Below are 144,179 nucleotides of genomic sequence, written 5' to 3' on the forward strand. Positions count from 1 at the left end.
GAGATCCAATCAATCCATCCTAAAGGAAATCAGTCCTGATGTTCATTGGAAGGGCTGATGTTGAAGCTAAAACTCCAATACTTTGGCCACCTGAGGCAAAGAGCGGACTCATTTGAAAAGACCCTGATGCTGGGGAAGATTGAAGGCAGAAGGAGAAGGGGACAATAGAGGATCAGATGTTTGGATGGCATCAGCGACTCAATGGACAAGATTTGGGTAAACTCCGGGAGTTGGTGATGGACAGGGAGGCCTGGCGTGCTGTGGTTCATGGGGTCCCAAAGAGTTGGACATGACTGAGCAACTGAACTGAACTGAATCTCCATAATAACCATAACACCAATAAGCAATGATCAACTAGTAACAATTACTAATCAAGTACCATAAGTACATAGTGCTGCGATCCCCATAGTCTCTTCACTAGAAAAAACAGAATCACTGATACCATAATTTACCCAATCCCCCAAACTATTCAACTTAAACACAATCACCACCTCCTCACCTTTTAAAACATAGAATACCATTGAAAACTCTATTATTAAAACCTGAAAGAAAGGCTCCTAATACAGTCTTATTGGAAATCCAAACTTCAGGAAACTGCTCAGTAGCCAGAGCTATTGTATAACCAACACCACTGATATCCCCCCTAAATAAATAAAAAACACCATTAAACCTAAAATTGATCCACCAAAATTTAACACAAATTCCACAGCCAACACCACCACCTATAGTCAACCCAAGTCCACCATAAGTAGGTGAAGCTTTTAAAGAAAAACCCACAAAACGAATCATAAATACACTCCAGGCCAAAATACTGGAGTGTGTAGCCTATCCCTTTTCCAGGGGATCTTCCTGGCTCAGGAATTGAACTGGGGTCTCCTGCATTGCAGGTGGATTCTTTACCAACTGGGCTTCCTTTGTGGCTCAGACAGTAAAGCATCTGCCTACAATGTGGGAGACCTGAGTTCAATCCCTGGGTTGGGAAGATCCCCTGGAGAAGGAAATGGCAACCCTGGATTTTTCCAGGATTTTCTTGCCTGGAAAATCCCATGGACGGAGAATCGTGGTAGGCTATAGTCCATGGGGTCGCAAAGAGTCAGACACGACTGACCGACTTCAGTCACTCACTCACTCTTTACCAACTGAGCTATCAGGGGAGCCCAATAAAAATAGTACCTACATATAATTTATGTTATCATTATTCTTACATGGAATCTAATGGCATGAAAAATCATTGTTTTTCAACTACAAGAACACTAATGACCAACATCTGAAAATCACACCCATTAATAAAAATTATTAACAACACATTCATTGATCTTCCAGGCTCCACAAACATTTCATTATGATGAAAATTTTGGCGCCTTACTAGGTATCTGTTTAGTTTTACAAATCTTAACAGGCTTGTTCCTAGCAATGCACTACACATCAGATACAATAACTGCCTTCTCACCAGTTACACATGTCTGCCAAGATGTAAATTATGGATGAATTATTCAGTATATACATGCAAAAAGAGCTTCTATATCCTTTGTCTGTTTATCTATGTAGGACGCAGTCTATAATATAGATCCTATGTTTTTCTAGAAACATGAAACACCAGGGTTATTCTATTATTCACAGTTACAGCTATAGCATTTATAGGTTATGTATTACCCTGAGGACAAATATAATTTTGAGAAGCAACAGTCATTTCCAGTCTTCTCTCAGCAATCTCATACATTGGTACAAACCTATTTGAATGAGTCTGAAGTGGTTTTTGGTAGAAAAAGCAACACTTTCACGATTCGTTGCTTTCCACTTTATTCTTTCATTTATCATCACAGCACTAACTGTTGTCCACTTACTATTCCATCATGAAACAGAATCTAATAATCCCATAAGAATCTCATCTGATACAGACAAAATTCCATTTCAACTAGAATACAATTAAAGACATCTTAAGTGCCTTATTACCAGTTGTAGCATTAATAATAATAGTCCTATTTTCATCTGATTTATTAGGAGATCCTGACAATTACACACCAGCAAACCCTCTCAGTACACCACCTCACACTGAACCAGAATGGTACTTCTTATTTGCATGTACAATAGTACAATCCCCAGTAAAATAGGAGGGGTACTAGCCTTAGTTGTTTCAATCCTAGTCCTAATGCTATTAATAATACCATTGCTTCACACATCCAAACAACACAGTATGACATTCTGATCTCTAGCCAATGTTTATTCTGAGTAGATCTATTTACACTAACATTTGTATCAGTGTTAATTGGAAGACAATCTGTAGAAGACCTTCATTTTTATTGAACAACTAGCATCTATTTTATATTTCTTATTAATTCTATACCACTAACTAGCTTGTTGAAAATAGTCTCCTAAAATGAAGAGTGTTTGTAGCATACTCATTACCCTAGTCTTGTAAACCAGAAAAGGAGAACAATGCATCTCCTAAGACTCAAGGAAGAAGCTCCAGCTCCACCATCAGCACCCAAGGCTGAGATTCTACTTAAGCTATTCCCTGAAATTTTTGTTATGGGGCATTTACAAGATTTTTAATTACTATGTTAGCATTAAAATAACCTGATTTATCATAAATCCCTATGTATTTCATGGATACCTGCACCTCCACATTAATGTGTACATATGTATCATATCATGCATAATATGTATATTTGTACATTATGCACCCAATGCATATAAGCATGTATATTAAATAATATTGCAGAGTACATAAATATTATTGATTGTACATAGTTCATTAAGTCAAATAAATTCTAGTCAACACTCATATGATATCCAAAAGATCACAAATGTCATCAGCAGGCTGCGTGAAACCATCACCCCACTTGGCAGGTGTACCTCTTCTCATTCCAGGCCCATAGGTTGTGGGGGTTTCTATTGGATGAACTTTATCAGACATCTGGTTCTTACTTCAGGGCCATCTCATCTAAAATCACTCAATATTTCCTCTTAAGTAAGACATCTAGATGGACTAATGACTAATCAGCCCATGCTAACACATAACTGTGATTTCATGAATTTGGTATTTTTTAATTTTTAGGGAATGCTTGGACTGAGCTATGGTGATGGAGGTCTTAACACAGTCACATAAATTGTTGTTGTTCAGTCACTAAGTTGTGTCTGATTTTTTGTGACCCCATGGACTGCAGCATGCCAGGCTTCCTTGTCCTTCACTATCTCCTGGAGTTTGCACAGATTCACGTCCATTGAATTGGTGATTCTATCTCATCCTCTGCCACCCCCTTCTCCTTTTCCCTTCAATTTAATTCAATTCAAATTTAATTAATTAATCCAGTCAATCAATTCAATTAATTCAAATTTAATTCAATTTAATTCAAATAAATTGTAGCTGGACTTTAATTGAATATTGTTTACCAACAATCACATAGTGTTATTCAGTCAACGGTTACAGGACATAGAGAAATTATAAGTACATATATTGAACAAATAACTAAATCTACTTCTTTTCCCTGCTTCAAGCAGACCTAGCAAATAAATTCTAACTATACCAATAAACTACTTAGATATTCTCCATTTATATAGACAAACATCTCCCTAGATTTACCAACCATTTTATCAAAATTTAAACAATTAATATAAATAAGTTATATAAATATTATTTCCACATATAAAAATAAACTTAATGTAGCTTAAAAACCTAAATCAAGGCACTGAACATGCTTATGTGAGTACATTAACTCCATAAACATACAGGTTTGATCCCAGCCTTTCTATCAGTTTTTAATAATATTACACATGCAAGCATCTGTGCCCCAGTGAGAATGCTCTCTAAATCACTACAATTAAAAGGAGCTGGCATCCAGCACACTAAAAATAGTAGCTCATAATGCGTTGCTTTACCACACCCCTGCAGGAAACAGCAGTGATAAAATTAGCCCCAAAGAGAGAAGTTTGACTGAGTTATACTAATTAGGGTTGGTAAATTTTGTGCCAGCCACCATGGTGATATGACTAAACCAAATTAATAGAAATATGGTATAAAGCATGCTAAAGAATATAAAATAAATTTTCAAGCCGTAAAAAGCAGTAATTAAAAATAAACCATGAAAGTGACTTTAGGATCCCTGATTACACAACAGTTAAGGCTTAAACTGGGATCAGCTCCAAACCCAAATAATTACTAGAACAAGATTATTTGCCTGAGTATACCAGCAGCAGCATAAAATTCAAAGGATTTGGCAGTGCTTCACACACTCTAGAGGAGCTTGTTTACAATCAATAAACCCTAATAAACCTCCCCAGCCCTTGCTAATTCAGTCTTCAGCAAACCCTGAAAAGGAGAAAAGCAAGCATAATTATTATGCATAAAAACATTAGGCCAGACTTCTGTGATGGTACAGTGGATAAGAATGCATCTGCCGATGCAGGGGACACTGCTTCCATTCCTCATCCTGGAAGATCCGAAATGCTGTGGAGCAACTAAGCCTGTGCTCCGCAACTACTGAGCCCTTGTTCTAGAAATGTTGAGCTACAACACAGAGCCCATGTGCTGCAACTACTGAAGCCTCGCACTCTAGAGCCTGTGCTCCACAAGAGAAGCCACTGCAATGAGAAGCCTGTGTGTAAAAAAAAGTTAGGTCAAGATGTAACCTATAAGATAGAAAGAAATGGGCTACGTTTTCTATTTCAAGAATATATTTCCACCATCAGGGAAGCCCATATATGTTAATATTTTGGTACATATGTTAATAAGATATTACATTTTATTTAAAAAAGAACATATTTCCATACACAAAAGATTCATGAAACCTAAGTACCAAAGGAGGATTTAGTAGTAAATTAAGAACAGCATGCTGAATTGAATAACATGAAATGCACACTACCTGTCTCTCTCCTCAAATAATATAATAAATTATCTACAATCTATTAGCAAACACTAATCAGACGAGAGGAGACAAGTTGTAACAAGGGAAGCATATTGGAAAATGTGCTTGAATAAATCAAAAGATAGGTTAAATAAAGTACCTACTTTACACCTGGGAGATATCATCTATGAATTTCTTGAACAAAATCTAGCCCACTCCTTTCCTCAAGGTACTAGTATAAGTTAATTAAACATTCACTCAAATATTCAAAGTATAGGAGATAGAAATTTAAAATATCTTTGGTGCTATAGAGAAAGTACCACAAGGTAACATTTACAAAAAGCATTGAAAGCAAAAAAAACAAAGATTACTCCTTGTACCTTTTACATGTTTTACTAGCAAAACTTTAACAAAGAGAACTTTAGTTAAATAACCCGAATCCAGATGAGGTACTTATGAACAGTTTTACAACAAACTTATCTATGTAGCAAAATAGGAAGATCTGTAAGTGGAGGTGACAAGCCTAATGAGCCTGGTGAGCCTAATGAGCCTAATGAGCAGGTTGTCCAGAAAACAAATTTTAATTCAACTTTAAAAATACCAAAAACCCCTTTATAGTGTGTGTTCAGTCGCTTAGTTGTGTCCAACTCTTTTGCGAACCCATGGATTGTAGCCTGGCAGGCTCCTCTGTCCATGGGATTTTTGTATTTTTAAATGTTAGCCTAAGATGGTACAGCTTTTTAGAAATGAGCACAGCCTTGACTAGAGAGTAACAATAAATAGCACCACACTTGGCTTAAAAGCAGCCATCAATTAAGAAAGCGTTCAGTCTCAACAATAATCCTTCCTTAATACCAATAATTAAATCAACTCCTAGATTTATTACTGGACTAATCTATTAAATAACAGAAGCTATAATGTTAATATGAGTAACAAGAAATATTTCTCCTTGCATAAGTTTACATCAGTAACTAACAATATACTGATGAAATTGAAAGTTGTGTTCAACTCTTTGTGACCCATGGACTATAGCCTGCCGGTCTCCTCTGTCCATGGGATTTCCCAGGCAAGAATACTGGAGTGGATAGCCATTCTCTTCTCCCAGGGGAATCTTCCTGACCAGGGACTGAACCCAGGTCTCCTGCACTGTAGGCAGATTCTTTACCATCTGAGCCATGAGGGAAGCCCAAAGTACTGATAATTAACTCAATATAAAACTATTTATTAAAGATACTGTTAATCTAACACAGGCATGCATCCAGGGAAAGATCTGAAAAAGTAAAAGGAGCTTAGCAAACACAAACCTCATTTGTTTACCAAAAACATCACCTCTCTAATAATTAGTATTAGAGGCACTGCCTGCCCAATGACAACCATTAAACAGACACAGTATCCTGACCCTGAAAAGGTAGCACAGTCATTTGTTCTCTAAATAAGGACTTGTATGAAAGGCCACAGGATGGTTTTACTGTCTCTTACTTTTAATCAGTGAAACTGACCTTCTCACAAAGAGGTGGGAATAATTAAATGAGACAAAAAGACCCTATGCAACTTTAACTAACCCAAAAGAATATAATTAAACTATCAAGATAAAACAAAATTTTATATGGATTGATAATTTTGGTTGGGGTGAACTTAGAGAACAAAAAATCCTCCGAGTGATTAAAGCCTAGACATATCAGTCAAAACATAATATCACCTTTTGATCCCCCAACCAAAAAATGACCAACAGAACAAGTTACCCTAGGGATAACAGCATAATCCTATTCAGTTCATATCGACAATAGGTTTATGACCTTGATGTTGGATCAGGACATCCCAATGGTGTAAATGTTATTAAAATTTCATTTGTACAATGATTAAAGTCCTGTGTGTTACAAGTTCAGATCAGAGTAATCCACGTTGGTTTCTATCTACATTTCTCCCAGAAAGAATAAGAGAAATAAGGTCAACTTCAAATAGGCATCTTAAAAGTAATTAATGATATTAATTTGTACTTTAATTGACAAGTACAAAGTTCTACCCAAGACCAGGGTTTAGTTAAGATGGCAGAACCTGGTAACTGTCTAGTACTTAATCCTTTATAACCAGAGGTTCAAATCCTCTGCCTAACAAAATGTTCATAATTAATGTTCTAATACTTGTTATTCCTATTCTTTAAGCCATAGAATTCTTGACAATAGTTGAACAAAAAATTTTAGGTTATATACAATTCTGAAAAGGGCCAAATGTCATAGGACCATATGGTCTATTACAACTCATTGCTGGTGCAGTCAAATTATTCATTAAAAAGCCACTACAACTGGCTACATCCTCCTTCTTCCTACTTATCATCACACCAATGCTAGCCCTAACGTTACCCCTAACTATATGAATTTCCCTACCCATACCCGACCCCCTCATTAATATAAATCTAGGAGTTTATTTATATTAGCCATATCAAGTCTGGGCTTCCCTGATGGCTCAGTTGGTAAAGAATCCACCTGCAATGTGGGAGATCTGGGTTAGATCCCTGGACTGGGAAGATACCCTGGAGAAGGGAACATCTACCCACTCCTGTATTCTGGCCTGGAGAATTCCACGGACTATATAAGCCATGTGGTTGCTAAGAGTTGGACATGACTGAGCGACTTTCACTTTATCAAATCTAGCCGTATACTTGATCCTATGATCCGGATGGGCTTTCATTCAAAATAAGCACTGACTGGAGCTCTACGAGCAGTAGCACACACAAGTTCATATGAAGCAACACTAGCAATTATTCTATCAGTTCTCCTAATAAATGGATCTTTCACTCTCTTGACCCTCATTTCAGGAACAATTATGATTACTCTTCCTATTTTGACACCTAGGCATAATGTGATTTATTTCCACCTTAGCAGAAACCAATAGAACCCCTTTTGACTTAACAGAAGGAGAATCCAAACTTTTATCAGGCTTCAATGCAGAATATGGAGCAGTCCCATTTTCCCTATTTTTCATAGCAGAATGTGTCAACATTATTATAATAAATACTTTCACAGCAACTTAATTTCTAGGAGCATTCTATAACCCATATACACCAGAGCTATACACAATCACCTTTATTATTAAAACACTATTACTAGTAATCTCCTTCCTATGAATTTGAGCATCCTAGGGCTTCCCTGGAGGCTCAGGTGGTAAAGAATATGCCTGAGACCTGGGTTCAATCTCTGGGTTGGGAAGATCCCCTGGAGAAGGAAATGGCTACTCACTCCAGTGTTCTTGCCTGGAGAATGGACAGAGGAGCCTGGCAGGCTATGGTTCATGGGGGTCACAAAGAGTCAGACATGACTGAGTAACAAAGTATGCATGCACATAGGCACACATCCCAGATTCTGATATAATTGATTAATACATGTACTCTGGAAAAGCTTGCTATTGCTAACATTAGCTTAATGCATATGATATGTTTCATTACCTATTATAATATCAAATATTCCCCCACAAACACAAGAAATATGTCTCATAAAATAGTTACTTTGGTAGAGTAAATAGCAGAGGTTTAAATCGTCTTTATATCTAGAATTATAGGAATTGAACCCACATTTAAAAATCCAAAATTCTTCATCCCGTCATAATATACCACGTTCTACATAGTAAGGTCAGCTAAATAAGCTATTGCACCCATACCCTGAAAATGTTGGTTTATATCCTTCTTGTACTAAGAGATCCCATCAACTTTATTATTATCCTGTCAATCATCATTTCAGGAACCATAACTGTACTAATCAGCTCTCACTATAAGTCTGAATTGACTTTGAAATAAATATGCTAGTCATTATTCCTATTATAATACAAAATTTCAATCCATGAGCCATAGAAGCATCTACTAAATATTTTCTAACACAAACTACTACATCAATACTACTTATAATAGCTGTTATTATTATTCTCTGACCAATGAACTATTACAAAAATATTTAACCTGACAACATCAAAAATACTAACAATAGCCCTAGTGATGAAACTAGGACTATCCCCATTCCATTTCTGAGTACCCAAAGTCACATTAAAAACAGGCCTAATTTTATTAATATGACAAAAACTCACACTTACATCCATACTATATCAAACCTCTATTATCACTTAACCTAAATCTCATACTGTGTGTTTGTGTTAGTCACTCAGTCGTGTCCAACTCTTTGCGACCCCATTGGGTGTTGCCCACTAGGCTCCTCTGTCCATGTGATTTTCCAGGCAAGAATACTGGAGTGGGTTACCATTTCCTTCTCCCAAATCTTATACTAACTGTATCCATATTATCCATCTTCATCAGAAGCTGAGGGGGATTAAACCAAACACAGCTATGAAAAATTATAGCCTATTTATCAATTGCTCAGAGGGAATGAATAACAGTTATTATATAACCCAACTATAACAATCCTAAAATTCATAATTTATGACTCTCACTATAGTCATAACATCTATTTATAATTCAACCACCACTACACTATCACTTACTTGAAACAAAATACTCATTATTACAAACCTCATCCTCATCTCTCTATTATCAATAGGGGGTCTCTCACCACTAGCAGAGTTCATACCCAAATGAATAATAATTCAAGAAATAACAAAAATAACAATATTATTCTATCTACACTAATAGCTATCACAGCAGTACTTAATCTATATTTCTGTATACAACTCACATACTCCACAGCACTAACCATATTTCCCTCCATAAATAACATAAAATGACAATTTGATTCCACAAAATAAATAATTTTTCTACCAAATATAATTGTGATATCTACAAAACTCTTACCTTTGACACCAGTCCTCTCAGTACTGGAATAGGAATTTAGGTTAGACAGAGTCTTCAAAACCCTAAGCAAGTATAATTTACTTAATTCCTATTCAATGAGGTTTGCAAAACTATATCCTACATCAATTAAATGCAAATCAAACAGTTAATCTAATTAAATCCTCAGTAGATTGGTGAGATACACTTTTCACAAATATTTAGTTAACAGCTAAATGCCCTAGTCAGCTGGTTTCAATCTGCTTCTCCTGTTATCAGGGGGTGGGAAAGAAAGGCTGGAGAAATCTTGACAGAACTGAAGCTGCTTTGAATTTGCAATATGTAAAATTCACCACAAGACTTTGTAAAAAGAGTGTTAAAATTCCTGTTTTTACATTTAGAGTCTAATGTTTACTCTCTCATTCTACCTATGTCCATAAATAGCTGATTATTCTCAACTAATCATAAATATATAAAGCACTGATACTTTATATCAGTTGTTCTGAGCTGAAATAGTAGGTACAGCCCTAAGTCTCCTGTTTCAAGCTGAATTAGATCGACCTGGAACACTACTTGGAGATGACCAAATCTATAATGTAGCTGTAACTACTCACGCATTTGTGATAATTTTCTTTATAGTCATGCTCATTATAATTGGTGGCTTTGGGAACTGATTAGTTCCTCTGATGATTGGAGCCCCTGACATAGCCTTTCCCCATATAAATAAGCTTCTGATTACTTCCACCCTCTTTCTTATTACCACTAGCATTATCAATAGTTGAGGCCAGTGCCGGTACAGGTTGAACTGTCTCTTCACATCTAGCCAGAAGCTTGGCTCATGCTGGAGCATCAGTAGGTCTTATTATTATTTTATTTTCTCTATACATAGGAGGTGTTTCCTCAATTTTAGGTACTATTAACTTTAGTACCACAGTTATTAATATAAACCACCTGCTATATCCCAATACCAAATACCATTATTTGTGTGATTGGTTTTAATTACAGTTGTACTATTACTATTATCATTACCTGTACTAGCAGCTGGAATTACTATGCTGTTAATAGACTGAAACCTAAATACAACCTTTTGGTCCTGCAGGAGGAGGAGATCTTATCCTCTACCAACATCTGTTTTGATTCATCAGACATTCTTAAGTCCACATTTTAATTGTACTTGGATTTGAAATTTCATGCATTGTAACCTATTATTTAGGGGAAAGAGAGTCTTTTTGTATATATGTATAATATGAGCTATAATATCAGTTAGATTTTTAGATTTCATGGTATGAGCCCACCACATGTTTCAGTTCAGTTGCTCAGTCATGTCCGACTCTTTGCGACCCCATGGACTGCAGCTTGTCAGGCTTCCCTGCCTATCATCAACTCCTGGAGCCTACTCAAACTCATCCTAAAGGAAATCAGTTCCTAAAGGAAATCAGACTTGTATGTTCATTGGAAGGACTGATGTTGAAGCTGAAACTCCAATACTTTGGCCACCTGATGCAAAGAGCTGATTCATTTGAAAAGACCTTGATGCTGGGAAAGGTTGAGGGCAGGAAGAGAAAGAGATGACAGAGGATGAGATGATTGGATGGCATCACTGATTCAATGGACATGAGTTTGGGTAAACTCCAGGAGTTGGTGATGGACAAGGAGGCCTGGCATGCTGCAGTTCATGGGGTCGTACATGACTGAGTGAGTGAACTGAGCTGAACTGAACTCAAACTCATGTCAATTGCATCAGTGATGCCATCCATCTCATCCTCTGTTGTCCCCTTCTCCTCCCACCTTCAATCTTTCCCAGCATCAGGGTCTTTCCCAAAGAGTCAGTTCTTTCATCAGGTGGCCAAAGTATTGGAATTTCAGCTTCAGCCTCAGTCCTTCCAATGAATATTCAGGACTGATTTCCCTTAGGATGGACTGGCTGGATCTCCTTGCAGTCCAGGGGACTCTCAAGAGTTTTCTCCAACACCCCAGTTCAAAAGTATCAATTCTTTGGCTCTCAGCTTTCTTTACAGTCCAACTCTCACATCCATACATGACTACTAGGAAAACCCTAGCTTCGACTAGATGGACCTTTGTTGGTAAAGTAATGTCTGCTTTTTAATACACTGTCTAGGTTGATCATAGCTTTCCTTCCAAGGAACAAGCTTATTTAACTTATATGCAGAGTACATCATGAGAAATGCCAGGCTGGGTGAAGCACAAGCTGGAATCAAGATTGCTGGGAGAAATATCAATAACCTCAGATACGCAGCTGACATTACCCTTATGGCAGAAAGTGAAGAAGAATTAAAGAGCCTCTTGATGAAAATGAAAGAGGAGAGTGGAAAAGTTGGCTTAAAACTCAACATTCAGAAAACTAAGATATGGCATCCAGTCCCATCACTTCATAACAAATACATGGGGAAACAATGGAAACCACATGTTTACAGTAGGCATAGATGTTGAAACATGTGAATACATTAACCACTATAATTATTGCTATTCCAACAGGGGTAAAATTTTTAGTTGATTAGCAATACTTCATGGAGGTAGTATCAAATAATTTCATCCTAATATGAGCCCTGGGCTTCATCTTCCTTTCTACAGTAGGAGGATTAACAGGAATTGTCCTGGTTAATTCATCATTAGACACTGTCCTTCATGACACATATTATGTAGTTGCACATTTCCACTACATACTTTCACTAAGAGCCATGTTTGCCATTTTAGGAAGCTCTGTGTACTTATTTCCACTATTCTCAGGCAATATTCTCAATTCTACAAGAGCAAAAATTCATTTCATAATTATAACTGTAGATATAAATATAACCTTCTTCCCACAACACTTCTTGTGTTTGTCTGGAACACCATGGTGATATTCTGACAACCCAGATGCATACACAATGTGAAATACTATTTAATCAATAGATTCATTCATTTCCTTAGCAGCAGTTATATTAATAATTTTCATTGTTTGAGAAGCACTTGCATCAAAACGAGAAGTCCTAACAGTAGATCTAACTACTACAAATCCAAAGTGACTAAACAGACATCCACCACCATATCACACATTTGAAGAGGAGCTCACTTAACATTAAATTAAGATAGCTAAAACAGGAAGGAGTCCAACCTCTACTACTGGTTTCAAGCAAACATCATAGCCATTATATATTAATCAATAAATAAGATATTGGTAAAATTTTACATAACTTTGTCAAAGTTAAATTATAGGTGAAAACCCTGTAAATCTCCATGGCATATCCCCTCTAACTAGGCTTTCAAGATGCAACATCACCTATTATAGAATTAGTACATCTTCATGATCATACATTAATAATTGTCTTTTGAATTAGCTCTTCAATGCTCTTATTATCTCACCAATACTAACAACCACGCTAATACATACAAGTACAATAGATGCACAAGAAGTGGAGACCATCTGAACAATTCTCCCAACCATTATTCTAATTGCCCTACCATCATTACAAATTCTGTACATTATAGACAAAGTCAATAATCCTTCTCTTACTGTGAAGGCTATGGGACACCAAATATTGAAGTTATGAGTATACAGATGTATTAGACTTATGAGATGTGCCTTCTTTAGGTCTGAAGACATATGTGATTCCGGGATGCCTAAATCAGACAACTCATGTATCAACAAGACCAGGTTTATACTATAGGCAGTGTTCTCTGGTGGCTGAGATGGTAAAGAATCTGCCTGCAATGTAGGAGACCCAGGTTCAATCCCTGGGTTAGGAAGAGCCTTTGGAGAAGGAAATGGCTACTCATTCCAGTATTCTTTTTATTTTTTTAAAGATTTGACACAATTTCCCTTGTTCTATGAGTTTTTTGCTCTATATGTGTTGAGGATATAATGTATATGTGCCTAAAAAACACTGAACCACAAAACGGCAGGTTATACATTTGTTTTGTCTAGCCTACATAGAAAATTTATGAAAACAGACTATAGACCAGACAACAAAACAGGACATATTTCTAAAAAGGACAATAGTATTTTTTTTTCTTTTTCTAAATATTCCAAGATAAGCCTGATATGCATATGGATTTTAAAAAGTGGTTACAGGTTTTTCTATTAAATGGTAGTTTTGGTGGTATAGAATTTTATTATTTTCTGTTGGCCAATTATGATAAAATGATATTAACTGAATAATAGTTACATAATCACAATAGTGAAAGATGTTCATCTGTTTTCATTATCAATAGCCAGACAAAAAATAAAAGATAATTACAATTGCAAGCCATAATGGAAACATCATTAATCTAAAAATATAAGATAATTACATACAATTTTGGGGGTTAAGTGGAAGTGCATACATGTACATGTTTTCAGTCACCCAGCAAGTCTATGTTTTTTGGTTGGTGCATTTAATCTACTTACATTTAAGTTAATTATCAATATGTATGATCCTGTTTCTACTTTCTTAATTTTTTGGGGTTTACTTTGTGTGTTTTCAGTCATGCCTGACTCTTTGTGACCCTATGGATTTTAGCCTGCCAGGCTCCTGTATCTATGGACTTTCCCAGGCAAGAATACTGGAGTGGGTTGCCATTTCCTCCTCTAGCCCATTCCAGTATTCTTTCCTGAAGAATTCCACAGACAGAGGAGCTTGGCAGGCTAGTCCATGGGGTCACAAAGAGTTAGACATGACTGAGTGACTAACACAATGTTCAGAAATTTGTAAATCAAATCATAGTTTTATACCTATTGTCTTGAACTAGTGTTGCAAATACTTTGAAAAATGATCTGCATTGATATTATAAATTAAGAAGATAAATTAGCATAAATGTTTTAAGTTAAAGATTGGGAATCAAAATTCCCCTTAATGATATGCCACAACTAGATATATCAACATTACTTATTACTATTTTATCAATATCTCTTATCAAAACCATTGACTTATTTATTCAACTAGTAGCTTTGGGCATAGGACTAACAGCTAATGCTGTAGCAGGGCATTTATTAATTCTTTTAATGACAGGAGCAACCCTGGTGTTAATAAACATCAGCACCACCATGGCCCTCACTACATTTATTATCCATATATTCCTTACTATCCTTAAATTTGCTGTTGTAAATTCAACAGCTTATGTATTTATGCTTATTTATTTACCCTATTAGTAAGTCTTTATCTACAGGATAACATATAATGACCCACCAACCCCCTGCATATTATACAGTAAATCCCAGCCCCTGACCCCTCACAGGAGCTATTTCAGCTCTTCTAATAACACCAATCCCAGTTGAGCTATATCAAACCCCAAAAGATGATGCTGTGAAAGTGCTGCACTCAATATGACAGGAAATTTGGGAAACTCAGCAGTGGCCACAGGATTGGAAAAGGTCAGTTTTCATTCCAATCCCAAAGAAAGGCAATGCCAAAGAATGCTCAAACTACTGCACAATTGCACTCATCTCACATGCTAGTAAAGTAATGCTCATAATTCTCCAAGCCAGGCTTCAGCAATATGTGAACTGTGAACTTCCACATGTTCAAGCTGGTTTTAGAAAAGGCAGAGGAACCAGGGATCAAATTGCCAACATTCACTGGATCATTGAAAAAGCAAGAGAGTTCCAGAAAAACATCTATTTCTGCTTTATTGACTATGCCAAAGCCTTTGACTGTGTGGATCACAATAAACTGTGGAATATTCTGAAAGAGATGGGAATACCAGACGACCTGACCTGCCTCTTGAGAAATCTGTATGCAGGTCAGGAAGCAACAGTTAGAACTGGACATGGAACAACAGACTGGCTCCAAATAGGAAAAGGAGTACGTCAAGGCTGTGTATTGTCACCCTGCTTATTTAACTGATATGCAGAGTACATCATGAGAAATGCTGGGCTGGATGAAACACAAGCTGGAATCAAGATTGCTGGGAGAAATACCAATAACCTCAGATATGCAGATGACACCACCGTTATGGCAGAAAGTGAAGAAGAACTAGAGGACCTCTTGATGAAAGTGAAAGAGGAGAGTGAAAAAGTTGGCTTAAAGCTCAACATTCAGAAAACTAAGATCATGGCATCCGGTCCCATCACTTCATGGCAAATAGATGGGAAAACAGTGGAAACAGTGTCAGACTTTATTTTTGGGGGCTCCAAAATCACTGCAGATGGTGATTGCAGCCATGAAATTAAAAGACACTTACTCCTTGGAAGGAAAGTTATGACCAACCTAGACAGCATATTAAAATGCAGAGACATTATTTTGTCAACAAAGGTCCATCTAGTCAAGACTACAGTTTTTCCAGTAGTCAAGCATGGATGTGAGAGTTGGACTGTAAAGAAAGTTGAGCACTGAAGAATTGATGCTTTTGAACTGTGGTGTTGGAGAAGACTCTTGAGAGTCCCTTGGACTGCAAGGAGACCCAACCAGTCCATCCTAAAGGAGATCAGTCCTGGGTGTTCATTGGAAGGACTGATGTTGAAGCTGAAACTCCAATACTTTGGCCACCTGATGCGAAGAACTGACTCATTAGAAGAGACCTTGATGCCGGGAAAGATTGAGGGCAGGAGGAGAAGGGGACGACAGAGGGTGAGATGGTTGGATAGCATCACTGACTCAATGGACATGGGTTTGGGTAAACTCTGGGAGTTGGTGATGGACAGGGAGGCCTGGTATGCTGCGGTTCATGGGGTCACAGTAGGACATGACTGAACGACTGAAGTGAACTGAATTGAATAACACCAAATCTAATTATATGATTTCATTTTAACTCTACAATACTACTAACATTAGGTTCATTAACTAGTTCTTTAACAATATATCAATGGTGAGGAGATATTATCTGAGAAAGCACTTTTCAAGGTCATCACGCACCAGTTGTTCAAAAATGACTTTGATATGGAATAGCCCTCTTTATTATCTCAGAAGTCCTGCTTTTTTATTGCCTTTTTTGGAGGCTTTATCACTCAAGTCTCATCCCTATGCCTGAGCTAGGCAGATGCTGCCCATGAACAGGCATTCGCCGCTTTAATTCACTAGAAGTTCCACTCCTAAATGTATCTGTAATACTAGCCTCCAGAATATCTATTACCTGAGCTCATCATAGCCTTATAGAAAGAAAACTGTAAACATACAGTTCAAGAATACTTTATCTAGTGAAAAAATGTTAACATAGCTTGTTATTAGAGAAATGCAAATCAAAACTATAATGAAGTATCATCTCACACTGGTCAGAATGGTCATCATTAAAAAAATCTACAAACAATACATCCTGGATAGGATGTGGAGAAAAGGTGACCTTCTTGCACTATTGGGGGTCGTGTAAGTTGATACAGCCACTATGGGGAACAGTGTGGATGTATCTTAAAAAACTGAAAATAGAGCTACCATATGAGCCAGCAGTCCCACTACTGGGCATATACCCAAAGAAAACCATAATTCAAAAAGACACATGCAATCCAATGTTCATTACAGCACTATATACAACAGCTAGGACATGGAAGCAACCTAGATGTCCATCAACAGATGAATGGATTTTGAAGTTGTGGTATATATACACAATGGAATATTACTCAGCCATAAAAGTGAACACACTTGAGTCAGTTGTAGTGAAGCAGATGAACCTAGAGCCTGTTATACAGAGTGAAGTAAGTCCGAAAGAGAAAAATATCATATATTAACACATATATATGGGATCTAGAAAAATGGTACTGATGAATCAGTTTGCAGCACAGCAACAGAGATGCTTTTCCCTACAAAGGTCCATCTAGTCAAAGCTTTTGTTTTTCCTTAGTCATGAATGTGATGTTGGAAATAATGTGAGAGTTGGAAAATAAAAAAGGCTGAGTGCCGAAGAATTGATGCCTTCAAACTATGATGCTGGAGAAGACTCTTGAGAGTCCCTTGGATAGGAAGGAGATCAAACCAATCAATCCTAAAGGAAATCAACCCTGAATATTCATTGGAAGGGCTGATGCTGAAGTTTCAATACTTTGGCCACTTGATGCAAAGAGTTGACTCACTGGGAAAGACTCTGATGCTGGGAAATATTGAGGGCAGAAGGAGAAGGGGATGACAGAGGATGAAATGGTTGGATGGCATCACCAACTCAATGGACATGAGTTTGAGCAAACTCCAGGAGATGGTGAAGGATAGGGAAGCCTGGCCTGCTTTAGTCCATGGGGTCACAAAGAGTCTGACATGACTGAGCGAATGGACAACAACAACAAATAGAGATGCAGACATAGAGAACAGTTGGCAGATACGTGGTGGAAAGAGAGGGTGGGACAACTTGAGATGGTAGCATTGAAACATCTGTACTACCATATGTAAAATAGATAGCCAGTGGGAATTTTCTGTATGATGCAGGGAGTTCACTTCAGGGCTCTGTGACAACCTAGAGGGGTGGGATGGTGTGGGAGGTGGGTGGGAGACTTAAGAGGGAGGGGACATATGTATATCTTTGGCTGATTCATGTTTATGTATGGCAGAAGCCAACACAATATTGTAAAGCAGTTATCCTCCAATTAAAAATAAATAAAAAAGATTTTATCTAGCAAAGTTATCCTTGATATATGGAGAAATAAAGGTCTTCCCAAACAAAAACTAAGGGAGTTCACCAACATTAGATCTACCATGCAAGAAATTCTGAAAGGAGTTATTTGAGCTGAAATAAAAAGATGCTAATTTATGACATGAAAACATGTGAAAGTACAGCACTCTGGTAAAGGTAAAATATGGACAGAATCAGGAAACTCATTCTCTATTAGAATGGTATCTTAACTATATAGTATAAAGGTTAAAAAAAGAGTATTAGCAACAACTATAGTCACTATAATTTGTTAATAAATATATAACATAAAGAGTGACAAATTTTGACATCAAATATATAAATAAAAAAGAGTAAAAGGATGGCAACTTCATAGGCCATTAATGATAAAAGGCTATCAGCATAAAATGTACTGTTTTATCTAGGAGCTGTTTTATATTTATATGTTGGGACTGCAGAGTCAGACACAACTGAGCGACTAAAACTTTTACTTTTCATGGTAACGAAAAGCAAAAATTTAGGATACATTCATGAAACAAAAAACGGAGAGGCAGAGCATACAACCATGGGAAACCACCACTGTATAAATGTAGGCAGAAACAGAGGGCAAAATAAGACATATGAAAAACCCAAAGATAAACAGTAAGATACCAGTAGCTAGTACTTATATATAAAAATCACTCTAAATATCAGTCAACCCAGTCACTCAGTCATGTCTGACTCTTTGTGACCCCATGAACTGCAGCACGTTAGGCTTCCCTATCCATCACCAACTCCTGGAACTTGCTCAAACTCATGTCCATCGAGTCAGTGATATAAATATAAATGGACTCTAAGTATAAACGGACTCAATTCATCAACCAAAAGAAACAGATTGACTGGCTGGATAAAAATGGGAGAAAGAGAACACAATATAACAAAGGAGGGAATTCCCTGGATGTCCAGTGGTTTGGACTCTGTACTTCCATTGCAGAGAGGATGGGTTTGATCCCTGATCAGGGAACAAAGACCCCACAAGTTGCATACTGTGGCAAGAACAAAAACAACAACAAACCACTACAGTAGGGGGCATCTGTACTCTACTGTTAACAATGGATAGATAATCCAGACAGAAAATGAACAAGGAAATGTTGGAGTTGAACCATACTTTAGACCAAGTGCATGTAACAGATATATGTAGAACATTCCACCCAACAATAGCAAAATTCATAGTCTTTTCAATAGTACATGGAACATTCTTTGAGGTAGATCATATGAGAGAATACAAACCTTAGCAAATTTAAGAAAATCTAAAACATACCAGCTATCTTTTCTGATCACAATGCTTTGAAACTAGAAATCAACAACAAGAGGAAAGCTGGAAAATGTACAGATATGTGGAAACTAAACACCATCTTTCTAAACAATCACTGGGCCAAAGAAGAAATAGAAAAAGTAAAAAATGATCACCAAATGAAAATGGAAATACACATATTGAATCCTAGGGGATGCTGTGAAATTAGTTCTGAAAGGAAATTTTAGAGATAACTGCAAATAATAAGAAATTAGAAAACTCAAATAAATAGAATTATGGACAGAGATTTGTAACACTGTACAGGAGCTGGTGATCAAAACTATCCCCAAGAAAAAGAAATGCAAAGGGCAAAGTGGTTGTCTGAGGAGGCCTTGCAAATATTTGAGTAAAATATCTGAGTAAAGAAGAGAAGCAAAAGGCAAATGAGAAAAGGAAAGCTACACCCATCTGAATGCACAGTTCCAAAGAATAGCAAGGAGAGATAAGAAACTCTTCTTAAGTAAACAATGCAAAGAAATAGAGGAAAACTATAGAATGGGAAAGACTAGAGATCTCTTCAAGAAAATTAGAGATACCAAGGGAAAATTTAATGCAAAGATGGGTACAATAAAGGACAGAAATGGTAAAGACCTAACAGAAGCAGAAGATATTAAGAAGAGGTGGCAACACAGAAGAGCTGTATTTTAAAAAGTTGTAATGACCTGGATAACCACAATGATGTGATCACTCATCTAGAGCCAGAGATTCAGAGTGTGAAGTCAAATGGGCCTTAGGAAGCATCACAATGAACAAAGATAATGGAGGTGATGGAATTTCAGCTGAGCTATTTCAAATCCTAAAAGATGATGCTGTGAAAGTGTTGAACTCAATATGCCAGCAAATTTGGAAAACTCAGTAGTGGCCACAGGACTGGGAAAGGTCAGTTTTCATTCCAATCTCAAAAGAAGGGAAACACCAAAGATTGTTCAAACTACTGCATAATCACACTAATTTCACATGCTAGCAAGGTATAGCTCAAAATCCTTCAAGCTAGGCTTCAACAGGACATAAACCAAAAACTTCCAGATGTTCAAGCTAGATTTAGAAAAGTCAGAGGAACCAGAGATCAAATTGCCAATATCTGCTGGATCATTGAAAAAGCAAGAGAGTTCCAGAAAAACATCTACTTCTGCTTTATTGACTATGCCAAAGACTTTGACTGTGTGGATCACAATAAACTGTGGAAAATTCTTAAAGAGATAGGAATACCAGACCACCTGACCTGCCTCCTGAGAAACTTATATGGAGGTCAAGGAGGAATAGTTAGAACTGTATATGGAACAATAGACTGGTTCCCAATTAGGAAAGGAGTATGTCAAGACTGTATATTGTCACCCTGCTTATTTAACTTACACACAGAGTACATCATGTGAAATGCCAGGCTGGATGAAGCTCAGCCTAGAATCAAGATTGCTGGGAGAAGTATCAATAACGTCAGAAATGCAGATAACACCACTCTTATGGCAGAAAGCAAAGAGGAACTAAATATTCTCTTGATGAAAGTGAAAGAGGAGAGTGAAAAAGCTGGCTTGAAACTCAACATTCAAAAAAGGTCATGACATGCCATGAAGATCATGGCATCCAGTCCCATCACTTCATGGCAAGTAAGTGGGGAAGCAATGGAAACAGTGACAGACTGTATTTTCTTTGGCTCCAAAATCACTGTGGAAATTCAAAGACTTGTTCCTTGGAAGAAAAGCAATGACAAAAGCTAGATGGTGTATTAAAAATCAGAGACTTCACTTTGCAAGGAAAGGTTCGTATAGTCAAAGCTATGGTTTTTCTAGTAGTCATATTTGGTTGTGAGAGTTGGACCATAAAGAAGGCTGATCGTCAAAGAATTCATGCTTTTGAACTGTGGTGCTGGAGAAGACTCGAGAGTCCCTTGGACTGCAAGGACATCCAATCAGTCAATCCTAAAGGAAATCAACCCTGAATATTCATTGGAAGGACTGATGCTGAAGCTCCAATACTTTGGCCACCTGATGCTAAGAGCCAACTCATTGGAAATGACCTTGATACTGGGAAAGATTGAAGGCAGGAAGAGAAGGGGATGAGCTGGTTGGATGGCATTATCGACTCAATGGACATGAGCTTGAGCAAGCTCCAGGAGATATTGAAGGATAGGGAAGCCTGGTGTATGGCAGTCCACAAGGTTGCAAAATGTCAGACATGACTAACAACAACAAATAAACAACCTAAATTTACACTTCATGAAACTAGAAAAAGGAGAACAAATTAAACTCAATGTTAACAGACAGAAGGAAATAGGATCAGAGCAGAAGCAAATGAAATAGTGACCAGAAAAACAGTAGAAAGGGTCAATTAAACAAATAACTTGTTATTCTAAAATATTTTAAATAATTGACAAGACTTTAGGTAAAGGAGAAAATGACTAAAATTATAAATGAAAGAGAAGGTATTACAATTGATACTATAGAAATACTTAGGATCACAAGAGCATATGAACAACTATATGCCAATGAATTAGATAACTTAGAAGAAATGAATAAGTACCTAGAAACACATGACCTACCAAGACTGAATCAGGAATAGAAAATTTAAATCAACCAAAAACAAGCAAAGAACTTGATACAGTAATTTTGGCTCAGCTGGTAAAGAATCTGCCTGCAATGCCAGAGACCTGAGTTTGATCCTTGGGTTGGGAAGGTTCCCTGGAGAAGGGAAAGGCTACCCATGCAAGTATTCTAGCCTGGAGAATTCCATGGACTGTAGTCCATGGGAGTCACAAAGAGTCGGACACGACTGAGTGACTTTCACTTTCAATACAGAAAATCCCTGGTCAGATGGCTTTACTGGCGAATTCTCCCAATGATTTAAAGAATTAATCCCAATTCTTCTAAAACTCTTGCAGACAATTGAAGTGAAGGGAGTACTTCCAAATGTATTCTGCAAGGCCAGAATTACCCTTATACCAAAGCCAAATAAGGACAGTATAAGGAAAGAAAACTATATAGACCAATATCCCTGATGAATATAGATACAGAGAATTTTAGTAAATCAAATTCAAGAACACATTAAAAGGATTTTATAAAATGACCAGTTGGGATTTATCTTTGGGATGCAAGGATGGCTAAACATATACAACTTAATAAATATGATACATCACATTAATAGAATGAAAGATAAAAATTATATGATCACCTCAATAGATGCAGGAAAACTATTTGCCACAATATATCATTTCATGATAAAAATCCTCAACCTATTGTGTATAGAAGAAATGCAGCTCAAAATAATAAAGGGCATATATGGCAAACTCACAGCTAACACTCTGCTCAATGGTGAAAAAGTGAAAGATTTTTCTCCAAGATCATTATCAAGACAATGAAAGTGAAAGTGAAAGTCTCTCAGTCGTGTCCAACTCTTTGTGACCCCATGGACTGATAGTCCATGGAATTCTCCAGGCCAGACTACTGGATTGGGTAGCCTTTCCCTTCTCCAGGGGATCTTCCCAACCCAGGAAATCGAACCCAGGTCTCCTGCATTGCAGGCAGATACTTTACCAGCTGAGCCATAAGGATACCCACTCTTATCACTCTTATTCAACATAGCACTAGAAGTCCCAGCCAGAATATTCAGGCAACACAAAGAAATGAAATGCATCTAAATAAAAAAGTAGTAAACTGTCATCATTTGCATATAACTTTACATATAGAAAATCCCAAAGACAAACCAAAACTATTGGAAACGAAGTCAGTAAAACTGAAGAAAAAAAAAAAAAAAAAAAACCACCAAAAAAACAAAACCCAACACACAGAAATCAGTATAAGTATATAATGAAAAATGAAATATCTGGAAAAGAAATAAACTAGCCCATTTTAATAGCTTAAAACAATAAAACGCTTAGAAAAAATTTAATCACTTAAATGAAATATCTGTTCAATGAAAAGTACACAGTTTTGTTGAAAGAAATCACTGGCAAAAACAAATGGAAAGACATTCGATGTTTATTGATTGAAAGAATTAATATTGTTAAAATGGTCATAGATTTAAATATAGAAAATAGATTTATAGATATAGGTCAACACTTAAGAGTTTCAGTTCCACCTCTTTCAAATTCTAATGGAATTCTTCACAGAAATAGAAACAAAAGTCCCAAATCTGTATGGATCACAAAAGACACTGTATAGCCAAAGTAATTCTGAGGAAGAACAAAATTGGAGATTCACACTTCCCGATTTAAAAATACACCACAAATCACTAGTAATAATATGGTTCTAGAATAAAAATAAACACACAGACCAGTAGAACAGAATAAAGAATCCAGAATGAAATCATATAAATATAGTAAAAATATTTGCGAATGGAGCCAAGAACACCTAATGGGGAAAGGACAGTCTCTTCAATCAGTGGCACTGAGAAAATTGGATCAAGCTGCAGAACAATAAAACTGGACCACTATCATAAAACAGTCACAAATATTAACTCGAAATCAATCATAAATTTAGGACATGATACCATAATACTCCAGGAAGAAAACAGGGTAGAAGTTCTTCAACATTGGTCTTGGTAATGAGTTTTTATATATGACACCAAAGGCACACACAACAAAAACAAAAAACCAACTTTACTACATCAGATTTAGAAGCCTCTGAACAGCAAAAGAAACAAATGAAAAGGCAAGCAACAGGAGAAAATTTTTGCAAACCAAGTACAGTGGTTAATATTCAAAACATGTGAAGAATTCATACAATGCGACAACAATCTGATTTTAAAATAGACAAAGGGATGAAACAAACATTTTCCCAAAGAAAACACATAAATGGTTAATAGGTACATGAAAAGATGCTCAAGGTAACTAGTCAGAAAAATATGCATCAAAATCACAATAAACTATCACCTCACACATTTAAGAACAGCTATCACTAAGAGGACAAGGGATGGTAAGTTTTGACAAGAAGGAAAAGAAAAGTGAACTTGTGTACACTCTTTGTGGGAATGCAAGTTGGTTCAGCTACTATGGAAAACAACACAGAGATTCCTCAAAAAATTAAACAGGTCTACCCAATGATCTAGCAGTTCCATTTCTGGGTATACACCAAAAGGAAATGCAAACATCTTTGTAAAGAGATATATGCACTACTATGTTTTTTATATCATTATTCTTAATAGCTCAGATATAAAAACAACTAGGTGCCCATCAACAAATGAATGGATAAAGAACATGAGATATACACATATGCACAATGGAATATTATTCAGCCATAAGAAAGAAGTATATCCTGACATTTGCAACAACATGGATGGATCTTGAGGACATTAGACTAAGTGACATAAGTCAGGCAGAGAAAGACAAATACTTAAGATATCACTTACACTTGGAAATGAAAAACAGCCAAATTCATAAAAACAGAGTATATAGTTACTAGGGGAATCAGCACGGGGCGGGGGGAGTTAGAACACATTTTGTAGTGTACAAACTTGCAACAAGTAATAAATATGTCCTAGAGATCAAATACATCATATAGTGAATACAGACAACAATATTCTATTGTACGTTAAGATACTAGAATGTAATATTTCATTCACTAAAAAGAAATTAAGTTTTATGATAGAGGTGCTAATTATCACTGCAATGGAATTATTAAAATATACATATGCATCAAATTAATATGTTGTACACTTTAGATTTGGCAGGAGATGGGGACAACAGAGGATGAGATGGTTGGATGGCATCACTGACACAAATGAGTTTGTGCAGGCTCCGGGAGATGGTGAAGGACAGGGAAGCCAGGCATGCTGCAGTCCATGGGGTTGCAAAGAGTCGGATATGACTGAGAGACTGAACAACACTTTAAATTTATACAGTGCTGTGTGTCAACTGTATTTCAATCAAAAAAGAAATTGGCATTCTAGAAACTAGAATCCAGGTATGCTTGAATTTCTCTTTCATTATCTCTCAGGGTCAAGGTAGAGACAACCTGGGCTAGCACGATTGAATCAATAGTGTATATAAAGTATTTTGCTAAGAAATTTTTGCATGTTATGTCATAGAATATGAAGGATTACATAATGAATTTTTCTGTATCTTCTACCAATGGAGGAAAACTTGGTTTTGTGCATTCACTGATGGGGAAGGGAACTGTCTTGGTTATTCACCTCATAGTAGAAAATGAAGTCACATGTGAGCACTGTTGAGAATGCAAGCAACAGGGTCAACTTGATGGTACATTGTCCTTAATCACTGCAATCAGTGCTACAGAATAATGAACAATAAATGGCATGAGATCTCCAGATTAAAATAAAACCCATTTTCCCAGTTTTCAGACCAGGTTTTCTCTTTTGATTTCTCTTTTTCAGATGGGTTTGACACAGGACAGTTAAAGACCAGATCTGTAGAATAATTTTGAATGGAATAGTCCACATAAAAAGGAAAGAAAACTTAATGTGTCTAGTGATCAAAGAGAGCTAGAAAGGAAACTATTCTAGGAGAAGCCATATTTGGACTACCAACAAATAAAGTAAAGCAACTTATTAGAGGTAAGATTTTTTGCAAATGTTATAGTTCCCAATAGGCTATGGGGGGATTCCCTGGAGGTCCAGGGGTTAAAAATCTGTGCTTCCAACACAGGAGGCATGGGTTCCATACCTAGTCGGGGAACTAGGATCTCCCATGCTGAAACCAAAAACAAACAAAACCAATAAGATATTGGTTACAGGGACTTCAGTCTGAGAGCATGGGGGAAGAAGACTTTTTTCTTTTTCTGGTTTTTGTTTTGGCCAGACCATGTAGCTTATAGGATTTCAGTTCCCTGACCAGCGACTGCACCTGGGTAACAGAAGTGAAAGCTGGGAATCCTAACCACTAGGCTACCAGGGAACTCCCAGGAAGACATATTTATCTTGATACTTTTTGGGTGCCCAAGACAGCATTAACTCAAATCCTAGTAGTTAATGTGCATTCCTTGGGAACACATGTGGCCATAGGTGGCTGAGTGGTTCCAGGCCCATTTGAATGGATGGTCAAGAAAGTAAGTCCATGAAATAATGAAGGATTGTTGGGCATATTATTACTTTATCCCTTATCTGGAAGGTAGCCCTGTGCTGAGGAGTGCCTGTTTGGTAAGTCCTGAAGTAAATATGGAAACAAAGGTAATATTGGTTTATCAGAATCTTGGGCCAGAGAACCCTGGGAGCCCATACAGATCCTGCACCCAAATCCACCCTCCTCTACCCCTCAGGATAACCTCATCATCTAGGATCAGTCCCCTTATCCTTGGATGGGGTAGAAACACAATTGCCTCTGGTTGAGAAATGTTATCTAAGTTATGAAGATAGTGGTTTGGGGTATATCAGAGTCTCTGAAAGACTCATTTGTATCCAAGAACTTATGATCCTCCTTCAGCTGGCTTGCCAGACCTTGTGTTCTTCTGTACCTCATGGAGGGAGAGGAAATTCAGCCTCATCAGGAGAGTGCCTCTCCTGATACAGCCTTGTAAGAAGTGTGTTGATTAAAGTCTCAGGTGTTATTGATCTGGACTTGGTGGGTGTCTGTGTCTGAACATATGTCCACGTGTCACATCAAGTGGGCACAGACACTGAAGGCATGAATTTCAATCCATGTCTGTATCATGGAAGGCATCTGAGCCACAGAAGGTGGTTTTTCATTTGGATCACAGCTCTTAGCAGATAGGGGAAAGGCTTTAAGGGATGCCTCTATACCCGAGGACTCTGATATATCCCAAACCATTATCTTGATAACATTTCTCAACCAGAGGCAATTGTGTTTCCACCCTAACCAAGGACAATCCTTCATTGTTTCATGGACTTTCTTTCTTGACCATCCATTCAAATGGGCCTCTGGGAGGCAGATCACTATTTACCCCAGGACTCAAAAAATGGGAAATATTAAGACATCAACTTTCAGGAAACAGAAGAGAAAGAGAGGTAATAGTGTATGAGGAGTCCACCATTTTAACCAACCAATGGAGGAGCCACTGCTATCCAGGTTAGACACTTGCCCTGAATTTGCACCTAGTTTGCAAGGACCAGATGAAGGGTATAATACAACCCCCAAGATTAGGCCCAAGAGATATTGCCCTCTGCCTGACAAATTGGTGGGAAACCAAACTGGAATCTTACTTCTTCTGATGTCCGTGTCACCATTTTTTCTGCCCCAGATATGGCTTTAGAATCAAAGAACTCAGTACACAGAACAGATCAGAAGTAGGTCTGTGAATGCCCTGGCAGAAGACCCCAATGCCACCTCCCCTGACTGTTCCCTGGGACCAAAGCACCCTGTTCACTGCTGTTGGGCTTTACCTCACAGGCCTGCAAGCCTTGTAGATGCCCTGACTTGAGACTGAAAACAGAGTGACACAGACAAAGATATCAGTGATTATTAGACAGGGGATCTGACATGTCTGAAGTGGTGGGTCCTAGAGCAACATGCCACCATGTATGGCAGGCAGGACAGGGCAGCAATGTTAGACACTGGAGGAAGAGAGGCTACTGTTTACAGGGGGAATTGACATCAGGTTGGCTTATCAGTTACCATGGAAACCAGAAGCTAAGGTAGGAGCAAGTGTGTAGGCAGTTTCTAGTTAAGCCCTATAATTAAGAGGATTGGATAGTCATGTGAAGCAGGGACTGGTCAAGCAGGGGATGTAGAGAGAACAAGGGAACAGCTACCTTGAATGGCCTGACCATATGCTAATCCCCTACATAACCTGCCCGACCTACACAATATCTGATCCCACCCCCCTCCTTGATATCCCTGGGATCAGGTATACCAAGGTGCACTGCAGCCAGATACCATACATACAATACACACCACAGCAGCTAGAGAGTGCTGAGAGTCCAAACGACGGGCTCACTTTGGAGCCAGACACTAATTGGTTCAATTTTTCATGGAATTCCAGAGGAAGACAACAAAGGCATCTCGCTGTGAATCCAACAGTCAGACTCATTTAGTAGTGAGGTTACTGTCTGCAAACAGATTCCTTCTGCTCAGACTAGAGTTGAAATATAACATGTTTAACAGGCTCGATGCAGGGAAAATCATGACCATTAAGAAAATACCAGCAGCAGCACCATTCTGACATAATGCCACCCCTGTCTACGGTTTTTGTCTTGAGCTGAAGTACCATTACACAACCTCAGTCCTCATAGCTGGTATCAAATACTGGAGAGTGTGTCAGACCACAGTGTTAATATAATGGTGCCTTTCTCTATAAGGAGGCCTGGGTTAATTATCTTAGGTGGGGCCAGATGAAATCTGTAAGTCCCCTTCTGGTACTAATACTAACCCCTGCGGGGCTGCAAACCTAAAACATGTGGGACTTCCCTACCAGTCCCAGGGCCATTTACAATATGATCCCTGCGGGGTAGATCCTGTGGCAAGGACAAAAGAGTTATTCTCCTGACCATTAGCTGGCAATGACCTTGGGTGGTTAATCATTGAACTCAGATGGTGCTGACTTGTTGCCTTTGGTTAACACGATGAAGGCCCTGGGGTGACTGCTCCTGGAATATTTAGTTACAAGCTTGTGTGACTTAAGTTAGCCTACTGGTCCACAGGTTGAGACAGTGGGTTTCCTGTATAAGTTGTTTTCTAAGTAGTCCACTCATCCTTCAATTAGCCTGGCAGTGGTAGGGCTGTAGGGCAGGTGGAATCTCCAGGGTATGGCATTTTTATCAGTCCATTTCTGAACTTCATGGCTGCTAAAGTGGGGGTGTTGTGTATGTGTGTAGCCCAAAGCTACTCTTATGCCTTCACCATTTCCACAGGTTCCAGACAAACGGTTCAGGGTGACTGGCCCCATCCAATTCCCAATCCTGTCCCTAAGTTTATGTCCCTAAAGCCTGTGTCTGTAATTTTTTAGAGGTGGTGGGTCAGGGGTATGTTTGTACTTTGTAAAAAGCAATAAAATCAGAAAGACTCTTGTGTTTTGCCTGTATCACAAGCCCTCCCCATGCAGTCAGGTGAACCAAAAGCACCAGGCTGCTACTTTTAAACTCGAAAGAGACTGAGGTTAGCAGGGTGTCATCAGTATAATGGAAGAGAAAGATCTCTCCTAAAGTAGTCAGATTCCACAGGGACCCACATGCTAGTGGACAGCCACCCTGGGATTAACCCCATAATTTTTCCTTCCCCATCCGTATTCATCAAGATTTCAGCCCTCATGGGCATTTCAGCAGCCTTCTGGCTGACTCACCAATTGTTGGGCAGCAGCACACAGGCCTGCACACTTGTAGATGCCCAGCCTTGAAACCGAAGAAAGAGCTGAGAGACAGCGGGAGAGACGTCCACCGCTTATTGGGCATCATCCAAAGAGGAAGGGTCCTAGGGCAACACCCTGACATGCTCAGCAGACAGCAGGAAGCACACTGTGGCGAGCTTCACTCTGAGGGAGGAGCCTACCATCTATAGGGGTATTGACATCAGGGTGGCTCATCAGTTACCAGGAAACCCGGCAGCTGGGGCAGCAAGCATGTAGGCAGTTACTATTAAGCCCTGTAATTAAGAGGTTTGGATGGTCATGCGAGTGAAGCAGGGACTGGTGTAGCAGGGGCATGAACAGGGAACAAGAGGAAGCCATCTTGATTGGCCTGACTCTGCATGGGCCCACTGATCTGGGAGCTTCAACAGTAAAGTGCACAAGCATCTGGAAAAATACCGGAGGCTACACAGCTTAGTTCTGAGGAAAGCACAGCTAATGAAGTCCATAGTGACTGCAGATGCTGCTAGGACTGCAATACGCCCCAGTGATTAGCCCCTAGAGAAACTGTGCAGTCGTTCAGGATACTGTTTGGGAAGAGAGGGTGGTCCAGTGATCCTCTGTGTGAAAGCCATTGTGATCACCACTTAAAATCTGATTCTTCTCACCTGTGTTGCTGGAATTGCAAAAAGCAAAGGGTATCAAAGAAACTGGAGTGTCTGGGTTTGATCATAAATAGAACTGGCCTCTGTTGGAATGTGAAGTCACACAAAGGAAACACCATATTCTGTGCTATAATGGGCTGCAAGGGCATGAAGAATGTATTTTAGAGTCTAGGAGGCTGGAGTTAATAGAAGCCAACTTGCAGGAAGAGATGAAGTATAGGACTCCTGAAATGAAAGTCACCATATATAAGAAGAGTTTGTCTAGTCACCAGGATAAGACTTGACAATTAGGCTTTGTGGGGAGAGGAGAGCAAGGGTTCAGTTCAACCTCCATGCTGATTAGATCTCTTGGTGGTGTGTGAACATCCTAGAATAGAGGGGGCTGGGTATTCTTTCTAGAATAGAGAAGAGCTCAAGCTTTAGGGGCCCAGGTCCTGTGCTATGGGATCTTTCTTCAAAAAATTGCAGTACGGAAAAGAGAAGACCTTTCCCTACCTTTGAGGAAAGCTGACATCATAGATTCCATAACATACAAGGAGCATCAAAGGCCAGGAGCAGGTCAGCACGGCCAATGAGGTGGCCAAAGGGGAGGCTGGAGACCTAGGGTTGCTGATGTGGAGACCTAAGGGAAGGGTTGATGGAAGAAATAAGTCACAGGGAACTAAAGGCAAGCAGAGATGCTAACAACTAGCCCACAGTCACTGGGAATGAGAGTTTCCCTGTGATGGTTACAGCAGTGTATCAGCAGTTTGAGGATCCAAACTGGCCACTAGGGCCACATAATGGGGAAACACTGGCTAAAACAGTGGAGAGATTAGGGCAAGCAAGTTAAAGGAGGATGGCTCCAATACTTTGGCCACCTGATGCGAAGAACTAATTCATTTGAAAAGACCCTGATGCTGGGAAAGGTTGAAGACGAGAGGAGAAGGGGACGACAGAGGAAGAGATGTTTGAATGGCATGACTGACTCAGTGTAAATGAGATTGAGTAAGCTCTAGGAGTTGGGGATGGACAGGGAAGCCTGGCTTGCTGCAGTCCATGGGGTTGCAGAGTTGGACACGACTTGAGCAATTGAAGTGAACTGAGGGAAGCCTGGCATGCTGAAGTCCATGGGGTCACAAAGAGTCAGACACAACTTAACCACTGAACAACAACAATCCTGTCAGGAAGCATTTAACAGGAGGCTTCCTGCGTGCTGTTTCACATCGGTCAGGAATCCTTTGGTCCTTATTAATTCCTGAATATTCAGGAATTAAGAGGAGAGGCACGCCTTTCCTGAGGCTGAGGAATCCAGGCATTTCCTTTGTTAGTTTCTCATTATGGTGGTAAGTACCCTCTTTTCTCTTTAAAAGGGATTGCCTTGTGTTTTTTAAGTCTGGAATTTTAATCTTTATCTTTGCTGTGAATAATTACCTTGTAAGACAGTATATGTATGTGCCCACACCACGTTGATTAAAACACCCTTGCTCCATAAGAGCTTGGGTCCCCCTGTCTTTCTTTCTCTCTCTCTCTCTATTTCTGGCTGATTCCCTGGAGCATGAAAGCTGGCTGCGTAACCCAGGGAATATTAGCCTCTTTCCTTCTTTCACTCTCTCATCGTCAACTCCGGACCACCAGGTTCCGGTCCAATAAAGGACCAACAAGTGGCGCCCAGAAATAGGGACTCTGCTACACGTGGCAAGATTTGGACGGAGGGATCCAGAGGGCCTATTGAGACCAGTAAGTATAAAGACATGGGTCAATCGGTTGGAAAGCCCCCTCAATTTTCTACTTTACTTCAGCACTTATTTAAAGTTTAGGGATTTTTGTTTCATGCCAGCGAATAGAGGCTTGCCTTCAGACAGTGGTTGAATGTAACCCTTGGTTCCCTAATGAAGGTAGTTCTGATAGATTTCTGGCCCCTATGGGCTCTCATTTAAGCTGCAATTCTGCCATTTCAAGGTAATTCTAGTCCTCCTGATATTCGGCAACAGGCAGAACACTTATTACATGAATATGAATTAGACGATGATACCTTACAAAAGGCCCAATTAGAATAACATATTTCAGAATTTTCCTACTAACCCTGATCCAGTTGCTCCAAGTGCTCCTCTCCTGCCAGCAGGCAGAAATCCCAAAGTCTCTCCCTTGATAGAACCTAATGATTTTGGCAACAACTCCCTTAAGACACCTTTTAACATTAAAACCAACAACATCTTTCTGAATAACAATAATCTACCCCCTTTGTGACAGAGGCTCTCTGAATTGTTGGCTTTGCAATCATAAGCCTCTGAAGCCAATGGTTTTTCTGCCTTTCCAGTTTTAAGAAATGCTGACGCTCAAGGGCAGATAATACCTCAATATGAAGGCATTAACTTTTTTCACATGCAACAAGTGAAAAAGCCTGCAACTATGTATGGCTCACATTCACCTTTTACTAGAGAGATTCTAAATGCTATGGCGTCTTCTATTGGAAGCTTGATTCCCTATGATTGGCGAAATTTAATAAAAGCTCTCCTTAAACCAGGAGAGTATCTTCAATGGACAATGTGGTTTCAAGATATAGCCAGAGATCATGCTAACAGAAATGCTCAAGCTGGCGCTCCCTGAAATCAAATTACTTTTGAGATACTAACTGGCACTGGACAATTTGACACTATAGAAGCTCAAATATGATGCCCTCCTTTGTTGCATGATCAATTAAAAGCAGTGGCCCTTGAAGCTTGGGATCGAATTACTCCTCAAGGGGAGCCTACAGGTAGCTACATTAAAATATTGCAGGGACCTAATGAAACATATGCTGATTTCTTAGCTAGATTAGAAACTGCTATTTCCCATACAGTAATTGGAGAAGAAGCTAAAAGGCAACTAGAAAAATTACTTGCTTATGAAAATGGAAATAAGGAATGTCAAAGGGCTATAGCCCCAATTCATGAGACAGGGACTATTTTTGATTATTTGAAGGCTTGTCGCAATATAAGATCAGAAACTCAAAAGATGCAAATGCTAGCTAAAAGAAAGGGAAATGCCTTAAGAAAGGGAAATGAAGGATGCTTTACATGTGGAGATAAGAACCATTTAAAAAGAGACTGCCCTAAGAAAGTTAAAAAAAAAAAACCTCCAAAAATCTGCCCTAGCTGCCATAGAGAAATGCATTGGGCCAAAGAGTGTAAATCTAAATTTGATATTGAAGGGAAACCTATTCCGGAAAACTCCAAGCAGGAGACCCCCCAGGTCCCCATTAACAAAAACCAGGGGCAAATTCCATCTTTTCCCTCAAACCCTCAACATCCGGCAGTGCTGCTGTCGATATACCAGCTCTAAACTCCTTTACCCTCAAGCAGTCCCCTCTAGAATACCTACTGGACATTTTGGGCCCCTCCCCCCACAAACCTTCAGTCTTTTACTTGGCCGATCTAGTTTAACTTAACAGGCAGGAAGGCCAGGGGTCTCCAAATAGAGAAAATAGGCTGCAAGTGTCAGACATCTTTGTCTCTCTTAAGCAGCAGGAGGAAACAAACTAGTGATATTTCTTATTTTTTCCCTTCTTTATACAAATTTAAAAGGATGTTTCTCTTAAAATACTGTGTTGCCATAATGACACCTGGTTTCACTTGAAGTTGACTATTCTCAAACCCTGAGTTAACTAATGCATTTTTCTTATAGAAATGTTTGTCTTAAGCTATGTTAATGTGCTATACATTTACCCCAGACTCTGCCTTCAAGTCCGTTCTGCCTAGACTCAGAACCGACTTGACAAACCGGTATGTTTTACTCATGCAAATGTTCTCTTAAGCTATGCTAATGAAACTGTATTTGCTTGGAATTCTGCCTTTCTTCAAGATTCATGTCAATCATTTTGTGGCCTAAGACAACTCACATGGTGCCAAGATTATCTCAAAATGCATGTTGTGGGCGAGGGGCCTGGTGCTATTCTCTTCAGTTTTGAGACATTTCCTCTCTCATTAGCAGACTGCTAGTAGTTATATGACCCCTGGCTAAAGACTAGCAGGGGGGCACTCTTTCTGCCCCCTTCTGATGCCTTTGTCAGAAGCTTTCTCTATCTCCTTTATATTTTAATAAAACTTTATTACATATAAATCTCAATTTGAGAACACATTACAAACGTCTACGGATTTCCAATTAGTTTTTCTAAAATATTTTGGAGAAATTTCATTTCATTATCCTTCTGGTAAGCTATCGAATTTCTTCAAAAACACTGAATTTATTATTTCTCGCATTACTTTTATATAGATGGGACTAAAAACACCAAAGCTTCATTCTGGTCTCTTAAAAAATAAAAAGTCTTTTATACTAAATTTCATTCTCCTCAACAAAATGAATTATATTCTCTTATTCAAGTTATTTGCCTACATCCTTACCCCATTAATATAGTCTCTGATTCTGTATATTCAGTTTTTGTATTAAAAAATATAGAAACCTCCACCATAAACTCCTAGTTCTATTAAAACAGACAATGGCCCTGCCTATATTTCTAGACACTTTAAACAATTTACAATCTTTTTCTATTAAACACATTACAGGTATTCCTTATAATCCACAGACACAAGACACAGTTGAACAAACACATTACACACTAAAGTTACAAATAGAAAAAATTAAAGAAGGGAGAATACACAGGTACACTATTGTCTTCCTTATCTAAAGCAGAAGCCTATAACTATTGTTAATACAGCTTTACTTGTTTTAAATTTTTTAAACTTGCCACAAGGAGATATCTTGACAAGAGCAGAAAGACATTTCGAGGAATTGAAGGACACTTCTCTTCCTCTGCCCATTTGGTATCAAGACGGGTTCAATAATCAATAGAAATCTGGGAAATGAATCTTACAGGGAAGGGGATATGCTTGTATTTCCCCAGATGGATCCAACAAACTTTTTCCTTGGAAAATTCGACCCAAGGGGGCCCCCCGACATTCAAAATGGAGATGAAACAACAAGAACCCCAGGAGGAAGAAACTCCAATACGGGCCATGGCTGCTCGAAAGATCTCCAGGAAAAAAGAAAAAAAAGATCTCCAGAAAGCACTGCCCTCGGTGGCTTCAACCCTGTGACCTCCCCTCTTGGCGACAGATAAAAGCCCTCACTAATAAAGCTGAAAATCTGATTTCTCAACAGGAAATGCCTCAGAGTCCTGAAAACCTTCCTATGGCTATGCTGACCTGCGCGACCCCGGCTTGAGCCAGATTAACAAATCAGACTTAACTGGGCTTATTTACCCAACCCCCCTTTACAACAGGTCGTAAAATGGATGGAGAAAAGACTGATGGTATCAACCAATGACTCCACCCATATGCCCCCTGCCTGGAACACTCACACCCTGGGGAGGAGGGAAAACTAATTAACATTTCTTTAGGCCTTCCACTGTGCCTGGGCCCAGGAAAATTATGCATAAAGGTCAGCTGACAAATTTGGACTTTTGTCCTGCCTCCAAAAGAAGACGTTCGGACATTGCTGCCCTTTCTGTCTGTGAAACATGTTTACGACTGTAACTTTAGGGAAAGAGTTAGGGAAAGAACAAAAAACATTATGTAAAAGGTTACTTTTACCATGACAAAGGGCTTCTTGGCTGGCTTGATGTGGAATGGCATCCCCTCCTCCTCCTCAAATCGTGCTCGATAAACAAATTGGGCCTGAACTATGGGACATATAAAAACTTGCTGCAAATATCGAAGAACTTGCGACTTAGACCAGACATTTCACAGGGACCAGTCGTGGTTATAGTAACTATTTCTTTCTCTATAATCGGTCATATTTTATACAGGCCTGTGTCCCACTTCCTTTTGTTATAGCCATAAGAAATTTACAATTTAATCTGTAACTTGTATTAATTGCCAGTTTTGTGTTACTCCTGCTCAATTCAATCATAGTACCTACAGGGAACAAATCAAGTTCATTTACATTATAATGCCTCTCTGAATGTACAATTACTGCAAAAGGAAATCTTTGAAACTGTTTCTAAACATCTGCCATCTTCCACTAATTTGAAAACCTTTAGCTGGACAGCTCGCTGATCAATTATCTAGGCTAGACCCACGAAGATAGTTTCAAACTATTACTCACAGCATCTGGTCTGGAACTGTAACTTTGATGATTGTCTTGATAATTGTATTTGTTGTTTATCGTTGCCTTTCTATAAGGTGGTTAATACTAACCAAACTCTTTTGGTCAGGACTTTTTTTTTTTTTTTTTACTATATGATAAAATAGGGGGAATTGTCAGGAAGCATTCAACAGGAGGCATCCTGTGTGCTGTTTATCTGTCAGGAATCCTTCGGTCCTTATTAATTCCTGAATTAAGAGGAGAGGCACGCCTTTCCCAGGCTGAGGAATCCAGGCATTTCCTTTGTTAGTTTCTCATTATGGTGGTAAGTACCCTCTTCTCTCTTTAATAGGGATCACTTTGTGTTTTTTAAGTCTGGAATTTTAATCTTTATCTTTGCTGTGAATAACTACCTTATAAGACAGTATATATGCCCACACCATTTTGATTAAAACACCTTTGCTCCATCAGAGCTATGGTCCTCATGTCTTTCTTTCCTTCATTCATTCTTTCTTTCTTTCCTTCCATCCTTCCATCCCTCCCTCCCTCTTTCTTTCTTTCTCTCTCTCTTACTTTCTTATCCTCGACTCCGGACCACCAGGTTCTGGTCCATTAAAGGACCAACACAATCCTATAAAAGGCAAGTGGAGGGCTGTCCTAGATACAGCAGAAAGCAAAAGAGTGACCCCTGCTGGGTGGCAGCTCCCCCAGACAATGCCCCCCACAGGCTGTTACCTCAGCAGCCCCTCTACCAGCCTCATTCCTGCTCAGACCTGCCAGGCAGCCCCCAGCTCTTTCCTAGTGCCTGAGCAGCAATGTTGAGATGAGAAGGAAGAGAAATGGGCACAGCAGCTGCTGCTTCTTGGATTCTGTGTAGGCAGGCTGCTTTTGCAAGGTTATTGTGCAATTTGCTTGTCTTCTCTGGACCTTGGATTCCTGGACATCCGTAAAACACAGACACTGACACTACAACTAAACTCTCAGGGTTGCAGTGAGATACCGATGAGATCGTGGGCTGAGGGTGCTCTTTGAATTCTAATGTGTGTTTAGAGCCATGAACATCAGTGGCAAATGTCCAGAACCCAGGTTGGGGCGAAATTGACTGAGTCAACAAGCCAAAGTTTGCCCTTCTTTTCTCTGGAAACTGGCACTGTAACCTCAGGTTACAGGGTAGGTATAAATAGTCACTAGTGGCTGAGGAACTTCAACTTGCCTGGAGGTTCTGAAGCCCTAGAGGAAGCAACAGTGAGTGTCTCTGTCCGTGCCTCTCAATTTGCTTTCCTGTGTCCAGTGAGTATCTTCCTGCCTGAATGGGAGCTTTATCCTACTGGTGCTGAGGAAGGCAGGGTCTGTGTAGCTGCTCCAGTCTAGGAGGGTGAGTGTTGGAGGTGGGGCACAAGGTAATAATGGATGCTCTACACTGTGTTCCTTTTGTTTGGTGGGAGATGTGTTTCCTGGGCTGGGAGAAGGGGAGAGTTGGATGTGACATCCAACCAGATCTCTGATGCCGTTGTCTGGAAGTTCCCGTGGAAAATGCAATTCATCGTCCTCCTGGAAGGAGGCACTTCTCTGGCCAGAAAGCCCCTTCCCTCCCACTACCTCAGCCTGCCAGCGACCCTCTGTCCTTTGTTTGCACAGGTCAGGCAGGCTTGCTTTCGAGTCTTTCCAATACCCATGAGCCCTTTCCACGGTGAAAGAATTATAGTTTCTGCCTGAGAGAAGAAAGAAGCCCAACAGTGGGACTGACCCATGTCCTGTACCCACCCCAGATCTCACGTAGCTCCTGAGTCCCTTTCTGATGGTAACTGGAAGCTCTATTGGACATCTGCCTTTCCTCCTCTGAAGCCAGGCTTCCCCTAACTGTGCATCTCACATGTCCTTTCCTCCATGAGGCTGCTGGCCCAACTCCTCTTGGAAGTCTGGACAGACTCTAGGTATGCCAGGGACTTTCCTTGTGGAGCTCAGGAATGACAAACCCCGGTAAACACACAGTCATGCTCCCATCCTGTGGTCAGGACAGATCTCACCCAGTTTAGGACTCTGGCTTTTTTTCAGACAGCACTGCAGACCTCCAATACTAGTCTGTCCAGAACAGCAAGTTAGAGGAAACAAGTCTGCCTTGTCACAGCTAAGCCAACCACCTTACTGATACAGAAAAGGACAGTCAGGTCCAGAAGGGGACAGGTCCCACCTGAGGGCCCTCAGTGAGTCCCTCCTGATGTGACAGATGGCCTCAGTGAGAAATTCTACATCCTGGTCACAGTACCACTGGCAAGGATGACAAGCCCCAAAAGGGATGACACAGAGCATCTGAGAGTAGATTCATGCTGCTGGCAGACTAGCTGATCTGTTCATGTCCTCCCTGACCAGACTTTATCCCACCTTTCCCTAAACTGCTTTTGGGTCCCTGCTGCTCTTGTCTCCAGAGGATGGGAGAGAAGGAAGGGAAGGGCTTCTCCTGATCTCAAGGAGCTAGGCCAGCCCTAGTCCTCATCCTTGGATGAAGAGCACCCCCTCTTTCTATTCCTCTGCCTAGGACATGCTTCTCCTCCCTTTCTCCATGTTGCTCCTGCTTCCACAGTCCCAGAGTTCCCTGGGTGAAGAAATGGATATCTATTCTGAGAAAACACTCACCGATCCCTGCACCGTGGTTGTGTGTGCCCCACCAGCGGATAGCCTTCGTGGTCGTGACGGACAAGATGGAAAAGAAGGCCCCCGGGGGGAGAAGGGGGATCCAGGTAGAACTGGGACCATGGGCCTGTTCTTGTGGGAAGGGGTGGACACTGGGGTTGTAACCAAGCCGGAAACTGAGTCTTCTGCTCCGGAAGCCTTATAGATAATCTTCTTCCTAAGTGGGCGGGTTTCACCCAGATTTTGAGCCCACCTAAAACACAGCTTTACTGGCTGCCCTGAGCCTCCAACTTCATCACCAGCTGTCCTGATTCCTCCCCTAGAATCTTCTGACTCCAACCAACCCAAGAACGTGCAAAGAGTGAGTAAATGACTGGTATTTGGAGTCATCTGCTCTAGAATTTAATTACTGTCCATTTGGATTAAATGGTTCCTCTCCAGGGTGTTAAAGATTTTTAATATTTAATTAGGTTCTACTCCATGATGGGTGGGAAAGGATGAGACACTGTAGCCCCATACTCAAGCCTGAATAAAAGGATTTTCCCTAAATATATTACAGAGAGAAAGAAAGGAAGCTTATATTTCTTTGTCCAGCCCTGTGCTTAGGAGTTCCCTTGAGTAGTTTATTTAATCTCACCAAAAGTCTAACAAGTGATGCATTAATCTCATTTGATAGGGAAGACAATTGTGACACAAAGTTGCTAGGTAAAACCCAACCTGGAAGGCAAAAAGGACATGAGTTTCTTTTTCAGACACATCTGTGCTTGTCTACTAGCTCTGTTTCAACAACAGAGTCCCCTAGGGAAAAGTCACTCAGTGTTTCTGAGTCTCAATTTGCTCATCTGTGGATGGGAATAACATGACCACACAGTGAAAAATAGTTGAGCCACGCCTTCCCCGTGCATTTTCTTTTTTTTTTGGGTGAGGCTTTAGGCTAATGTTGCATCCTCTTGCTATAATCAGCAATCAGGTGGATTCTCCTGAGGTTTCCCAAGATACTGCTTATTAAGGGAAGTGTCTGAGAAACACTGCGCCACAGGAGAAGATCTGTGTTACTGGCGAGAAGTGAGAATTCAATGAACCAGCAACAAGGACGAGGGCACCGCCATGGCACTGAACCAGGGCTGTGGAGGGATCAACTGAGGTCTTTTTAACTTTCTCTAGTTTGTATTTTGGTTGGGGAAGAAGGAAATGAGCAACATTTGTAGGATCCTTGTTGCTGGTTCCTACACACACCAGTCTTTATAAGTATCTGTCTGTCCTTTACATACAGAAAGTAGCTTCAAGCATGAATGAACTGGGCCTTAATAAGGCTGCCTAGAAGTGAACTCAATAGTGGAGTGGAATTCAAGGTACGAGCATTCTCTAGCTCTCAGAGGGGCCCTGAATTGAATCCCAGGGCAGGGGAGGGGTGGGGATTTTTCCTACAGTGGCCCCTCAGCTGCATGGATGTTCCCCAGACCATCATTTCTTGTGTTTTCCAAGCCTGGCCTCGAGCCAGTGCTTGGAGAGAGAACAGTGCACAGTCAGGCCAAGACCAGGCTCCACACTGGCTCCCCAGATCCAGGCACTGCTGTCGTTCAACTGTGATGGGTCTAGGAATTTCATGGAGATCTAAGCATCCTCAGATCTTGACCAGTAGGGCTGGGTGGGGCCAGAGTCTGCACTGGGGACAACCTCCCCCACAGATTCTGACACACATGTTCCCAAGAACCTGATGTGAAGGACGAGATGGGCCTGAGAGGAGACACCCTTGAGCAGAGGTAGAGGGTGGGGCTGGGTCACTTGGGGATGCACCAGACGTGTCATGCAGGGCCAATAACACCTGGACCCTGCCTGGGGAGCTGTATTTCCAGGGATAATTCCTTCCTTACTCAGTGCCTCTGAGATTCCTGCCCAGAAGGAGTCAGTGAGAGAGTCCGTCCAGGGGGACAATTCTCCCCTGGGAGTGAAACCTCATACCCCACACATCCCCACCACTCAGCTCTGCTGATGTCTCTGAGCTCATTTCCTTCCCCTCCTCCCACACTCCCTGGGCACTGACCACACTGGCTTCTTGTTGGTCCCTGAGCACACACATCCCCCCACCTCCCCAGGGCCCTGTCCTTGCTCTGTGCATACACATCCTCATGGCTCACTCCTCACCCCCTTCACAGCTTTACGCAAGAGTCCCTCTCTGGCCATCATATTTAGAAGACACCCCTGCCAATTCTCTAGGCTTCAATTTACCTCTGTAGCACTTATTCTGATCTGATATGTTAAACATTTTCCTTTTGGTTATGTATCTCTACATAGTTGAGTTTAAGCTCCATGAGGGAGGGTTTTATCTGTTTTTTTTTTTTTTTTTCCACTAAGAATCCCAGAATTTAGGACAGCACCTTGTATCTAATAGAAGCTCAGTGAATACTTATGGAATAAATGAATGTAAATGGCCAGGAGATAAGGCATTTAAGTACAGTTTTGTATTTCAGTCATTCAGTCCCTGTCTGACTCTTTGTAACCCCATGGACTGCAGCATGCCAGGATTCCCTGTTCTACCTTATTTCCTGGAGTTTGCTCAGACTTATGTCCTTTGAGGTGGTGAGGCCATCATACCACCCCCTTCTCTGTCATCGTCTTCTCCTGCCTTCAATTTGCATGGGGGTTATTTCAGGGGAGACTGGAGCTTCGTGGGGGACAACATCTTTAGGAGATGTTTAGGCTAAAGATCTTTTAGCCCCATCTATTATGCACTCCCACTTCCAAGGAGATTCAGTGTCACTAACCGGGCTGGTCCTTTTCCCCAGGGCTTCCAGGCATGCCTGGTCCAACTGGAAGAGAGGGCCCCTCAGGGAGGCAGGGGAGCATGGGACCTCCGGGGACACCAGGCCCCAAAGGAGAGACTGGGCCCAAAGGTAGGAGGGTGGTGTGTGGTGGGTGAGGGAGGGAGACGGGAGGGGTGACATGGGCAGCCCTGGTGGGGACCAAGGTTACATGCACAGTGTCTGGAAAAGCCTGGAACCTCCGCGCCTGGTCGGCCTGGCCTGGGCCTCTCCACCCACATTCCCACACTGACTGAATTTCCCCAATGCCATTCCCAGAGGAGACCAAGTGGTCAGGAGCAGTCTCCCAGGTCGCTCTTTCACCTGGAGCTGTGCGTGACAAGCTGCACTGCTAGGAAGTGGGACCTGCTGAGCGCACTCTCAGCCGTGCTTCTCCAATGTGTTCCTTCTGCAGGAGGACTGGGTGCCCCAGGCATGCAGGCTCCCCAGGCCCCGCAGGTCTCAAAGGAGAGAGAGGTGTCCCCAGTGAGCCTGGAGCCCCTGGAGGTGCTCGTGTGGCAAGTGAGCAATGAACATTGGGCTGGGCTCATATTCCCCCTGCCCACCCCCACCAGCCACCAGATCAGAACTGGCATTCCAGGATGAGAGCCAGTGTTGGGTTCTAGGAACTGTCTGTCTCCAGGGAGAGGATGGTTTGAGCAGCAGGGTATGTCTGTATCCAGGGAAGGCTGGTTGTTGGGTTTTGGGACAGTCAATGTACAGAGAGAATGCAAGGAGTGGTTGCAGGCACAGACGGACATTTGTACAGGGGGAGGGCATACTGCCGGGGATATGACAGTCCATGTACTGGGGGAGGTGAAAAGTGCTGGAAAGTGTGCCCAGAACTCACACAACTATTTTCTGATCCCAGGGCCTGTTGGTCCACAGGGACCTTCAGGTGCCATGGGTCCCCCAGGACTAAAAGGGGACAGAGGTGATCCTGGAGAAAAAGGAGCAAAGGGGGAGAGTGCGTTTTCAGGTAAGAAAGCTCTGGGGGCTCTAGTGGGTGTGGAGGGGCCAGCAGGCCCTGTTCAGTCCAGCACCTCCTGTCACGCATCCCACGTCCTTATCCCTCCCCCAAGATGCGTCACCCTTCCCTGAGGCCTGGGCTCTGAGTGACCCCAGGCAGTGCTGGATCTGTCTTCACTTGGCCTCTCTCTCCTGCAGAAGTTAATACTCTGAGGCAGCGGATGACAAACTTAGAGGGAGAAGTACAACGCCTCCGGAATACTGTCTCCCAGTATAGGAAAGGTGAGCTCCTGGACCTGACCCTGAGCTGGCACCGATGGTGGACCTCAGACTGAGTCTGGGCTTGGCTTGGAGTTCACTGGGCTGGGTCTAAATTGGACTTGCTGGGACCATGATTGGGACTGGACCTAGACCTGGGACAGGAGTGGGGCTAAGGACAGGGCTGGGACAGAGCCGTGCGCCACGTGCTCCAGGGGCTTAAGTAGACACACGAGACAAGGAGGAGGATGTGGTCCATGTCACCAGCTCAGCAGACGTTCACCACAGCCTACCCTGGGCGGGTTCCTATGACAGACAAGGGGTCACCCAACGCGGGATGCATTTCTTCCCTCTGTGGGGCCAGGTGTACAAGTGCACAGAGAAGCAGCCGCACAGCCCAGGGCAGCAGAGAATCCAGGACTGGTCCTGAAGGCAGGGGTGGGATGCTGCTTGTGGGGTTCAAGGCTCTAGGGACCTGACCTTGGTGTGTGGCCACCAAGTATCTCACCCTAAAAATGTTCTGAGTCTGGCAGGGGCAGTCTGCCTCCAGGATCTGGCCAGTGCTGCACTCTCCCTGCATCTGTTTAGGTATTTAAAGCAGAGATTATTCCCTAAGCCTGGATCCTAAACAGGCCGAGGCCTCCTGGAGCACACACCCGAGTTCCCTGTGCCTTTGGGACTCTCCACCAACTGCACCTTCTCCTTCTCTGCTTTCTCCGAAGTCAGCTTTGAATCCACATTATTCATGAAACCTCAGTGATTGAAAAATTTTTCTGAAGGTGCCGGGTGTAAAAAGGCCTGATCTGGTGAGACATAGGGTTGGCTCCTACGGACTCAAGCCAACTAAGTATTGAAGTAGAGGGATGAGCATTTCCAGCAGTTCATGTCTTCCTCCTTGCACAAGCATATCTGCACACCTATTTACTCCCTCATATGCAGACTGATACAAACAAAGCAGAACTTCGGCATATGTGCTGGCCACACATGTGTACCTAAAGACCACTCAGTCCACACCATCTACATACATGAACACACATGCACACCGATGCACACCCATCACCCAGATGAATGGGATGTAAACCAATCATGGCACATGAGCTTGCACTGACCTTGTCCAGGGCTGTCTGGGTGCCACCCTGACTATGTGGAAAATCTGGTCTCCAACTGCTTATTGAAGCTACTCAGAGGAAAAAGGCAGTGGGTCAGGATGCTGCCTGGTTTTCGAACCAACCCAGTGAGCCCTCTTAGCAGCCCTGAGGATTTCCATGAATGATCCTGGAAGCCAGAGTGGTATGGATGGGATGGCACAAAAAGAGATACTTAAACACCACATAGGGGATGTTGTTATATACTGTACCTCTACCTTAGAAATAAGAAATTAGACTCTGAAAAGGGAAGTGACTTTCCCGTGCCACCTGGGCTGATATTGTCAGTGTGGGGCTGACCACATGGACTTCTGAGGCCCAGACAGGGCCCTCTCCAAAGCTGATACCATCCTGCCCTCCTGCCCCCATGCAGCGCTCTCAGATGGCATCATGCCCTGCTCAGTGGTGCAGGGAGGCTGACTGGCTGTAGCATCACCTGCAAGCATACGGAAGCCAACAATGGACTGCCCCCAGTGCAGAGGTCAGCACTTGGCTGCTCTCAGATGCACCCCTGCCCTCCCTTTCTCCTCACCCCTTCACACAGCACAGAAGTGCTCAGACAGCTCCACACGCCCGGTCATCATGCATGGGAGCGAGTGAGCTGCCTGCGTGGAGTTTTCCCCACTCTCAGGAGCTGCCCCGGGCTCTAAGTGTCATTTCCCTGCTACAGTCCTTCCTGTTTACACAGTAATTAAAGTCCCGGATTCTGGTGAACATCACGGGGAGGAACAGAAAGTGCACATAGGAGCTTTAGTGTCACATCTAACAAGGTCTGATCCTCATCTACATCTTACAGTTGGGCGACTTTAGGCCTCTTGCATAAGCACCTGAGTTCCAGGGTCCTCACCTCTTACATGATGAGTGCTCAGGAGCTATGTGCCTTGCTTTTTTCTACCTGGTGCCCTGGTACCCTGGTGGGAGCTGGGGGCTCCAGTTGGATCACAAGTTCTAGATGCTGGCACATCTCCAACCTGAAGCCCAGCCTCATTTCTCCTCATTTCCCTAGCGGCGCTCTTCCCATCTGGCCTGGCTGTCGGGGAGAAGATCTTCAAGACAGCAGGTGCTGAAAAATCATATTCGGATGCCCAGCAAGTCTGCAGAGAGGCTAGGGGACAGCTGGCCTCCCCACGCTCTGCAGCCGAGAACGAGGCTGTGACACAGCTGGTCAGAGTCCAGAACAAGCACGCTTACCTGATCATGAATGACATCTCCACGGAGGGCAGGTTCACCTACCCCACAGGGGAGTCACTGGTCTATTCCAACTGGGCCAGTGGGGAGCCCAACAATAAGGCCAAAGATGGAGGCCCAGAGAACTGTGTTGAGATCTATTCTGATGGCAATTGGAATGACATAGAATGCAGTGAGCAGCGCCTCGTGATCTGCGAGTTCTGAGCCCCCGGGGAGGAAGGGGAAAATGTCAGGCCTGTGTGCTGCCAACATCTCAATAAAAACGTGAACCTCTGCTGCTCACGGCTTCCTCACTGAGCCATAGGACGAGACCAGAAGGCAGGATCCTCAGCTCTGGCTCTCTTCTCTTCTTGCACTCCCTCTAGACATGGGCTCATTCTCTCCCATGGTTTCAAATCCCTTCTATTGATGCCTCCCCCAGGTAGAGCCCTGTTTGGACCTCTCTCCAAACCCCAGACTCCTCTAACCAAGGTATGCTACAGCCCTGGGGCTTGGAGGTCACAGTGGAGGGAAGCACCAGCTTCTCTGGCCATATTGAGTGGCCTTACACCCAGTAGAATCTCCTCACCCTTGACCTTGACCACCCAGGATCTCTTTCTTCCCATGACAATGTGACTGTGGATGGCTCATCAGAGAATGTACAATTCACAGTCCTAATCCCTTCTGAAGTTTCAGGCAGAGAGGGTGTCCAGCTATGTTCAGATTCATCCCCCAACCTCTTCCTTCCTTGAAGTACAAGGGATGTTCATCTCCACTCTGCCTCAGAGATAGTTATTCAAGTGCTTCTCAGTTTAGAGAAATGGAAATCAAGACACAGAGATGAAGGGAACTTGCATAGGTAGTAAACTCGGAGTTAGTGAGCCTCTGGGCTGGACAACTGGTGTTTGTCAATTCGAGTAAAATTCAAGTTTTATTCTCACCTAGACACTCCAAGGACAAAGCTAGTGGCAAAAGCTGAGCTTTGCTAAAGCAAAGTGATATGGTGCCCACTCCTGAGTTCAACAAAGTCTTCCCTATCTACACATGCTCAGGATAGCTTCTTGGGGGTCAAAAAGGGAGGGGCCCGACCCCATAATAAGTGTGGACATGTACTAATAAGACCCTGACATGGGATGTATCTTAGAAAACAGTTTCACAGGCACCTGGGGGAGGGTCCATGGCCCAGTCAGTTGTAAGAAATTAACAAGATTTAAGGTAAAAAAAGGTAAACAAAGTCCCTGAAGGACTGTCTTACATAAGTCATTTATGTCACTTTTTACTGTGCTCCCCCTCATTCAGGACATCCTCACTCTACCATGGTATGTGTCTCTGCTTAGTTCTGACTTACTGCGCTCCTCCTCATTAGAGAGGATGCCCATACCCTTTCTCTCTGGGGGCGTATTTCTGCTTTGCTTCTGTCTTAAATAAACAACCTGTTTCTCTGTGTGCTCTGCCATACAGTGTGCTGTGTCTCTAATAATAAACTTTGTACCTATTTATCCTTTTTGCCTCCTTGAAACATTCTTGCTTTCAAATGGGGGAAAGAGCCAGAGTCACTTTGCTTCTAGCCTTTAGTTCCTGGTGGTGTGTTGACTAGGATTCCTGGGGTTTCATCCAGTCTACCCAGGTTCCATCCTTGGGCAGGCAAAGGGAAATAAGATATCTCTTCAGAAGCACTCGCTGCTCTCCCTCCGAGATCAGGAGCACTGGTTCTACAACTCATTCATGTAAAAGGCCATCTGACCCCAGAACTTACACTTGTGGCTTGTAAGTTTTGACCATAGGCCTCTGTATATTTACTTGATTTTATTGACATACTACTGCAAGGAGTTCCACTAAAGCTATTCAAAACCCTAAAGGATAATGCCATCAAGGTGCTGCATTCAACATGTTAGCAAATCCAGAAGACCCAGCAATAGCCACAGAACTGGAAAAAGTCAATCCTCATCCCAATTCCAAAGAAAAGTAGTAGTAAAGAATGTACTAACTGTTGGACAATTGCACTCATCTCCCATGCTAGTAAGATCATGGTTAAAATTTTGTATGCCAGTCTTTAGCATTGTGTGAACCAAGAACTTCCAGAAATCCAAGCTGGGTTTAGAAAAGGAAGAGGAACCAGAGATCATATTGCCAACTTTCACTGGATTGTAGAGGAAGCAAGGGCATTCCAGAAAGACATCTATCTCTATTTCATCAACTATGCTAAAGCCTTTGACTGTGTGGATCAAAACAAACTGTGCAAAGCTCTTAAAGAGATGAGCATACCAGACCATCTTACATGTCTCCTGAGAAACCTGTACGTGGGGGAAGAAGCAACAGTCAGAACCCTGTGTGAAACAACTGACTGGTTCAAGATTGAGAAAGGAGCACAACAGGGCGAACTGCTGTTCCCCTATTTATTTAACCCACACACTGAGCACTCCATGAGAAATGTCGGGCTGGATGAGTTACTAGCTGGAATGAAGATAGGTGGGAGAAACATGGCTACCGCAGATATGCAGATGATACCACTCTATGGGCAAAAGGCAAAGGGGAACTAAAGAGTCTCTTGATGAGAGACAAGGAAGAGGGAAAGAGCCAGATAAAAACTAAATATTAAAGAAAAAAAAAACTAAAATCATGACATCCAGTCACATTACTTCATGGCAAATAGAAGGGGGAAATGTGGAAGTAGTGACAAATTTCCTCTTCTTGGGATCACTGCAGATGATGACTGCAGCCATGAAATCAGAAGACGATTTCTTCTTGGCAGGAAAGCTATGACAAACCCAGACAGCATGCTGAAAAGCAGAGACATTACTCTGCCAACAAGGTCCATATAGTCAAGGCTATGGTTGTCCCAGTGGTCATGAACAGTTGTGAAAGCTGGACCGTAAAGAAGCGGAATGCCAAAGAATTGATGCCTTCAAACTGTGGTGCTAGAAAAACTCCTGAAAGTCACCTGGACAGCAAGGAGATCAAACCAGTCAATCCTAAGGGAAATCAACTCTGAAAACTCATTGGAAGGAATGATGATGAAATTCCAGTAGTTTGGTCATCTGATGCAAATGGCTGACTCTATGGATAAGTCCCTTATGCTGGGAAAGATTGAGGGCAGAAGAAGACGAGGGCGTCAGAGGATGAGATGGCTGGAAAGCATCACCGATGCAATGGACTTGAACTTGGAGAAATTTCGGGAGATGGTGAGGGACAGGGAGGCCTGGTGTGCTCCAGGCCATGGGGTTGCAAAGAGTCAGACCCAAGTGGGTGACTGAACACACTGCAAAGAAAAATTTAAACGACATCTGTACTTCAGAATTTGGAATGAGGCCTGAAGGAACCACAGGCTCATGGAAAGGGTTGATGAATACCCCTCCTCAAGACAGGAAACCAGCCACTCTTTTCTTTGTTCCCAGGGACCAGGAGGACTGACCTATCTGGCCCTTTCTGAATAGACCCCCAAGTCCCACCCCTCTTCCCAACACACTTCCAGCTACAGCAGGTATACGGGACAGCAGGTCTGAAAACAAAGGCACACCTCTCAACAGCGTGTACACAGCTCAGGCTCCTGCTAAGATCTTTCTCCTGTTACAGAAAATATCCTCAATTTCTGATAGTATCCAAAATATAAACAGTTATGAGCAAACAGCTCTTTAGTATAAAGGCCATGCCTGGTCATTATTATCAAGGGAGTTTAGAGCATCCTGTTTTTATCGCATATAAGACAAACAATTGGATCTAGTTGAGCCCAAGGGAGGCATTTTTTCCTGAGAACAGAGAATTCTGAATTGACTTTAGAAGGACTGGTGGGCACAGGCAATCTTGTGCTACCTCTGTGGCTTCTGCCTCTCTCTGCCCATCCTCACCGCTTTCCCTTCTTTGCACAGCAACTTCCTCTATGTCCAGGTCTCAAAATCACAGAGATCAGAAACTCTTGCTCTCTTGCTTGACATCAATTCCAAACTATGTGGAAATGCATCTACCTATCTCAGATGCCCACCTCTTATCCAGTCAACTCACTCTGGAACTGCATAGCCCAACATGGCCATGGGATGCATGGAAGGTCATTCTGGTCTGAGAAGATGCTCTGTGGGTGATCACTACTCATTCCAATATGTAAGCCACGCATATTTCTAGACAAGGGGGAACTTTATGACTCTCTAGGAAGAAAAAACACTCCTGTGTTGCTGAAGTCCGTAAATGCTGAGACCCCAAAGCCTAGGAAGAAGCTTCAGATCAACCTGCACCATGGGCCATGGGAGTCTGGTTTGCATCTCTCCAGCACAGAGAATAAGTAAAGAGAGTCATTTGGGCTCTGCAGACACAGTCTGATTAAAGCAGAGGAATGAGGCAAGTATTTCAGAAAATACAGAATTTTAACCATTCTTGAACACAGAGGTCTCTCCCTCCTACACCTTCAGTTATGAGCAAATGTCAGCATGGATCTCCAATCACATCAGCCTCACCCAAACCATAGTAGCCATGACCCTAGTTTAGTAGCCTAGGTGCCAAGTGAAGCCAGAGCTGTGGGCCTCTTATTTTCGAAATGTTAAGACACTCACAACGCCAGCTGACATCATGGGAGCAAGCTGAGATTCTTCCATGTCTGAAAGTATTGTTGTTCAGTTGCTCAGCCATGTCTGCCTCTTTGTGACCCCATGGACTACAGCACACCAGGCTTCCCTGTCCTTCACTCTTCTTATCCTTCAGTCTCTTTCACTCATCTCTCCTCCTCTCCTGACACTCCACAGAGGGGAGCAGGAGCCTCAGCTCTGGCTCCCTTCTCTCCTTGCACTCACTCTAGTCTTGGGCTCATTCTCTCCCATAGTTTCAAATTCCTTCTATTGAGGCCTCCCCCAGGTAGAGCCCTGTTTGGACCTCTCCCCAAACCCCAGAATCCTCTCACTAATGCAATCCGTAGCCCTGGGGCTTGGAAATCATCGTGGCTGCCCCTTGCTGGGAGGGAGGTACTAGCCTTTCTGGCCATATTGAGTGGCCTTACACCCAGTAGAATCTCCTCACCCTTGACCTTGACCGCTCAGGACCTCTTTCTTCCCGTGACAGTGTGACTGTGGGTGGCTCATCAGAGAATGTACCATCTGCACAATTTTAATCTCTTCTGAAGTTTGAGGCAGAGAGGGTGTCCAGCCATGTTCAGATTCATCCCCCAACCTCTTCCTGCCTTGAAGTACAAGGGATGTTCATCTTCACTCTGACTCAGGGATAATCTAGTCAAACCCTTCTCATTTTACAGACATGGAAACCAAGACACAGAGAGGAAGGGAACCTGCACTTCATGAGGTAGGAGATAGTGTGCCTCTGGGCTGGACACCTGGTGTTTGTCAAGTTGAGTAAAATTTAAGCTTTATTCACACCCAGACACTCCAAGGACAAAGCTAGTGGCAAAAGCAGAGCTCTGCTAAAGCAAAGAGATAAGGTACCCACTCCTGAGTTCAACAAAGACTTCCCTGTCTACACGTGCACAGGAAGGCTTCTTGGGGGTGGAAAAGGGAACGGGCTTCACCCCTGGTAAGTGTGGACATGCACCCATAGGCCTCTGTGGTGGGATCTTAGAAAACATTTTCACATGCACCTTTTGAGGGTCCGTGGACCAGTCAGGTAGGAAGGTATTAACCAGATATTTGGCCAAAGGTAACAAAGAACCTAATGGACTGTCTTACATAAGTTATTTATGTCAATCCTTACTGCACTCCCCCTCATTCAGGACGACCACACTCCACCACGGGGTGTGTGTCTCTGCTTAGCTCTGACTTACAGCACTCCTCCTCATTAGAGAGGATGCCCATACCCTTTCTCTCTGGGGGCGTATTTCTGCTTTGCTTCTGTCTTAAATAAACAACCTGTTTCTCTGTGTGCTCTGCCATACAGAGTGCTGTGTCTCTAACAATAAAGTTTTAATCTATTTACCGTTTTTGCCTCCTTGAAACATTCTTGCTTTCAAATGGGGGAAAGAGCCAGAATCACTTTGCTTCTAGCCTCTAGCCCCTGGGGGTGTGTTGGCTAGGATTCCTGGGGTTTCATCCAGGGTATCCAGGTTCCATCCCTGGGCAGGGAACTAAGATATCCCTTCAGGAGCGCTCACTGCTCTCCCTCCGAGATCAGGAGCACTGGTGCTGAAACTCACTCATGTAAAAGGCCATCTGACCCCAGAACTTGCATTTTCATCTTGTAAATCTTTACACCAAAGGCCTCTGAATACTTAGCTGATTTTATTGACTCACTACTGCAAAGAAAACTTTAAATGAAATCTGTACTTCAGAAATGGGAATGAGGCCTGAATAACCACAGGCTCAGGGAAAGGGGTGATGAATACCCCTCCCCCAGACAGGAAACAGGCCACTCTTTCCTTTGTTCCCAGGAACCAGGAGGACTGACCTCTCTGGCCCTTTCTGAATAGACCCCGAGTCCCACCCCTGTTCCCAACACACTTGCAGCCACACTGAGTATATGGGACAGCAGGTCTGAAAACAAAGCCACACCTCTCAACAGCATGCGTGCAGCTCAGGCTCCTGCTAAGATCTTTCTCCTGTTACTGAAAATATCCCCAATTCCTGGCAGTTTCTGAAATATAAACAGTTACACAACAGTGAGCAAACCGCTCTCCAGTACAAAGACCATGCCTGGTCATTCTTATCAAGGAAATTTAGGGCAGCCTATTTTTATTGCAAATAAGAAAAACAACTGGATCTAGTTAAGCCCAAGGGGGGCATTTTTTTTTTTCTGCAGAGAATTCTGAATTGACTTGAGAAGGACTGGTTGGTGGGGGTGGGGGGTGCAGAGGCAAACTGTGCCACCTCCATGGCTTCTGCCTCTCTCTGCCCATCCTCACCTCTTGGCTTTCAGATGGGAGAGGGGTGAGGGCAATACACAGGTGTGGGAATTGGAGGTAGAAACTACGGGATGTAAGATAGGCTCAAGGTTGTGTTGTACAACGTGAGGAATACAGCCAATATTGTGTAATACTCGTGAGTGTAAAGTAACCTTTAAAATTGTATAAAAATGCACAATTAAAGCAAAAGCAAAAGATAAATACTTGGTTCACAGGAGTCACTTTGTTTAGTTTTGACTCCAAATGCAACAAGCAGAAACTAGAATAATTATGTGCCCAGTAGAAAGTATTGGTAATTGTGTCCTCTTGTTTCAATGAAATCTTATCACATTTTGAAACCTATTTTGTGTTTTGTATGCTCTTGCCTATGAGGAGATACCAGGTCAAGTGAAGACAGACACCCATTGACACAACAGTAGGTTATAGGCTGGGGGAGGTAGAGGCTGAAGCATCAGAACACAAAGTACACAAATTAAACACAATTAAACAAATTGAGAGAATGTCATGGGATAGATCAGATCATTGATTGAATGTATTTTCTATTCTTTTCTGTCTGAAAGGCAAAACTTAGATGCATATTATGTGAATAGAGCTAAATTAGACACGATTCAATTTTGGGGTCACAATATTTCCTAAAAGGAGCATGAGGTCTTGACCCACTGTGGACAGTTGGATCAATAACCTGTGAAGGTAGTTTATTTTTTGGCAGGAGTACTTGGCTTAATAGATTTGGTGAGGTCACACCACATGCAGTGACTAGTGAATGGAAGTAGCCAGCACATAATATGTTATGTTTCTCAAGTTAGTAAAAGTCAGTTCATTTATTTGGAGTTATCATGCATGTGAATAGCATAAACCTCACTTGAAAAGAAACTCTGCTCGCATTGATTAAGACCTTGAAGAATGCTTTTTGATCAGCTGAAGATTCTTTTAAAATATGCTCAAATATTCAATAATCATGTCATCCTTGGATTTTTTAAAATTTAAAGTAGTTGGTATAACCATACTTTTCTGTGGACTCAGAAAGGAAAAGAAAACCCAGAAAATTCATGATATCTATTTTTTTTAAGCAGTAGTGTTCTGAGGAGTTGGCAAATAGTAGCTCTTAAGGACTCATTGAAAAATTTTGAAAGCTGGTCATTAAACCATTATAGATTAAATGCATAAAAATTAGAAAACACTATGAAGAAGTACTTTTTACTTCGATGAGCTACTTTGCCAGGATACCACTAGATAGAAATATATGGTGAGCAAATATCCTACTCCATAAACAAAGATGAACAAATCCTGGCATTTGGATGGTAACTTACCAGCTATCACTGGCAAAAATGAGGCTTAGAAATAGGGTGGTGTGCTATCATTCAAAACTATTCACCAAAAGTCATTAAAGTAGGCATATTCAGAATGTTTTTCATGTCCTTTGTGCAAATTTTCATATAATTCTTTTCAGAACAGAATATCAGTAAAATGTTGGGCTTTTAAGTGAATCAATATGCTTCCTTCTATTAGAGGTGATAAATTATTTACCAATGGTTATTGCTTTAGTTTTGAAAGGAAATGTAATGCCAGTCAACTTAGTACTTTCATGGTTAAAGATATTTTAATTATTTACTTTTTAAAGATACTGTTTTATTTCCTATTTTATTTCATGGTTTGTAATATGGCATTTCTACTCATGTAATTTAGACAGTGCCATTAATGATATCGGAGGAAACTGATATTTTTCATTATAGAAGTATTTGGCAAATATACTGTTTGTTTTTCCTTTTTATTTTTAAAAAATTTTTAAATTTTATTTATTTTTTGATTTATTTTATTTTTACTTATTTTATATATTTATAAAATATAAATTTTATATTGTATATTTATATTTATTTATATTATATTTATATTTTATTTATATTACATTTATATTTTATTTATATTTATTTAATATATTTTATTTATTTATTTATTTATTTATTATTTTTTTATTTAAGAGACAATCTCACTTAAAGGCTTTTTAAAAATTAAAGTGTATTGAATTTACAGTGTTCTAGTCACTTCTGCTGTATAGCAAAGGGATTCAGCTATATTCATTTTCCCTACTTTCCATCATGGTTTATCACAGGATATTGAATATATCTTCCTATGTGATAAAGTAGGACCTTCTTATTTATCTAGTCTGTATATAATTGTTTGCATCTGCTAACCCCGAACTACAACTCTATCCCTTCCCCATGGCCCCTAAAGAAGATTTTAATTGAACAAATTATGGATCATCTACAATCAGAAATATTATACATTTCTCTTTGTCTCTAATAACATGGATATGTATTCTGAAATAATCACAATCAATATTTAAGCAGGACTTTAGAACACAGAAAGCATTATAATTTCCATTCAATTCCCTAAATCTTTTTTTAAATATATTTTTGTTTCATTGAGAAATAATTGGCATACGTCACTGCTATTCTCTCATTCTTGACCTCTCTTTACTGTCCTTAGGTCCATTTTATTCATCGTAGGAATGCAGTCTTCTCTAGGTTTTACATTTATTCTGTTTACTTTAACATCTCTTCCATTATTGTTTATCTATTTCTTCATCATTTACTAGTCTGGACTAGTTCTGTAGAGATGACATTTGTTCACATATTCTTTTTGTGTTTTATATATCATGTCTGCTTCTCCCATCATTTGTTCTTCCCTTTATGGTTATACAATGTTATAGGTCTTCTATTGCTTTGTCTTTTTATTGATGAACATTTTTGCAATTTTAGTGTTTTTCACATTTTTCTCTTCTTCCTCTTTTTTCTTCTTTATTTATATTGTGATGTTTCTATGTATGAATACTTCTATACTCTTCGTTTCTTTGACTATATGCTTTCTTCTCACTTATCATTTGCTGTTTTTCCACTAAACTATTCTCTCCACCACCTCATCTTTTCTTATTTTCAATTCAATAAATTTACTTTTCTAGAGAGTCTATTATTGATTTCACAAGCCTCCTTTATCTTATATTCTTTACCCACAATCTCCCTATATTTTTTCACATTCTTTACTCTTTTTTCTCTACCATAATTTGAATTCTCACTTGCTCTCAATATTTTTTTAAGGAAATCTTGAATGATTTATGAAACACTATCAAGTATTCCAAGCTGTACACATTATGGGAGTCTCAGAGATAGGAGAGAGAGAGAGAGAGAAAAAAAAGGAGCTGTGTATGTAAGGAGAAAATGGCTGAAAACTTCCCAAATGAAGCTCAAAGTTAGCAGAAGGAAGGAAATAATAAAGATCAAAGAAGACATAAATGAAATAAAGGCCAGGACAATAATGCAAAAGGTCAGTGGAACAAAGAACTGGTTTTTCAAAGTATTGTAAATAATTGACAAACTTTTAGCTAAGATAAAAAAACAAATAAATGAAATTATAAATGAAAAAGACATCACAACTTCACACTCTAGAAATACTTAGAATCATAAGAGGATATGAACAATTATATACCAACAAGTTAGATAACCTAGAAGAAATGAGTAAGTCCCTAGAAACACAACAACATACCAACACTGAATGAGGAAGAAACAGAAAACTTAAATAGACCAGGAACAAGTAAAAAGAAAATTAAATAGTAATTTTTAAAAGCCCAACACAGAAAACCCCAGAATTGAATGACTTCACTGGTGAAGTCTACAAAATATTGCAAGAATTAATGCCAATTCTTTTTAAACATTTTCAAACACTGAATACATCAAAGCTCATTATACAAGGCCAGCCTTACCCAGATACTAAAGCCAGAGTACAAAGACAGTGCAAGGAAAGAAAACTATAGACCAATATCCCTGATGAATATAGATGCAAAGAATAATAGGGAGCCAAGCTTAAGAACACATTAAAAGGGTTATACATAATGACCAATGGATTTATCCCTGGGATGTTAGGATGGTTCAACACATGCAAATCCATGGATGTGATACTTTACATTAATACAGTGAAAGATAAAAGTTACACGATCACCCCAATGGGCAACTTAGTAGTTCAGTAGGGTCCTGTTCTTTGTGATCCCATGAACTGTAGCACACCAGGTTCCTCTGTCCATGGAACTGTCCAGACAAGAATACTGGAGAGGGTTGCAGTTTCCTTCTCCAGTGGATCTTCCCAACCCAGGGATTGAACCTGGGTCTTCTGCACTGCAGGCAGATTCCTTACTGTTTAAGCCACCAGGTAAAGCCTGATCTCAAAAGATGCAGGTAAAGTATTTGCCAGAATACAACACCCTTTTGTGATAAAAATCCTCAACTTATTGTGTATAGGAAATAACACATCTCAAAATAATAGAGGCCACATATAACAAACCTACAGCTCATATTCCACTCAATGGTAAAAATGTACAAGATTTCTCTCTAAGATCAATCTTGTTGTCAAGACCAGGATACCCACTCTTATCATTCTTATTCAATATAGCACTGGAAGTCTTAGCTAGAGTCGTTAGGCAAGAGAAAGAAATGAAAAGCATCCAAATAAAAAAGAAGTAAATTGCCACGATTTGCAGATGATATAATATTACATACAGAAATTACCAAAGACAACCCAAAACTGTTGGAAATAATAAAGTTAGTACAGCTGAAAGATTTAAGAAATCAATATTCAGAAATCATTTCTATAAAAAGAAATATCTGAAAAGAAATAAAGGAAACTAGCCCATTTTAATAGCTTAAAACAATAAAATGCCTAGAAAAAATTTTAAACACTTAAAATATCTGTACAATGAAAGTACACAACTTTGTTGAAAGTAATCCAAGGCAAAAACAAAAGGAAAGATATTTGATGTTCATGGATTGAAAGAACTAATATTGCTAAAATGGTCATAGATTTAGAGATAGACAATAAATTTATAGATATAGATCACGGTCTATAGATTCAGTTCTATTCCTATCAAAATTCTAATGGCATGCTTCACAGAAATAGAAAAAAAAATCCAAAAATTTGTATGGAACCACAAAGGACTCTGAATAGTCAAAGTGTTGTAGGAAGGGGGAGTCCTTCTCCAGGGTCCCAAGAGTGGGCTCTTGTCTAACACTCAGAAAAGAATTTTCTGAGGAGACATGTGGGGACAAAGCTAGAGACTTTATTGGAAGAGGGCACTTGGGCAGAGAGCAGCAGGGTAGGCAACCCAGGAGACCTCCTCTGCCACATGGCTCATAGTCTCAGGTTTTCTGTTGATGGGATTAGTTTCTGGGTTGTCTGTGGTCAATCATTCTGACTCAGAGTCCTTCCTGGTGGTGCACGCATCACTCAGCCAAGATGGATGCTAGCGAGAGGGATTCTGGGAGGTGGACAGACACGTGGTGTCTCCTCCTGACCTTTCCCAAACTCTCCCGGTTGGTGGTGGCTTATTAGTTCTGTATTCCTTACCAAGAACTCCTGTCATAAAACAACTCATGCAAATGGTTGCTAGAGAGTCTGGCCAGGGCGGGTGGTTTCAGTCACTGTGCTTCCCATATCAAAAGCAACCCTGAAAAAGAAGAACAAAGTTGGAGGTATCACATACCTCATTACAAAATACTCTATATGAAATTTTGTAATAATAACAGTATGGTTCTAGAATAAAAATAGACAGACAGTCAAGCAGAGCAGAACGGGGAACTGAAAGGTTGTCATTGAGCCATGAAAGACTCCAAGATTCTTGGCCTCTGGAGGAGAGGAATTCAAGCCGGGGCCAGTGACGAGTCTTGATCACTCAGAGCTTTTATGTAATACAGTTTTATTAAAGTATAAAAGAGATATAGAAAGCTTCTGACATAGACATCAGAAGGGGGCAGAAAGAGTGCCTCCTTGCTAGCCTTTCAAAGTATGTTATATACCTATCAGTGAGCTGTTAATTAGAGAAAGGAAATGTCTCAAAACTCAGAGTGGCACCAGGCCCCTCACCCACAACATACATTTTGAGATAACACTGGCACCAGGTGAGTCATCCCTGGCCATAAAATGATTGATATGATCTTGAGGAAAGGCATGTTTCCAAGTAAATATGCAGTTTCATTAACATAGATTAGGAGAACAATATATGTGTAAAACATACAGGTTTGTTGAGCCCTTATCATTTCTGAGTCTTAAGAGGAATGGACTTGAAGAAAGACAGAGTCTAGGGTAAATACATAGCTCATTAACATAGCTTAAGACAAACATTTCCATAAAAAATTGGTTAGCTCAAGCTTTGAGAAAAGTAAAGTTCAGGGGAAACCAGGTGTGGTCATGGCAACACAGAATTTTAAGAGAAACCTCTTTTTAAATTTGTATAGAGAACAAAAAAATTTAACACCGTTTCCTCCTGCTACCTAAGAGAGAGATAAAAAATGTCTGACACGTGCTATCTATTTCCTCCCTTTGGAGACCCTGGCCTTTCTGCATGTTACCCTCTCAGAACCAAGAAGGACATCATCCAAATATGGTCAAAATATTTGAAAAGGAAGCCAAGAACACCCAGTGGAAAAAGGATGGTCTCTTTAATCAATGGTGTTGAGAAAACCAGATCAACACATGCAGGACAATGAAAGTGGACCACTATCTTATAACACACACAAAAAATGTTAACTTGACACCAATCATAGATATTAGACCTGATACCATAACTCCTAGAAGAAAACACAGGGTAGAAGGTCCTCAACATTAGTCTTGGTAATGATATTTTAAATATGACACCAAAAGCACAAACAACAAAGGCAAAAGCAAACAAACAAACAAACAAAAACTGATATGACTGTAACAAATTTAAAAGTCTCTGCACAGCAAAGAAAGCAATTAAATGAAAAGCAATCCATAGAATGGGAGAAAAATTTTGCAAACCAATTATAGCAGTTAATATACAAAAAATATGAAGAACTCATACAACTCAATACCAATCTGATTTTAAAATAGATAAAGGGAAGAAAGACATTTGCCAAAGAAACATGCAAATGGTTAACAGGTATGAAGAGGTGTTCAGGTACTTAATCAGAAAATATACATCAAAACCAAAATAAGCTATTACCTCACACCTTTAGAACTAACACCCAAAAGAGATGTCCTTTTCATTATAGGAAAGGACAAAGTAGGAAGTCAAGAAACACCTGGAGTAACAGGCAAATTTGGCCTTGGAGTACAGAATGAAGCAGGGCAAAGGCTAAAAGAGTTTTGCCAAGAGAACACACTGGTCATAGCAAACACCCTCTTCCAATGACACAAGAGAAGACTCTACACATGGCCATCACCAGATGGTCAACACCAAAATCAGATAGATTATATTCTTTGCAGCCAAAGATGAAGAACCTCTATACAGTCAGCAAAAACAAGACTGGGAGCTGACTGTGGCTCAGATCATGAACTCCTTATTGCCAAATTCAGACTTAAATTGAAGAAAGTAGGGAAAACCACTAGACCATTCAGGTATGACCTAAATCAAGTCTCTTATGATTATACAGTGGAAGTGACAAATAGATTCAAGGGACTAGATCTGATAGACAGAGTGCCTGATGAATTATGGACAGAGGTTCATGACATTGTACAGGAGACAGGAATTAAGACCATCCCCAAGAAAAACAAACGCAAAAAAGCAAAATGGCTTGTCTGAGGAGGCCTTACAAATAGCTGAGTAAAGAAGAAAAGCTAAAGGCAAAGGAGAAAAGGAAAGATATACCCACTTGAATGCAGAGTTCCAAAGAATAGCAAGGAGAGATAAGAAAGCCTTCCTCAGTGATCAATGCAAAGAAATAGAGGAAAACAATAGAATGGGAAAGACTAGAGATCTCTTCAAGAAAATTAGAGATACCAAGGGAACATTTCATGCAAAGATGGGTTCGATAAAGGACACAAGTGGTATGGACCTAACAGAAGCAGAAGATATTAAGAAGAGGTGGCAACACAGAAGAACTGTACAAAAGATATCTTCATGACCCAAATAATCATGATGGTGTGATCACTCACCTACAGCCAGACATCCTGGAATGCAAAGTCAAGTGGGCCTTAGGAAGCATCACTATGACCAATGCTAGTGGAGGTGATAGAATTCCAGTTGAGCTATTTCAAACCCTAAAAGATAATGTTCTGATAGTGGTGCACTCAATAAGCCAGCAAATTTGGAAAACTCAGCAGTGGCCACAGGACTGGAAAATGTCAGTTTTCATTCCAGTCCCTAAGAAAAGCAATCCAAAGAATGCTCAAACTACTGCACAATTGCACTCATCTCACATGCTAGTAAAGTAAAGCTCAAAATTCTCCAAAACTAGGCTTCGACACTGCATGAAACTTGAAGTTTCAGATATTCCAGATGGTTTTAGAAAAAGCAGAGGAGACAGAGATCAAATTGCCAACATCCATTGGATCATTGAAAAAGCATGAGAGTTCCAGAAAAACATCTACTTCTGCTTTATTAACTACACCAAAGCCTTTGACTGTGTGGATCACATTAAACTGTGGAAAATTCTGAAAGAGATGGGAATACCAGACCACCTGACCAGCCTCTTGAGAAATCTGTATGCCGGTGAGGAAGCAGCAGTTAGATGGAACAACAGACTGTTTCCAAATCAGAAAGGAGTACATCAAGGCTGTATATTGTCACCCTGCTTATTTAACTGATATGCAGAGTACATCATGAGAAACACTGGGCTGGAAGAAGCACAAGCTAGAATCAAGATTGCTGGGAGAAATATCAGTAACCTCAGATATGCAGATGACACTACCCTTATGACAGAAAGTGAAGAAGAACTAAAGAGCCTCTTGATGAAATTGAGAGAGGAGAGTGAAAAAGTTGGTTTAAAAGTCAACATTCAGAAAACTAAGATCATGGCATCAGGTCCCATCACTTCATGGCAATTAGATGGGCAAACAGTGGAAACAGTACCAGACTTTAAGTTTTTGGGCTCCAAAATCACCACAGATGATAACTGCAGCCATGACATTAAAAGAATCTTGTTCCTTGCAAGAAAGTTATTACCAACCTAGACAGCATACTAAAAAGCTGAGACATTACTTTGCCAACAAAGTTCCATCTAGACAAGGCTATTGTTTTACCAGTAGTCATGTATGGATGCGAAAGTTGGACTATAAAGAAAGCTGAGCAACAAGGAATTGATGCTTTTGAACTTGGTGTTGAAGAAGACTCTTGAGAGTCCCTTGGACTGCAAGGAGATCCAACCAGTCCTTCCTAAAGGAAATCAGTTCTGAATATTCATTTGAAGGACTGATGTTGAAGGTTAAACTCCAATACTTTGGCCTCCTGATGGGAAGAGCTGGCTCATTTGAAAAGACCCTGATGCTGGGAAAGTTTGAAAGTGGGTGGAGAACGGGACGACCGAGGATGAGGTGGTTGGATGGCATCACCGACTCAATGGACATGAGTTTGGGTAAACTCTGGGAGTCGGTGATGGAGACGGAGGCCTGGCGTGCTGCGGTCCATGGGGTCTCAAAGCGTCAGAAATGACTGATCAGCTGAACTGAACTGATAAACATATGTGCAAAGGAATATTATTCAGCCATGAGAAAGAAGTATTTCCTGTCATTTGCAATAACGTGGATGGATCTTGAGAATATTAGGCTAACTGAAATAAGTCAGACCGAGAAAGAAAAATACTCTAAGATATCCCATATACATGGAATCTAGAAAAGAACAAATTCAAAAAACAGAGTAAATGGTTACTAGGGGATGACAGGGAGAAGGGTTAGAATATTTTTTTTAGTGTACAAACTTGTAACTAGTAGTAAATATGTCCTAGAGATCAAATACCTAGTGAATATAGACAATATCCTATTATAACGAAACTAAGAGACGAGGACCTAATATTTCATCCACTAAAAAGAAATTTTACCTGTTTTATGATAGAGGTGCTTATTATCACTACAATGGCAATCATATTACAATATATAAATACATGAAATTAATATGCTGTACATCTGAAATATACACAGTGTTGTCTGTCAAATATATTTCAGTTTGAAAAAAAAGAAATTTTTGCATTCCAGAATCTAGAATCCAAGTATGCTTGAATTTCTCTTTCATTATCTCTCAGGATCAAGGTAAAGAGATAATCTGGGCTAGCAATTTTGAATCAATATTTTATATCAAGTGTTTTGCTAAACAATTTTTACACGTTATATTATACAATGTGAGGGATTAAATAAAAATAAATTTGTCTATATCTTCTACCAATGGAGGAAAGCTTGGTTTTGTGCATTCAATGGTGGGGAAGGGACCTGTACTACCTATTCATCTCACAGGAGAAAATGAAGTCACATGAGGACATGGTAGAGAATGTAAGCAACAAGGTCCATTTGATTGTGGGATGTTGTCCTTGATGACTATAGTCAACACTAGAGAATAATGAAGAGTATATACTATGTGGACTCTGGATAAAATAATACCCATATTGCCAGGTTCAGACCAGGATTCCTTTTTTGCAGTAATGTTTCAGATGGCTTTGACACAAGACAGCTTATGGACTGGTAGAATAATTTTGAATGGAATTGTTCATATAATAAAGGGAAAAAATGTATCTAGTGATCAAAGAGAGAGCTAGAAAGAAAGTAGTTAATCTAGAGGAAGCCATATTCAGACTACCAACAAATAAAGTAAAGCAACCTATTAGAGATCAGGTTTTTTACAAATGTTATAGTACCCAATTAGCTTTGGGGGAGCTTCCCTGATGGTCCAGTAGTTAAGACTTCCTGCTTGCAATGCAGGAGATATGGGTTCCATTGTTGGTCAGGAACTAGGATCCCCCATACTTTGCTCCATGGCCAAACACAAAAGAAACAAACCAATAAGCTATGGGTTACAGGGACTTCAAAGAGGGTACACTGTGGAGAAGACTTGTTTTTCTTTTTTTGGCTGGGCCATGTGGCTTATGGGATCTCAGTTCCCTGACCAGGAATTGAACCCAGGCCACAGCGGTGAAACCCAGGAATCCTAACCACTGGGCCACCAGTTGTTGGGGGTTCTTTGCACATTTGCATCTTTGTACCAACCCGCCCCCCCTTCTTGAACTCTCAAGAAGACATGATTCTCTTGCTTCCCTTTGGGGTGTTTGACACAGCATTTACTCAAATCCTAGTAGCTAATGTTCATCCCTTGGGAATACATGTGGCCTTAAGTGGGTGAGCGGGACAGGCTCATTTGAATGGATGGTCAAGAAGGAATATGCATAAAGTAATGAGGAATCAAGCTGGTTAGGCAGGTGGTTTATTCCTTTATTCCTTATCTCCAAGGTACAAGAACAGATCACTTCTCTGGTAAGTTCTGAAGTAAGTGATTATGAAACAGAGATACATTGGTTACAAGGATCTTGGGTTTGAGAGCCCTAGGAGCCCATACAAACCCTGCCCCAAATCCACCCTCCCCTACCCCTTGGGATAACCTAATCATCTCAGTTAATTGGGCTCATCCTTGGTTGGGGTTGAGACACAGTTATCTTTGGTTGAGAAGCGTTGTTCTCCAAAAGGTAGGAAGACTGGTTTGGGGGTATATCTGAGTCTCTGAAAGAGTCATTTGTATCCAAAACCTATGATTCTGCTTCAACTGGCTTGCAAGACCCTGTGTTCTTCTGTTCTGCACGGAAGGAATGGAAATTCAGCCTCAACAGAAAAGTGTCTCTCCCAATACAGCCTGAAGAAAGACTGGTGATTCTAACTGAGGTGCGTTTTTTCAGGACATCATGACTGCTTATTTCTGAACATCTCTACATAAGAGATGAGCTTATAGTCATATCAAGTGGGCACGTGCCCACTGAAGGCATGAATTCACTGAAGACATGAATTTCAATCCATGCCTAAACCAGGAAAGGCATCTGAGCCAGAGAAAGTGATTTTTCATTTGGATCCCAGCTCTTAGCAGAGGGGGAAATGTTTTAAGGAATGCCTGTATACCTGAGGACTTGAGTACTCTGGGTAGTGAAACGAAGGCAGATTACTATTTCCCCTAAGAATCAAAAAATGGGAAATACTAAGATGTCAACTTTAAGGAAATGAAAGGACAAGATAAGCAATACTATATGAGGAGCCCTCCATTCTAGCCAAACAACGGAGAAGCCACTCCTAGCCTGGTGTGAACAGTTGCTCTGAATTTGCATGTAGTTGCAAGGATGAGATGAAAGTATAAATTGAACCCCCAAGATTGGCCTCAGAGACATTGCCCTCTTCTTAACAGGTCAGGGGGAAACAGCGCAATCTTACCTCTTCTGATGTCCATGTCTCCTTTTTCCTTCCCTTGTTATGGTTTTAGAATCAAAGAGCTCAGCAGAAGTGGGTCTGTGAATGCTCTGGCAGAAGGCCTCAATACCAGACCTCCCCTGACAGTTCCCAGAGACCAAAACCAAAGCAACCTGCCCACTGCTGTTGGGATGGACTGCCGGGAGCCAGCACACGAGATCCCACCCATGACAAAGCTATGAGGGATAAAACCTGAGGGGCAAGGCGGATCAGGTTTTCAGGGGTTTCGAAAAGGTCAGCTCATGAGATCCTACCCGTGATGAGGAGAAAGCCTGACAGGCAAGGCGGATCAGGTTTTCAGGGATTTCGAAAAGCTGTCCCCGGTGCTCACCTTAAAGATGATATCTGTCTTTCTGATGCCCGCCACAATAGACTACTCCCTAATTTCTGTGACACAGGCAGGCCTTCCCCCATCTCTTCCCAAATAAGAATCAATTTAGAACTTTAATCAATAAGTTTCCCAGGTGGTGGTATTTTATGAGATTATCCAGGGTAAAAGGAGTGTTTTAATTTAAACTCCTTTGCTGGTATTTTAGTTTATTTGGCTAATGCATTTATGCCCTTCGTACTAATATGCATGATTGCTCATAATACCCTAATCATAAAATAGCATAAAGAACCTGATCATATAAAGGCCCTAGTAGACATAGAGCCCTTTGGGGAGTGAGGAAGTCCTATTAGAAAACATAAGAAAAATTATTCTAAATGTGGTTATTGGGTTGACGTTTGCTTGCTGTGTTTTGCTTGCTGTATTTTTGCTTTTAATGTGCTAAGGTTGTGATATAGAAACCATTGTTAACATAGCTAAAGATCTGGAGAAATAAGAGCCTAGATAAATACCACCCTAGTGTGGTAACAATGAGATGGTTGTTAATTGTCAGCCAGGAGTGCTAGGCAGAAGCTGCCTCACCGAAGCCGCAGAGTCTGTGTGCGGTAAACTTCTTAGATAAACGCAACTGACAACTTCTGCAGAAGGATTAATTTTTGTGTTAACAAGGTTATACTTCTACTCTGTACTGTTGCCCTATGAGACTGCTACCTTTCAGTTAAGGTCACCATAGAAACAGAAAATAGGTTTACATTCACCTGACCTGCATAAAATGTTAATAGGCCCCAAGGCCAGAAGATAATGTACAAGACCCTCATAAACAGAGGAGTGTGCAGAAAACACCCTGGTTTTGTGAAGGAGAAGCTGACGTAATGTTAAACTATCTTCCTCTTAGAAATGTACTAACTTAGGGTATAAAAGCTATGGTAAAAAATAAAGCATTGCCAGATTCTGCCAGACCCTGCAAACACCCCCGTCTGATCATTCACTCTCTCTTTCTCTCTCTCTCTCTCTCTCTCTCTCTCTCTCTCTCTCTCTCTCTCTCTCTCTTTCTCTCTCTCTCCCTCGCAGACTTGGCCCTATCAAGGCGGGCCTCAGGTGTCTTCTCTCTCTCGCCGACGCCGTTCATCCTGAGGGTGCCCCCTGGATCCTGCCGAGGCTGGACCCCGGCAATGGACCTCACAGGCCTTTGTGCTTTGCAGATGCCCTGCCTTAAGACTGAAGTAAGAGGGAGAGACAGCAACAAAGACATCAATGGTTATTGGACAGGACATCTTACATGTTTGAAACAGAAACTCCTAGAGTGACATGCCACTGTTTATAGCAGATAGGAAATGGCAGCAATTTTTGATACTGGGGAGAAATGTCAAAGTGTCTCCCTATGATTTACTGGGGGAATTGATGTCAGTTGGCGTATCTTTTACCAGGGAAACCTGCAGCTAGGGCAGCAGCCAGCATGTAGGTGGTTACTAATTAAGCCCTATATTTAAGAGGACTGGATAGTCCTGTGAGTGGAGCAGGGACTGGTCAAGCAGGGAAGTGTAGAAAGAGCAAGAGAACAGACATTTTGAATGGGCTGACCATACAGTCCATCCCTACACAACCTGCATACCCCTTAATATTTTGGCCCACCCCTCTTCCACAATATTCCTGCCCTCAGGTATATAGAGGTGTACCACAAACAGATACCACAAATGCAACACAGACAACCACAGCTACTGAATACTGAGTCCAAAAGGTAGGCAACCTTTGGAGACAGGTATTTATCAGGTCAATTTTTCATGGAATTCCTGAGGACAACAGTAGCATATTGCTGTAGACCCAGCCTTCAGGTTCATTTTTGACTGAGGTCATCACTGTTGCTCTATCTGCAGACAGATCCCTCCACTCAGACTAGACATGAAATATAAGGTGTCTAACAGGCTCAATGCAGGGAAGATCATGACCATTAAGCAAAATACGAGCAGTAACAGCACTGTGACATATTAACACCCTTGACTACGATTTTTGTCCTGGGCTGCAGTACCATTATGGAGAAGGCAATGGCACCCTATTCCAGTACTCTTCCCTGGGAAATCCCATGGACAGAGGAGCCTGGTAGGCTGCAGTCCATGGGGTCGCTAAGAGTGGGACACGACTGAGCATCTTCATTTTCAATTTTCACTTTTATGCACTGGAGAAGGAAATGACAACCCACTCCAGTGTGCTTTCCTGGAGAATCCCAGGGACGGGGGCGCCTGGTGGGCTGCCGTTTATGGGGTCGCAGAGAGATGGACACGACTGAAGCGACTTAGCAGCAGCAGCAGCAGCAGTACCATTATGCTGTCCAACCTCTGTCCTCTTGAGCCAGTGTCAGACACTGGAGGGGGTGTAACAGAACACAAGGTTAATATAATGGTGCCTTTCTTTAGTAGGGGGCCTTGATTAATTTCTTAGTCTTCTTAGCTGGGTCCAGATGAAATCTGTAAGCTCCTTTCTAGTCTTAATCCCCACAGGGCAGCAAACCCCAAACACCTGGGACTTTCCTGCCAGTTTTAGTCCCAGGGCCACTTACAGTATGTTCCCCTGGGGGTAGATCCTGTGGCAAGGGCAAAAGTGAGTTATTCTCCTGATCCTTAGCTGGCAATGATACCTGGGTGGTCAACAGTTGAATACCAATGATATTGACTAGTTTGCCTCTGGGTTAACACGATGTAGATATGCCCTGTGCTGACTGCTCCTGGAATATTTAATGATAAGTTCCGAGACTTAAGCTAGCCTCTTGGTTCACAGGTTGAGACAGTGGGTTTCCTCTGTCATTGTTGCTTACTTAGTCCACTCATCCTTCTATTAGCCCGGCAGCAGTAGGGCTGTAGGTCAGGTGGAAACGCCAGGGTATGGCATTTTTATCAGCTCATTCCTGAACTTCATGGCCACTAAAGCAGTGTTCTTTTGCATTGCTCAGCAACTTGAGTAGGCCCACTGTAACAGCTTCGACTTGGTAAACAGCTTTACTGTTGTAAAGCATGTAGGCTGCATAGAGCATTGTTCCTTAACAGTATATCCCTGCTCTGCCCCCTCCCACACTTGGGAACAGAAGCCCAGAGGGTACTCTTTTTATTTCGCCATTGCCACAGGTTCCAACCAAACCCTTCAGGGTAACTGACCATGGCCAATTCACAAGCCTGTCCCAGTTAGTGTCCCTAAAGCCTGTAATTGTTTAGGGGTGGGGGGGGGGTGAGGGGTATGTTTGTATTTTGTAGAAAACAATAAAACCAGAAAGGCTCTTATGTTTTGCCAGTATCACAAGACCTCCCCAGGCAGTCAGGTGAAGCACAAGCCCAGGCTGCTACTTTTATACTGGGAAGAGCCTCTGAGGTTAGCAGGATGTCACCAGCTTAATGGAAGAGAAAGCTATCTCTCATAGGAACCCACATGCTAGAGGAATGACACCCCGGGATGATCCCCACAAGTCTCCCTTCCCTGTCCTCATTCTCCAACATCTCGGCACTCACAGGATTACCTGCAGCCTTCTGGCTGACTCACCAGTTGTTGGGCTGCACCCTGCAGGTGTGCATGCGTGTTGATGCCCAGCTTTGAGATCAAAGCAAGAGCTGGGAGACAGGGACAAAGACATCCATGGCTTATTAGATAAGGAATCTTACATGTCCAAAAAGAAGGGTCTTAGCGCAACCATGTTCAGCAGAGAGCAGGAAGGACATGGACGCAATTTTCACTGCTTCAGGGAGGAACCCACCAGTCTAACAGGAAGGTGATGTCAGTTTGCTCATCAGTTACCAGGGAAACCAGTGTCTGGGGCAGCAAGTATGTAGGCAGTTACCAGTAAGCCCTGTAATGAAGACAATTGGATAGTCATGTGAGTGAAGGCGGGTTGGGCAGGGGATGAACAGAGAGCATAGAAAGTCATCTTGAGGCAAGTGGAGAGTTGTCCTAGAGCTACAGCAGAAAGCAAAAGAGTGACCCCTGCCAGCTCCCACAGACACTGTCTCCCACAGGTGTTGCCTCAGCAGCCCTTCACCTGCCCCACTTCTGCTCAGATTGGCCAAGCAGCTCCTAGCTCTTTCCTAGTGTCTGAGCAGTAATGTTGAGATGATGATGCAAGAGAAGTGGGCACAGCAGGTGCTGTTTCTTGGACTCTGCAGAGGCAGGCTGCTTTTGCAAGAGCTGTAGATCATTGTGAAACTTGCTGTTCTTCTCTGGACCTTGGATCCCTGGACGTCATGAAATGCAGACCCTGATGCTGCCAATTTACTCACAGGGCTGCAGTGAGGTACATATGAGATCCTGGGCTGAGGGTGTGCTTTGATCTCTAAGGTGGGTTTAGTCCTATCAATATTAGTGGCAGGTATCCAGAGGCCAGGTGGACACCTGGATTCAGCTGGGGGTGAATTTGAGTGAGTCAAAAATAAGGAAATTACCCTACTTCCTGAAGAGAATTCTCAGGAAACTGGGGCTGAGGATCAAGTTACAGGGCAGGTATAAAGAGCCAGTGCTTACCCAGGAACTCTAACTTGCCTGGACGTTCTGGACCCTTACAGGAAGCAACTGTGAGTGTCTCTGTCCTTGCCTCTTAATTTGCTTCAAATGTCTGGTGAATATCTTCCTGCCTACGTGGGTGCTTGAAGAAGGCAGGGTGTGTGTAGATCTTCCACTCTAGGAGGTTCAATGCTGGTGGTGGGATAAAATGTGGGTAATAAGGGGTTCTCTTCACTCTGCTCCCTTGGTTTGGTGGGAGATGTGTTTCCAGGACAGGGAGAGGGGGAGAGTTGGATGTGACATCCAACCAGATCTCTGATATCAGCCATTGTCTGGAAGTCCCCAGGGTAAATGCAATTCATCTTCCTCTTGGAAGGAGGCACTTCTCTGGTCAGGAAACCCCTTCCCTCCCATCAGCCTGCTTGGCAACCCTCGGTCCTTTGCACAGGTCCCTCAGGCTTTCTTCCAGGTCTCTGCAACTCCCATGATTCTTTTCCATGCTCAAAACTTTACAGTTTCTCTCTGAGAAAGGAAAGAAGCCCAACACTGGGAGTGACCCAAGTCCTGCACCCACCGTGATCTCAGTTAGCTCCTGAGTCGCTTTCTGATGGTGACTGGAAGCTCTACTGGACATCGGCTTTCGTCCTCTGAAGCCAGCTTCCCCCTGATGGCACCCGTCTCTAACGTCCTCTCTTCCATGAGGCCCCTATCCAGGTCCTCTCAGGAGGTCTGGGCAGGACTCTAGGTGTGCCAGGAACTTTCCTGGTGGAGCCCAGGAATGACCAATCCTGGCAAATAAGCAGTCATGCGCAATTCTGTGCTCAGGACAGACCTTACCAAGCATTAGGACTCTGGCTTTTTTCTCAGATAGCACTGCAGACTCCAGCACTATTCTGTGCAGAGCAGCAAGTGAGAGGAAACAAGCCAGCCTTGTAAGAGGTAAAGCTACCAACTTCCTGGTATAAAAAGGGATAAAGAGGCCCAGAGAGGGAAGGGTCCCACCCGAGGGCCCTCAGAGAGACCCTCCTGGTGTGACAATGGCCTCAGTGAGGAATTCTACATCCTGACCACAGTGCCCCAGGCAAGGATGATAAGCCCAGAAAGGGATGACACAGAGCATCTGAGAGTAGATCCATGCTGCTGGCAGACCGGCTCAGAGGTCCAGCTGGTCCACTCATGTCCTCCCCTAGCCAGACCTTATCCTAACTTTCCCTAAACTGCTTTTCAAGCCCTACTACTCTTGGCCCCAGAGGATGGGAGAGGAGATGGGGGAAGGGCTTCTCCTGACCTCCAGGAGCTGGGCTAGCCCTAGTCCTCATCCTTGGACCAAGAGCAACCCCTCTTTCTGTTCCTCTGCTTAGAACATGCTTCTCCTCCCGCTCTCCATGCTGCTTCTGCTCACACAGACCTGGAGATCCCTGGGAGCAGAAATGGAGATCTATTCCCGGAAAACACTGGCCAACGCCTGTACCCTGGTTGTGTGCAGCCCCCCAGAGGGTGGCTTGCCTGGTCGTGATGGACAAGATGGGAGAGAAGGTCCCCAGGGAGAGAAGGGGGATCCAGGTAGAGCTGGGACCATGTGCTTGTCCTGATGGGAAGGGGTGGGCACTGGAATAGTAACCAACCCCAAAAACTCTGAATCTTCTGCTGTGGAAACCTTGAAGATGGCTTTCCCAATAGGGGAGGTTTCCACCAGATCTTCAGTCCACCTAAAACATGGCTTTACTGGTTGGCAAACACTGGCTTGCCCAAGCCCCCAGCTCCATAACCACCTGCCCTGATTCCTCCTCTAGGATCTTCTGACCCTAACCACTCCAAGAATGTACAAACAGTGAGTGAATGACTGGTGTTTGGAGTCCCCTACTCCAGAACTCTGGAGAAGGCAATGGCAACCCACTCCAGTGTTCTTGCCTGGAGAATCCCAGGGACGGTGGAGCCTGGTGGGCTTCCATCTATGGGGTCGCACAGAGTCGGACACAACTGAAGTGACTTAGCAGCAACAGCAGTGGCAGCAGCTCCAGAACTCATTGGGCTCACCAAGTGGTGTTAGTGGTAAAAAATCTGCCTGCCAATGAAGGAGATGTAAGAGATGCAGTTTCGATCCCTGGGTCAGAAAGATCCCCTGGAGGAGGGCATAGCACCCTCTTCTGTATTCTTGTTTGGAGAATCCCATGGACGGAGGAGCCTGGCGGGCTCTGGGTTGCACATGACTGAAGTGACTTAGTACACTAATATAGGAGACATAGGAGGTGTGAGTTTGATCCCATGGTTGGGACAATCTCCTGGATAGAAAATGGCAACTCTATTATTGTCTGGAGAATATCATGGACAGAGGAATCTGTCAGGCTACAATCCACAAAGGGTCAGATGCGACTGAGCACGCATACTCCAAAACTTAACTGTTGATCATTCTTATTAAATGTTGCCTCTGCAGAATGTTAAATATTTTTGAACTGATGACAGTGTTGTAAGTTTCTGTTTAATCATCTGTGGATGGGAATAATATTGACCACACAGTGACAAAGAATTGAGCCAAGGCTTCATTACTTTGTTGGGTCTTCAAGATCAAGTTTTATTCTTCTGCTGTCCCAACCAGCTGAATTCTCCTGAGGTTTCCAAATGTATTGTTAAGGGAATTTTCTGGAAACACTGCCCCACAGGAGAAGATCTGGTTTTTACTGGCAAGACGTAGGAATTTGATGAACCAGCGACAAGGACGAGGGGACCACCATGGCCCTGGGCCAGGGCTATGGAGGGATCAACTGAGGTCTTTTATATTCCTGGAGTTTGTGCTTTGATTGGAGAGGAAAGAAATGAACATTAAAGCTGAAAAGAATACGTAACATCCCCAGGATTTGTAGGGTAAGAGACAAGTATCTGTCTGTCTTTTAGAAAGAAAGTAGCTTCCAACATGAATGGGCTGGGGATTGAGAAGGCCACCTAGAAGTGATCTCAGAGGAGGGGTGGTATTCAAGGTGCCAGCTCTCTCTAGCTCCCCTAGGGGCCCTGAATTGAAAAGTATCCCTTCCTCTACCTCCCTGCTCTCATGGCCTCCATGGTTTGTGCAAAGGATGGGCAACCTCTAAAGCTCCCTTCTAAGGAGTGACTTGCTTCCAAGGTACCTGCTGCCCTCCCCAGCCTGGTGGGAGCCCAGGAGAGGCTCAGTCAGGGACCAGGTGTCTCTGCCTGAGCACAGTGCACCAGGGGGTCTGGGATGTGGAGCCCATCCTCCAGGCTCCCATTGCTTGCCTAGTGAGGATTGGAACCAAGAGCAGGACACAATGTCCAGCACAGAGGCTCTCACCACCCATCAACTACACCAGTCTCCCACCGCCTGCACATTCTTGGCCCAGGCAAGCCTGGCCCTTCTTACCCCTGGGAATGGTTTCCAGATCTGAAATGTAATCTCTCTCCAGGTCTCTGAATCCTCTTCAGTCTCGAAGTCCTGTTTCCTATGAGTACATGTGTGTCCATGGTTTGGGGGGCTGGGATGGGATGAGGGACATCTCTTAAGCTGTTTTCTTCACTCATTACCTGTGCCTCTCAGTTAAAATTCAGTGACAAATTCCTTGCAGACCAGGCCCTGGTGCTGACATTTACATCCTGCTCAGTGCCAGGCGGAAAGCTATGTTTTACAGAGAGCTTCTCAGTGAACAGAGAAATGAAATGAGGAAATGAACAAATAAGTGAATGCACAAGTTAGTAGTTACTGACATTCCTTTTGCTGTCTTTTTGCACATGAATGCTTTCCCCACAACAGTCAAAAGATGGAAACAACTCAAGTGTCTATCCGCATTTATCCACGGTGAACGAATAAGGAAAATGTGTTATATTCATACTATAAAACATTTCTCAGCCATAGAAAGGAATGAAGTACTGAGATGTGCTACAAATTGGATGATCCTCAAGAATGTCACTGCTAGTTTAAAAAGGCAGACACAAAGGGTCGTATATTGTATGTATTTATATAAAATATCCAGAATAGGTAAGAGAGACAGGCGTCGGCCTAGAGATAGCCAGGGCCTTGGAGGAGGCAGGGAGGGAGTGGTAAATGGGTATGAGGTTTTCTTTGGGATTAATGAAATAGTCTTGAACTAAAGAGAAGTGGTAGTTGTACAATTATGTCAATGTTCTAAATGCCACTGAATTGTATACTTTAAATGATTAATTATAGGAAATTTCTGGAGGTCCAGTGGTTAGGATTCGGTGTTCTCACTGCCAGGCCTCAGGTTCAATCCCTGATTGGGGAACTGAGATTCTGAAAGCTACACATCACAGTAAAAATAAAAGATTATTTTTATATTATGTGAATTTCATCTCAATGAAAAAAGAATAACCAAACTCACAGAATTGAGTGTATAATTCTTGAATCAATAGGCATTTCTCCCTTTAGTCATTGAAGGCAAACCTCTTATAATTTCAGACTTAGGCAGCCTTCTTAAGGTACTGTGACTTTTTAAAAATGTTTGGTCATTTTTCCAAAACAAATTAGTATGTGGTCAAAATACAAAGAGAAGAAAATTAAAATTGCCTGAATTGTGCCCCTTAGAAAGAACAACTGTTAACACCTTTGTATATGCTGTTCTTGTGTTATTTTCAGTATATATTACATGTGCACATGCCTGACACATGCATGGACACATTGAAGAAACCGAATCATATTAAATAGAGTGTTTATAACTTACTTTATCACTTAATAATGCACAATAATTTCACCTATCTTACATAATTTTAAAAGCATGTTACATAGTTTTTTCTCTTCTTTATATTAAAATAGAGCTGATCTATAATATATTAGATTCAGATGTATATCGTAATGAATTCATATTTGCATATATTGTGAAATGATTGTCACAGTGAGCCATCAACACACATAGTTACAATTTGTGTGTAATGAGAACTTTTAAGATCTGCTTGCTCAGCAATGTTCAAGCATGCAACCCAGAATTACTAAGTATAGTAACTCTGCTGTACATCATATTCCTAGGACTCAATTTTTTTTAACTGGACACTTGTACCTTTTGACGAATTCTATCCATTCTGCTCACTTCTCAACCCCACCGTTAGCCACCACAAATCTGTTCTCTGTATCTGTGAGTATGTTGTTTTTGTTCATTTGTTTATTTAGATTTCACATATAAGTGAGATCATATAGTACTGCCCTTCTCTGTGACTTATTCCACTAAGCTAGTGCCTTCAAGGTTCACCAATGCTGCTGCAAATAGCAAGATTCCATCCCCTTTTATGCCTGAATAATGTTCCATTGTATATGCACCCTGCATTTTCTACATCCATTCTTCCATCCACAGATACTTGGGCTCTAGGCTGCATTCATGTCTGGGCTACCATAAACAACGCTGCAATTAACTTGGGGGTACATAGATCTTTTCAGGTTAGTGTTTTCGTTTTCTTTAGTTAAATACTCAGAAGTGGAATTGATGGGTTATATCATAGCTCTATTTTTCACTTTCTGAGAAACCTCCATACTGTTCTCCATAGTGGCTGTACCGATTTACATCCCTACTGCACAGTTTCCCTTTTCTCCACTTTCTCCAACACTTCTTATTTGCTGTCTGATAGTAGCCATTCTGACAGTGAGGTGACAGCTCACTGTGCTTTTGATTTCTATTTCTCTGGTGCTAAGTGTCAGGTGTCATTTCTGACATAAACTTTGGTTCTGGGAAGAGGGGAGGGCAGGGAGTCCATGGTCAAGGGTAAAAGCTGACAGACTTAACTGCCATAAATACCGTGGCCTTGGGGCAGGGGCAGATGCATTGTATGCAGTCAGGTGGGTCTAGGTTTGGATCTGCCTCCAACTCTGCAAGCCTGTTTCTTCACCTGTAAAATGGAGATGTAGACACAGATTTCCTAGATCTCCACGGACCAGTCACCTGGAGGGGGAGTGTCTACACCCTACAGAACCCTGAAAGAACATGAGGGCCCTGACTCTGCAGGTAGCTGGCTCCTCCTGGGCCGGGGTCAGCTTTATGTCCATCTCTTTTGCTGCCACAGGTTCACCAGGACCTGCAGGACGAGCAGGGAGGCCAGGACCAGCTGGCCCCATTGGGCCGAAAGGGGACAATGGCTCTGCTGGAGAACCCGGACCAAAGGGAGACCCTGGACCACCTGGTGAGCAGCTGGGCGTGGAATGCAGGTGTCTGCAGGTGGTGTGCTGCGTTAGGACACGGCAGTAGGCCTGCACAGATTCTACCCCAGGAAGAGGAGGAAGGTCATTCTCAAGGTGGCACACGGTTATTTCAGAGAAGGCTGGAGCTTCCTAGGGGCAACATCTTTAGGAGGAGCCTGCCTGTCTGAGTTCTATTACAGCTCCATCTTTTAAGCACTTCTACCTCCAAGGAGATTCAGTGTCATTAACCTGAATGGTCCTTTTCCCCAGGGCCTCCAGGCATGCCTGGTCCAGCTGGTAGAGAGGGCTCCTCAGGGAGGCAGGGGAGCATGGGACCTCCGGGCACACCAGGCCCCAAAGGAGAGACTGGGCCCAAAGGTAGGAGGGTGGTGTGTGGTGGGTGAGGGAGGGAGACGGGAGGGGTGACATGGGCAGCCCTGGTGGGGAACATGGTATGTGCACAGTGTTTGGAAAAGCCTGGAACCTCTGCGCCTGGTCAGCCTGGCCTGGGCCTCTCCACCCACATTCCCACACTGACTGAATTTCCCCAATGCCGTTCCCAGAGGAGACCAAGTGGTCAGGAGCAGCCTCCCAGGTCGCTCTCTCACCTGGAGCTGTGCGTGACAAGCTGCACTGCTAGGAAATGGTACCTGCTGAGCGCACTCTCAGCCGTGTTTCTCCAGTGTGTTCCTTCTGCAGGAGGACTGGGTGCCCCAGGCATGCAGGCTCCCCAGGCCCCGCAGGTCTCAAAGGAGAGAGAGGTGTCCCCAGTGAGCCTGGAGCCCCTGGAGGTGCTTGTGTGGCAAGTCAGCAATGGACACGGGGCTGGGCTCATATTCCCCTTGCCCACCCCCACCAGCCACCAGGTCAGAGCTGGCATTCCAGGACGAGAGACAGTGTTGGGTTCTAGGAACTGTCTCCAGGGAGAGGATGGTTTGAGCAGCAGGGTATGTCTGTATCCAGGGAAGGCTGGTTGTTGGGTTTTGGGACAGTCAGTGTATAGAGAGAATGCAAGGAGTGGTTGCAGGCACAGACGGACATTTTTATAGGGGGAGGGCATACTGCCGGGGATATGACAGTCCATGTACTGGGGGAGGTGAAAAGTGCTGGAAAGTGTGCCCAGAACTCATACAACTATTTTCTGATCCCAGGGCCTGTTGGAGCCATCGGTCCACAGGGACCTTCAGGTGCCATGGGCCCCCCAGGACTAAAAGGGGACAGAGGTGATCCTGGAGAAAAAGGAGCAAAGGGGGAGAGTGCATTTTCAGGTAAGAAAGCTCTGGGGGCTCTAGTGGGTGTGGAGGGGCCAGCAGGCCCTGTTCAGTCCAGCACCTCCTCTCACACATCCCACGTCCTTATCCCTCCCCCAAGATGCGTCACCCTTCCCTGAGGCCTGGGCTCTGAGTGACCCCAGGCAGTGCTGGATCTGTCTTCACTTGGCCTCTCTCTCCTGCAGAAGTTAATACTCTGAGGCAGCGGATGACAAACTTAGAGGGAGAAGTACAACGCCTCCGGAATACTGTCTCCCAGTATAGGAAAGGTGAGCTCCTGGACCTGACCCAGAGCTGGCACCGATGGTGGACCTCAGACTCAGTCTGGGCTTGGCTTGGACTTTGCTGGGCTGGGTCTAAATTGGACTTGCTGGGACCATGATTGGGACTGGACCTAGACCTGGGGCAGGAGCGGGGCTAAGGACAGGGCCTGGACAGAGCCGTGCCCCACGTGCTCCAGGAGCTCAAGTAGACACACGGGACAAGGAGGAGGATGCGGTCCATGTCACCAGCTCAGCAGACGTTCACCACAGCCTACCCTGGGCGGGTTCCTATGACAAACAAGGGGTCACCCAGCGCGGGATGCATTTCTTCCCTCTGTGGGGCCAGGTGTACAAGTGCACAGAGAAGCAGCCGCACAGCCCAGGGCAGCAGAGAATCCAGGACTGGTCCTGAAGGCAGGGGTGGGATGCTGCCTGTGGGGTTCAAGGCTCTGGGGACCTGACCTTGGTGTGTGGCCACCAAGTATCTCACCCTAAAAATGTTCTGAGTCTGGCAGGGGCAGTCTGCCTCCAGGATCTGGCCAGTGCTGCACTCTCCCTGCATCTGTTTAGGTATTTAAAGCAGAGATTATTCCCTAAGCCTGGATCCTAAACAGGCCGAGGCCTCCTGGAGCACACACCCGAGTTCCCTGTGCCTTTGGGACTCTCCACCAACTGCACCTTCTCCTTCTCTGCTTTCTCCAAAGTCAGCTTTGAATCCACATTATTCATGACACCTCAGTGATTGAAAACAGAGTTTTCTGAAGGTGCTGGGTGTAAAAAGGCCTGATCTGGTGAGACATAGGGTTGGCTCCTATGGACTCAAGCCAACTAAGTATTGAAGTAGTGGGATGAGCATTTCCAGTAGTTCATGTCTTCCTCCTTGCACACGCATATCTGCACACCTATTTACTCCCTCATATGCAGACTGATACAAACAAAGCAGAACTTCGGCATATGCGCTGGCCACACATGTGTTCCTAAAGACCACTCAGTCCACACCATCTACATACATGAACACACATGCACACCGATGCACACCCATCACCCAGATGAATGGGATGTAAACCAATCATGGCACACGAGCTTGCACTGACCTTGTCCAGGGCTGTCTGGGTGCCACCCTGACTATGTGGAAAATCTGGTCTCCAACTGCTTATTGAAGCTACTCAGAGGAAAAAGGCAGTGGGTCAGGATGCTGCCTGGTTTTTGAACCAACCCAGTGAGCCCTCTTAGCAGCCCTGAGGATTTCCATGAATGATCCTGGAAGCCAGAGTGGTATGGATGGGATGGCACAAAAAGAGATACTTAAACACCACATAGGGGATGTTGTTATATACTGTACCTCTACCCTAGAAATAAGAAATTAGACTCTGAAAAGGGAAGTGACTTTCCCTTGCCACCTGGGCTGATATTGCCAGTGTGGGGATGAACACATGGCCTTCTGAGGCCCAGACAGGGCCCTCTCCAAAGCTGATCCCACCCTGCCCTCCTGCCCCCATGCAGCGCTCTCAGATGGCATCATGCCCTGCTCAGTGGTGCAGGGAGGCTGACTGGCTGTAGCATCACCTGCAAGCATACGGAAGCCAACAATGGACTGCCCCCAGTGCAGAGGTCAGCACTTGGCTGCTCTCAGATGCACCCCTGCCCTCCCTTTCTCCTCACCCCTTCACACAGCACAGAAGCGCTCAGACAGCTCCACACGCCCGGTCATCATGCATGGGAGAGAGTGAGCTGCCTGTGTGGAGTTTTCCCCACTCTCAGGAGCTGCCCCGGGCTCTAAGTGTCATTTCCCTGCCACAGTCCTTCCTGTTTACACAGTAATTAAAGTCCCGGATTCTGGTGAACATCACGGGGAGGAACAGAAAGTGCACATAGGAGCTTTAGTGTCACATCTAACAAGGTCTGATCCTCATCTACATCTTACAGTTGGGCGACTTTAGGCCTCTTGCATAAGCACCTGAGTTCCAGGGTCCTCACCTCGTACATGACGAGTGCTCAGGAGCTATGTGCCTTCTTTTTTTCTACCTGGTGCCCTGGTCCCTTGGTGGGAGCTGGGGACTGCAGTTGGATCACAAGGTCTAGGTGCTGCCACATTCCCAACCTGACTTTCTTCTTTCCCTAGCGGTGCTCTTCCCATTTGGCCTGGCTGTCGGAGAGAAGATCTTCAAGACGGCAGGTGCTGTAAAATCATATACAGATGCCCAGCAGGTCTGCAGAGAGGCTAGGGGACAGCTGGCCTCCCCACGCTCTGCAGCCGAGAACGAGGCCGTGACACAGCTGGTCAGAGTCCAGAACAAGCACGCTTACCTGAGCATGAATGACAACATCACGGAGGGCAGGTTCACCTACCCCACAGGGGAGTCACTGATCTATTCCAACTGGGCCAGCAGGGAACCCAACAATAAGGCCAAAGGCAGAGGCCCAGAGAACTGTATTGAGATCTATTCTGATGGCTATTGGAATGACATAGAATGCAGTGAGCCGCACCTCGTGATCTGCGAGTTCTGAGCCCCCAGGGAGGAAGGGGGAAATGCCAGGGTTGTGTACTGCCAACATCTCAATAAAAACGTGAACCTCTGCTGCTCACGGCTTCCCCACTGAGCCATAGGATGAGACCTGAAGGCAGGCCACTTATGGAACTCCTTCCTCAGAATAAAGTTCTAAACTGTCTTCACACTTGGAAGACATGTCACAGAGAAAGGAGGGGGTAGCCTGCTTTTCCAGGAGCAAGGGCTAAACGGAGGTCTCCAAGCCTCCCCTGTTGAAAAATTCAGCGCCTCTGCCTCAACAAGATAGATGTCTAGCCCTCCATCTCCGCCAACCATCGGCCATATATGACCCCACTGGTCACTGCCTCCTCCTTCCCTTTCCTCTCCTGCCTTCAATCTTCTTATCCTTCAGTGTCTTTCCCTCACCTCTCCTCCTCTCCTGACACCGCACAGAGCGGGAGCAGGATCATCAGCTCTGGCTCTCTTCTCTCCTTACACTCCCTCTAGACATGGGCTCATTCTCTCCCATGGTTTCAAATTCCTTCTATTGATGCCTCCCCCAGGTAGAGCCCTGTTTGGAACTCTCTCCAAACCCCAGACTCCTCTAACCAAGGTATGCTACAGCCCTGGGGCTTGGAGGTCACAGTGGAGGGAAGCACCAGCTTCTCTGGCCATATTGAGTGGCCTTACACCCAGTAGAATCTCCTCACCCTTGACCTTGACCACCCAGGATCTCTTTCTTCCCATGACAATGTGACTGTGGATGGCTCATCAGAGAATGTACAATTCACAGTCCTATCCCTTCTGAAGTTTCAGGCAGAGAGGGTGTCCAGCTATGCTCAGATTCATCCCCCAAACTCTTCCTTCCTTGAATTACAAGGGATGTTCATCTTCACTCTGCCTCAGAGATAGTTAGGTCAAACGCTTTTCACTTTAGAGAAATGGAAATCAAGACACAGAGATGAAGGGAATTTCCATAGGTAGTAAGCTCGGAAATAGTGTGCCTCTGGGTTGGACAACTGGTGTTTGTCAATTCGAGTAAAATTCAAGTTTTATTCTCACCTAGACACTCTGAGGAAAAGGTAGTGGCAAAAGCTGAGCTTTGCTAAAGCAAAGCGATATGGTGCCCACTCCTGAGTTCAACAAAGTCTTCCCTGTCTACACAGGATAGCTTCTTGGGGGTCAAAAAGGGAGGGGCCCGACCCCATAATAAGTGTGGACATGCACCAATAAGACCCTGACATGGGATGTATCTTAGAAAACAGTTTCACAGGCACCTGGGGGAGGGTCCATGGCCCAGTCAGTTGTAAGAAATTAACAAGATTTAAGGTAAAAAAAGGTAAACAAAGTCCCTGAAGGACTGTCTTACATAAGTCATTTATGTCACTTTTTACTGCCCTCCCCCTCATTCAGGACATCCTCACTCCACCATGGGTGTGTGTCTCTGCTTAGCTCTGACTTACTGCGCTCCTCCTCATTAGAGAGGATGCCCATACCCTTTCTCTCTGGGGGCGTATTTCTGCTTTGCTTCTGTCTTAAATAAACAACCTGTTTCTCTGTGTGCTCTGCCATACAGTGTGCTGTGTCTCTAATAATAAACTTTGTACCTATTTATACTTTTTGCCTCCTTGAAACATTCTTGCTTTCATATGGGGGAAAGAGCCAGAGTCACTTTGCTTCTAGCCTTTAGTTCCTGGTGGTGTGTTGACTAGGATTCCTGGGGTTTCATCCAGTCTACCCAGGTTCCATCCTTGGGCAGGAAAAGGGAAATAAGATATCTCTCCAAGAGTGCTCACTGCTCTCCCTCTGAGATCAGGAGCACTGGTGCTACAACTCATTCATGTAAAAGGCCATCTGACCCCAGAACTTACACTTGTGGCTTGTAAGTTTTGACCATAGGCCTCTGTATATTTACTTGGTTTTATTGACATACTACTGCAAAGAGTTCCAGTAGAGCTATTCAAAACCCTAAAGGATAATGCCATCAAGGTGCTGCATTCAACATGTTAGCAAATCCAGAAGACCCAGCAATAGCCACAGAACTGGAAAAAGTCAATCCTCATCCCAATTCCGAAGAATTGTAGTAGTAAAGAATATACTAACTGTTGGACAATTGCACTCATCTCCCATGCTAGTAAGATCATGGTTAAGATTTTGTATGCCAGTCTTTAGCATTGTGTGAACCAAGAACTTCCAGAAATCCAAGCTGGGTTTAGAAAAGGAAGAAGAACCAGAGATCATATTGCCAACTTTCACTGGATTGTAGAGGAAGCAAGGGCATTCCAGAAAGACATCTATCTCTATTTCATCGACCATGCTAAAGCCTTTGACTGTGTGGATCATAACAAACTGTGCAAAGCTCTTAAAGAGATGAGCATACCAGACCATCTTACATGTCTCCTGAGAAACCTGTACGTGGGGGAAGAAGCAACAGTCAGAACCCTGTGTGAAACAACTGACTGGTTCAAGATTGAGAAAGGAGCACAACAGGGTGAACTGCTGTTCCCCTATTTATTTAACCCACACACTGAGCACTCCATGAGAAATGCCGGGCTGGATGAGTTACTAGCTGGAATCAAGATAGATGGGAGAAACATGGCTACCGCAGATATGCAGATGATACCACTCTACGGGCAAAAGGCAAAGGGGAACTAAAGAGTCTCTTGATGAGAGACAAGGAAGAGAGTGAAAGAGCCAGCTAAAAACTAAATGTTAAAGAAAAAAAACCTAAAATCATGACATCCAGTCACATTACTTCATGGCAAATAGAAGGGGGAAATGTGGAAGTAGTGACAAATTTCCTCTTCTTGGGCTCTAAGATCACTGCAGATGATGACTGCAGGCATGAAATCAGAAGATGATTTCTTCTTGGCAGGAAAGCTATGAACAACCAAGACAGCGTGCTGAAAAGCAGAGACATTACTCTGCCAACAAGGTCCATATAATCAAGGCTATGGTTGTCCCAGTGGTCATGAACAGTTGTGAAAGCTGGACTGTAAAGAAGCAGAATGCCAAAGAATTGATGCTTTCAAACTGTGCTGCTAGAAAAACTCCTGAAAGTCGCTTGGACAGCAAGGAGATCAAACCAGTCAATCCTGAGGGAAATCAACTCTGAATACTCATTGGAAGGAATGATGATGAAATTCCAGTAGTTTGGTCATCTGATGCAAATGGCTGACTCTATGGATAAGTCTCTTATGCTGGGAAAGATTGAGGGCAGAAGAGGATGAGGGCATCAGAGGATGAGATGGCTGGAAACCATCACCGATGCAATGGACTTGAACTTGGAGAAATTTCGGGAGATGGTGAGGGACAGGGAGGCCTGGTGTGCTCCAGGCCATGGGGTTGCAAAGAGTCAGACCCAAGTGGGTGACTGAACACACTGCAAAGAAAAATTTAAATGACATCTGTACTTTAGAATTTGGATTGAGGCCTGAAGGAACCACAGGCTCATAGAAAGGGTTGATGAATACCTCTCCACCAGACAAGAAACCAGCCACTCTTTCCCTGGGGCTTGGAAGTCATCATGGCTGCCCCTTGCTGGGAGGGAGGTACTAGCCTCTCTGGCTATATTGAGTGGCCTTACACTCAGTAGAATCTCCTCACCCTTGACCTTGGCCACCCAGGACTTCTTTCTTCCCGTGACAGTGTGACTGTTGATGGCTCATCAGAGAATGTACCATCTGCACAATTTTAATCCCTTCTAAAGTTTTAGGCAGAGAGGGTGTCCAGCCATGTTCAGATTCATCCCCCAACCTCTTAATGCCTTGAAGTACAAGGGATGTTCATCTTCACTCTGCCTCAGGGATAATCTAGTCAAACCCTTCTCATTTTACAGACATGGAAACCAAGACACAGAGAGGAAGGGAACCTGCACTTCGTGAGGTAGGAGATAGTGTGCCTCTGGGCTGGACACCTGGTGTTTGTCAAGTCGAGTAAAATTCAAGCTTTATTCACACCCAGACACTCCAAGGACAAAGCTAGTGGCAAAAGCGGAGCTCTGCTAAAGCAAAGAGTTAAGGTACCCACTCCTGAGTTCAACAAAGACTTCCCTGTCTACACGTGCACAGGAAGGCTTCTTGGGGGTGGAAAAGGGAGGGGGCTTCACCCCTGGTAAGTGTGGACATGCACCCATAGGCCTCTGTGGTGGGATCTTAGAAAACATTTTCACATGCACCTTTTGAGGGTCCGTGGACCAGTCATGTATGAAGGTATTAACAAGATATTTGGCCAAAGGTAACAAAGAACCTAATGGACTGTCTTACATAAGTTATTTATGTCACTTCTGTACTGCACTCCCCCTCATTCAGGACGACCACACTCCACCATGGGGTGTGTGTCTCTGCTTAGCTCTGACTTCCTGTACTCCTCCTCATTAGAGAGGAGGCCCATACCCTTTCTCTCTGGGGATGTATTTCTGCTTTGCTTCTGTCTTAAATAAACAATCTGTTTCTCTCTGTGCTCTGCCATACAGAGTGCTGTGTCTCTAACAATAAACTTTTTATCTATTTACAGTTTTTGCTTCCTTGAAACATTCTTGCTTTCAAATGGGGGAAAGAGCCAGAGTCACTTTGCTTCTAGCCTCTAGCCCCTGGGGGTGTGTTGGCTAGGATTCCTGGGGTTTCATCCAGGGTACCCAGGTTCCATCCCTGGGCAGGGAGCTAAGATATCCCTTCAGGAGCGCTCACTGCTCTCCCTCCGAGATCAGGAGCACTGGTGCTGAAACTCACTCATGTAAAAGGCCATCTGACCCCAGAACTTGCATTTTCAGCTTGTAAATCTTTACACCAAAGGCCTCTGAATACTTAGCTGATTTTATTGACTCACTACTGCAAAGAAAACTTTAAATGAAATCTGTACTTCAGAAATGGGAATGAGGCCTGAATAACCACAGGCTCAGGGAAAGGGGTGATGAATACCCCTCCCCCAGACAGGAAACCAGCCACTCTTTCCTTTGTTCCCAGGAACCAAGAGGACTGACCTCTCTGGCCCTTTCTGAATAGACCCTGAGTCCCACCCCTGTTCCCAACACACTTGCAGCCACACTGAGTATATGGGACAGCATGTCGGAAAACAAAGCCACACCTCTCAGCAACGTGCATGCAGCTCAGGCTCCTGCTAAGATCTTTCTCCTGTTACTGAAAATATCCTCAATTCCTGGCAGTTTCTGAAATATAAACAGTTACACAATAGTGAGCAAACAGCTCTCCAGTACAAAGACCATGCCTGGTCATTCTTATCAAGGAAATTTAGGGCAGCCTGTTTTTATTGCAAATAAGAAAAACAACTGGATCTAGTTAAGCCCAAGGGGGGCATTTTTTTTTTCTGCAGAGAATTCTGAATTGACTTGAGAAGGGACTGGTCGGTGGGGGTGGAGGGTGCAGAGGCAAACTGTGCCACCTCCCTGGCTTCTGCCTCTCTCTGCCCATCCTCACCTCTTGGCTATCAGATGGGAGAGGGGTGAGGGCAATACACAGGTGTGGGAATTGGAGGTAGAAACTACTGGATGTAAGATAGGCTCAAGGTTGTGTTGTACAATGTGGGGAATACAGCCAATATTGTGTAATACTCGTGAGTGTAAAGTAACCTTTAAAATTGTATAAAAATGCACAATTAAAGCAAAAGCAAAAGATAAATACCTGGTTCACAGGAGTCACTTTGTTTAGTTTTGACTCCAAATGCAACAAGCAGAAACTAGAATAATTATTTGCCCAGTAGAAAGTATTGGTAATTGTGTCCTCTTGTTTCAATGAAATCTTATCACATTTTGAAACCTATTTTGTGTTTTGTATGCTCTTGCCTATGAGGAGATACCAGGTCAAGTGAAGACAGACACCCACTGACACAATAGTAGGTTATAGGCTGGGGGAGGTAGAGGCTGAAGCATCAGAACACAAAGTAATAGATTAAACAAATTGAGAGAATGTCATGGGATAGATCAGATCATTGATTGAATGTATTTTCTATTCTTTTCTGTCTGAAAGGCAAAACTTAGATGCATATTATGTGAATAGAGCTAAATTAGACACAATTCAATTTTGGGGTCACAATATTTCCTAAAAGGAGCATGAGGTCTTGACCCACTGTGGACAGTTGGATCAATAACCTGTGAAGGTAGTTTATTTTTTGGCAGGAGTACTTGGCTTAATAGATTTGGTGAGGTCACACCGCATGCAGTAACTAGTGAATGGAAGTAGCCAGCACATAATACGTTATGTTTCTCAAGTTAGTAAAAGTCAGTTCATTTATTTGGAGTTATCATGCATGTGAATAGCATAAACCTCACTTGAAAAGAAACTCTGCTCGCATTGTTTAAGACCTTGAAGAATGCTTTTTGATCAGCTGAAGATTCTTTTAAAATACACTCAAAAATACAATAATCATGTCATCCTTGGATTTTTTAAAATTTAAAGTGGTTGGTATAACCACACTTTTCTGTGGACTCAGAAAGGAAAAGAAAACCCAGAAAATTCATGATATCTATTTTTTTTTTAAGCAGTAGTGTTCCGAGGAGTTGGCAAATGGTAGCTTTTAAGGACACATTGAAAAATTTTGAAAGCTGGTCGTTAAACCATTATAGATTAAATGCATAAAAATTAGAAAACACTATGAAGAAGCACTTTTTACTTCGATGAGCTACTTTGCCAGGACACCACTAGATAGAAGTATATGGTGAGCAAATATCCTACTCCATAAACAAAGATGAACAAATCCTGGCATTTGGATGGTAACTTACCTGCTATCACTGGCAAAAATGAGGCTTAGAAATAGGGTGGTGTGCTATCATTCAAAACTATTCACCAAAAGTCATTAAAATGGGCATATTCAGAATGTTTTTCATGTCCTTTGTGCAAATTTTCATATAATTCTTTTCAGAACAGAATATCAGTAAAATGTTGGGCTTTTAAGTGAATCAATATGCTTCCTTCTATTAGAGATGATAAATTATTTACCAATGGTTATTGCTTTAGTTTTGAAAGGAAATGTAATGCCAGTCAACTTAGTACTTTCATTGTTAAAGATATTTTTATTATTTACTTTTTAAAGATACTGTTTTATTTCCTATTTTATTTCATGGTTTGTAATACGGCATTTCTACTCATGTAATTTAGACAGTGCCATTAATGATATCAGAGGAAAATGATATTTTTCATTATAGACGTATTTGGGAAATATACTGTTTGTTTTTCCTTTCTATTATTTTTCTTTATTTAAGAGACAATCTCACTTAAAGGCTTTTTTAAAATTAAAGTGTATTGAATTCACAGTGTTGTATTCACTTCTGCTGTATAGCAAAGGGATTCAGCTATATATATAGCTGAATATATACATATATATATATATATATATATATACATGCACACACATTCTTATTCCCTACTTTCCATCATGGTTTATCACAGGATATTGAATATATCTCCCTATGCGATAAAGTAGAACCTTCTTACTTATCTAGTCTATATATAATAGTTTGCATGTGCTAACCCCAAACTACAACTCTATCCCTTCCCCATGGCCCCTAAAGAAGGTTTTAATTGAACAAATTATGGATCATCTACAATCAGAAATATTATAAATTTCTCTTTGTCTCTAATAACATGGATGTGTATTCTGAAATAATCACAATCAACATTTAAGCAAGACTTTAGAACCTATTTTATGTTTCATTTTTAACACTAATATGTCATTTTCATATTTATATTGTCTTCTTAAACCATAATTTAAAATATTGCATTGTATTCTATCAGGTTGATATACTGAAACTTACTAGTTAACTTATTGTTTCATCAGAAGAACTTGATTTCTATTCCTGTTTCTTATCCCTGGTTTTCTGTGAATGCCATGTTTATTTCTGGAAAAGTCTGTTATTGCCTAGAGGGCTATTTCCTAGAGGGTTATTTCCCTTGGCAGCTGTCACAATGAATCAATAGTAGAATAACTTGCTGCGGCAAATATAATTTGTCCATTGTCTTAACACCATCTCAGAGATTCACCCTAGAGCGCCTAATGGCCAGTGCGGGTATTATGATAACCACATGGGAAAACACCACCTGTTCCTTACACCACCCATTCCTTACAAGTACAGGGCTGACGCTTCCTCACCAGCTGCTGCCGCTGTTTAGTCCCTAAGTTGGGTCTGACTTTGCAATCTCATGGGCTGTAGCCTGCTACACCTCTCCTCTGTCTATGGGGTTTTCCAGGAAAGCATCCTGGAGTGGGTTGCCATTTCCTTCTCCAGGGGATCTTCCTGACCCAGGGATTGAACCTCAGGTCTCCTGCATTAGCAAGAGAATCTTTTACTGCTGAGCCACCTGGGAAGCACCCCTCACAGCTGTAGCCTCTTATTCATTTCCCACCTGCACTGGGGAAGAGGAATCCCTTTCACGTGACTCACTTCTGCTTCAGCTCCTACAGGGAATAATGAAGGCAGACTTCAGAAAGTTTTATTTTTTCTCCTTTGATGCTCATTGTCACAGTTTTCTCAGTCTTTTCTATATATGTTGTCTTTTTTCATCAGTTATCATTGTTCTGTTTTCTTTCATTTTTCCAGCATTGTTTTATGTATTTATTTTACCATATTGCACACCTTTTCTTAGTCTTTTACATGCTTCCTTTTCTCGCACACATGTTTCTGTTAAAAAAATTTTTTTTTCTCTGATTTTATTCCATTCTCTCTTCCTTGAGTTGTCACAGCACAGTGTTAGAAGAGCAGTTTCTAAGTCAGGTTTTCTGGGTTAAATCTCCGCTCTGTCACTTGCTAAATGCATGACCTTGGGCAAGATATTTGTTCTCTCTGTGCTTCAGGGTTCCCATCTCTATAATAGTAATAAATCTAATTCTCCCATAAAGTTGTGTGAAGATTAAATAAATTATTACAGGTAAATTGTTTAGAAGTGTCCCTGGCCCATAAGAGTCTACTATTTATATTTTAATTGCTTCACACCCTTTATTTGTATCTCATTTTAATTCTCTTTGGCATCTCTGTCATTTCTTGAGCTACACCTTTTCCCTCCATTGATAGCCTCACATGGGTTTATTTTTTCAATTGCTTTGCTTTCACTTGTGTTCTCTTACACTATTTTTGCTCTTTTAATTCATTTCTGCATTTTCCTGTGCACAGAAAGCATTATAATTATAATTTCCATTCAATTCCCTAAATCTTTTTTTAAATATATTTTTGTTTCATTGAGAAATAATTGGCATACGTCACTGCTATTCTCTCATTCTTGACCTCTCTTTACTGTCCTTAGGTCCATTTTATTCATCATAGGAATGCAGTCTTCTCTAGATTTTACATTTATTCTGTTTCCTTTAACATCTCTTCCATTATTGTTTATCTATTTCTTCATCATTTACTAGTCTGGACTAGTTCTGTAGAGAAGACATTTGTTCACATATTCTTTTTTGTTTTATATATCATGTCTGCTTCTCCCATCATTTGTTCTTCCCTTTATGGTTATACAATGTTATAGGTCTTCTATTGCTTTGTCTTTTTATTGATGAACATTTTTGCAATTTTAGTGTTTTTCACATTTTTCTCTTCTTCCTCTTTTTTCTTCTTTATTTATATTGTGATGTTTCTATGTATGAATACTTCTATACTCTTCATTTCTTTGACTATATTCTTTCTTCTCACTTATCATTTGCTGTTTTTCCCCTAAACTATTCTCTCCACCACCTCATCCTTTCTTATTTTCAATTCAATAAATTTACTTCTCTAGAGAGTCTATTATTGATTTCACAAGCCTCCTTTATCTTATATTCTTTACCCACAATCTCCCTATATTTTTTCACATTCTTTACTCCTTTTTCTCTACCATAATTTGAATTCTCACTTGCTCTCAATATTTTTTTTAAGGAAATCTTGAATGATTTATGAAATACTATCAAGTATTCCAAGCTGTACACATTATGGGAGTCTCAGAGATAGAAGAGAGAGAGAAAAAAAAAAGGAGCTGTGTATGTAAGGAGAAAATGGCTGAAAACTTCCCAAATGAAGCTCAAAGTTAGCAGAAGGAAGGAATAGTAAAGATCAAAGAAGACATAAATGAAATAAAGGCCAGGACAATAATGCAAAAGGTCAGTGGAACAAAGAACTGGTTTTTCGAAGTATTGTAAATAATTGAGAAACTTTTAGCTAAGATAAAAAAACAAATGAAATTATAAATGAAAAAGAAGACGTCACAACTTCACACTCTAGAAATACTTAGGATCATAAGAGGATATGAACAATTATATACCAACAAGTTAGATAACCTAGAAGAAATGAGTAAGTCCCTAGAAACACAACATACCAACACTGAATGAGGAAGAAACAGAAAACTTAAATAGACCAGGAACAAGTAAAAAGAAAATTAAATAGTAATTTTTAAAAGCCCAACACAGAAAACCCCAGAACTGAATGACTTCACTGGTGAATTCTACCATATATTGAAAGAATTAATGCCAATTCTTTTTAAACATTTTCAAACAACTGAATACGTCAAAGCTCATTCTATAAGGCCAGCCTTACCCAGATACTAAAGCCAGAGTACAAAGACAGTGCAAGGAAAGAGAACTATAGACCAATATCCCCGATGAATATAGATGCAAAGAATAATAGGGAGCCAAGCTTAAGAACACATTAAAAGGGTTATACATAATGACCAATGGATTTATCCCTGGGATGTGAGGATGGTTCAACATATGCAAATCCATGGATGTGATACTTTACATTAATACAATGAAAGATAAAAGTTACATGATCACCTCAAAGGGGAACTTAGTAGTTCAGTCGGGTCCTGTTCTTTGTGATCCCATGAACTGTAGCACACCAGTTTCCTCTGTCCACGGAACTGTTCAGACAAGAATACTGGAGAGGGTTGCAGTTTCCTTCTCCAGGCGATCTTCCCAACCCAGGGATTGAACCTGGGTCTTCTGCACTGCAGGCAGATTCCTTACTGTTTAAGCCACCAGGTAAAGCTTGATCTCCTCAAAAGATGCAGGTAAAGTATTTGCCAGAATACAACACCCTTTCATGATAAAAATCCTCAACTTATTGTGTATAGGAAAAAACACATCTCAAAATAATAGAGGCCACATATAACAAACCTACAGCTCATATTCCACTCAGTGGTAAAAAAGTACAAGATTTTTCTCTAAGATCATTGTCAAGACCAGGATACCCACTCTTATCATTCTTATTCAATATAGCACTGGAAGTCTTAGCTAGAGTCATTATGCAAGACAAAGAAATGAAAAGCATCCAAACAAAAAAGAAGTAAATTGTCACCATTTGCAGATGATATAATATTACATACAGAAATTACCAAAGACAACCCAAAACTGTTGGAAATAATAAAGTTAGTACAGCTGAAAGATTTAAGAAATCAATATACAGAAGTCATTTCTATAATAAAGAAATATCTGAAAAGAAATAAAGGAAACTAGCCCATTTTAATAGCTTAAAACAATAAAATGCCTAGAAAAAATTTTAAACACTTAAAATATCTGTACAACGAAAGTACACAACTTTGTTGAAAGTAATCCAAGGCAAAAACAAAAGGAAAGATATTTGATGTTCATGGATTGAAAGAACTAATATTGCTAAAATGGTCATAGATTTAGAGATAGACAATAAATTTATAGATATAGATCACTGTCTATAGATTCAGTTCTATCCCTATCAAAATTCTAATGGCATGCTTCACAGAAATAGAAAAAAAAAAAAAAATCCAAAAATTTATATGGAACCACAGGGGACTCTGAATAGTAAAAATGTTGTAGGAAGGGGGAGTCCTTCTCCAGGGCCCCAAGAGTGGGCTCTTGTCTAATACTCAGAAAAGAATTTTCCGAGGAGACATATGGGGACAAAGCTAGAGACTTTATTGGAAGAGGACACTTGGGCAGAGAGCAGCAGGGTAGGCAACCCAGGAGACCTCCTCTGCCACATGGCTCACAGTCTCAGGTTTTCTGGTGATGGAATTAGTTTCTGGGTTGTCTGTGGCCAATCATTCTGACTCAGAGTCCTTCCTGGTGGTGCACGCATCACTCAGCCAAGATGGATGCTAGCGAGAGGGATTCTGGGAGGTGGACAGACACGCGGTGTCTCCTTCTGACCTTTCCCAAACTCTCCCGGTTGGTTGTGGCTTATTAGTTCCGTATTCCTTACCAAGAACTCCTGTCATAAAACAACTCATGCAAATGGTTGCTAGAGAGTCTGGCCAGGGCGGGTGGTTTCAGTCACTGCGCTTCCCATATCAAAAGCAACCCTGAAAAAGAAGAACAAAGTTGGAGGTATCACATACCTCATTACAAAATACTCTACACGAAACTATAGTAATAATAACAGTATGGTTCTAGAATGAAAATAGACATACAGACAAGTAGAGCAGAATGGGGAACTGAAAGGTTGTCATTGAGCCATGAAAGACTCCAAGATTCTTGGCCTCTGGAGGAGAGGAATTCAAGCCGGGGCCAGTGACGAGGCTTGATCACTCAGAGCTTTTATGTAATAAAGTTTTATTAAAGTATAAAAGAGATATAGAAAGCTTCTGACATAGACATCAGAAGGGGGCAGAAAGAGTGCCTCCTTGCTAGCCTTTCAAAGTATGTTATATACCTATCAGTGAGCTGTTAATTAGAGAAAGGAAATGTCTCAAAACTCAGAGTGGCACCAGGCCCCTCACCCACAACATACATTTTGAGACAACACTGGCACCAGGTGAGTCATCCCTGGCCATAAAATGATTGACATGAATCTTGAAGAAAGACAAGTTTCCAAGTAAATATGCAGTTTCATTAACATAGCTTAGGAGAACAATATATGTGTAAAACATACAGGTTTGTTGAGACCTTATCAGTTCTGTGTCTTAAGAGGAATGGACTTGAAGAAAGACAGAGTCTAGGGTAAATACATAGCTCATTAACATAGCTTAAGACAAACATTTCCATAAAAAAATGCATTGGTTAGCTCAAGGTTTGAGAAAAGTTAAGTTCAGGGGAAACCAGGTGTGGTCATGGCAACACAGAATTTTAAGAGAAACCTCTTTTTAAGTTTGTATAGAGAACAAAAAAATTTAACACTGTTTCCTCCTGCTACCTAAGAGAGAGATAAAAAATGTCTGACACTTGCTATCTATTTCCTCCCTTTGGAGACCCTGGCCTTTCTGCATGTTACCCTCTCAGAACCAAGAAGGACATCATCCAAATATGGTCAAAATATTTGAAAAGGAAGCCAAGAACACCCAGTGGAAAAAGGATGGTCTCTTTAATCAATGGTGTTGAGAAAACCAGATCAACACATGCAGGACACTGAAAGTGGACCACTATCTTATAACACACACAAAAAATGTTAACTTGACACCAATCATAGATATTAGACCTGATACCATAACTCCTAGAAGAAAACACAGGGTAGAAGGTCCTCAACATTAGTCTTGGTAATGATATTTTAAATATGACACCAAAAGCACAAACAACAAAGGCAAAAGCAAACAAACAAACAAACAAAAACTGATATGACTGTAACAAATTTAAAAGTCTCTGCACAGCAAAGAAAGCAATTAAATGAAAAGCAATCCATAGAATGGGAGAAAAATTTTGCAAACCAATTATAGCAGTTAATATACAAAAAATATGAAGAACTCATACAACTCAATACCAATCTGATTTTAAAATAGATAAAGGGAAGAAAGACATTTTGCCAAGGAAACATGCAAATGGTTAACAGGTATGTGAAGAGGTGTTCAGGTTCTTAACCAGAAAAATATACATCAAAACCAAAATAAGCTATTACCTCACACCGTTAGAACTAACACCCCAAAAAGATGTCCTTTTCATTATAGGGGACTGGAATGCAAAAGTAGGAAGTCAAGAAACACCTGGAGTAACAGTCAAATTTGGCCTTGGAGTACAGAATGAAGCAGGGCAAAGGCTAATAGAGTTTTGCTAAGAGAACGCACTGGTCAGAGCGAACACCCTCTTCCAACTACACAAGTGAAGACTCTACACATGGACCTCATCAGATGGTCAACACTGAAATCAGATTGATTATATTCTTTGCAGCCAACGATGGAGAACCTCTATACAGTCAGTAAAAACAAGACCAGGAGCTGACTGTGGCTCAGATCATGAACTCCTTATTGGAAAATTCAGACTTAAACTGAAGAAAGTAGGGAAAACCACTAAATCATTCAGGTATGACCTAAATCAAATCCCTTATGACTATATAGTGGAAGTGTGAAATAGATTTAAGGGACTAGATCTGATAGACAAGAGAGCCTGATGAACTATGGATGGAGGTTCGTGACATTTTACAGGAGACAGGTATAAAGACCATCCCCATGGAAAATAAATGCAAAAAGGCAAAATGGCTGTCTGAGGAGACCTTACAAATAGTTGTGAAAAGAAGAGAAGCAAAAAGCAAAGGAGAAAAGGTAAGATACTCCCATTTGAATCCAGAGTTCCAAAGAAGAGCAAGGAGAGAGAAGAAAGCCTTCCTCAGCGATCAATGCAAAGAAATAGAGGAAAACAACAGAATGGGAAAGACTAGAGATCTCTTCAGGAAAATTAGAGATACCAAGGGAACATTTTGCACAAAGATGGGTTCGATAAAGTACACAAGTGGTATGGACCTAACAGAAGCAGAAGATATTAAGAAGGGGTGGCAAGAATACACAGAAGAACTGTACTAAAAAGATCTTCATGACCCAGATAATCACAGTGGTGTGATCACTGACCTAGAGCCAGACATCCTGGAATGCAAAGTCAGGTGGGCCTTAGAAAGCATCACTACGAACAAAGCTAGTGGAGATGATGGAATTCCAGTTGAGCTATTTCAAATCCTAAAAGATGATGCTGTGAAAGTGCTGCACTCGGTATGCCAGCAAATTTGAAAAACTCAGCAGTGGCCACAGGACTGGAAAATGTCAGTTTTCATTCCATTCCCTAAGAAAGGCAATCCCAAAGAATGCTCAAACTACCGCACAATTGCACTCATCTCACACGCTAGTAAAGTAATGCTCAAAATTCTCCAAGCCAGGCTTCAGCAATACATGAACCGAGAATTTCCATATGTTCAAGCTGGTTTTAGAAAAGGCCGAGGAACAAGAGGTTGAATTGCCAATATCCGCTGGATCATCAAAAAAGCAAGAGAGTTCCAGAGAAACATCTATTTCTGCTTTATTGACTACACCAAAGCCTTCGACTGTGTGGATCACAATAAACTGTGGAAAATTCTGAAAGAGATGGGAATACCAGACCACCTGACCTGCGTCTTGAGAAACCTGTATGTAGGTCAGGAAGCAACAGTTAGAACTGGACATGGAATGACAGACTGGTTCCAATTAGGAAAAGGAGTACGTCAAGGCTGTATATTGTCACCCTGCTTATTTAACTTATATGCAGAGTACATCATGAGAAATACTGGGCTGAAGGAAGCACAAGCTAGTATCAAGATTGCTGGGAGAAATACAAATAACCTCAGATATGCAGATGACACCACCCTTATGGCAGAGAGTGAAGAGGAATTAAAAAGCCTCTTGATGAAAATGAAAGAGGAGAGTGAAAAAGTTGGCTTAAAGCTTAACATTCAGAAAACTAAGATCATGACATCTGGTCCGATCACCTCATGGGAAATAGATGGGGAGACAGTGGAAACAGCGTCAGACTTTATTTTTGGGGGCTCCAAAATCACTGCAGATGGTGATTGTGGCCATGAAGTTAAATGATGCTTACTCCTTGGAAGGAAAGTTATGACCAACCTAGATAGCATACTAAAAAGCAGAGACATTACTTTGCCAATAAAGGTCCGTCTGATCAAGGTTATGGTTTTTCCAGTGGTCATGTATGGATGTGAGAGTTGGACTGTGAAGACAGCTGAGAGCCGAAAAATTGATGCTTTTGAACTGTGGTGTTGGAGAATACTCTTGAGAGTCCCTTGGACTGCAAGGAGATCCAACTAGTCCATGCTAAAGGAGATCAGTCCTGGGTGTTCATTGGAAGGACTGATGCTGAAGCTGAAACTCCAGTACTTTGGTCACCTAATGCGAAGAGTTGACTCATCGGAAAAGACCCTGATGCTGGGAGGGACTGGGGGCAGGAGGAGAAGGGGGCGACAGAGGATGAGATGGCTGGATGGCAACACTGACTCAATGGACATGGGTTAGAGTAAACTCCACTAGTTGGTGATGGACAGGGAGGCCTGGCATGCTGCGATTCATGGGGTTACAAAGAGTCAGACACGACTGAGCGCCTGAACTGAACTGAACTGATCATCAAGAAGAAAAAGGATGGTAAGTTTTGGCAAGGTTTAAAAGAAAAGTGAAGTTGTCGTGTACATTATTTGCGGGAATGCAAGTCGGTTCAGCTACTATGGAAATCAATATGGAGGATCCTCAAAGAAAAAATAAAGAGATCTACCTTATGATCTAGCGATTCCATTTTGGGGTATACACCAAAAGGAAATAAAAACAGATTTTCAAAGAGATATATGTCATCTCATATATTTTACCACAGTTTTCTTAATAGCTCAGATATAGAAACAAACCAGGAGCCCATCAACAAATGAATGGGTAAAACGACAAGGTTTACACATATGTGTACCTTCTAGAGGAGAGGATCAACACCACATCCAAGGTAAGGAGCAGCAGCTGCGCTCTGCTGGAGCAGCCATAAAGAGATACCCAGCGTCTCAGGTAAGAGACACCCAAGTAAGACGGTAGGTGTTGCGAGAGGGCATAAAAGAGCAGACACACTGAAACCATAATCACAGAAAACTAGTCAATCTGATCACAGGACCACAGTCTTGTCTAACTCAATGAAACTAAGCCATGCCGTGTGGGGCCACCCAAGGCGGACCAGGGTCATGGTGGAGAGGTCTGGCAGAATGTGGTCCACTGGAGAAGGGAATGGCAAACCACTTCAGTATTCTTGCCTTGAGAACTCCACGAACAGTATGAAAAGGTAAAATGATAGGATACTGAAAAAGGAACTCCCCAGGTTGGCAGGTGCCCCATATGCTACTGGAGATCAGGTATGAACTAAAACAAATCCCTTATGACTATACAGTGGAAGTGAGAAATAGATTTAAGGGACTAGATCTGATAGACAGAGTACCTGATGAACTATGGACAGAGGTTAGAGACATCGTACAGGAGACAGGTATAAAGACCATCTCCATGGAAAAGAAATGCAAAAAGGCAAAATGGTTGTGTGAGGAGGCCTTAAAAATAGCTGTGAAAGGAAGAGAAGCAAAAAGCAAAGGAGAAAAGGTAAGATACTCCCATTTGAATCCAGAGTTCCAAAGAAGAGCAAGGAGAGAGAAGAAAGCCTTCCTCAGCGATCAGTGCAAAGAAATAGAGGAAAACAACAGAATGGGAAAGACTAGAGATCTCTTCAAGAAAATTAGAGATACCAAGGGAACATTTCATGCAAAGATGGGTTCGATAAAGGACACAAGTGGTATGGACCTAACAGAAGCAGAAGATATTAAGAAGGGTGGCAAGAATACACAGAAGAACTGTACAAAAAATATCTTCACGACCCAAATAATCATGATGGTGTGATCACTGACCTAGAGCCAGACATCCTGGAATGCAAAGTCAAGTGGGCCTTAGGAAACATCACAATGACCAACTCTCGTGGAGGTGATAGAATTCCAGTTGAGCTATCTCAAACCTTAAAAATAATGTTGTGGTAGTGCTGCACTCAATAAGCCAGCAAATTTGGGAAACTCAGCAGTGGCCACAGGACTGGAAATGTCAGTTTTCATTCCAATCCCTAAGAAAGGCGATCCAAAGAATGCTCAAACTACCACACAATTGCACTCATCTCACATGATAGTAAAGTAAAGCTCAAAATTCTCCAAAACCAGGCTTCAACAGTGCATGAACCTTGAAGTTCCAGATGTTCCAGATGGTTTTAGAAAAAGCAGAGGAAACAGAGATCAAATTGCCAACATCCATTGGATCATTGAAAAAGCATGAGAGTTCCAGAAAAACATCTACTTCTGCTTTATTAACTACACCAAAGCTTTTGACTGTGTGGATCACAATAAACTGTGGAAAATTCTGAAAGAGATGGGAATACCAGACCACCTGACCAGCCTCTTGAGAAATCTGTATGCCGGTGAGGAAGCAGCAGTTAGATGGAACAACAGACTGTTTCCAAATAGGAAATGAGTACATCAAGGCTGTATATTGTCACCCTGCTTATTTTATTGATATGCAGAGTACATCATGAGAAACACTGGGCTGGAAGAAGCACAAGCTAGAATCAAGATTGCTGGGAGAAATATCAATAACCTCAGATATGCAGATGACACTACCCTTATGACAGAAAGTGAAGAAGAACTAAAGAGCCTCTTGATGAAATTGAGAGAGGAGAGTGAAAAAGTTGGTTTAAAAGTCAGCATTCAGAAAACTAAGATCATGGCATCAGGTCCCATCACTTCATGGCAAATAGATGGGTGAACAGTGGAAACAGTGCCAGATTTTATTTTTTGGGGCTCCAAAATCACCACAGATGATAACTGCAGCCATGACATTAAAAGAATCTTGTTCCTTGCAAGAAAGTTATTACCAACCTAGACAGCATACTTAAAAGCTGAGACGTTACTTTGCTAGCAAAGTTCCATCTAGACAGGCTATTGTTTTACCTGTAGTCTTGTATGGATGCGAAAATTGGACTATAAAGAAAACTGAGCACCAAAGAATTGATGCTTTTGAACTTGGTGTTGGAGAAGACTCTTGAGAGTCCCTTGGACTGCAAGGAGATGCAACCAATCCATCCTAAAGGAAATCAGTTCGGAATATTCATTCGAAGGACTGATATTGAAGGTTAAACTCCAATACTTTGGCCTCCTGATGGGAAGAGCTGGCTCATTTGAAAAGACCCTGATGCTGGGAAAGTTTGAAAGTGGGAGGAGAAGGGGACAACAGAGGATGAGGTGGTTGGATGGCATCACCGACTCAATGGACATGAGTTTGGGTAAACTCTGGGAGTCAGTGATGGAGAGGGAGGCCTGGGGTGCTGCAGTCCATGGGGTCTCAAAGAGTCAGAAATGACTGATCAGCTGAACTGAACTGATAAACATATGTGCAAAGGAATATTATTCAGCCATGAGAAAGAAGTATTTCCTGTCATTTGCAATAACGTGGATGGATCTTGAGAATATTAGGCTAACTGAAATAAGTCAGACCGAGAAAGAAAAATACTCTAAGATATCCCATATACATGGAATCTAGAAAAGAACAAATTTAAAATCAGAGTAAATGGTTACTAGGGGATGACAGGGAGAAGGGTTAGAATATTTTTTTTAGTGTACAAACTTGTAACAAGTAGTAAATATGTCCTAGAGATCAAATACCTAGTGAATTTAGACAATATCCTATTATAATGAAACTAAGAGACAAGGACCTAATATTTCATCCATTAAAAAGAAATTTTAACTGTTTTATGATAGAGATGCTTATTATCACTACAATGGCAATCATATTACAATATATAAATACATGAAATTAATATGCTGTACATCTGAAATATACACAGTGTTGTCTGTCAAATATATTTCAGTTTGAAAAAAAAGAAACTTTGCCTTCCAGAATCTAGAATCCAAGTATGCTTGAATTTCTCTTTCATTATCTCTCAGGATCAAGGTAAAGAGATAATCTGGGCTAGCAATTTTGAACCAATATTTTATATAAAATATTTTGCTAAACATTTTTATAAGTTATATTATACAATGTGAAGGATTAAATAAAAATAAATTTGTCTATATCTTCTATCAGTGGAGGAAAGCTTGGTTTTGTGTATTCACTGGTGGGGAAGGGACCTGTACTACCTATTCATCTCACAGGAGAAAATGAAGTCACATGAGGACATGGTAGAGAATGTAAGCAACAAGGTCCATTTGATTGTGGGATGTTGTCCTTGATGACTATAGTCAACACTAGAGAATAATGAAGAGTATATACTATGTGGACTCTGGATAAAATAGTACCCATATTGCCAGTTTCAGACCAGGATTCCTTTTTTGCACTACTGTTTCAGATGGCTTTGACACAGGACAGCTTATGGACTGGTAGAATAATTTTGAATGGAATAGTTCATACAAAAAAGGAAAAAAAATGTATCTAGTGATCAAAGAGAGAGCTAGAAAGAAAGTAGTTAATCTAGAGGAAGCCATATTCAGACTACCAACAAATAAAGTAAAGCAACCTATTAGAGATCAGGTTTTTTACAAATGTTATAGTACCCAATTAGCTTTGGGGGAGCTTCCCTGATGGTCCAGTAGTTAAGACTTCCTGCTTGCAATGCAGGAGATATGGGTTCCATTGTTGGTCAGGAACTAGGATCCCCCATACTTTGCTCCATGGCCAAACACAAAAGAAACAAACCAATAAGCTATGGGTTACAGGGACTTCAAAGAGGGTACACTGTGGAGAAGACTTGCTTTTCTTTTTTTGGCTGGGCCATGTGGCTTATGGGATCTCAGTTCCCTGACTAGGAATTGAACCCAGGCCACAGCGGTGAAACCCAGGAATCCTAACCACTGGGCCACCAGTTGTTGGGGGTTCTTTGCACCTTTGCACCTTTGTACCAACCCGCCCCCCTTCTTGAACTCTCAAGAAGACATGATTCTCTTGTTTCCCTTTGGGGTGTTTGAGACAGCATTTACTCAAATCCTAGTAGCTAATGTTCATCCCTTGGGAATACATGTGGCCTTAAGTGGCTGAGCGGTACAGGCTCATTTTGAATGGATGGTCAAGAAGGAATATGCATAAAGTAATGAGGAATCAGGCTGGTTGGGCATATGGTTTATTCCTTTATTCCTTATCTCCAAGGTACAAGAACAGATCACTTCTCTGGTAAGTTCTGAAGCAAGTGATTATGAAACAGAGATACATTGGTTACAAGGATCTTGGGTTTGAGAGCCCTAGGAGCCCATACAAACCCTGCCCCAAATCCACCCTCCCCTACCCCTTGGGATAACTTAATCATCTCAGTTCATTGGGCTCATCCTTGGTTGGGGTTGAGACACAATTATCTTTGGTTGAGAAGCGTTGTTCTCCAAAAGGTAGGAAGACAGTGGTTTGGGGGTATATCTGAGTCTCTGAAAGAGTCATTTGTATCCAAAACCTATGATTCTGCTTCAACTGGCTTGCAAGACCCTGTGTTCTTCTGTTCTGCACGGAAGGAATGGAAATTCAGCCTCAACAGAAAAGTGTCTCTCCCAATACAGCCTGAAGAAAGACTGGTGATTCTAACTGAGGTGCGTTTTTTCAGGACATCATGACTGCTTATTTCTGAACATCTCTACATAAGAGATGAGCTTATAGTCATATCAAGTGGGCACATGCCCACTGAAGGCATGAATTCACTGAAGGCATGAATTTCAATCCATGCCTAAACCAGGAAAGGCATCTGAGCCAGAGAAGGTGATTTTTCATCTGGATCCCAGCTCTTAGCAGAGGGGGAAAGGTTTTAAGGAATGTCTGTATACCTGAGGACTTGGGTACTCTGGGTAGTGAAACGAAGGCAGATTACTATTTCCCCTAAGAATCAAAAAATGGGAAAAACTAAGATGTCAACTTTAAGGAAACGAAAGGACAAGATAAGCAATACTATATAAGGAGCCCTCCATTCTAGCCAACCAATGGAGAGGCCACTCTTAGCCTGGTGTGAAGAGTTGCTCTGAATTTGCATGTAGTTTGCAAGGACGAGATGAAAGGTATCAATCGAACCCCCAAGATTGGCCTCAGTGACATTGCACTCTTCTTAACAGGTCAAGGGGGAAACAGTGGAATCTTACTTCTTCTGATGTCCATGTCTCCTTTTTCCTTCCTTTGTTATGGTTTTAGAATCAAAGAGCTCAGCAGAAGTGGGTCTGTGAATGCTCTGGCAGAAGGCCTCAATACCAGACCTCCCTGGACAGTTCCCAGAGACCAAAACCAAAGCAACCTGCCCACTGCTGTTGGGATGGATCTCACAGGCCTTTATGCTTTGCAGATGCCCTGCCTTAAGACTGAAGTAAGAGGGAGAGACAGCAACAAAGACATCAATGATTATTGGACAGGGCATCTTACATGTTTGAAACAGAAACTCCTAGAGTGACATGCCACCGTTTATAGCACATAGGAAATGGCAGCAATTTTTGACACTGGGGAGAAGTGTCATAGTGTCTCCCTATGATTTACTGGGGGAATTGATGTCAGTTGGCGTATCTTTTACCAGGGAAACCTGCAGCTAGGGCAGCACCCAGCATGTAGGTGGTTACTAATTAAGCCCTATATTTAAGAGGACTGGATAGTCCTGTGAGTGGAGCAGGGACTGGTCAAGCAGGGAAGTGTAGAAAGAGCAAGAGAATAACCATCTTGAATGGGCTGACCATACAGTTCATCCTTACACAACCTGCACACCCCTTAATATTTTGGTCCACCCCTCTTCCACAATATTCCTGCCCTCAGGTATATAGAGGTGTACCACAAACAGATACCACAAATGCAACACAGACAACCACAACTACTGAATACTGAGTCCAAAAGGTAGGCAACCTTTGGAGACAGGCATTTATCAGGTCAATTTTTCATGGAATTCCTGAGGACAACAGCATACCGCTGTAGACCCAGCCATCAGGTTCATTTTGGACTGAGGTCATCATTGTTGCTCTATCTGCAGACAGATCCCTCCACTCAGACTAGACATGAAATATAAGGTGTCTAACAGGCTCAATGCAGGGAAGATCATGACCATTAAGCAAAATACGAGCAGTAACAGCACTGTGACATATTAACACCCTTGACTACGATTTTTGTCCTGGGCTGCAGTACCATTACAGAGAAGGCAATGGCACCCCACTCCAATACTCTTGCCTGGAAAATCCCATGGACAGAGGAGCCTGGTAGGCTGCAGTCCATGGGGTCGCTAAGAGTGGGACACGACTGAGCATCTTCATTTTCAGTTTTCACTTTTATGCACTGGAGAAGGAAATGGCAACCCACTCCAGTGTGCTTGCCTGGAGAATCCCAGGGACGGGGGCGCCTGGTGGGCTGCCGTCTATGGGGTCGCAGAGAGATGGACACGACTGAAGCGACTTAGCAGCAGCAGCAGCAGCAGCAGTACCATTATGCTGTCCAACCTCTGTCCTCTTCAGCCAGTGTCAGACACTGGAGGGGGTGTAACAGAACACAAGGTTAATATAATGGTGCCTTTCTTTAGTAGGGGGCCTTGATTAATTTCTTAGTCTTCTTAACTGGGTCCAGATGAAATCTGTAAGCTCCTTTCTAGTCTTAATCCCCACAGGGCAGCAAACCCCAAACACCTGGGACTTTCCTGCCAGTTTTAGTCCCAGGGCCACTTACAGTATGTTCCCCTGGGGGTAGATCCTGTGGCAAGGGCAAAAGTGAGTTATTCTCCTGATCCTTAGCTGGCAATGATACCTGGGTGGTCAACAGTTGAACGCCAGTGATATTGACTAGTTTGCCTCTGGGTTAACACGATGTAGATATGCCCTGTGCTGACTGCTCCTAGAATATTTAATGAGAAGTTCCGTGACCTAAGCTAGCCTCTTGGTTCACAGGTTGAGACAGTGAGTTTCCTGTATCAGTTGTTGCTTCCTTAGTCCACTCATCCTTCTGTTACCCCAGCAGCAGTAGGGCTGTAGGACAGATGGAAACACCAGGGTATGGCATTTTTTCAGCTCATTCCTGAACTTCATGGCCACTAAAGTGGTGTTTTTTTGCATTGCTCAGCAACTTGAGTAGGCCCACTATAACAGCTTCGACTTAGTAAACAGCTTTACTGTTGTAAAGCATGTAGGCTGCACAGAGCGTTGTTCCTTGACACTATATCCCTGCTCTGCCCCCTCCCACACCTGGGACCAGAAGCCCAGAGGGTACTCTTTTTATTTTGCCATTGCAGGTCCCAACCAAACCCTTCAGGGTAACCAACCATGGCCAATTCACAAGCCTGTCCCAGTTAGTGTCCCTAAAGCCTGTAATTGTTTAGGGGTGGGGGGGCGGTGAGGGGTATGTTTGTATTTTGTAGAAAACAATAAAACCAGAAAGGCTCTTATGCTTTGCCAGTATCACAAGACCTCCCTAGGCAGTCAGGTGAAGCACAAGCCCAGGCTGCTACTTTTAAACTGGAAGAGCCTCTGAGGTTAACAGGAGGTCACCAGCTTAATGGAAGAGAAGATCTCTCTCACAGGAACCCACATGCTAGGGGAATGACACCACGGGATTATCCACACAACTTTCCCTTCCCTGTCCTCATTCTCCAACATCTCGGCACTCAGGGATCACCTGCAGCCTTCTGGCTGACTCACCAGTTGTTGGGCTGCACCTGCAGGTGTGCACCCATGTTGATGCCCAGCCTTGAGACCAAAGCAAGAGCTAGGAGACAGGGACAAAGAAGTCCATGGCTTATTAGATAAGGAATCTTACATGTCTAAAAAGAAGGGTCTTAGCACAATCATGTTCAGCAGAGAAGAGGAAGGACATGGACACAATTTTTACTGTTTGAGGGAGGATCCCACCAGTCTAACAAGAAGGTGATGTCAGTTTGCTCATCAGTTACCAGGGAAACCAGTGTCTGGGGCAGCAAGTATGTAGGCAGTTACCAGTAAGCCCTGTAATGAAGACAATTGGATAGTCATGTGAGTGAAGGCGGGTTGGGCAGGGGATGAACAGAGAGCATAGAAAGCCATCTTGAGGCAAGTGGAGAGTTGTCCTAGAGCTACAGCAGAAAGCAAAAGAGTGACCCCTGCCAGATGGCAGCTCCCACAGACACTGTCTCCCACAGGCTGTTGCCTTGGCAGCCCTTCACCTGCCCCACTTCTGCTCAGATTGGCCAAGCAGCTCCCAGCTCTTTCCTAGTGTCTGAGCAGTAATGTTGAGATGAAGGTGGAAGAGAAGTGGGCACAGCAGGTGCTGTTTCTTGGACTCTGCAGAGGCAGGCTGCTTTTGCAAGAGTTGTAGATCATTGTGCAACTTGCTGGTCTTCTCTGGACCTTGGATCCCTGGACGTCATGAAATACAGACCCTGATGCTGCCATTTTACTTACAAGGCTACAGTGGGGTACCCATGAGATCCTGGGCTGAGGGTGCGCTTTGATCTCTAAGGTGGGTTTAGTCCTATCAATATTAGTGGCAGGTGTCCAGAGGCCAGGTGGACACCTGGATTCAGCTGGGGGTGAATTTGAGTGAGTCAAAAATAAGGAAATTACCCTACTTCCTGAAGAGAATTCTCAGGAAACTGGGGCTGAGGATCAAGTTACAGGACAGGTATAAAGAGCCAGTTCTCACCCAGGAACTCTAACTTGCCTGGACGTTCTGGACCCTTACAGGAAGCAACTGTGAGTGTCTCTGTCCTTGCCTCTTAATTTGCTTCAAATGTCTGGTGAATATCTTCCTGCCTATGTGGGTGGTTGAAGAAGGCAGGGTGTGTGTAGATCTTCCACTCTAGGAGGTTCAATGCTGGTGGTGGGATAAAATGTGGGTAATAAGGGGTGCTCTTCAATCTGCTCCCTTGGTTTGGTGGGAGTTGTGTTTTCAGGACTGGGAGAGGGGGAGAATTGGATGTGACATCCAACCAGATCTCTGATGCCATTGTCTGGAAGTCCCCAGGGTAAATGCAATTCATCTTCCTCTTGGAAGGAGGCACTTCTCTGGTCAGGAAACCCCTTCCCTCCCATCAGCCTGCTTGGCAACCCTCGGTCCTTTGCACAGGTCCCTCAGGCTTTCTTCCAGGTCTCTGCATCTCCCATGATACTTCTCCATACTCAAAACTTTACAGTTTCTCTCTGAGAAAGGAAAGAAGCCCAACACTGGGAGTGACCCAAGTCCTGCACCCACCGTGATCTCACTTAGCTCCTGAGTCGCTTTCTGATGGTGACTGGAAGCTCTACTGGACATCGGCTTTCGTCCTCTGAAGCCAGCTTCCCCCTGATGGCACCCGTCTCTAACGTCCTCTCTTCCATGAGGCCCCTATCCAGGTCCTCTCAGGAGGTCTGGGCAGGACTCTAGGTGTGCCAGGAACTTTCCTGGTGGAGCCCAGGAATGACCAATCCTGGCAAATAAGCAGTCATGCGTCATTCTGTGCTCAGGACAGACCTTACCAAGCATTAGGACTCTGGCTTTTTTTTCAGATAGCACTGCAGACTCCAGCACTATTCTGTGCAGAGCAGCAAGTGAGAGGAAACAAGCCAGCCTTGTAAGAGGTAAAGCTACCAATCTCCTGGTATAAAAAGGGATAAAGAGGCCCAGAGAGGGAAGGGTCCCACCTGAGGGCCCTCAGAGAGTCCCTTCTGGTGTGACAATGGCCTCAGTGAGGAATTCTACATCCTGACCACAGTGCCCCAGGCAAGGATGACAGGCCCAAAAAGGGATGACACAGAGCATCTGAGAGTAGATCCATGCTGCTGGCAGACCGGCTCAGAGGTCCAGCTGGTTCACTCATGTCCTCCCTAGCCAGACCTTATCCTAACTTTCCCTAAACTGCTTTTCGAGCCCTGCTACTCTTGGCCCCAGAGAATGGGAGAGGAGATGGGGAAAGGGCTTCTCCTGACCTCCAGGAGCTGGGCCAGCCCTAGTCCTCATCCTTGGACCAAGAGCACCCCCTCTTTCTGTTCCTCTGCCTAGGACATGCTTCTCCTCTCGCCCTCGGTGCTGCTTCTGCTCACACAGACCTGGAGATCCCTGGGAGCAGAAATGGAGATCTATTCCCGGAAAATAATGGCCAATGCCTGTACCCTGGTTGTGTGTAGCCCCCCAGAGGGTGGCTTGCCTGGTCGTGATGGACAAGATGGGAGAGAAGGTCCCCAGGGAGAGAAGGGGGATCAAGGTAGAGCTGGGACCATGTGCTTGCCCTGATGGGAAGGGGTGGGCACTGGAATAGTAACCAACCCCAAAAACTCTGAATCTTCTGCTGTGGAAAGCTTGAAGATGGTTTTCCCAACCGGGGAGGTTTCCGCCAGATCTTCAGTCCACCTAAAACATGGCTTTACTGGTTGGCAAACACTGGCTTGCCCAAGCCCCCAGCTCCATAACCACCTGCCCTGATTCCTCCTCTAGGATCTTCTGACCCTAACCACTCCAAGAATGTACAAACAGTGAGTGAATGACTGGTGTTTGGAGTCCTCTACTCCAGAACTCTGGAGAAGGCAATGGCAACCCACTCCAGTGTTCTTGCCTGGAGAATCCCAGGGACGGCGGAGCCTGGTGGGCTTCCATCTATGGGGTCGCACAGAGTCGGACACAACTGAAGTGACTTAGCAGCAACAGCAGTGGCAGCAGCTCCAGAACTCATTGGGCTCACCAAGTGGTGTTAGTGGTAAAAAATCTGCCTGCCAATGAAGGAGATGTAAGAGATGCAGTTTCGATCCCTGGGTCAGAAAGATCCCCTGGAGGAGGGCATAGCACCCTCTTCTGTATTCTTATTTGGAGAATCCCACGGACAGAGGAGCCTGGCGGGCTCTGGGTTGCACACGACTGAAGTGACTTAGTACACTCACGTAGGAGACATAGGAGGTGTGGGTTTGATCCCATGGTTGGGACAATCTCCTGGATAGAAAATGGCAACTCTATTATTGTCTGGAGAATATCATGGACAGAGGAATCTGTCAGGCTACAATCCACAAAGGGTCAGATGCGACTGAGCACGCATACTCCAAAACTTAACTGTTGATCATTCTTATTAAATGTTGCCTCTGCAGAATGTTAAATATTTTTGAACTGATGACAGTGTTGTAAGTTTCTGTTTAATCATCTGTAGATGGGAATAATATTGACCACACAGTGACAAAGAATTGAGCCAAGGCTTCATTTCTTTGTTGGGTCTTCAAGATCAAGTTTTATTCTTCTGCTGTCCCAACCAGCTGAATTCTCCTGAGGTTTCCAAATGTATTGTTAAGGGAATTTTCTGGAAACACTGCCCCACAGGAGAAGATCTGGTTTTTACTGGCAAGACGTAAGAATTTGATGAACCAGCGACAAGGACGAGGGGACCACCATGGCCCTGGGCCAGGGCTATGGAGGGATCAACTGAGGTCTTTTATATTCCTGGAGTTTGTGCTTTGATTGGAGAGGAAAGAAATGAACATTAAAGCTGAAAAGAATACGTAACATCCCCAGGATTTGTAGGGTAAGAGACAAGTATCTGTCTGTCTTTTAGAAAGAAAGTAGCTTCCAACATGAATGGGCTGGGGATTGAGAAGGCCACCTAGAAGTGATCTCAGAGGAGGGGTGGTATTCAAGGTGCCAGCTCTCTCTAGCTCCCCTAGGGGCCCTGAATTGAAAAGTATCCCTTCCTCTACCTCCCTGCTCTCATGGCCTCCATGGTTTGTGCAAAGGATGGGCAACCTCTAATGCTCCCTTCTAAGGAGTGACTTGCTTCCAAGGTACCTGCTGCCCTCCCCAGCCTGGTGGGAGCCCAGGAGAGGCTCAGTCAGGGACCAGGTGTCTCTGCCTGAGCACAGTGCACCAGGGGGTCTGGGATGTGGAGCCCATCCTCCGGGCTCCCATTGCTTGCCTAGTGAGGATTGGAACTAAGAGCAGGACACAATGTCCAGCACAGAGGCTCTCACCACCCATCAACTACACCAGTCTCCCACCGCCTGCACATTCTTGGCCCAGGCAAGCCTGGCCCTTCTTATCCTGGGGGAATGGTTTCCAGATCTGAAATGTCATCTCTCCTCTCCAGGTCTCTGAATCCTCTTCAGTCTCGAAGTCCTGTTTCCTATGAGTACATGTGTCTCCATGGTTTGGGGGGCTGGGATGGGATGAGGGACATCTCCTAAGCTGTTTTCTTCACTCATTACCTGCGCCTCTCAGTTAAAATTCAGTGACAAATTCCTTGCAGACCAGGCCCTGGTGCTGACATTTACATCCTGCTCAGTGCCAGGCAGAAAGCTATGTTTTACAGAGAGCTTCTCAGTGAACAGAGAAATGAAATGAGGAAATGAACAAATAAGTGAATGCACAAGTTAGTAGTAACTGACAGATTCCTTTTGCTGTCTTTTTGCACATGAATGCTTTCCTCACAACAGTTAAGAGATGGAAATAACTCAAGTGTCTATCCGCATTTATCCACGGTGAACGAATAAGGAAAATGTGTTATATTCATACTATAAAACATTTCTCAGCCATAGAAAGGAATGAAGTACTGAGATGTGCTTCAAATTGGATGATCCTCAAGAATGTCACTGCTAGTTTAAAAAGGCAGACACAAAGGGTCATGTATTATATGTATTTATATAAAATATCCAGAATAGGTAACAGAGACAGGCAGCGGCCTAGAGATAGCCAGGGCCTTGGCAGAGGCAGGGAGGGAGTGGTAAATGAGTATGAGGTTTTCTTTGGGATTAATGAAATAGTCTTGAACTAAAGAGAAGTGGTAGTTGTACAATTATGTCAATGTTCTAAATGCTGCTGAATTGTATACTTTAAATGATTAATTATAGGAAATTCCTGGAGGTCCAGTGTTTAGGATTCAGTGTTCTCACTGCCAGGCCTCAGGTTCAATCCCTGATTGGGGAACTGAGATCCTGAAAGCTACACATCACAGTAAAAATAAAAAGATTATTTTTATATTATGTGAATTTCATCTCAATGAAAAAAGAATAACCAAACTCACAGAATTGAATGTATAATTCTTGAATCAATAGGCAATTCTCCCTTTAGTCATTGAAGGCAAACCTCTTATAATTTCAGACTTAGGCAGCCTTCTTAAGGTACTGTGATTTTTTTAAATGTTTGGTCATTTTTCCAAAACAAATTAGTATGTGGTCAAAATATAAAGAGAAGAAAATTAAAATTGCCTGAATTGTGCCCTTTAGAAAGAACAACTGTTAACACCTTTGTATATGCTGTTCTTGTGTTATTTACAGTATATATTACATGTGCACATGCCTGACACATGCATGGACACATTGAAGAAACCGAATCATATTAAATAGAGTGTTTATAACTTACTTTATCACTTAATAATGCACAATAATTTCACCTATCTTCCATAATTTTAAAAGCATGTTACATAGTTTTTTCTCTTCTTTATATTAAAATAGAGCTGATCTATAATATATTAGATTCAGATGTATATCGTAATGAATTCATATTTGCATATATTGTGAAATGATTGTCACAGTGAGTCATCAACACACATAGTTACAATTTGTGTGTAATGAGAACTTTTAAGATCTGCTTGCTCAGCAATGTTCAAGCATGCAACCCAGAATTACTAAGTATAGTAAATCTGCTGTACATCGTCTTCCTAGGACTCAATTTTTTTTTAACTGCACACTTGTACCTTTTGAAGAATTCTATCCATTCTGGTCACTTCTCAACCCCACCTTTAGCCACCACAAATCTGTTCTCTGTGAGAATGTTGTTCTTGTTCATTTTTTTAATTTAGATTTCACATATAAGTGAGATCATACAGTACTGCCCTTCTCTGTGACTTATTCCACTAAGCATAGTGCCTTCAAGGTTCACCAATGCTGCTGCAAATAGCAAGATTCCATTCCCTTTTATGCCTGAATAATGTTCCATTGTATATGCACCCTGCATTTTCTACATCCATTCTTCCATCCACAGATACTTGGGCTCTAGGCTGCATTCATGTCTGGGCTACCATAAACAACGCTGCAATTAACTTGGGGGTACATAGATCTTTTCAGGTTAGTGTTTTCGTTTTCTTTAGTTAAATACTCAGAAGTGGAATTGATGGGTTATATCATAGCTCTATTTTTCACTTTCTGAGAAACCTCCATACTGTTCTCCATAGTGGCTGTACCGATTTACATCCCTACTGCACAGTTTCCCTTTTCTCCACTTTCTCCAACACTTCTTATTTGCTGTCTGATAGTAGCCATTCTGACAGTGAGGTGACAGCTCACTGTGCTTTTGATTTCTATTTCTCTGGTGATTAGTGTCAGGTGTCATTTCTGACATAAACTTTGGTTCTGGGAAGAGGGGAGGGCAGGGAGTCCATGGTCAAGGGTAAAAGCTGACAGACTTAACTGCCATAAATACCGTGGCCTTGGGGCAGGGGCAGATGCATTGTATGCAAAGTCAGGTGGGTCTAGGTTTGGATCTGCCTCCAACTCTGCAAGCCTGTTTCTTCACCTGTAAAATGGAGATGTAGACACAGATTTCCTAGATCTCCACGGACCAGTCACCTGGAGGGGGAGTGTCTACACCCTACAGAACCCAGAAAGAACGCCAGGGTCCTGACTCTGCATGCATCTGGCTCCTCCTGGGCCGGGGTCAGCTTTATGTCCATCTTTTCTTCTGCCACAGGTTCACCAGGACCTGCAGGACGAGCAGGGAGGCCAGGACCAGCTGGCCCCATTGGGCCGAAAGGGGACAATGGCTCTGCTGGAGAACCCGGACCAAAGGGAGACCCTGGACCACCTGGTGAGCAGCTGGGCGTGGAATGCAGGTGTCTGCAGGTGGTGTGCTGCGTTAGGACACGGCAGTAGGCCTGCACAGATTCCACCCCAGGAAGAGGAAGAAGGTCATTCTCAAGGTGGCACGAGGTTATTTCAGAGATGGCTGGTGCTTCCTAGGGGCACCATTTTTAGGGGGAGGCTGCCTGTCTGACTTCTATTACAGCTCCATCTTTTAAGCACTTCTACCTCCAAGGAGATTCAGTATCACTAACCAGGCTGGTCCTTTTCCCCAGGGCCTCCAGGCATGCCTGGTCCGGCTGGGAGAGAGGGCCCCTCAGGGAGGCAGGGGAGCATGGGACCTCCAGGCACACCAGGCCCCAAAGGAGAGACTGGGCCCAAAGGTAGGAGGCTGGTACGTGGTGGGTGAGGGAGGGAGATGGGAGGGGTGACATGGGCAGCCCTGGTGGGGACCAAGGTTACATGCACAGTGTCTGGAAAAGCCTGGAACCTCTGCGCCTGGTCGGCCTTGTCAGGGCTAAACCCTCAACTTTCCCACACTGACTGAATTTCCCGATACGGTTCCTGGAAGAGACCAAGTGGTCAGGAGCAGTCTCCCAGGTTGCTCTCTCACCTGGAGCTGTGGGTGACAAGCTGCACTGCTGAGGAAATGGTACCTGCTGAGCACACTCTCAGCCGTGCTTCTCCAGTGTGTTCCTTCCTCAGGAGGAGTGGGTGCCCCAGGCATGCAGGGCTCCCCAGGCCCCACAGGTCTCAAAGGAGAGAGAGGTGCCCCCGGGGAGACTGGAGCCCCTGGACGTGCTGGGGCGGCAGGTGAGCAATGGACGTGGGGCTGGGCTCATGTTCCCCTGTGCCCATCCCCACCGGCCACCAGGTCAGAGCTGGCATTCCAGGGAGAGAGCCAGCGTTGGGCTCTGGGAGCTGTCTGTCTCCAGGGAGAGGGTGGTGAGAGTGGCAGGGACTGTCTGTATCCAGGGAAGGCTGGTTGTTGGGTTATGGGACAGTCAGTGTACAGAGGGGATGTAAGAAGAGTTCCAGGCACAGAGGGACATTTGCATGTGGGAGGGTGTACTGCTGGGGGATATGAGTCCCTGTATGGAGGTTGGGGGGACACAAAAATGCTAAAATATATGTTCAGCACTCACCCATTTCTATTTCTCTGATCCCAGGGCCTGCTGGAGCCATAGGTCCACAGGGGCCTTCAGGTGCCAGGGGCCCCCCAGGACTGAAGGGAGACAGAGGTACTCCTGGAGAAAGAGGAGAAAAGGGTGAGAGTGGGCTTACAGGTAAGGAAGACTTGGGGACGCCATTAGGGTGTGGGGCAGGGAGGAGGCCTTATTTAGCTCAGCTCTCCTCTCAGATATCCCATTTAGTTACAGATGGGGGTCAAAGCAGGAAAAGTTGACAGGGTGTATGGTGAGGTGAACTCTGGTCTTAGCCTCTATGACTTGCTGGAGGAGACCCTGAGCAGATTTTCTCTGCGATTTCTATGACAAGCCAACCTCTCTCTTCAGTTCATCAGATAACCTTGAATATCAAATAACTCAATGGATGAGAAATACTCAAGCTATGTCTATTCCTCTCTTACAACCATACCACCCCCTGCAATGCAAAAGGAAGTGCTATCAGATTCCTAGAATTTGAAATTAAAATGACATCTGGTTCACTCTCAGTGAGGCACAGGGATCTGTTCAGGGGATACTGTTCACAAGAGAACTGCAGGAAATCCCGTGGAACCAGAGGCCAGCTAGGTCAGCAGAAGAGGGCTTCCTAGGCCTCTGTTCCACCTCCTTACCCCACACCCAACTTGCCTCTGCACCTGGACATCCTTCTCTTGAGGCCTGGGCTCTGAGTGACCCCAGGCTGTTCTAGATCTGTCTTCACTTGGCCTCTCCCTTCTGCAGAGGTCGATGCTGTCAGGCAGCAGGTGGCAGTCTTAGAGGGACACCTGCGACGCCTCCAAAATGCCTTCTCTCAGTATAAGAAAGGTGAGTTCATGGACCTGACCCTGAGCCAGGCCCTGATTATGGGCCTCAGACTTAGTCTGGGCTTGGCTTGCAGTTCACTGGGCTTGGGTCTAAATTGGACTTGCTGGGACCATGAATGGGACTGAACTAGACCTGGAGTGGGAGCGGGGCTAAGGACAGGGCTGGGACAGAGCTGAGCCCCACGAGCTCCAGGGGTTCAAGTAGATGCACAAGACAAGGAGGTGAATGCAGTCTCAGTCATCTGTTGAGCAGACCTTACCCAGGCCTACCCTGGTGGATTCCTATGACAGACAAACGGACACCCAACCCAGGATGCGTTTCTTCCCTCTTTGGGCCAGGTGTGCAAATGCCCAGAGAAGAAGCCACACAGCCCAGGGCAGCAGAGAAGCCAGACATGATCCTGAGAGTGGGGGTGGGATGCTGCCTGTGGGCTTCAAGGCTGCTGGGGACCTTTCGTTGGTGTGTGACCATCAAGTATCTTACCCTAAAGGTGTCCCCGGGTCTGGAAGAAATAGGCTGCCTCCAGTCTCTGGCCAGTGCTGGACTCCCCCTGCAACTTTGGTGGTGTTGAAGCAGAGATTCTTCCCTAAGCCTGGATCCTAAGCAGGCAGAGGCCTCTGGGAGCACATACTTGAGTTCCCTGTACCTTTGGGATGCTCCACCAACTGCCCCTCCTCCTTCTCTCCTCTCCCTGATGGCAGCTTTGAATGCACATCACTTATCAAACCTTGTTGATCCAAAAAAGGAAGAGTTTTCTGTAGGAGTAGTGCATATATGGACCTGATTGGGTGAGACAGAGGGTTGGCCTCTAAGAACTCAAGCCGACTAAGTACTGAAATAGTGGGATTAGAGTTTTCAGCAGTTTATGTCTTTCTTCTTGCACAATCATATTTACATATCTATTTACTCTCTCATTCCCTGGTAGCTGAGCTGGTAAAGAATCTGCCTGCATTGCAGGAGACCTGGGTTTGATCTGGGTCAGGAAGATCCCTGGGAATGGAAATGGCAAACCATTCCAATTTCCTTGCCTGGAAAATCTCATGGACAGAGGACCCTGGTGGGCTTCAGTCCATGGGGTCAAAAAGAGTTGGCCATGACTTAAAAACTAACGCTTCATGCAGACTGATATAAACAAAGGAGAACTTGAGCATATGTGCTGGCCACATGTGTGTACCTAAATACCATCACTCAGTCCACACCACCTACATACTTGAGCACACATGCACACATATGCACACCCATCCTGATGGACCTTGAGTCAGCCCAGGTACCTTTGAATTGACACACGGATATATTCACGCATGCACAGGCATACTACCCAAATGCTTGGGATGTAAACCAATCATGGCACATGAGCTTGCACTGACCTTGTCCAAGGCTGTCTGGGTACCATCCTGACTACTGGAAAATCTGGACTCCAACTGCTTGTTGAAGCTAATCAGAGGAAAATGGCAGTGGGTCAGGGTGCAGCCTGGGTTCAGATCCAGTCCATTGAGCCCCCTTAGGAGCCCTGAACATTTCCATGCATGACCCTGGAAGTCAGAGGGGTATGAATGGGATGGAATCAAAAGAGATACTTGACATATCACATAGAGGATGCTGTTGTGCAGTGGACCTTTTCCTTGGAAATCTGGGATTAAACTCTGAAAAGACAAGTGACTTTCCCTTGTCACCTGGACTGTCATTGCCAGGGTGGGGCAGAGCACATGACTTTCTGAGGCCCAGACAGGGTTCTCTCCAAAGCTGATCCCACCCTGCCCTCCTGCCCCCACGCAGAGCTCTGAGATGCTGTCATCCCTTGCTCAGTAGTCCAGGGACGCTGACTGGCTGTAGCATCACCTGCAAGCATATGGAAGCCAACACTGGACTCCCCCAGTGCAGAGATCAGCACTTGGCTGCTCTCAGATGCAGCCCTCTCCTCCCTTTCTTCTCACCCTTCACACAGTACAGAAGCGCTCAGACAGCTCCACACACCCGGTCATCATGTGCGGGTGAGAATCAGCTGCCTGTGTGGAGTTTTCTCCACTCTCAGGAGCTGCCCTGAGCTCTAAGTGTCATTTCCCTGCCACAGTCTTTCCTGTTTACACAGTAATTAAAGTCCCAGCTTCTGGTGAACATTATGGGGAGGAACAGAAAGTGGATGTGGGAGCTTTAGTGTCACATCCAACAAGGTCTGATCCTCATCTACATTTGACAGTTGGGCGACTTTAGGCCTCTTGCATAAGCACCTGAGTTCCAGGGTCCTCACCTCTTACATGACCAGTGCTCAGGAGCTAAGTGCCTCACTTTTGTTCTACCTGGTGCCCTGGTCCCCTGGTGGGAGCTGGGGACTCCAGTTGGATCACAAGGTCTAGGTGCTGCCACATTCCCAATCTGACTTTCTTCTTTCCTTAGCGGTGCTCTTCCCATCTGGCCTGGCTGTCGGGGAGAAGATCTTCAAGACAGCAGGTGCTGTAAAATCATATTCAGATGCCCAGCAAGTCTGCAGAGAGGCTAGGGGACAGCTGGCCTCCCCACGCTCTGCAGCTGAGAATGAGGCTGTGACACAGCTGGTCAGAGCCCAGAACAAGCAAGCTTACCTCAGCATGAGTGACATCTCCACGGAGGGCAGGTTCACCTACCCCACAGGGGAGTCACTGCTCTATTCCAACTGGGACAGCGGGGAGCCCAACAACAACAATGACGGACAACCAGAGAACTGTGTGGAGATCTATCCTGAGGGCAAGTGGAATGACGTACCCTGCAGTAAGAAACTCCTCGTGATCTGCGAGTTTTGAGGCTCCCCCCACCCCAGCTCCAGCCCAGGGAGGAAGGGGGCAGTGCCCAGAGCTGTGAGCTGCCATCATCCCAATAAAAAGGTGACCCTCTGCTGCTCACGGCTTCCCCACTGAGCCATGGGATGAGGCCACAAGGCAGGCCTCCTATGGAACTCCTCCCTCAGAATAAAGTTTGCAACTGGCTTCACATCTGGAAGATTTGTCACACAAAAGGGGGGTAGCCTGCTGACTCACAGGCAAGGGCTAAAAGGAGGTCTCCAAGATGGCCCTGTTGTAAAATCCAGTGTCTCCTCCTTAACAAGACAGGTGTCCAGCCCTCCACCTCTGCCAAACATGGAACCCATTTGACCCCACTGGTCATTGCCTCCTCCTTGCCTTTCATCTCCTGCCTTCAATCTTCTTATCCTTCAGGCTTTTTCTCTCACCTCTCCTCCTCTCCTGACACTCCATAGAGGGGAGCAGGAGCCTTAGCTCTGGCTCTCTTCCCTCCTTGCACTCACTCTAGGCTTGTGCTCATTCTCTCCCATGGTTTCAAATTCCTTCTATTGAGGCCTCCCCCAGGTAGAGCCCTGTTTGGACCTCTCTCCAAACCCCAGACTCCTCTAACCAAGGCAAGCTGCAGCCCTGCGGCTTGGAGGTCATCGTGGCTGCTTCTTGCTGGCAAGGAAGCACCAACTTCTCTGGCCATATTGAGTGGGCTTATACCCAGTAGACTCCCCTCACCCTTGACCACCCAGGATCTCTTTCTTCCCATGACAGTGTGACTCTGGATGCCTCATCAGAGAATGTACCATCTGCACAGTCCTAATCCCTTCTGAAGTTTCAGACAGAGAGTGTGTCCAGTCATGTTCCGATTCATCCCCCAACCTCTTCCTGCCTTGAAGTTCAAGGGATGTTTGTCTCTCCTCTGCCTCAGAGATAATTTAGGCAAACCCTTCTCATTTTACTTTCATGGAATCCAAGATACAGAGAGGAAGGGAACCTGCACTTCGTAAGGTAGGAGATAGTATGCCTCTGGGCTGGACACCTGGTGTTTGTCAAATCGAGTAATACTCAAGCTTTGTTCACACCCAGACAGTCCATGGACAAAGCTAGTGGCAAAAACTGAGCTCTGCTATAGCAAATAGATAAGGAGCCCACTCCTGAGTTCAACAGACTTCCCTGTCTACACATGCACAGGAAGGCTTCTTGGGGCTCAAAAAGGGAGGGGGCCCCACCCCATGATAAGTGTGGACATGCACCATAGACATCTGTGGTGGGATGTATCTTAGAAAACAGTTTCACATGCATCTTCTGAGGGTCCATGGACAAGTCAGGTATGAAGAAATTAACAAGATATTTGGCCAAAGGTAAACAATGATCTGGAAGGACTGTCCTATATAAGTTAATTTATGTCACATTGTTACTGCTCTCCCCCTCATTCAGGACTCCGCACTTTACCACGGGTGTAAGTCTCTGCTTAACTCTGACTTAAGGCACTTCTCATTAGAGAGAATGCCCATACCTCTCTCTGGGCCCATTACCGCTTTGCTTCTGTCTTAAATAAACAATCTTCTTCTCTGTATACTCTGCCATACAGTGTCTCTAATAAACTTTGTACCTATTTATAGTTTTTGCCTCCTTGAAACATTCTTGCTTTCAAATGGGGGAAAGAGCCAGAGTCACTTTGCTTCTAGTCTCTAGTTCCTGGTGATGTGTTGACTAGGATTCCTGGGGTTTCATTCAGTCTACCCAGGTTCCATCCTTGGGCAGAGAACAAAGATATCTCTCCAGGAGTGCTCACTCCTCTCCCTCCGAGGTCAGGAGCACTCACTCAGGTAAAAGGCTATATGACCCCAGAACTTACATTTTCGGCTTGTAAGTTTTTGACCATAGGCCTCTGTATATTTACTTGATTTTATTGACACACTACTGCAAAGAGTGACAGTAGAGCTAGTCAAAGCCCTAAAGGATAATGCCATCAGGGTGCTGCATTCAAAATGTTAGCAAATCCAGAAGACCCAGCAATAGCCACAGAACTGGAAAAAGTCAATCCTCACCCCAGTTCCCAAGAAAAGTAGCAGTAAAGAATGTACTAACTGTTAGACAATTGCACTCATCCCCCATGCTAGTAAGATCATGGTTAAAATTTTGCATGCCAGAGACAAGTGCTCAGGCCTGGTGCACTGGGAAGACCTAGAGGGATCTGGTAGAGAGGGAGGTGGGAGGGGGGATCGGGATGGGGAGTACATGTAAATCCATGGCTGATTCATGTTAATGTATGACAAAAACCACTACAACCCTGTAAAGTAATTAGCCTCCAACTAATAAAAATAAATGGAAGAATTTCAATTAAAAAAAATTTTTTTGCATGTCAGCCTTTAGCATTGTGTGAACCAAGAACTTCCAGATGTCCCAGCTGGGTTTAGAAAAGGAAGAGGAACCAGAGATCATATTGCCAACTTTCGCTGGGTCATAGAGAAAGCATGGGAATTCCAGAAAGACATCTATCTCTATTTCATTGACTATGCTAAAGCCTTTGACTTTGTGAATTATAACAAACTGTGCAAAGCTCTTAACAAGATAAGCATACCAGACCATCTTATCTGTTTCCTGAGAAACCTGTATGTGTGTCAAGAAGCAACAGTCAGAACCCTGTGTGGAACAACTGATTGGCTCAAGATTGAGTAAGGAGTACAACAGGGCGAACTGCTGTTCCCCTATTTATTTAACCTACACACTGAGCACACCATGAGAAATGTCGGGCTGGATGAGTTACTAGCTGGAATCAAGATAGGTTGGAAAAACATCACTACCTCAGATATGTGGATGATACCACTCTATGGGTAAAAAACAAAGAGGAACTAAAGAGCCTCTTGATGAAAGTGAAGGAAGAAGGTGAAAGAGACAGCCTGAAACTAAATATTAAAAAACAAAAAACAACTAAAATGATGGCATCCAGTCACATTACTTCATGGCAAATAGAATGGGAAAGGTGGAAGTAGTGATAGATTTCCTCTTCTTGGGCTCTAAGATCACTGCAGATGATGACTGCAGCCGTGAAATTAGAAGATGACGTCTTCCTGGCAGGAAAGCTATGACAAACCCAGACAGCATGTTGAAAAGCAGAGACATTACTCTGCCAACAAGGTCCATACAGTCAAGGCTATGGGTGTTCCAGTGGTCACGAACAGTTGTGAAAGCTGGACCATAAAGAAGCAAAATGCCAAAGAATTGATGCCTTCAAACTGTGGTGCTAGAGAAGACTCTTGAAAGTCGCTTGGACAGCAAGGAGATCAAGCCAGTCAATCCTAAGGGAAATCAACTCTGAATACTCATTGGAAGGACTGATGATGAAGCTCCAGTAGTTTGGTCATCTGATGCAAATGGCCAACTCTATGGAAAAGTCTCTTATACTGGGAAAAAGATTGAGGGCAGATGGAGATAAGGGCGTCAGAGGATGAGATGGTTGGATGGCATCACTGAGTCAATGGACTTGAACTTGAACAAATTTGGGGAGATGGTGAGGGACAGGGAGGCCTGGTGTGCCATAGGCCATGGGGCTACAAAGAGTCAGACCCAAGTGGGTGACTGAACACATCACAAAGAAAAAAATTTTTTTTCATTTGTTTTTATTAGTTGGAGGCTAAATACTTTACAGTATTATAGTGGTTTTTGCCATACATTGACATGAATCAGCCATGGATTTACATGTGCTCCCCATCCTGAACCCCCCTCCCACCTTCCTCCCCATCCCATCCCTCTGGGTCATCCCAGTGCGCCAGCCCCGAGCACTTGCCTCATGCATACAACCTGGACTGGCGATCTGTTTCACACTTGATAATATACATGTTTCAATGCTATTATCTCAGGTCACCCCACCCTTGCCTTCTCCCATAGAGTTCAAAAGTCTGTTCTATACATCTGTGTCTCTTTTTCTGTCTTGCATATAGGGTTATCGTTACCATTTTTCTAAATTCCATATATATGCGTTAGTATACTGTATTGGTGTTTATCTTTCTGTTTTACTTCACTCTGTATAATGGGTTCCAGTTTCATCCATCTCATTAGAACTCATTGGAAGGAATGATGATGAAGTTACAGTAGTTTGCTCATCTGATGCAAACGGCTGACTCTATGGAAAATTCCCTGATGCTGGGAAAGATTGAGGGCAGAAGAAGACGAGGGCATCAGAGGACGAGATGGCTGGAAAGCATCACCGATGCAATGGACTTGAACTTGGACAAATTTGCGGAGATGGTGAAGGACAGGGAGGCCTGGTGTGCTCCAGGCCATGGAGTTGCAAAGAGTCAGACCCAAGTGGGTGACTGCAAAGAAAAATTTAAACAACATCTGTACTTCAGAATTTGAAATGAGGCCTGAAGGAACCACAGGCTCATGGAAAGGGGTGATGAATACCCTTCTTCCAGACAGGAAAAGAGCCACTCTTTCCTTTGTTCCCAGGGACCAGGAAGACTGACCTATCTGGCCCTTGCTGAATAGGACCCCCAAGTCCCACCCCTCTTCACAACACACTTGCAGCCACAGTGTGTATATGGGACAGAACGTCTGAAAACAAAGCCACACCTCTCAACAGCATGCAGCTCAGGCTTCTGCTAAGATCTTTCTTCTGTTACTGAAAATATCCTCAATTCCTGATAGCATTTGAAATATGAATAGTAATGAGCAAACAGGTCTTCACTACACAGGTCTTCAGACCAAGGTCATGCCTGGTCATTCTTATCAAGGGAGTTTAGAGTAGCCTGTTTTTATCACATATAAGTCAAACAGCTGGATATTGTTGAGTCCAAGGGAGGCATTTTTTTTTCTGAAAACAGAATTCTGAATTGAATTTAGAAGGACTGGGCGGTGTGGGGGCTGGTGGTGCAGGGCACAGATAATCTTGTGCTGCCTCTCTGGCTTCTGCCTCTTTCTGCCCACCCTCACCTCTTTCCCTTCTTTACACAGCAACATCCTCTGCATCCAGGTCTTAAGATCACAGAGTTCAGAAACTGTTGCTCTCTTGCTTGACATCAATTCCAAACTATGTGGAAATGCATCTACCTATCTCAGATGCCCACCTCTCATCCAGTCAACTCACTCTGGAACTGCATAGCCCAACATGGCCATGGGATGCATGGGAGGTCATTCTGGTCTGGGAAGTTGCTCTGTGGGTGATCACTACTCATCCCAATATGTAAGCCATGCCTATTTCTTGACAATGGGGAACTGTGTGACTCTATAGGAAGAAAAAATACTCCTGTGTTCCTGAAGTCCTCAAATGCTGAGACCCAAAAGCCCAGGAAGAGGCCTCAGATCAACCTGCACCATGAGCCTTGGGAGTCTGGTTTGCATCTCTCCAGCACAGAGAAAAAGTAAGGAGAGTCATTTGCACTCTGCAGGCACAGTCTAATTAAAACAGAGGAAAGAGGCAAGTATTTCAGAAAATGCAAGTTTTTAACCATTCTTGAACACAGAAGTCTTTCCCTCCTACACCATCAGTCATGAGCAAATGTCAACATGGATCTCCAGTCACATCAGCCTCACCCCAACCATAGTAGCCATGACCCCAGTTTAGTAGCCTAGGTGCCAAGCGAAACCAGAGCTGTTGGCCTCTTGTCAAGAGATATTATGACACTCACAATGCCAGCTGACATCATGGGAACAAGCTGGTATCCTTCCATGTCTGAAAGTGTTGTTCAGTTGCCCAGCTATGTCTGACTCTTTGTGACCCCATGGACTGCAGCACACCAGGCTTCCCTGTCCTTCACTATCTCCTGGAGCCTGCTCAAACTCATGTCTGTTCAGTCAGTGATGCATCCTCTGTCATCCCCTTCTCCTCCTGCCCTCAATCTTTCCCAGCATCAGGGACTTTTCCAATGAGTCGGTTCTTCCCACCAGGTGACCAAAATATTGGAGCTTCAGCTTCAGCATCAGTCCTTCCAATGAATATTCAGGATTTATTTCCTTTACAAATGAGTGGTTTGACCCCCTTGGAGTTCAAGTGACTCTCAAGAGTCTCCTGCAACACCACAGTTTGAAAGCATCAATTCTTGCCTCCTTTGTCAAAGATAAGGTGTCCATTGGTGCATGGATGTATCTCTATTTGTTATTTCTATTTGTTCCATTGATCTATATTTCTGTCTTTGTGCCAGTACCATACTGTCTTGATGACTGTAGCTTTGTAGTAGAGCCTGACATCAGGCAGGTTGATGTCTCCAGTTTCATTCTTCTTTCTCTAGACTGCTTTGATGAGTCAAGGTATTTTTGTATTTCCATACAAATTGTGAAATTATTTGTTCTAGTTCTGTGAAAAATACCGTTGGTAGCTTGATAGGGATTGCATAGGATCTATAAATTGCTTTGGGTAGTATGCCCATTTTCACTATATTGATTCTTCCAACCCATGAACATGGTATATTTCTCCCTCTATTTGTGTCCTCTTTGATTTCTTTCATCAGTGTTTTATAGTTTCTATATATAGGTCTTTTGTTTCTTTAGGTAGATATATTCCTAAGTATTTTATTCTTTTCGTAGCAATGGTGAATGGAATTGTTTCCTTCATTTCTTTCTGTTTTCTCATTGTTAGTGTATAGGAATGCAAGGGATTTCTGTGTGTTAATTTTATATCCTGCAAGCTCACTATATTCATTGATTAGTCTAGTAATTTTCTGGAGTCTTTAGGGTTTTCTATGTAGAGGATCATGTCATCTGCAAACAGTGAGAGTTTTACTTCTTCTTTTCCAATCTGGATTCTTTTTCTTTCTTTTTCTGCTCTGATTGCTGTGGCTAAAACTTCCAAAACTATGTTGAATAGTAGTGGTGAGAGTGGGCACCCTTGTCTTGTTCCTGATTTTAGGGGAAATCCTTTCTAGTTTTCACAATTGAGGATAATGTTTGCTGTGGGCTTGCCATATATAGCTTTTATTATGTTGAGGTATGATCCTTCTATTCCTGCTTTCTGGAGGGTTTTTATCATAAATGGATGTTGAATTTTCTCAAAGGATTTCTCTGCATCTATTGAGATAATCATATGGTTTTTATTTTACATTTGTTAATGTGGTGTATAACATTGATTGATTTGTGGATACTGAAGAATCCTTGCATTCCTGGGATAAAGCCCACTAGGTCATGATGTATGATCTTTTAAATATGTTGTTGGTGCACTGGGAAGACCCAGAGGAATCGGGTGGAGAGGGAGGTGGGAGGGGGGATCGGGATTGGGAATACATGTAAATCCATGGCTGATTCATATCAATGTATGACAAAACCCACTGGAAAAAAATAATAATAATAAAAAAATAAATAAATAAATAAATATGTTGTTGGATTCTCTTTGCTAGAATTTTGTTAAGGATTTTAGCATCTATGCTCATCAGTTTGATATTGGCCTGTAGTTTTCATTTTTTGTGACATCTTTGTCAGGTTTTGGTATTAGGGTGATGGTGGCCTCATAGAATGAGTTTGGAAGTTTACCTTCCTCTGCAATTTTCTGGAAGAGTTTGAGTAGGATAGGTTTTAGCTCTTCTCTAAATTTTTGGTAGAATTCAGCTATGAAGCCGTCTGGTCCTGGGCTTTTGTTTGTTGGAAGGTTTCTGATTACAGTTTCAATTTCCGTGCTTGTGATGGGTCTGTTAAGATTTTCTATTTCTTCCTGGTTCCGTTTTGGAAAGTTGTACTTTTCTAAGAATTTGTCCATTTCTTCCAAGTTGTCCTTTTTATTGGCATATAGTTGCTAATAGTAGTTTCTTATGATCCTTTGTATTTCTGTGTTGTCTGTTGTGATCTCTCCATTTTCATTTCTAATTTTGTTGATTTGGTTCTTCTCCCTTTGTTTCTTGATGAGTCTGGCTAATGGCTTGTCAATTTTATTTATCTTCTCAAAGAACCAGCTTTTAGCTTTATTGATTTTTGCTATAGTCTCTTTTGTTTCTTAAGTGTTTATTTCTGTCCTAATTTTTAAGATTTCTTTCCTTCTACTAACCCTGGGGTTTTTCATTTCTTCCTTTTCTAGTTGCTTCAGGTGTAGAGTTAGGTAATTTATTTGACTTTTTTCTTGTCTCTTGAGGTAAGCCTGTATTGTTATGAACCTTCCTCTTAGCACTGCTTTTACAGTGTCCCATAGGTTTTGGGTTGTTGTATTTTCATTTTCATTCGTTTCTATGCATATTTTGATTTCTTTTTTTGATTTCTTCTGTGATTTATTGGTTTTCAGAAGCGTATTGTTCAGCCTCCATATGTTGGAATTTTTAATAGTTTTTCTCCTATAATGGACATCTAATCTTACAGCATTGTGGTCAGAAAAGATGATTGAAATAATTTCAATTTTTTTGAATTTACCAAGGCTCGATTTATGGCCCAGGATGTGATCTATCCTGAAGAAGGTTCCATGTTCACTTGAGAAAAAGGTGAAATTCATTGTTTTGGGGTGTGATGACCTATAGATATCAATTAGGTTAGCTGGTCCATTGTGTCATTTAAAGTTTGTATTTCCTTGTTAATTTTCTGGTTAGTTGATCTATCCATAGGTGTGAGTGGGGTATTAAAGTCTCCCACTATTATTGTGCTATTGTTAATTTCCCCTTTCATACTTGTTAGCATTTATCTTATATATTAGTGCTCCTATGTGGGGTGCATATATATTTATAATTGTTATATCTTCTTCTTAGATTGATCCTTTGATCATTATGTAGTGTACTCCTTTGTCTCTTTTCACAGTCTTTATTTTAATGTCTATTTTATCTGATATGAGTATTGCTACTCCTGATTTTATGGGGTCTCCATTTGTGTGAAATATCTTTCCCCAGCCCTTCACTTTCAGTCTGTATGTGTCCCTTGCTTTGAGGTGGTTCTCTTGTAGCCAGCATATATAGGGGTCTTGTTTTCATATCCATTCAACCAGTCTTTGTCTTTTGGTTGAGACATTCAACCCACTTGCATTTCAGGTAATTATTGAGAAGTATGGTCATGTTGTCATTTACTTTGTTGTTTTGGGTTCAAGTTTATACACCCTTTCTGTGTTTCCTGTCTAGAGAAGATCCTTTAGCATTTGTTGTAGAGCTGTACCAAAACTACAAAAGATAATGATGCTGTGGTACAGGGAAACTTTGTATATTCTCTGTGGAAATGTAAATTACTGAGAGCTTGAGGAAGAAACAGTTCATTCAAATCATAAAAAAAAATATGATCTATCAATATCACTTTTGTGTATTTAAAAGAAGTCAGGATCTGAAGAGATATGCTCATTGCAGCATTATTCACAATAGCCAAGCTACAAACTACCTAAATCCTCATTAATAAGTGGATAAAAGAAAGTGGTATATACATAAAATAGATTATCAAGTCTTCAAAAACAAGAGAATCCTGCCTTTAGCAACAAGTTGGATGGATCTGTAGGGCATGATGTTAGGTGAAAATAAGCCAAACACAGAAAGACAAATGCTGTATGATCTTAGTGTAAGTAGAATCATCTAAAAGAGTCAAACTCATAAGAAACAGACTTGAATGGTAGTTGCCAGGGGTAGTGGTAGTGAGAAATGAGGAGGTAACATGATGGTTAAAAGGTATAAAGTTTCACGAATGTAAGTTCTGGAGATCTATTATACAACAATATTTAAGCCAACAAAGTTCCATCTGGACAAGGCTATGGTTTTTCCAGTAGTCATATATGGATGTGAGAGTTGGACTGTGAAGAAAGCTGAGTGCCAAAAAATTGATGCTTTTGAACTGTGGTGTTGGAGAAGACTCTTGAGAGTCCCTTGGACTGCAAGGAGATCCAACCAGTCTATCCTAAAGGAGATCAGTCCTGGGTGTTCATTGGAAGGACTGATGCTGACGCTGAAACTCCAATACTTTGGCCACCTCATGCAAAGAGTTGACTCATTGGAAAAAACCCTGATGCTGGGAGGGATTGGGGCAGGAGGAGAAGGTTGGGACAGAGGATGAGGTGGTTGGATGGAATCACCAACTCGATGGACATGAGTTTGAGTAAACTCAGGGAGTTGGTGATGGACAGGGAGGCCTGGTGTGCTGCAATTTATGGGGTTGCAAAGAGTCAGACACGACTGAGCAACTGAACTGATCTGAACTGAACTGATTTAAGCTAACAATACTGTATTGCATACTTCAAACTTACTAAAAAGTGGATTTTATGAAGTGTTCTTACCCTAAAGAAATGTGTGGGGGGAGGAAACTTTGGGAGGTTATGGATGTTTATGTATTTGGTGGTGACAGTTTCATGGCTGTATACTTATCTCCAATCTTATTGTGCTGAATACATTAAATATATAGACACTCACACATATTTTAGTTGTCAAAAAAAGCTCAATAAACTTCTTACAAATAACCAAAAAATACTAGCAGAAAGTGAACAATGACAAAAGTTTCCATCATGCAGCTCTTCAACATATTTTAATACACAAACATCTCTCTTATCTTAATATAGGGGCCTTAGATTTTCACTTATCACAACCTACTCAGAGGCCTCCCACCCACGGGACTTGTTGCACTGTAAAGCATCATTTAAATAAGCCAATGGCACTCCCTCCAATACTCTTGCCTGGAAAATCACATGGACAGAGGAGCCTGGTGGGCTGCAGTCCATGGGGTCGCTAAGAGTTGGACACGACTGAGTGTCTTCACTTTCACTTTTCACTTTCATGCATTGGAGAAGGAAATGGAAACCCACTCCAGTGTCTTGCCTGGAGGACCCCAGGGATGGTGGAGCCTGGTGGGCTGCGGTCTATGGGGTCGCACAGAGTCAGACACAACTGAGGAGACTTAGCAGCAGCAGCGGCAGCTGGAAACTAAGTTTGGACCGAGACCTACTGGTTCCAAGGGACATTGTTTTTATTTAAACTGATGATGTTTCCTTTCCATGGGGTCACAAAGAGTTAGACAGGACTGAGTGACTGAACTGGACTGAACTGAATGTTTCCTTTAAATAAAGCACAGGCTAATTCTGGTACTTACACACACACAGACACACCCCTAGCATTATTTTAAGCTAATTGACTACATTTAGTACCTGGTGTAATTAGTTCCATCCCCGTTGATTCCAGTTATGTTTCCTGTATTTCTCTTATACACATAACCTGAGTTTCTCAGCTCTCTGGAGCAAAAGTACACATCATGCTATTTTTCTAATTATCTGAATTCTATTCTCAATTGAAATCATTTACTGCTGGCATCCACCATCTAAGCAGATTTTAGAATACCTTTTAAAAAATACAAGGGGCTTCCCTGGTAGCTCAGATGGTAAAGAATCTAAGTGACACTTCAGGCTTACGTTTTCACTTCATGTGAAAAAATGTATTTCAATGATGTACAACTTACATTATATATCCTACAGGTAACTTTCTTCCCCTTCCACCATCTTGTTAATCAGCTTAAGCTTTTTCTTAGCACAAGTGTTCTTAAATCCTATTTCTAGTATAAGTCAAAAAAGGAGAACCCAGCTACAGATGTCCATTTCTCCTTTTCAAAAAGTAAAAAAGGATTATATTCTTCTTGCCTCCTGGGTTTGTCAGGTGACAAAGATGTACCATAGTTTTTATTAGCTTTACAGGTTAACACCAGACCCAGAATCCATGCAGTTTGGTATCACCCATGGCTCAGTTCAGTTCAGTTCAGTCGCTCAGTGGTGTCCGACTCTTTGCGACCCCATGAATCACAGCACACCAGGCCTCCCTGTCCATCACCAGCTCCCGGAGTTTACTCAAACCCATGTCCATCGAGTTGGTGATGCCATCCAGCCATCTCATCCTCTGTTGTCCCCTTCTCCTCCTGCCCCCAATTCCTCCCAGCATTGGGGTCTTTTCCAATGAGTCAACTCTTCGCATGAGGTGGCCAAAATCAGCCTCAGCATCAGTCCTTCCAATGGACACCCAGGACTGATCTCCTTTAGGATGGACTGGCTGGATTCCTTGCCGTCCAAGGGACTCTCAAAAGTCTTCTCCAACACCACAGTTCAAAAGGATCAATTTTCGGCACTCAGCTTTCTTCACAGTTCAGCTCTCATATCCATACATGACCACTGGAAAAACCATAGCCTTGACTAGACGGACCTTTGTTGGCAAAGTAGTGTCTCTGCTTTTTAATATGCTATCTAGGTTGGTCATAACTTTCCTTCCAAGGAGTAAGTGTCTTTTAATTTCATGGCTGCAATCACCACCTGGAGTGATTTTGGAACCCTAAAAAATAAAGTCTGACACTGTTTCCGCTGTTTCTGCATCTATTTCCCATGAAGTGTTGGGACCAGAGGCCATGATCTTAGTTTTCTGAATGTTGAGCTTTAAGCCAACTTTTTCACTCTGCTCTTTCACTTTCATCAAGAGGCTTTTTAGTTCCTCTTCCCTTTCTGCCATAAGGGTGGTGTCATCTGCATATCTGAGGTTATTGATATTTCTCCTGGCAATCTTGATTCCAGCTTGTGCTTTTTCTAGACCAGCGTTTCTCATGATGTAGTCTGCATACAAGTTAAATAAGCAGGGTGACAATATACAGTCTTGGCATGCTCCTTTTCCTATTTGGAACCAGTCTGTTGTTCCATATCTGGTTTTAACTGTTGCTTCCTGACCTGCATATAGGTTTCTCAAGAGGCAGGTGTGGTGGTCTGGTAGTCCAATGTCTTTCAGAATTTTTCACAGTTTATTGTGATCCACACAGTCAAAGGCTTTGGCACAGTTAATAAGGTCTAGACACCCAATAAAAATCCATCTACAGAAATGTTTTTGTCTTGTCATCCTCCTACAACAAACACTCTGATTTGTGGATGAAATCAGTGTGTTCCAGGAGATGTCAGAAACACATGCAATGCATACAGCATACAAGCAATGTAAGGCTGTTTCTATTTGAAATTATAAATAACATGGCCATCTATAATAATGAATCCAGAGTAATGGAACATAATAGAGAGCACTTTTCTGTATGTGAAAAGTGTCTGTTCTTGTTCAGTTGAGTCTGACTCTTTGTGACCCCATGGACTGCAACACACCAGGCCTCTCTGTCCCTCGCCATCTCCCAAAGTTTGCCAAAGTTCATGTCCATTGCACTGGTGATGTCATCCAGCCATCTCATCTTCTGATGCCCTCTTCCCCTTCTGCCCTCAATCTTTTCCAGCATCAGAGGATTTTCCAGTAAGTCAGCTGTTCACATCAGATGATCAGAATACAGGAGTTTCAGCTTCAGCATCAGTCCTTCAAATGAGTATTTAGGGTTGATTTCCCTTAAGATTGACTGGTTTGGACTCCTTGCTGTCCAAAAAACTCTCAGAAGTCTTCTCCAGCACCACAGTTAGAAGGCTTCAATTCTTTGTTGCTCCACCTTCTTTATGGCCCAGCTCTATTGGGAGCCCTGAATCAAAGTCATGCTAGGAAAAGAATTACAACAGTTGCAAAAGTACCTGGTGGCAACTCTACTAATACTTGAAATTCTGCTTCTACTTGTGTCACTTTATTTTTTCAAAGTCTTAAATATAGTCAATAAAGGATTTAAATAGGAAAGACTTAAGAAATGGGTGGGCCATCTTGGGCCTTGATAAGTTCTTTGCTTCTGGGAGCGGTCCAGTAGGTCAGGAGAATCTGGAATCCAGGTGACTCTCCCAATATGGATTGGATCAGCATTTCAAATGGTGATTTCCCATCAAATTCTGTGCCTTTTTTTTTTTTTTTTTTTCCAGACTCTAAAGGTCATTACTTTTCCTGGGCTCATGAAGGTGTAATACATATCTGTGATCATCTTTTCCCGGGCCTATGAAAGTTTAAATGATAATTGTGATTGCAAGGACAGACTGTTACAGGGCTGTTTTCAGTGATATGTTGGGTCATAAAATTGAGGGAAGCTTTGATATTGAATATGTGGATGAAAAATGAAGTTTAGCTTTCTCACTAATGGGAATCATGGATGCCAAGTCTTAAACCTGGTATTCTAGGTACAGAGAACAGTACATGGTTATCAACATTTTAAAGTGAAAGTTCCTCAGTCATGTCTGACTCTTTGCGACCCATGGACTATACAGTCCTTGGAATTCTCCAGGCCAGAAGACTGGGGTGGGTAGCCTTTCCCTTCTCTAGGGGATCTTCCCAACCCAGGGATCAAACCCAGGTCTCCCACATTGCAAGCGAATTCTTTACCAGCTGAGCCACAAAGGAAGCCCAAGAATGCTGGTGTGGGTTGCCTATCCTTTCTCCAGCGGATCTTTCCAACCCAGGAATGGAACTGGAATCTCCTGCATTGCAGGCAGATTCTTTACCAACTGAGCTGTCAGGGAAGCCCATCAACATTTTAAAGAGTGTAAAAATATAAGTTCAATTTCAATAAGCCATATATTATATTTTCTTAAAAATTTAAACTTGTTACATTTTCCTTTCATTGATAGCTTTCTTTTTGCTTCTGGTTTTCTTCCCATTATGGTCTGTTAGTTGTTGGTATGAATATCTAGTTCATTGATAGATACCCTTTGTAATATACATATATGCACCCTGTGTGCAATTCAGCATGATATTAGGTGTATCCATAAAATAAAAATAGATTTTATTAGAATTTGAAGGTTTCTGCATGGCATAAACAGAAGACATGGGCTCACACCTCGAATTTGATTACAGATCAAGTGAAGTCTTTCTAATAATTTTAATAATTTTGTCTAAGTCAGCCTCACCACCGAGATGATCCTGATGAAGGAAACTGTTCTGAAACCTAATCAAACTGCACTCTGAGCATTATTTCACAGAACCCCTGCTCTGGACTAACAACCAACGAATGGCTGGCCAAAGAAATTGACATCCCAAGGGAATAAGGTCAACATCAAGTGGCATAAATGATTTCCTCTTTCTCTCTGCCTTTTTAACAACAGCGAAAAAAAAAAGTTAAACATCCATATCAAGCAAAAATACCTCTTCATATTACACTGAGGGATCCTGGGGGTTTCTATTCTACCTGTGCATTGAAAAATAAGTAAGACTTCAGAGAGGGCTGCGGACCCAAAGGAGCTGTCAAACCTGCCTTACCCCTGCACACCAGCAGCCAGAAAAAAACATGAATGTAATCTACAAGGAACCTCCACTAGACTATCAGTGGATTTCTCAGCAAAATTCTACAGACCAGGGGAGAGTGGAATGACATACTCAAGGTGCTGAAAAGGAGCATTTTCAGCCAAGAATACTTTATCTGGAAAATTTATCTCGATATACGGAAAACTAAAGGTTTTCTTGGCAGCTGGTCCCATCACTTCATGACAAATAGATGGGGAAACAATGGAAACAGTGACAGACATTTTTTTATTTTCTTTAGCTCCAAAATCACTGCAGATGGTGACCACAGCCATGAGATTAAAAGACACTCGTTCCTTGGAAGAAAAGCTGTGACCACCCTAGACAGCATGTTAAAAAGCAGAGACATTATGTTGCCAACAAAGGTCCATATAGTCAAAGCTATGGTTTTTCCAGTAGTCATGTGTGGATGTGATTTGGGCCATAAAGAAGGCTGAAGTCGGAAGAATTGATGCTTTTGAACTGCGGTGTTGGAGAAGACCCTTGAGAGCCCTTGGACTGCAAGGAGATCACACCAGTCAATCCTAAAGGAAATCAGCCCTGATTTCAATGGAAGGCCTGATGCTGAAGATGAAGCTCCAATATTTTGTCCACCTGATGCAATGACCTGACTCATTGGAAAAGACCCTGATAGGAAAGACTGAAAGCAAGGGGGCAACAGAGAACAAATTGTTGGATGGCATCACCGACTCAATGGACAAGAATTTGAGCAGGCTCTGAGAGTTGGTGATGGACAGGGAAGCCTGGCGTGCTACAGTTCATGGGGTCATAAAGAGTCATGACTGAGCGACTGAACTGAACTGAACTGAAGCCATAGCTAAAGGAGTTCACCCTTAGATCTGCTGTGCAAGAAATACTGAATATTCTTTGAGCAGCAATAAAAAGATGTTAGTTAATGACACAAAAATATATGAAAGCACACAACACTCTAATAAAGGTAAAATATAGACAGAATTGGAAAATTATAATTGCATATTAGAATGATACTGAACTATATAGTATAAAGTTTAAAAAGAGTATTAACAAATCTAGCTCCTATAAAATAACAGATATACAACATAAAGAGAGGCAAATTTTGACATTAAATACATAATAGATAGGAGTAAAAGGATGGAGGCTTTGTGGGTGAATAAAGATAAATTGCTATCGGCATAATATGTACTGTTATCTAGATGCTTGAATTAACCCTCATGGTATTGTAAATAACCCTTATGGTAACCAACCAAACAAACAAACAAAAAACCCACTTGCTCTTTGGAAGAAAAGCTATGACAAACCTGGACAGCAGCACGTAAAATGCAGATACATAATTTTGCAAACAAAGGTCCATATTGTCAAAGCTATGGTTTTCCCAGTAGCCATGTATGGATGTGAGAGTTGAACCATAAAGAAGGCTGAGCAATGAAGAATTGATGCATTCAAATTGTGGTGCTGCAGAAGACTCTTGAGAGTCCCTTGGATAGCAAGGAGATCAAATCAGTCAATCCTAAAGGAAATCAACCCTGAATTTTCACTGGAAGGACTGATGCTGAAGCTGAAGCTTCAGTACTTTGGCTACACAATGCAAACTACCAATTCATTAGAAAAGACCCTGATGCTGGGAAAGATTGGGGGCAGGAGGAGAAGGGGGCGACAGAGGATGAGATGGTTGGATGGCATGACCGACTCAATGGAAATGAGCGTGAGTGCAGTCTGAGAGATAGTGAAGGACGGGGAAGCCTGGCGTGGTGCTGTCCATGGGGTTGAAAATTCTGAACAGAATTTAGTGACTGAACAATCACAACAGTGTGGAAGCCAAACAGAAGAAATAAAAAAAATTATCTGCAAACAAAGGGAAATGGAAACAGACATTTGAATCCTAGGGGCTGTTGCAAAATCAATTCTGAAAGGGAAGTTTTGGAGATAAATGAAAAAAGACCTCAGATAAACAACCTTACTTTACACCTCAAGGAATGAGAAAAAGGACAAATTAAGCTCAAAGTTAGCAGGAAGAATGAAGTAATAAAGATCAGAGCAGAAGTAAAGAAAATAAAGACGAGAACAATAAGCAAAAGGGCAGTGAAACAAAGACCTGGTTTTTCAAAGTATTTTAAAAAATTGATACCTCGTTGTGGTTTTGGGTTGCATTTCTCTGATAGTGAGTGATGTTGAGCATCTTTTCATGTGTTTGTTAGGCATCTGTATGTCTTCTTTGGAGAAATGTCTGTTTAGTTCTTTGGCCCATTTTTTGATTGGGTCATGTATTTTTCTGGAATTGAGCTTCAGGAGTGGGTTGTATATTTTTGACATTAATCCTTTGTCTGTTGCTTCATTTGCTAGTATTTTCTCCCATTCTGAGAGCTGTCTTTTCACCTTGCTTATAGTTTCCTTTGTTGTGCAAAAGCTTTTAAGTTTAATTAGGTCCCATTTGTTTATTTTTGCTTTTATTTCCAGTATTCTGGGAGGTGGGTAATAGAGGATCCTGCTGTGATTTATGTTGGACAGTGCTTTGCCCATGTTCTCCTCTAGGAGTTTTATAGCTTCTGGTCTTACATTTAGATCTTTAATCCATTTTGAGTTTATTTTTGTATATGGTGTTAGAAAGTGTTCTAGTTTCATTCTTTTACAAGTGGTTGACCAGTTTTCCCAGCACCACTTGTTAAAGAGGGTGTCTTTTTTCCATTGTATATCCTTGCCTCCTTTGTTGAAGATAAGGTGTCCATAGGTACGTGGGTTTATCTCTGGGCTTTCTATTCTGTTCCACTGATCTATATTTCTGTCTTTGTGCCAGTACCATACTGTCTTGATGAGTGTAGCTTTGTAGTAGAGCCTGAAGTCAGGCAGGTTGATTCCTCCAGTTCCATTCTTCTTTCTCAAGATTGCTTTGGCTATCTGAGGTTTTTTGTATTTCCATACAAATTGTGAAATGATTTGTTCTAGTTCTGTGAAAAATACCATTGGTAGCTTGATAGGGATTGCATTGAATCTATAGATTGCTTTGGGTTGTATACTCATTTTCACAATATGGATTCTTCCAATACATGAACAAGGTATATTTCTCCATCTATTTGTGTTCTCTTTGATTTCTTTCATCAGTGTTTTATAGTTTTCTATATATAGGTCTTTTATTTCTTTAGGTAGATATAATCCTAAGTATTTTATTCTTTTTGTTGCAATGGTGAATGATATTGTTTCCTTAATTTCTCTTTCTGTTTTCTCATTGTTAGTGTATAGGAATGCAAGGGATTTCTGTGTGTTAATTTTATATCCTGCAACTTTACTATAGTCATGGATTAGCTCTAGTAATTTTCTGGTAGAGTCTTTAGGGTTTTCTATGTAGAGGATCATGTCATCTGCAAACAGTGAGAGTTTCACTTCTTCTTTTCCAATCTGGATTCCTTTTATTGCTTTTTCTGCTCTGATTGCTGTGCCCAAAACTTCCTAAATGATGTTGAATAGTAGTGGTGAGAGTGGGCACCCTTGTCTTGTTCCTGACTTGAGGGGAAATGCCTTCAATTTTTCACCATTGAGGATAATGTTAGCTGTGGGCTTGTCATATATAGCTATTATTATGTTGAGATATGTTCCTTCTTTTCCTGCTTTCTGGAGAGTTTTTAATCATAAATGGATGTTGAATTTTGTCAAAGGCTTTTTCTGCATCTATTGAGATAATCATATGGTTTTTATCTTTCAATTTGTTAATGTGGTGTATTACATTGATTGATTTGTGGATATTAAAGAATCCTTGCATTCCTGGGATAAAGCCCACTTGGTCATGATGTATGATCTTTTTAATATGTTGTTGGATTCTGTTTGCTAGAATTTTGTGAAGGATTTTTGCATTTATGTTCATCAGTGATATTGGCCTGTAGTTTTCTTTTTTTTTTTTTTGTGGCATCTTTGTCTGATTTTGGAATTAGGGTGATGGTGGCCTCGTCAAATGAGTTTGGAAGTTTACCTTCCTCTGCAATTTATGGAAGAGTTTGAGTAAGATAGGTGTTAGCTCTTCTCTAAATTTTTGGGCTAACAAACACATGAAAAGATGCTCGACATCACTCATTATTAGAGAAATGCAAATCAAAACCACAATGAGGTACCATTACACGCCAGTCAGGATGGCTGCTATCCAAAAGTCTACAAGCAATAAATGCTGGAGAGGGTGTGGAGAAAAGGGAACCCTCTTACACTGTTGGTGGGAATGCAAACTAGTACAGCCGCTATGGAAAACAGTGTGGAGATTTCTTAAAAAACTGGACATAGAACTGCCATATGACCCAGCAATCCCACTTCTGGGCATACACACCAAGGAAACCAGATCTGAAAGAGACACGTGCACCCCAATGTTCATCGCAGCACTGTTTATAATAGCCAGGACATGGAAGCAACCTAGATGCCCATCAGCAGATGAATGGATAAGGAAGCTGTGGTACATATACACCATGGAATATTACTCAGCCATTAAAAAGAATTCATTTGAACCAGTCCTAATGAGATGGATGAAGCTGGAGCCCATTATACAGAGTGAAGTAAGCCAGAAAGATAAAGAACATTATAGCATACTGACACATGTATATGGAATTTAGAAAGGTGATAACGATAACCCTATATGCAGAACAGAAAAAGAGACACAGAAATACAGAACAGACTTTTGAACTCTCTGGGAGAATGTGAGGGTGGGATATTTCAAAAGAACAGCATGTATACTATCTATGGTGAAACAGATCACCAGCCCAGGTGGGATGCACGAGACAAGTGCTCCGGCCTGGTGCACTGGGAAGACCCAGAGGAATCGGGTGGAGAGGGAGGTGGGAGGGGGGATCGGGATTGGGAATACATGTAAATCCATGGCTGATTCATAGCAATGTACGACAAAACCCACTGGAAAAAAAAATAATAATAAAAATTTAAAAAAATAAATAAATAAATAAATAAATTTTTGGTAGAATTCAGCTGTGAAGCCATCTGGTCCTGGGCTTTTGTTTGCTGGAAGATATCTGATTACAGTTTCGATTTCCTTGCTTGTGATGAGTGTGTTAAAATCTTCTATTTCTTCCTGGTTCAGTTTTGGAAAGTTATACTTTTCTAAGAATTTGTCCATTTCTTCCAAGTTGTCCATTTTATTGGCATATAGCTGCTGGTAGTAATCTCTTATGATCCTTTGTATTTCAATGTTGTCTGTTGTGATCTCTCCATTTCATTTCTAATTTTGTTGATTTGGTTCTTCTCCCTTTGTTTCTTAATGAGTGTGGCTAACAGTTTGTCAATTTTGTTTATCTTTTTTAAAAAACCAGCTTTTAGCTTTGGCCTTGGTAAATTCAAAAAAACTGAAATCATTCCAGTCATCTTTTCTGACCACAATGCAGTAAGATTAGATCTCAGTTACAGGAAAAAAACTATTAAAAATTCCAACATACGGATGCTAAATAACAGGCTTCTGAATCATAGAAGAGATAAAAATATGCATAGAAATGAATGAAAATGAAAACACAACAACTCAAAACCTATGGGACACTATAAAAACAGTGCTAAGGGGAAGGTTCATAGCAATACAGGCTTAACTGAAGAAATATGAAAAAAGTCAATAAATAACCTAACTCTACAGCTAAAGCAACTAGAGAAGTAAAAAATGAAGAACCCCAGGATTAGTAGAAGGAAAAAATCTTAAACATTAGGGCAGAAATAAATGCAAAAAAACAAAAGAGACCATAGAGCCCTCTGTTTCTTATCAGTCCCTGTCAGGGGCGAGAGGAGCAGGCAAGCCTCTCCCAGGAAGGAGATCAAAGAGATGGGATGCTTGCATAGGATTTCCTTCATTAGCTTTTCCATTTGGTTAAAGGGGTTATTTAGGATCCTCTTTTGACATGGATCGCCATTTGTCCTTATGGTCTTTATTGCTCCTTGCTTCCTTGGTAAGTTGTAAAGTCTGGTCTCTTGATCTTTATCTGAAGAAGCTACCGGTATATATACTCTTACAGAACTCAATAAAGCACCCTTGTTCCATCAGAGTTTGGGTCCTCTTGTCTTTCTCTCTCTCTATCTCTCTATTTCTGGCTGATTCCCTGGAGCGCGAAGGCTGGCTGCATAACCCAGGGAATATTAACCTCTTCCCTTCTTTCACTTTCTCATCATCGACTCTGGACCACCAGGTTCTGGTCCATTAAAGGATGCCAACATAAAAACACAAAATTTAAACAAGAATAGAAATTAAATATTTGGTTCACAGGAGTTTCTTTGTTTAAATTTGATTCCAAATGCAGCAAGAGGAAACTAGAATAATTATTTGCCCAGTAGAATGTGTTGGTAATTGTGTCCTTTTGTGTCAATGAAATCATCAGAGACCATTTTGAAACCTGTTTTATGTTTTGTATGCTCTTGCTTATGAGGAGATACCAGGTCAAGTGAAGGCAGACACCCATTGACACAATAATAGGTTATAGGCTGGGGGAGGTAGAGGCCAAAGCATCAGAACACAAAGTAATAGATTAAACAAAATGAGAGAATGTCATGGGATGGGTCATATTATTGATTGAAGACATCTTCTATCCTTTTCTGTCTGAAAGGCAAAATTTAGATGCATATCATGTGCATAGAGCTAAAGTAGACATAATTCAATTTTGAAGTCACAATATTTCCTAAAAGGAGCATGAGGTCTTGATTCACTGTGGACAGTTGTATCAATAATCTGTCAAGGTAGCTTAATTTTTGGCAGGAGTACTTGGCTTAATAGATTTGGTGAGGTCACACAGTTTGCCGTGACTAGTGAATGGGAGTAGTCACCACATAATACATTATGTTTCTCAAGTTAGTAAAAGTCAGTTCGTATTTTTGGAGTTATCATACATATGAATAGCATAAACCTAGCTCACAAAGAAACTCTTCTTGCATAGATTAAGATCTTGAAGAATGCTTTTTATCAGCTGAAGATTCTTTTAAAATATGCTCAAATATTCAACAATCATGTCATCCTTGGATCTTTTTAAAGTGGTTGGTATAACCATACTCTTCCATGAACTCAGGAAGGAGAAGAAAAACCAGAAAATCCATGATACTTTTTTCTTTTTTTAAAGCAGTAGTGTTCTGGGGAGTTGGCACATGGTAGCTCTTAAGGGCATGTTGAGAAATTTTGAAAGCTGGTCGTTAAACTATTTGTAGATTAACTTTTAACTTCTATGCACTACTTTGTCAGCACACCACTAGATAGATTTATATGGTGGGCAAATATCCTCATCCATAAATAAAGATGAACAAATCCTGGCATTTGAATTGCAACTTACATGCTATCACTGGCAAAAATGAGGCTTAGAAATAGGGTGGCCTGCTATCATCCAAAACTATTCAGCAAACGTCACTAAAGCATATTCAAAATATGTGCAAATTTTGTACAAATTTTCATATTTTAATTCTTTTAGAACAGAATATCAGTAAAATGTTGGGTGTTTAAATGAATTAGTATGCTTCTATTAGAGTTGATAGATTATTTACCAATGGTTTTTGCTTTAGTTTTGAAAGGAAATGTAATGCCAGTCAACTTAGTACTTCCATGGTTAAAGATATTTTTATTATTTACTTTTTAGAGATACTATTTTATTTCCTATTATAACTTTCTATTGATTTCATGGTTTGTAATATGGCATTTCTACTCATGTAATTTAGACAGCAACACTAATGAAATCAGAGGAAAATTATATTTTTCATGACAGAAGCATTTGGCAAATATACTGTTTTTTTCCTTTCTATTATTTTTTAATTTAAGAAAACATATCACTTAGAGGTTTTTTAAATTAAAGTGTATTGAATTTACAGTGTTGTGTTCATTTCTGCTGTATAGCAAGGTGCTTCAGCTATATATACATATATACACATATATACAGTTGAATATATATACATACACGTGTATACATACATACAGTCTTTTCTAAAATTAATTAATTTATTTAATTGGAGGCTAATTACTTTACAATATTGTGGTGATTTTGCCATAAATTGACATGAATCAGCCATGGGTGTACATGTGTTCCCCATCCCATCCCTCAGGGTCAACCCAATACACCAAATCTGAGCACCTGTCTCATGCATCAAATCTGGACTGGTGACCTATTTTACATATGGTAATATACATGTTCCAATGCATATCTCAAATCATCCCACTCTGGCCTTCTCCCACAGAGTCCAAAAGTTTGTTCTTTACATCTGTGTCTCTTTTGCTGTCTCGCATACAGGGTCATCGTTACCATCTTTCTAAATTCCATATATATGCATTAATATACTGTATTGGTGTTTTTCTTTCTGACTTACTTCACTCTGCATAATAGGCTCCAGTTTCATCAACCTCATTAGAGCTGATTCAAATGCATTCTTTTTAATAGCTGAGTAATATTCCATTGCACATAGACATTATTTATCCCTACTTTCCATCATGGTTTATCACAGAATATTGAATATAACTTCCTATGTGATAAAGTAGGACCATTTTCTTTATCTAGTCTATATACAATAGTTTGCATATGCTAACCTCAAACTACTACTCTATCTCTTTCCCATGTTTTAAAGAATATCTTAATGAACAAATTATGGATCATCTACAATCAGAAATATTATACATTTCCCTTTGTCTCTAAAAACATGGATGTGTATCCTGAAATAATCGCAATCAATATTTAAGCAAGACTTTAGAACCTAATTCATGCTTTGTTTTTAACATTAATATGTTATTTATTTTCATATTTATACTGTCTTCTTAAATCATAACTTAAAATATTGCATTGTATTCTATTGGGTTGATATACTGAATCTTACTAGTTAACTTGTTGTTTCACCAGAATAACTTAATTTCCATTCCTGTTTCTTATCCCTGGTTTTCTGTGAATGCCATGGTTATTTCTGGAAAAGTCTGTGTCCCTATAGGGTTATTTCCCTTGGCAGCTGTCACAGTAAATCAGTAGTAAAAAAATTTGCTGTAGCAAATATAATTTGTCCATTGTCCTAACAACATCTCAGAGATTCACCTTAGAGCGCCTAATGGACAGTGCAGGTAATATAATAATCACATCCCAGATGGGTAACGTGAACACCACCCGTTCCTTACAAGTATAAGGCTGACACTTCCTCACCAGCTGCTGATGCTGTTTAGTCCCTAAGTTGTATCTGACTCTTTGCAATCTCATGGGCTGTAGCCTGCTAGGCTTCTCCTCTGTCTATGGGGTTTTCCAGGCAAGAATCCTGGAGTGGGTTACCATTTCCTTCTCCAGTGAATCTTCCTGACCCAGGGATTGAACCTCAGGTCTCCTGCATTAGCAAGAGAATCTTTTACCACTGAATCACCTGGGAAGCACTCCTCACAGCTGTAGCCTCTTTTTCACTTCCCATGTGCACTGGGGAAGAGGAATCCCTTTCACATGACTCACTTCTGCTTCAGCTCCTACAGGGAATTAATGAAGGCAGACTTCAGAAATTTTTATTTTTTCTCCTTTGATGCTCATCAGTTTTTTTCTATAAATGTTGTCTTTTTTCATCAGTTATTGTTATCCTGTTTTCTTTCCTCAGTTTTTCCAGCATTGTTTTACTTTTTTTTTTTACCATATTATTGCACACCTTTTCTTAGTCTTTTTCATGCTTCCCTTTCTCACCCACATCTCTCCTTTAAAAAAAACTTTTTTTTCTCTGATTTTATTCCATTCTCTTTTGAGTTGTCATAGCACAGTGTTAGAAGAGCAGTTTCTAAGTCAGGTTTTCTGGGTTAAATCTCCGCTCTGTCACTTGCTAAACGCATGACCTTGGGAAAGATATTTGTTCTCTCTGTGCTTCAGGGTTCTCATCTGTAAAATTGGAATAAATCTAATTCTCCCATAAAATTGTGTGAAGATTAAATAAATTATTACAGGTGAATTGTTTAGAAGTGTGCCTGGCCCATAAGAGTCTACTATTAATATTCTAGTTGCTTTATACCCTTTATTTGTAGCTCATTTTAATTCTCATTGGCATCTCTGTCATTTCTTGAGCTACACCGTTTTCCTCCATTGATAGCCTCATATGGGTTTATTTTTTCAATTACTTTGCTTTCACTTTGTCCTTTTACACTATTTTTGCTCCTTTAATTCATTTCTGCATTTTCCTATGCACAGAAAACATTATAGTTATAATTTCAATTCCCTAATTCTTTTTTGATATACTTTTGTTTTATTGAGAAATAATTGGCATACGTCACTGCTATTCTCTCATTCTTGACCTCTCTTTACTGTCCTTAGGTCCATTTTATTCATAGTAGGAATGCAGTCCTCTCTAGGTTTTACATTTATTCTGTATCCTTTAACATCTCTTCCATTATTGTTTATCTATTTCTTCATCATTTACAAATCTGGGCTAGTTATCTGTAGAGATGACATTTGTTCACATATTCTTTTTTATTAGTTGGAGGCTAATTACTTTACAATATTGTAGTGGTTTTTGTCATACATTGACATGAATCAGCCATGGATTTACATGTATTCCCCATCCCGATCCCCTCTCCCCCCTCCCTCTCTACCTGATTCTTCCGGGTTTTCCCAGTGCACCAGCTCAATTCCAGAAAAATAAATGACCCAATCAAAAAATGGGCCAAAGAACTAAACAGACATTTCTCCAAAGAAGACATACAGATGGCTAACAAACACATATTCTTTTTTGTGTTTTACATATCATTTCTGCTTCTCCCATTCCCTTTATGGTTTTACAAAGTTATATGTCTTCTATTGCTTTGTGTTTTTATTGATATATATTTTTGCAATTTTTGTGCCTTTCACATTTTTCTCTTCTTTTTCTTCTTTATTCATATTGAGATGTTTCTATGTATGAATACTTCCATACTCTTCATTTCTTTGAATATAAGTTTTCTTCTCACTTATCATTTGCTCTGTTTTCCCTAAACTATTCTATCACCTTATCCTGTCTTATTTTAATTCAATAAATTTATTTTTCTGGAGAGCCTTTCTTTCTTATCTCAAAAGCTCCTTCATCTTATATTCTTTAGCCACAATCCCCCTATGTTTTTCACTTTCTTTACCTTTCTTTCTGTATCATAATTTGAATTTTCACATGCTCTCAATATTTTCTCTTAAAGAAATCTTGCATGATTTATGGAATACCATCAAGGAACTGCTGTACAGACACATTATGGCAGTTTCAGAGATAAAAGAGAAAGAAAAAGGAGAAGTATATTTAAGGAGAAAATGGCTGAAAACTTCCCAAATCTTGGGAGGAAAAATGGACAAAGAAACTAATAAAGCTCAAATGACCCCAAATAGAATCAATCCAAAGCAGATTACTCTGAGACTAATTATAATCAAATTATCAAAATCAAGGACAAAGAGAATTTTGAAAGTAGCAATAGAAAAGATACTTGCCATATATAAGAGAACTCCCATAATACTATCTGCAAATTTTTCAGCAAAACCTCACAGTCCAGGAGAAAGTGTATGATATATTCAAAGTACTGAAAGAAAAAAAAAATTTCAACCAAGAAAAATTTACCCAGAAACAATAATCTTTTCAAAGAAAGAGATAATGTCTTTCCCAGACAAATAAAAATAGAGGGAATTCATCACCACTAGAACTGCTTGCGAAAAAGAGAAATGCAAAAAAGCAAAATGGCTGACTGAGGAGGCCTTACAAATACCTGTGAAAAGAAGAGAAGCAAAAAGCAAATGAGAAAAGGAAAGATATACCCATTTGAATGCAGAGTTCCAAAGAATAGCAAGGAGAGATAAGAAAGTTTTCCTCAGTGATCAGTGCAAAGAAATAGAGGGAAACAATGAAATGGGAAAAACTAGAGATGTCATCAAGAAAATTAGAGATACCAAGGAAATATTTCATGCAAAGATGGGCTCAATAAAGGACAGAAATGGTATGGACCTAACAGAAACAGAAGATATTAAGAAGAACTATACAAAAAAGATCTTCACGACCCAGATAATCATGATGGTGTGATCACTCAGCTAGAGCCAGATATCCTGGAATGCAAAATCAAGTGGGCCTTAGGAAGCACCACTATGAAAAACCTAGTGGAGGTGATGGAATTCCAGCTGAGCTATTTCAAATCCTAAAAGATGATGCTGTGAAAGTTCTGCACTCAATATGCCAGCAAATTTGGAAAACTCAGCAGTGGCCATGGGACTGGAAAATCTCAGTTTTCACTCCAATCCCTAAGAAAGGCAGTGCCAAAGAATGCTCAAACTACCACACAATTGCACTCATCTCACACACTAGTAAAATAATGCTCAAAATTCTCCAAGCCAGGCTTCAGCAATAGGTGAACTGTGAACTTCCAGATGTTTAAGCTGGATTTAGAAAGGGCAGAGGAACCAGAGGTCAATTGCCAACATCCGCTGGATCATCGAAAAAGCAAGAGAGTTCCAGAAAAACATTTATTTCTGCTTTATTGACAATTTTTGTGACAAAAATTATCACAAGAGACAAAGAGAAGTCATATCATAATTGGGCCAATTCATCATGAGGCTATAAAATTTGAAAATGCATATGCACTAAGTAGCTGAGCATCTAAATATATAAAAAAAACATTAAAATAACTGAAGGGAGAAATTGGCAGCAATACAACAATAGTACTTGAGGTTAAATACTTCAGTTTCAACAATGGAAAGATCCAGACAGCATAATGTGGAAAAAAATGGACTTGAACAACATTATAGACAAAATGAACCTAAAACACTATACAGATCATTCTTGCAACAATATCAGAATACACATGCTCAAGCACACAAAGAACAGATCATATGTTAAGGGGCAAAAGAAGTCAACAAATTTAAAAGGATTCATATCATACAGCATAGCTTTTCCAACTGTAATCATATGAAACTAGAAATGAATAAAAAGATAATACTGAAAAATTCAGAGTAAGTTAAAATTGAACAGCGTACTCTTGACCAATCACTGAGTTAGAGAAACATCAAAAGGAAAATTTTAAGGTATCTTGTAATAAATGAAGATAAAAACACACTATACCAAAAATAATAGAATGCAACAAAATAATGCTAAGTGGAAAGTTTATAATGATAGACACTCACATTAAGAAAAAAACAAACACTTTTACTAAAAAACAAAAACTATATGTCAAGAAACTAAGAAAATATGGACTAATTCCAAAATTAGCAGAAGAGAAGAAATCATACAGGAGAAATAATGAAATAGAGACTAGGAAAATAGAAAAGATCAACAAAATTTAAAGTTAGCTTTTAAAAAAGACAAAATTTAGCTTTAACAAATAAAGACAGGGAATACTCAAAATTATAAATAAAAGAAGTTACAACTGATACCACAGAAATACAGAGGGTCATAAGGGACTACAATAAAGAAAAATATATTTCAACAGATTAAAATAATTTATTGAAATGGACAATGAAAGAATGGATAAATTCCTAGAAGCACATAATCTACTAAGGCTGAATCTTGAAAATTAGTCTGAATGAATAAAGAATAAGGAGATCTATCTTGAGGTATAACTGAAAATGAAATTCTGTAAAGAAATTATCCTTCAATTAAAAAATAAATTAATTAAAAAAAAATAAGGAGGTCAAATCAGTAGTCCAAAACCTTGTAACAAAGGAAAAGCCCTGGACCAGATGGCTACACTGCTGAGCTCTACCAAACATTTAAAGAAGAATTAATACCAATACTTTCCAATGTCTTCAAAAATTAGAAGGAACTCTGCCACAATCATGTTGAG

At 41.9% G+C, this 144,179-nt stretch overlaps 2 protein-coding genes and 1 pseudogene across 2 annotated transcripts; all 3 read left to right on the forward strand.

Moving 5' to 3' along the window:
• Window positions 1-31,643: 31,643 nt before the first annotated feature.
• Window positions 31,644-46,302, forward strand: LOC133070640 (collectin-43-like). Its single transcript, XM_061163027.1, is given in 9 exon segments — window positions 31,644-32,018; window positions 36,566-36,666; window positions 38,878-39,079; window positions 41,759-41,866; window positions 42,189-42,209; window positions 42,212-42,280; window positions 42,645-42,752; window positions 42,941-43,024; window positions 45,152-46,302. Coding segments are annotated over 8 exon segments (984 nt in total). The 5' UTR covers window positions 31,644-32,018; window positions 36,566-36,660; the 3' UTR covers window positions 45,538-46,302.
• Window positions 46,303-70,522: 24,220 nt separating this feature from the next.
• Window positions 70,523-80,794, forward strand: LOC133070641 (collectin-46-like; annotated as a pseudogene).
• A 25,138-nt stretch (window positions 80,795-105,932) lies between these two features.
• On the forward strand, window positions 105,933-115,460 carry LOC133070642 (collectin-46-like). The gene is made up of 7 exons (XM_061163029.1): window positions 105,933-106,131; window positions 110,586-110,702; window positions 110,953-111,078; window positions 111,401-111,508; window positions 111,865-111,981; window positions 112,600-112,683; window positions 115,078-115,460. Exons 1-7 carry the CDS (start codon window positions 105,933-105,935, stop codon window positions 115,458-115,460), a joined length of 1,134 nt encoding a protein of 377 aa, XP_061019012.1.
• Window positions 115,461-144,179: the final 28,719 nt, after the last annotated feature.

Source organism: Dama dama, chromosome 15, assembly GCF_033118175.1.
Source record: "Dama dama isolate Ldn47 chromosome 15, ASM3311817v1, whole genome shotgun sequence".
Taxonomy (NCBI): domain Eukaryota; kingdom Metazoa; phylum Chordata; class Mammalia; order Artiodactyla; family Cervidae; genus Dama; species Dama dama.

Coding starts and splice junctions, on each gene's coding strand:
- LOC133070642 (XM_061163029.1), top strand. CDS start 105,933: ATGCTTCTCCTCTCGCCCTCGGTGCTGCTTCTGCTCACACAGACCTGG. Junction 106,132..110,585: donor GGGAGAGAAGGGGGATCAAG/GTAGAGCTGGGA, acceptor CTTCTGCCACAG/GTTCACCAGGACCTGCAGGA. Junction 111,982..112,599: donor GGGTGAGAGTGGGCTTACAG/GTAAGGAAGACT, acceptor TCCCTTCTGCAG/AGGTCGATGCTGTCAGGCAG.